Raw genomic sequence first — 142,877 nt, 5'->3', positions numbered from 1 at the left:
CAGGTTTAGCCTTACACCTCGGCCTCGGGACACACACGTGCTGATGATGGGGAAAAAGAAAGAGGAACTGCTGAGGATGAGGTGCAAAGATCACTATCCTTGCATCTGCATACCAAGTGTGTTTTTTCATCAAGGTTTGACACCTGATGTTTATCCAGGTCACACTCCTGGATCATGATATTTACGTCAGCAGTCCTGGCTTCGTATCTGCGTGACGTCTCTCTGAGTAAAGTGCTAATGCATCACCAACAATGTGAAGAGACATATGTGTAAGTGTCAGCATATTTTAAATATAATACTCTGTGGTTTTCTGGAGATATTACACCCAAATAAAGCGCCGATATCAGATTTCACAAAGCAAAATTTACCAGAGGCTCGTGTCCACATAACAAAGTTTGTTTCTGGCGGTCAAGTGCTGGCAGTGCGCTCGGGAGCGCTGGGATGAAGTGCTTGCTTGTGCGGTGAGAAAAAAACCATGCTGCACATTGGTTTTGATTGACATTAGCTAACAGCATGGTAACAGAGGGCTGACTGCACAGTTAGTAACATGCTTACAATGCATACGGTTACAAAAGCATCACAGTCATCAGCAACAGTCAGTGTACGGCAGCTCTGGATGGAGAGACACACCCACAGCAAGCTTCTCCTCCATTTTCTTGGCTACCGAGTTGAGAAGTCCCACTGCAACTAATATATGATTGGTTGTAACTTATCAAACACTGTATTGTCAATAAAGCTGATACATTGCTCCTATAGTCCAACAGGAATCACTGTTATAGTGTGTTTGGTCAGTAACCTGTGTCTCTCATGCAGTAAAAGAGATAAGACACTTTCTATTCATGCCCACTTTATCCAATCAGGACAGAGAACTCTGTAAATTTGAGCGATTTTTGAGCTTTGAAATAGTTTGATGAAGCTATCCAAACTCAAAGTTAAAGTAAAGTAAGATACAAAATAAAATATGAAAAATAAAGGGAGAGAAACACGCAACACTCTTTTTGCAACAAACGAAAAAGAAAAAACTTGACTCTGTTCCCACATTTACAGTCTTACATTAAGTCATGTGATACATTCCTGTGCACATTCACAGGCACAGATGCACACATGCTAACATCCAACCCCTCCACACACACACACACAAACATACATTAACAACACGCACACACACACCCTTCAGACGTGGACTGTTTCCAGAGAAGAGTCCACCTGATTCCCTCATCCATCCACAGGTTATAAATAGGACTCGTTTGACGTACCAGCGCCGAGGCTTACAGGGTGGGCCTGTGGGGGGCGGGGCGGGGTTTTTAGGAGGCGATGGAGGGTCAAAGATAGTTGATATCCCTGTGCTTGTCCTCTACCCGCTCTCACTCTGTATATAACCCCCCTGCTCTCTCTCTCTCTCTCTCTCTCTCTGCTGCCAGCTCTGTCTCACATGCATCGCTTTTTTTTTTTCTTTCTTTCCCTCGGTCTCTATCTCTGCCCACCATGTGTCCCCCCTCACTCACTCGGTGCAACATGTGTCACTCGCACTCTCTCTGGCATGCACCGTATCTCTCAGGCACTCTCTCCCTTTCCTCTCTCCCTCCAGCTGACAGCATGTAATTGAAATGGTCAAACACATGAAAAATATGACAAATGGTAAGAGGTATTTGTGCCTCATCATCATCATCGCCGCGTCTCGCTCTCCTTTCAGCTGGAGCTCGGTTGACAGCTAGTAATCTGACTGCTCAGACACATGGCAAATGCTCAGAGGTATTTGTGCTTCATCATCATAATTATAATGGACCCCAAACCCTCTCTCTGCTCGCCCCCTCCCCGCCGACCTGAACCTATCTACACACTTGGCTGCGGCACAGAATGAGTCGACATGTGTGAATATAGGAATAATGATTCTTCGGCCTGCTCATGTCGAATTTCCCAACAGCGTCCCTGAGAAACGGGATACGCAGATTAACAAGATCAAAGAAGATCAGCGAGATTAAATGCAGAGTCTAAGTGAGCGGGGAACAACAAATTGATTTTAAACCCCCGTCTTTAGTGTGAGCGTATCATTTTTGGCTCACATTGTGTGATCACTGCTGAGCCACCGCTGAAGTGCCCTAAACTAAACAAGCCAAACTTCCTGCATGGTGCCGTGATGGAGGCTTCTTCTGGTAAGAAAACACAGATAGAAACAGTAATCAAGATAAGACCGCAGGAACCACGCTGAGCTGCTGGGACCTGGGTTTCATCACCAACTGTCAGGCCTGACAGCAACGCGACACACTGATAAAAAAAGGTGACGGGTTTGGTCACACTGTGGCACTCTGATCATCCACAAAGGATACTAAAAGACAACACACACCCCAGCCACAGTCTGTTCACCCTGCTGCCATCGGACGAGAGATACAGAAGTATCTGCTGCTTTAACACCAAACTACAGAGCAGCTTCTCCTCTTTTCTTCTTCCTTATATACTGCATATTTACAGAGGAATTAACACCAGTGTTGTAAAAAGCAAGATATTGTGTTAAAATGTTACTTTGGTAAAAGTGAAAGTCGCCATATAAACAGTAACTAGTAGCTAAAGTTGACAAATGAATGTAGTGGAGTAAAAAGTGTTGTATTTGTCTCCAACATGAAGTGTTGTGGAAGAATAGCAGAAAATGGAAACACCTGAGTAAAGTGGAAGTACCGGTAGTAACAGTTGTCGAACATTGACATGTTTAAGCTACTCCTGCGTCCTTCATTTTATCAATTGCTCAGTTCATTTTAAAACATGTGTTGTAATGTTGGACACGACAACTTATGGTCCACTGACTAACTCTGGATGGAGTCGCTCAGTCGACATGACGGTCATGAAAAGCTCCAGAAAATGTCATATAAGGGTATTAAGTGAAAGGACTAGTTTGACATTTTGCTACATAAGCTTTAGAGGTGCCCATAGGTGGATTTTGTTACCTTTGTATGGCTGTTTTCCCGCTTCCAGTCTTTGTGCTAAGCTAAGCTAACTGTCTTCTGGCTGCAGCTTCATATTTACCACGAAACGAGAAAGTAAATATGCTTTTTTTTTTTCAACCATTATTACCAAGGTGAAGAGCGAACCTACGCACTGAACTTTTAGTTGTTTTCATATTTCATTATCAGTGTTCAGACATGGTGAAGATTTTGTGATCTGAATTAATAAACTTATTTTTTTAGATAACTAAACAAGAATTTCTTATTTTGCCTTTATTCAAAAGGAGAATTAGAAAATGATAACAGAAGTTTTGTTGTTGTTGTTGCTGCTCACAGAATAATTATCTTTGGGATGATGAAGAACTGAAACATGACACAGATGTCCTTCTGTAACACAACACCACCCTGGGATTCCTCCATGAACAGGCCTGTTTTAATGGTGTCTTAAGAGGTTTTCAGCCTCCACCGAGGGTCTAAATCTGCTGGAGTCTGGCAGCTGAAGAGAGGCTCTACAGCATGGATCTGTGTTGGTTTGTTTTTTGTGTTTCATTAAAAAAATGCTTTCATTTGTTTTGTGGAAGAGTCCTAACTAGTTATATATTTTAGTTATAACACAGTCTTAACATAAACTCACATTTACTGCAGAGATATCACTGTACTGATTGCAACATACTGTTATTTTTTTTGCCTGCCACATGTAACATCACGTAGCTCCATCTATTTGTGATGTCTGGTCTTTTTCTGATCGAGGTATCAGTTGAATCAGGATCCAAATAAAGCTCGGTGGTTAGAGAATCATTTGTGTCTTTTCATTTCAGAGCGCAGCGCAGAGCGCCGCAGGCAGACTTAAATTATACCGTCCCGCTGTTTTATTGCAGCTAACTCATGTCGATAATGATTTGATAACACGACACTACAGACAATTACACGCACAGGAATGTCGGCAGGGAATGCGACGTCTGGAATATCAACAACTGCTCCCTGCTGCCAAATGCATAATCAAGTTGTTTTGGTATCTCCAGCTATCTAAAGCAGCCATCTTTCAGCTATCCTAAGCAGCTATCTTATGTCTCTGTCCCCTCCGACATCAGACGGGGGACAGAACAGCGAGAGGCAGACAACACTGGATACACTGATAGTGCAGGGGTCTTGTTTTCCCATGTGCGTTGCCAGGATGTGATGTATAAATAGGCACGGAGCTGTTTGTGTGTGAGTGCAGGCTTAAGTTATGTGACTATAGCTTGATAGGGGCTGTACGAGGCTGCGAGGCCGCAGCTTTGTGGGCAGCTCCGTTGGGTCGGGCTGTCGGTATCTTCTCATGTCCTGAGATCTGAGAGGCCTCTCCCAGGAGGTGGTGACGGGCGGCAGAAGGGCACGGATTCAGAGTATTTTGGTGTTAATTGAGCTTATTGGCCTGCTATTCACAGCCTTGACATGTGATTGATTTAAAGGCTAGTGTGAGGCTGCGACAGGGCTGACCTCTCTGGTGGCGGCTCCTTAGATACGGCCTCAGGACTGCACAGCTGTGAGGAGTAATCCTCTCCTTTCGTTTTTTCAAAGAAGCGCGAGCAATCTGCCCTCCTTCAGTATTTTATTAGTTTTCCGACAGTACAGAGATGAAGACGAGAAGGAGGGAAGGAGAGGAGGGGGGAAATGTGAAGGCCTGGCAGGGGGCCGAGACTTGAACCTGTGCACCGTGGAGGGTTTCTCAGACGGGTGCACAAGTTGCACAAAAAGCCATTAAACATTTACCTGATTACTGTATTTCAATGAAAAGATCCTGTAATTAGAATTCAAGGCAACATTATCTACTACTAGACCACCTTTACACAACTAGCCTACTTCCTTAAATAACAATGCAACAGTATTTTCATGCCCTCATGCAAAGATGATGATAGAGGAATAGATCAACATTTTGGGATTTTTACTTATGCACCGGTTTAGCTTAGCACAAAGTCTCGAAACAGCTAGCTTGACTCTGTCCATCAGCCAATGTCTCAACTAGAAGCAGCCTACTAGTGCCTTTAAAGTTCACACATTAGCATATCATATCTCAGGAAGTTAGCAAAACTAGCTGTCCCTGTTTCCAGTTGCTAATCTGAACTAACTGACTCTTGTTTCCCACTTTATATTTAGCACACAGACGTGAGAGCGGCATCAATGTTCTCGTCCATCTCGCAACAAAAATGTTGAACTATTCATTTAACCTGGATCCAAATACCTCACCGACTTCTCTCAGTTACTCAGTATTATTGTAAAGCAGGATTTACATGGCATATTTGAATGTCAAGTTAACTTCTGTATGCTTTTTCTTTCGTTAAGTACAGTTTCGAAACATGATTGACAGGCCTTGACAAAATAAACGGCAACTGCAAGTGTTATTTCAAGTCAGATATGCTACTTGTTCCTTTAACCTTGCTCACTCCACCACCCCCCTCAGTCCATTTTTAGTCCTTCCAGGCCGGCCTGGCCGACAGTCTACAGTCTTTCACTAGCTGCTCTCCGACCCATAGTGAAATACAATCAATCCCAGCACTTACCAGTGCAGGACGCCTGTGGAGAATTCATATTCTGGGAAAGAAGAATATAACATCTTCTCCAGTTATACAACTTTGGCACACAGGCTTTGTTTCTTCTCATGTCCTCCCGCAGAAATTCTAACAATTTAAACGACAAGATATCATTGTTTAGACTTCCCTCCCCTAAAAACTTTATCTTTAAATATTTCTAAATCCTCTGACCCCACTTTCCCTCTGTGCAAAGCCTCAGCCATTCAAAACACCCCCACCTCTCTCCACTCCGGCTGTATGGCCGCGCAGTAGTATTGCTTTCAACTGCATTGCTCCCCAAGGACATCCAAGAGTGGACCTGAGTGTGCCCAGAAACTTCAGCCTTTAAAAACAAAGCAGAGACGTTTAACTGTTGCAAATTGAGTCATGCGGCATTAGCTCTCCAGTGCAAACACGCACACATTGCATGCATGACATACATAAACACACACACATCACAAGTATATTTCATTTTGTTGACATGGTTAAAGGACAGAAGATTATAATCCACATTTGCTGAACTCCTCCTTTATTTTTCTCTTGTACAAACACTGTACACTGTTGATACTTTTATAAATCCCCCTCACAGGGACTAACGGAGCCCATTTGTTTTAGAAAGCCCTTTAAAAAACTTTCTGCTCTCGTTGGCACCTCACATTCATTACATATTTACAGAAGAACCAGAGAGAGTGTTGACATCCGGACTTCATGATCCCGCTAAAGTATGGATAAACATCCTGAGGTTGACACATTTATAATCTGCACTGATAAATATTAATTATGGTTACTTTACCTACACTGTGAGAAAACTTCATCACAAAACTTTGCCTTTTTCTTCCCACTGAGGACACCTTGGTGCTGTTGTCAACATCTGTGCTTCTATTTTTGTGTTTCTCTGCTTTTACGAGTTGATGATTTGGCTGCAGACTGAAGCCCTATGGAGCTGTTTCCCACAGGAGCCATTTTGAACTTATGTCACACCCGGGGTGGGATAGTTCAGAGTGAGGCCAGCTGTTGAGCACCAACTGTTTAACCTTCTTTGCTAGACTAAATATTATTAATCTCTTATGATAGACTTATTTATATGCAGCGATGAATGCAAATCTTTACCTTTTTTAAATGTACAGCATGTGAATAAGTCACATATTTTTCAAAAGGGGCGGCAATTGAATATTACAAAGATGTCCATAGATTGTTGCACGCAGTCAAGATTCTTTAAATGTGGCACATTTTTACCAGAAATCAGCAATTTCTCAGACTTTTGACTTAAAAGTGTAATTTGTTGAATATGGCCAGAATTCGAAGGTAGCTCCAAAAACACAGGGGGCAGCATATCACCAGAGTAACGGACAACTGCTGCCCTTTACTTGCTAACCTTGGCTGTAGCTAGCTAATGCCGGCTAATTAACTCATTGCTCAGTTAGCCATGGGGCCAGTGGCCGAAGGGTTTGTCTGGGCCAGGACCTCAGATCACAGCGGGAGTCACCGCAGGTGACAGGGCCCAGTTCAAATGGTTTTGGCAGCCTGACGTGAAAGTGAAACCGGCCGGACACTAAACCTGGACTGAACAAAGCCTCCAAGACCGACTGGGGTCAGTTTGACAACAGGGGATGGAGGTGATTTACAGAGCCAGAAATCAGTAGTGGACCAAAGCAGAGGTGACTGTGGAAAGAAAACCAGACTGCTATTGTGAGTTTTGTTTAGTTTATGTAGAGATTACTACTATCATCTCTCTCTGGTATAAAGTGGTATTACAAGACAGGACGGGCAGGGAAGACTTCAGTAGACATCTCAACACAATATATAGACGTCTCTGACAGAAAGTCAATACTGTTGTTTCCTCACACTGCTGATAATGTTTGTTCGTTTTTTGAACGTTTTGAACTAAAAATCTTGCTCCTTAAAGAAAATCTGGTGACAAATCTATCAAGATCTTTTCATTTAGATTTCCAGTTTTCTCTGATGTTGATTTTTTTGTGTACTTACTGGTTCCATGAACCCCAAACCAGGATGCAAAGGCAGAGCAGGTAAAGTTAAAAAAACAGTTTTCTTGGTCTCGATTCAAAAACCTGTTAACAGAAGGCAATAAAGACCAAAAGGGAAGATAGATTGAAACGGAAGACAAAACCAGGACTGATGAGACCGAGTACATAATGTGGCAGTTCTGTATACTACAGGTGTATAATGTAGGTGGTTGATGAGGGGAATGACGGACAGGTGTGCAGGCAGGTGAAGGTCAGGTGAATTATAAGAAAAGCTGGTGACAAAAGGCCTTTTTCACAGAAGATATCTTTACATCACAGTCTAAAGCAGAGATGTAAATTTAAAAAAAAAAAACAATAATGGCTGATTCCCTTCAGCCCGTTCAGTTTCAGGATCCTGGCATTGTCACACTGTCGTGGCTCAGTGGTAAACATGAATAGAACAGAGACGTAGGTCTCGTTATTAAAGCGCTTATTGGAAAATATCTGTTGTGGAAAAAGCCAATTGCTGTGTTTTGAGTGAATGACAGAGTCTGGACTTGTAGAAAATGTTGGCTGCAGGTAGATAATATTATAAATGGCAAAAAAAGATGCAAAAATAACTAAGATGGAACTTTGTCATTAAAGTAGGTTAAAGTAAGTCTGAACATCACAACGCTCACCTAAACACAACAAATACCAGTACTGTGAGTACTGTGCACTCCCCCCTTTCTCTGGACTGTATAAAATATACCCTATTTATATGAGCCATCATCTGGCAAGTTTCTAGAAACCCTTTTAGCAACAAGTTGCTCCGTCCTTAAAAGAGAGCTGGCAGCACTGTTAAAATGTTGTCTGTAGCCAGCTGGTAGCAAAGACAGATAAGTTTCTAAATTCAACCTGTAGCCTAGTTTCCAGTATTAATGTTTGGTTTATGTGTACTTCACAGACCAGCTGTACAAATATAACAGTGCAGGATGGATTTTAAGTTCAAAACAGCTGCCGGAAATAGCAGCGACTGTACACTAATATATAGACACATCTGTTTACACTATAAAATACAATGTATATTCACTGTTTAGGTACAAGAACAAGAAACTACTGAACTAAACTCTCTTTTTATTATCACGAAAATGTCTGTACCAAATGATAACAGCTATTATAATCTGAAAATGTATCCGTCAAGAATATTTTCCATAGATTTATTACTTTAATTTCTGTGTTTTGAGCTGTTCTAACCACCATGCACACTCATTTAACTTTTTTCCAGCTGTGAGTTGGTCGTTCATTTCCGCTGTGTATTGCACTGTGGGACCATCAACAGCACACTCATAAATCAAGTGATTATAATATCCATGCGTGGGCATACGACCAGAGAAGTTAATATTTTTAGTAGCTCATTTGGCTCGCATGCATTCATATTCACAGCTTTTATCAGTTGTTTGTGTGCAAAAACATTTCAAAGGATCGAGGTCTATTTGGAAACTTTGCGACGGCGAAGCAGCCACTTTATCCACTTGTTTAACTCCAGTAATGCTGACATTGTGAGGATATGACAGCAGCGTCATTCTTTGCTACCTGCCGCGGGCTGTAAAGGACATTATCTCATTTCAAAACACTGGAGGATGAGGAACACAGATGGACTGAGGTGATGAATCAGGCCCATTCACTCAGTCACTTAATAGCACTACATAAAATTGCATAACAGTGAAACTGAGACATTTTGTGCACACTGTCCTCTCATTACAGCAAATAACAATTTCAAATTGTGGACTTGGAAAGAAGTGAACAATGTCACTTAAAGAGACATCATAATTCTCCAGTCGTGATTAGAAAACAAGAAAACTCCAACTGCTGCTGCTAGGTTTCACTCGTCTCCTGTGTCTGCTTATTCCTCTAGCACTACATAAATTACTACACAATGCCAACAAAGAGATAATTACATGATCCAAGCCTCAACAATTTGCCATTATACTCCCTGTCAAAGGCAGCACACTGGGCCAGATGTATTGCTTTAAGTGTGAGGTGTCTCTTATTACACCCATAACAGTCTCAGACAGGATAGTAATGTCAGGCTGGGCTGTGGCAAGGCTCTCCCATTGTTCTCCACGGGATGTTTATAGCTTTGTGCCTGATATATGATAACCAATAAGTAAGAGGTAGTAATTACAAGGCCCACACTCCACCGGATCGCCTGATGAATGCGTGAAATAAAAGATGGGGGGTTCTGTGTGGAGGCTGGTTATTACAAAGACATACAGAGACTTGACATGCGGCAGTATTTTGAGCGGGAGAGCGCTAGCAGGGGGAGAAATAAATAGCATATATCCATTTCCTCCACCAGGATGGTAAAGTAAATAGCATTGACCTTCTTAAAACAAATCAGCTGCAAGCCAGCGATTGTCCAAATCAAAATACACAGTTGCAAGTATTCCTGCTCTTTCCCCATTCTCCTTTAAGGTCAAGACGAAATAACACAATTAGGTGAAATAAAAACACACAAAGAAAGCACAATGGTATCCTATTGTAGAGCGCAGGACACACAGCAGTGGTGCGGTCAGACCTCGTGTCTCCTGAACTGATCAGCTAAGAATCAGAAGCCACCCAAACTCAATGTGCCCGATTGTAGATCAAGCCAGAAAGTTGTGTCACAGTGGATTTGAGGAATGGTTTGACATGTTGGCAACAACAATTACAAATTCAGTTTCATGCCAGGAGAAGATCGATACCACGTGATAAACATTAAACCAGCAGCAAGTTAGCTTAGCTTAGTGACTCAAAACAGAGGCAAACAGCTAGCTTAGCTCTCTCCAAAACAGCATTTGTTTAATTTAGAGGGATTTGTGGCAAAATACTAGAATATAAATATGCTAGTTACTGAGCTGCTGGTAGGCAGGTTTTGTTAGCCGTGGTTGAAACCAGAGGCTACCTGGACCGTCGTTTCCAAATTTCTTAAAGAAATAGTGCGACATTTTGGGAAATATAGGAGTGAATGAAAAGATAGATATCACTCTCATACTATATTTTTCAGCAGCTGGTTAGCTTAGCTTAACTCAGCATATCGACTGGCGCCAAAAAGCTAGCTTGGCTTTGTCTGACAGTAAACAATCCGGCACCTCTAAAACACACTAATTACGTTACATCTTGTTTGTTAAATCTGTCTAAAAACAACACAAAAAACTAAAGCGCTATCCTGAGCCAGGTTAGCTGTTATCCCTTGTTTTAGTCTATATGCTAAGCTAACCGTCTCCTGGTGGTAGCTTCAAATTTACCCCTGCAGATATCAAAGTGTTTTTTTCATGAAAGCAAATATTATTGCCAAAAATGACTAAATATTCCTTTAAATCACACACAAAAAATGTTTTGAGCAGAAAGGGGTTGCTCTCCTTAGTTCAACCCTGGCTGATACAGATTGAGGATCAATTATCTTCAAACTGCTTTAAGGGTCAGACCTTGATCCACCAGCGCTCCCACCATAAGAGGCTTTATGACTTGGATACTAATGCATCCTGATATGTGCTGCTTACCTTGGAGAAAGATATCAGCCTGATAATAATCTGAAGCCTTCTAAGGGCACACTCAGGCCTCTCCAGGCCTTCTTCAATGACCCCTTGTCTTTGAAGTGTGAACTTGAAAACGTTAAAGTGGAGAGGCTGCTGAGTAGTAATGGAGCTTCAGTCAAAGCATTTCTATTTGATTCACCAAAAGCCTCGGCGCTGACGTACAATAAGATATCATCTCGGAGCCTGGAATGTATTTCCTCCCCCGCTCGATCGGGCTTAATTTGAAGTTGGAGGCTTTTTTTTTTTTCTTTACCTGATGCCAGATCTGATAAAGCAACACACACTGCCTTCATCGAGCCCAATTTGTCATCTAGCGAGCATACGGACAGATTTCCTTTCATAAGGCAGCAGTTTATTCATAGCCTGATAATACGGAGTGCAGTATTTAAGCAGTAGTGCTTTCACACCTCGCTGGACAAGATCAAAATATTGTGGGATATAATCGTCTTAAAGAAATAGTTTGCCAGTTGCTTTCCTTCTGAGACTCAGATAAGATTGATGCCACTCCCACATATGAAGCTAGAGATTAGCTTAGTTTAGCAAAAGGAGGAGAAGCTAGTGTGTGTTTGATCCACATAAAAACCTAAAGCGGAAACAGTTTCCACAGTTATTCCAGTTGCTCCCCCGTTACCTGGGGATAGTGACCCGGGAAAACAATGACTCTTCCTGTGTTTGGTTGCACAATGGCAGACGCATCTTTCCTCTATGCCGTGATTCAACCTTCACTTTTGCTCGAGCCCGTTGCCAGACCACACAGTACAATAAATGTGAGGCTTACCGTGAACCAATATATACACAGATGGTGTCATTTTATAGGTTTTATAAGTTGTCTTTGCCAGTTTAAATCTAAAGACTACAATTTGTGGTTTTACAGCCAAGAAATATTCGCACAACGGGCACATAGACCGCAATAAAACAACAAACTGAGATTTTTACGCTACATGTTTTGTAAAAGATTAATTAAACAGCATAGAGTTTGTTAACTTGTGAGTATAAGAGGTGCTGGTTTGCAGATTTTAAAGAAAGAAAGGCTAGCTGTTTCGTTTTGCTAAGCTAAGATAATAGCTGTTAGCTCCAGCCTTATGAGAGTGATATTGCTTATCTCACTTTGGTGGGGAAGAAAAGTGAATAGGCTGACGTATATTTCCCAAAAATGTGTAAAAATGCCTTTAAAAATGTGTCCAGCATTATGCTTATTTCTCAGCTAGTATTGATCTAAAATGTGACAAACAACGAGTCATTCTCACAACAAACAAATGCAAACCAGCCTGCAGCAGAGTTTTAACACAGGGGCTAATAGAGACAGTATGCAGTTGACAACCAGTTCAGTCCTGCAGGGCAAGAGGCCAAAATCCTTGAGTTCCTCCCCTGTTTGAGAAAAGATCAAATGCTCAGTGCGACAGCTGTGGAGCTGCAGACTCGCCCCATTCAGCCACTAGATGGAAACAATAGTCCTCGGCTCTGCACAATCACTGTGCATTCATTTGTTTACACGTTGTGCCTGATTCTGTGCACCGTTTTGTCTTTTTCTCTCACCATCCCATTTATGGATTCACTGTGCATGTGGATTTGAGACCCACGCCTGCTGAAGTGTCCTCAAGCAAGGCAGAGAGGCCCCCCACCCCCCTCCCAGCTTTGTTTTACAGATGAGACCTGACCTGCGGGGCTCAATAAAGTTTCAAATTATACTGCACGAGAACATTAGCAGAAAATGGTGACAGAGTAATAATGAGTGCGCAGCAGTACAACACTACTGGGACTATCACTTTACAAGAGGAGCGTGCATTTTCTTACAACTGGACTGGAGGAAAGTGTTGACAGGTTTCTTATTACGGATCCGGAGGGGAAAGTTTTGCTCACCTTTTTAACGTCTTTCTAGTTTTTTATAATTACTTAATAAACGATAATAGTTTCCGATGGATTTTGTGGTTATTAATATGACCCTCTGACAGACTGCACAGTAATCCAGCTGTTGTACTTCAGTCCATACAATGTGACGTTAAACCTGTTGCCATACAGCATTCATTCAGCCACAGTTACTAGTATTAGCAACTTAAAAATGTATGTAACAAATAAAAGATAAGCTTGTTAGTATAATGTTTAATAATAATTAATATTAATGATCTAAAAGGCACTTTTAATTAATACTTGAGGTATTTTACTGATTATACTTCCATACTTTTACTCAAGCCTGGAACATCTGGGCAAAACAGGCGATGCCCCACAAACACTGAGGGGTCACGAAAGCCCCAGATTTGTTATGTGGCAATTAATTTGTACTACAGTAAGATAAGTAGGGTACTCTGGCATTTTAACCTTATCTCAAGGTTTTGTAGAGGACCTGTCTTTTTAAAGTAGTTTCAATACTTAAAAAGACGTATTTTTCACGACAATACATTCATCTTGCAGTTACTGGCACCTTTTGTTCTGCAGTAGACACTTTGTGAGAAGCATTTCTCTCTTTTTATGTCAGTTTTTTTACATTTTTTGCTGATATTATCTTTGATATCCTTGATGGGTTCTTAAAATAATTAATTTAATGAACTTATAACTCGTGCAACTCGAGGTGAAGAGGGTCAAGTTAGGGCCCACAACTCATTTATGCCCCGAGCCTCCTCTACAAGGTTAATCCGGCCCTGTATGCTGTTTTTTAATCCAAGGCTTTTACTTGTAATGGAGTACTTTTACATGTAGCCTATGTGAATACTTCCTCCACCGCTATGTGTAAGTAATAACACACTAAACTAAAGGGCCATTCTGCAAAAAAGAGAAGTAGTATAAAAATCTCTATTACAGGCAAAATGTACCAAAAGTAAAATTATTCATTATGCAAAGAAACGACACATCTGAGTATTATTTCATTATTAAAACTTTTTGGTTGTGGTGGAGCACATCTGTACCACTTTATACTGGTTTATAATCTCACATGTGTGTTTGTAGTTTAAAAAAAAAAAAGTGTGAAATGTCAAATAAATAGAAATGGAGCCTATTCATGTATAATACTTAAACATAACATACATTTCGCTGCTGCAATGTGCATTTTGTTGATAAATCTTCCATCTAACTGAACTTTGAATGCATCACTTCTCCTGTAAATAAGTGTTTGCATTGTTGTGTTGTTATTTTACCACACTACAGCACACATCGGAGGCATCTGAGCCTCCTGCAGCATCTGTCTGATAATTTTCCTTGTGTGGTTGCTGCCGGCTGAAATGTGAGCGTCACGGAGCGCCCACCCTCCTCCTCCCCTCCTCTCTCCCCCTGACTGGAGTCCCACTGAGCGGCTCTCAAACTTCAGTGTCGAGGCTGAAGGCAGGAGGACGGAGAGAGAGAGAGAGAGCAGGAGCCGACAGGCGGCTAAACAGCCCTTTTGGACCGGGGACAAACAGCGCAGACGGCCGCTACGATACCTGCTTTTTCATCCGCTCGCCAGCGGTCGGTCTGAGGATTATCACCCGGCTCTCCGTGCCTCATTTCAGCTCGTTTTTCCCACCTCCATTGTTTGTCGAAGTTTCCGACTGTCACGTCTCAGTCACGGACCTTTATCTCGACTGCATGTGGGATTAATCGTTTTTAATTCAACGCCGACTAATCCAGCGCCCAGCTACTTTCAGCGCGAGGCTGTTTTTTCGGGGCTTTTCTCCTCTAACGGAGCGGGAGAGGGATCATTTGGGACCTGCCTTCGCCATGGGGAAATAGCGGGGCTCTCTCCGTATCCCGACCCCCGTTGTTTTGACTTTGTTTTTTTTTTAATGCTCATTCGTCAAAGACAGAGCTCAGACCTTCACTGACACGATGAGCGTGGACGGCTGCCCGCTGAAGGTGGTGATTTTTCTGTGGTGTCTGCTGGTGATTTCTGGCTCCAGCTTTGAGATCGGCTCCTACGACCTGGAGCGAGGCAGACCAGCCAAGTGCGAGCCCATCGTGATCCCCATGTGCGAGGGGATCGGCTACAACCTGACCCGGATGCCCAACTTCATGGACCACGACGACCAGAAGGAGGCTGCCATCAAGCTGAACGAGTTTGCCCCTCTGGTGGCTTACGGCTGTGATGTGCACCTCCGCTTCTTCCTCTGCTCCCTCTACGCCCCCATGTGCACGGACAAAGTGTCCACCTCCATCCCGGCCTGCAGACCCATGTGCGAGCAGGCCAGGGAGAAGTGTGCCCCCATCATGAAGAAGTTCAGCTACACCTGGCCCGACTCGCTCGACTGCTCCAAGCTGCCCACCAGGAACGACCCCAACGCTCTGTGCATGGAGGCCCCCGAGAACGAGACGAGGACGGAGGTCAAGAAAGGCGAGGGCATGCTTCCGGTGCCCCCTCGCCCCAGGCAGCCGGGCACCAGCAGCGGACGCTCTCCAGGCGGCACGGCCTCCTGCGAGAACCCGGACAAGTTCCAGTTTGTGGAGAAGAGCCAGTCGTGTGCGCCCCGCTGCTCCCCGGCTGTGGACGTCTTCTGGTCCAGGCAGGACAAGGACTTTGCCTTCATTTGGATGACGGTGTGGTCCATCCTGTGCTTCGTCTCCACCGCCTTCACAGTCCTCACCTTCCTCCTGGAGCCTCACCGCTTCCAGTACCCCGAGCGGCCCATCATCTTCCTCTCCATGTGCTACAACGTCTACTCTGTGGCCTTCATCATCCGCTCGGTGGCCGGGGCCGAGAACATCGCCTGCGACAGGGAGGACGGCGAGCTGTACATCATCCAGGAGGGGCTGGAGTCCACGGGCTGCACCATCGTCTTCCTCATCCTCTACTACTTCGGCATGGCCTCCTCCATCTGGTGGGTCATCCTCACCCTCACCTGGTTCCTGGCTGCGGGGAAGAAGTGGGGCCACGAGGCTATCGAAGCCCACAGCAACTACTTCCACATGGCTGCGTGGGGCATCCCCGCTCTCAAGACTATCATCATCCTCACAATGAGGAAGGTGGCCGGAGACGAGCTGACTGGCCTGTGCTATGTGGGAAGCATGGACTCCGGGGCGCTCACGGGCTTCGTCCTCATCCCCCTGTCCTGCTACCTGATCATCGGCACCTCCTTCATCCTCACCGGCTTCGTGGCCCTCTTCCACATCCGGAAAGTGATGAAGACGGAGGGCACCAACACGGAGAAGCTGGAGAAGCTCATGGTGAAAATCGGCATCTACTCCATCCTCTACACGGTGCCGGCCACCTGCGTCATCGTCTGCTACTTCTACGAGAGGCTGAACATGGACTACTGGAAGCTGAGGGGGCTGCAGATGAAGTGCGGCTCGTTCAACGGGCTCAGCAGCGACTGCTCGCTGCAGACGTCCGTGCCCACGGTGGCCGTGTTCATGCTGAAGATCTTCATGTCGCTGGTGGTGGGCATCACCAGCGGGGTGTGGGTGTGGAGCTCCAAGACCCTGCAGACCTGGCAGGGCCTGTGCAGCAGGAAGCTGACAGACAGGACTAGAAGCAGGAAACCCTGCAGCGGGGTGAGCTGCGGCAGCACACACTGCCACTACAAATCTCCTGCTGTGGTTCTGCACATGGCCAAGACTGACCTGCACTCAGACAACCCCACACATGTCTGAGAGCGAGCACGACACACACACACACACACACTGCCAAACACACACACACTCACACACATATGCCCTGAGTAAAGGAGCTGCTAAAGACTTTGTAAGAAGATGAGTGGTTGAATTGAACTGTTACTGCTCTGCTGCTGCCAAGGGACACACAGGTACAAGCGTCACTATGAGACACTATAAACAGTATTCAATGCATAAAGGGAAAGTGTTCAGTATTGTTACCATATGTTCTGTTCAGTAGTGTTCAGTGCAGTAGACATGCCCAGTGTTTGAATGCAAAAAAAAGAAGAAGAAGACTGTTATGGGAGGTATTTTTGGGAAATATTAGTCTCCTCCCTTGAAAGTGGCATGATTATCTGTATAAATCTGTATAAATGTTTTATTTATTGTAAATATATTTAATTTAAAGTCGGCTCTTATCAGATTTGTTGTTTAGATGCATTTATTAAAAGGTAAAGGGAAATTAAGTGCCTTTTCTAAGAACTCTGGTTCTGGCCTTTTGGAGGATAATAAATTTGTGGAAATTCATCTTCAGCTTCCTTGTTGTCATTTTTGTAACTAACATTTAAGCATTTTAACAGTCCTAAACAGTCCCACATTAAACAGTCACAGACGGCTGCTCATTTCAGTCTTGTTTTTCCTGATTTTCCTGCCATTCTTCTCCTGGGATCTTTATTTTTTCAGCGGCGGGGGGCTCCTCGCCAAATGTGTTGTCTTCCAAGTGCACGCTACGCACCCCAGAGGCGTCCTCGACAATAATCCTCAAAGAGAATCGCTGATGAATGGAGTGACAATCCGTGGCAAAGCACTAATGTTTGCATCATCGTCTTCAAAAATGCAGGAGCAGTTTGCGGTGGAATATATTTAATTAATGGCGGGTTTTTTAATCCTTGAGCAGAATCGCTGTTGTTGCCCTCTCGCTGCTCCATTTGATCCCCGTGCAAACACTCAGCACTTTGATCTGAGAGGACAAATCTGAAGTGGATTTCAGCCTTATTGCACGGTCTCGCTGACAGATTTGAGTTAAGCGCAGGCACTCAAAATTGCGGTCGCTCATTGAGTAGGAGGATTATTAACTCAATATTTAGTTTATGTGTGGCTTGTGGCCGTGTTTCTGGGATCAATTAAGGGAATCCCGTGATACGAAAGATCCAGATTTCCACGTTTGAATGAATCCGAGTGCGAGAAAACAGCCGATCGCTGACCGATGCGGAAAAAAAGTTTGCATGACATTATTGTCATTAAATAAACCCCCCTAACTTGGGATCTTCCAACGAGCGTTTCAGTAATAAAGGCCGTTTTTATTATGCACAAGAGCCACCGTGTTCTCAGATGCTCCATAAAAAAGTGAAAATAAATAGCTTTTACATTACGGGGACTTTAACAATTTAAGTGCCAGCGTAAATTGCAGCCACGCACTGCGAGTCATCTCGCAGCAAAACACAGTGGAAATTACTGTGTTTGACAGCAGTGGGATTGATTATTATGTCTATGTGTGTAATTGTGTGCTGTGTCACCAGCAGCGGCAGCACATGGGAGTGATAGCATGGAAAAAATGTGATGACCAGGAGCTTGTTTTCATTACATTACTGGAACCTCGGCAGCGTGGAGCAGGCGTGTGCTGGCTGACATCTCCAGAGGTTAAAAAGTTGTTTTGTTTTCAGTTTTCCACCATTTGTAATTCCAGCTGAGTTATAATAAGATTCATGTACTACACGATGTTCCACGCACATGTTAGTGTTCATTTACTAAACAAACAGCCGTCTGAATCAAAGCTGCAGTTTGTCTCTGTAGTAAATTAACCGCATTTCCACTCAGTGTTCTGTGGATAAGTGTAACGCCTGAGTTAACTCCAATTACTTATTCCTTCCTCGATGTGGGTTAACTACCAACATCCTCCTCCTCCTCCTCCTCCCCTGCTTTTTTTTTGTTTTCATTACTCAGCCATTGTAGACGTTGTCCATGGCTTGGCAGGCGAGCGCTGCGAGTCCTGGACTCTGACACCGTGTGGATCACATTTAACTATTAAAAAGGGCTGTTTAGCTTGGAGCGCGCTCGCAGCCAGAGACTCGGCTGGTGGTGATTCAGCCACATGTTCCAGTTCATGGGCGCCTGAACGGGGGCGCGTGCTTCCTCCCCAGTTTACACTCCAGTGACATGACCCAGAGAGGCCGAACACTTGCCGCGTGAGACACAAACCAGCTTGTCCCACCTGCGCTGATTAGATAGGAAGGAGGTAGCTGCAGAGGGTTAAGGACGTGGGGGGGAAGTGCAGAGGGCAAGTTTGTCTTTAATGCTTTGTTTAAACTTTCTTTTCCCCTCTCAGCATTTTTCGCTTTCTTGCCCTTTCTGCATTTCTTCTCGTTACATTTTTTTCACATATCGCTGAATGCGGCTAAGTCGGGTTTGAAAGAATCACAAAGGTGAACAGAAAGGACTTGTTAGAGCAGCAGCAGGACGCCTTCGCTCTGCTTCTTTCCCCACAAATATGAATTGTATCTCTACATTTCCAGGTCACTGACAGCTATTTTTAGCTCCCCTCTTTCGCAGAGCAAAGGAATCACGCAGCACACAGCGCTTCAGATAGAGGCAAGAAAGAAAGGCTCGTTCCAAAAACAGAGTTTGTTTGAGCTGTGGTTCCTTTGGCGCCAGAGATGTGGCTGCCGGGAACACCTTCCCTTCACACACACACAAACACACACACACACACACACCTGAGGTCTGCAGTGCTGGGGCAGCAGCAGCCAATCAACGCCGAGCTCGTTCTGAGGAAGACCCCACCCCATCTTCCAGTAATGTCCAATTTCAGGAGTAAGTAAGTTCGGCCTCGCTCGAAAAGATTTAGTTTGGCTGAGCCTCCGCGCTGTTTTTCTTCTCCTCTGGCTCAGGAGGTTAAATAGTGTCAGTCGCACTGAGCAGCAAGTCTGTCTGGGCCAAAAGTGAGACTACTCCCAGAAAAGGCAACACTATTCCTTATAGGTTTCTCAGCAGTATTTCATTGTGTTAACCTGCGAGCCCACTGGTGTATTTATTGACTCTGAAGTAACACAGAACAGGTCCGTTTACACAGGATTTGTACAATTTGTTTTGAATAAAAAGGCGTAAAAACACCTTCCCGCTTTAGCTGCTGACACCGTGTTATTGTCTGCGGGAGGAGAAATCCCTCCATCTGGTCATGGGTCTGATTAAAGGCGATCATTATGGCATCAATGCGCCTCCCTCATAGACTTAAACCCCTGCCCAGCCCTGAGGGGGGGAAAAAAAGAGAAAATAAAGCATCCTTCATTACCCTGCCCTCCCTCCTCCTGCAGTCCCTCGCCCCCCTTGAGCACTATCCCTTTCCTGTGCTGTTTTGATGTGTAAATGAGCGTATTGAAAACCTGCAGGCCCCCAAAGAGATGCTTTCCATGAAAATGCGGCAGTCAGAGAGCACCAGAGTTCACACAGCTCACCACTCCTCGCAACCGGACTCCGATCAGACACCCAGTACGCCGTCTCGCCTGTTAGAGCAAAGACACAAACACACATGAAATCACACACAATTGCACAGGCACATGCTGACTCACATCGTTATGCAGACATAAACATTTACATGGTGGGGTAAAAGCTTGCGCAGGCGAGGGTTGAGGATTTGGCTTTTCCCGTGGCTTCTTTCTTTGACAAAGTGAGGATACAGTGTCAAGTGTGTGAAGAGATACAGCAGCTGAAATATTTCTGCGGCATCTATCACGTCCACGAAATGAAAGCACGCAGGCGGAGAGATTAAAAGTGTTTCTGAGTACAGAGGACTGGCTGGGTTTTGTTCAGTGTCTTGGAATTTCTTGAAGCGCCGCAGAGGAAGAAATACTTCGACTACTTTTCTTCTTTTAGTCAAAATCCCACGTTTCCCCAATCAGCAGTCCAGAGTTGATCAATTTAAAGTCCAGCTGATAATTCCAGCAGTCAAATTTTCAAACGAACGAGCGTCATTATTTCGAAACAAACCTGGCAAATTGCTGCGCAAGTTTGAAGGAAACGACCCTTGATTCGAGATTCTTGGAAAAACTACTTTTAAAGACACACTGATCAGTTAACATGGAGATTTTCTGCAGTGTGAATAAAAATCCAAGTGGTAACTGCACTTTGTCTGACCTGAAGGACGTAACTTGTCAGCCTCGGTTTCCAGACTTCACCCTTTCATCTCGATATGAAAGACAGTGAAGACATGAACTCCGCTGGAAGATAAAGTCCTTTTGAATTTAAATCAGAAAGAACTTTTAATTAAACATTCACCGAGAAGGACCCGAAAAAAGATGTGAACTTGAGCTGACTAAATGAATTCAGTCAGTTTTATTCATAAAGCCCAAAAATCATGAATCAACCCCCTCGAAATGCTGGATAAGGAGAAAGAAACCATTTGATTGGAGGTCAAAAGTAAAGAGTGAAAGATCAGGGATGCTTCTTCCTTAATGGGCAAACACGCAAGAAGTTGTGTGCTTACAGAGTAGTCAGTAACTAAGATTAAACTCTTTTTAATGCCTCAACAAACTAAATAAACTCTCAGTTTTCATGACTGAATGAAAAGGACAACACAGTTTCATACTGTTTTATTTTGTTTATATGTGGCGGACCCTGCCACCTTTCTAGCTTCAAACTGTGTTGTGGGACCTTGTTTTCCTCTGAGAACAGCTTGTTTATTCAGTTATGGGAAAGATAAATATTCCTGAGTTTGTATTATTACCTCATTAATGTTGTAAATATTAAAATTCTGATTTTGAATTTCTTCTCAAAAACTACATAGTGCCCCTTTAATCTTAACAGCTGCATACTACTAACCCTGTATAGATGTAAAGTTATGGATGTACTTGAAGGTGTACGGGACAGTGCTGGGAAGTAGTCCAGTCCTGGTTTTAATAATTTTTTGAAAAGAAGGCAGTATGGGAGGCAGATCTGATACTAGTATCAGATCTGATACTGGTATCAGCTCTACTTGACATTATTAAGAAGAAATACTAAATGAAAACTTTGTGAAACGACTACTTGAGCTGCTGCTTCTACACAAAAATGTTCAAAAATAATGAGAAAGCCAGTATGCAAAATTAGATAGACTTTTGACCAAGAGAATAAAGTTCAAACCGAGTGCACCCTGGAAGAAAAAGTAGATACAGAGTTTAGATTTCGTTGCATGATCTTCTGCCACAGGCTGAAAACTTTCAAACTTCATTTCAACACCTCATGCTATCAACATTTTCCATGAAAAAGGCTTTCTGTGTCAAACGTGTAGGCATATTGTCTATGTTTTTAAGGATTTCATCATGAAATAGCCATCTGAAAAAAGAGTTTTTAACTTTTTGCTAGAAGGGAGCCTTGGATCTTTCTTTTTTGAACTCCCGTGTTCCCCACCGAAGAGCACCTTCATCACATTTTGTTTGAACTCCCGAGCACTCCAGACGCTTTCTTAATGTAGATGCTTTGTTGTTTATTTGCGGGAGGAAAAAAAAAAAATGCACTTACAATCTTTGATGACATCTAGATCTTAGCTCCGACAGTGATCGAACGCATTTCTTTGGACAAAAAGCATCTGTCAAAGACGCAGACAGGTAGAAAATGGAAGGTAACAAGGTGAGGAGGAGTAAAAGGCCAGGCAGATTATATTAAGAACACAGTGCGGGAGGAGAAAGTTTCAAGAAAAAGTTTCCAGCTTTTTTTGCTGTATCTTCCTCTTTTCACAGTGTTTTTTCATGTCCTTTGATCAATAAGCAGAAGACAGAGAAGTAAAGCTTTCTCATCCCTCTGTACTCATTCCTGTGCTCCGGCTGCCTGTGGCTGAAGGAGAGATGAATCAGTGAACAGAGGGAGGTTCCGCCGCTCGCTCTCGCTCTCTGAAGCCAACAGCGTTGCTGTGATCACTGTTAATCTCCTTTGCCACTCTGCTGCCATCTCCTCAAATACATTCATCTCATTTCCAATAGTGTTCGCGGCCTCTTCTTCCTTTCTAATTAGGCACCATCAAGATTTCAGAAGTCACCCTTTGGTGTTCTGCGGCAGGCGAGATTTGCTCTTTGAGCTAAGGGGTCAGTGATGGCAAGTATTTGTTTGAGGGTTAAATCACAGCAGGCCTTTCATCATGTTGTTATGTTGCACGATCAGAGGCTTGGGATTATGTAGGTCAGACGTTGGAGAGTGAGAGCGCCCCTTTTGTAGCTGCCATTTTTATTCAGTTGCTAGGCAGCACCCGCTCTAATCTCTTGTACCAAAGAGTCTCTCCCCGGAGAAAAAGAGAGGGAGCAGGAGTTACAAAGGACGGGGGAAAATGTGAAAACAGCATCAACAAAGAACACAAACCCATGCAAGGAGTGCTTTTAGAAACACTCTAAAGGGAGGGAGTGAAAAAGGACAGGATGTGGGAGTCTAAGCTCGGCCCTGAAACCCACTCTGGCCCTCCTGAACATCTTTAAACCCCTGTGGCTTTGTTTGTGCCATTGACATGAATAACTGAAGGATGATCGTCCAATCACGCAGCGGGCTCAACACCCAAACCTGTGCACATTTTCTGGGAAATGTTATTTTGGTGTCAGGGAACAAACACTTGAGTCTAGACTTTCAAAACAAGCCGAGTGCTCCAGCAGGTCAGCGAACAAAGTTGTTTGTCAACAGGTTTAGCGAAATGGATCAGGACCGCTGTGATTCGGGGGCTGGGTCGTCTGGCGAGAGTGTCTGCTGCTGTCACACTGCCGCAGCACCCCCTCATCCTAAATGTGCTCATGTCACGCTCCGCCATCAAAGGCTCACCCCTCGGCTCTGTGTTCTGAGAGGAGGCGCCCCACCTCCTCCTCCTCCTCATCCTCTTCCTCCCCCCCCCCCCATGCATGCACTGATCCCCTCCCTCCCACCCCGGCCCCAGGCTCGGTAAGGATCTGCTATTCTCCGTTGCATTTCACACTCTTTGATTTGGAGTTTTGAAGTTTGTTCTTGTTCTTGCCTCTTTTTTCACCTCTTCTTTTTTTTCGACTTGGTTGTGTTTCATATTGACTGTCGTGATTCATGAAGTTTCCAGATGATGTTTTGCGCTCTGCAAACTTGACACTGCTGCCTCTGATGCTGCCTCTAATCACTTGAAATATACCTGCTTTGAATCGCGCAGTTTTTTTTTTTACAAAGACAGAGAAAAAATAATAATTACATGAAATAGTCTCAAAGGAACAGTTGGATACTTTTGGGAAATGTGCCTGTTTGCTTTCTTGTAGAAAGTTAAAAGATTGATACCGCTCACGATGTCTGTTACAGTAGCCCTAAATATGAAGCTACAGCACGCAGCCGATTAGCCTAGCTTAGCATAAAGACTGGAAACGGGGGAAACAGCTTGCCTGGCTCCGACCTGTCAGATAAATCAGCCTGTAAGCACATTTACAGCTCACTAATAAACTTGTCAACTCATTTTTTGTTTGTTTGCGTGCTTATTTTTAGCTTTGGACAGAGCCACGCTAGCTGTCTCACCCCACAACGAGTGTTCATGCTAAGCTAACTGGCTCCATCATCATATTTTGCATACAAACAATCAATGAAGAGAAAGCCACAAAGCGTATTTCCCCAAATTATTGTAAAACATAGCTTTAGTTCAAACATTTGGGATGAGACTAGACAGAAGATTGATACAACTCTCATATCTGTATGATAAATAGGAAGCTGTAGCCAACAACCAGATAGCTAGCGTTGCGTACTGTAGATAGCTTAGGCTACTGCAAAAAGGGGAAACGGCTAGTATCAGAAATGACTGTGATTGGCTGTAAGCGGATCAGTGCACGAAAAGAGAAAAGAAAGTCAAAAAATGCTGCTTAATCACACAACAAGGGTTTGTATATATCGACAGAGAGGTATTTCCTTTCATGCCAGTCGGCTGCAGTCTTCGCGGTGCGTTCAAGTGCAGCTTTTTGAGACATCGGAGACGTGAAGCGACACAACAACAGTCAGCCTTTCGTGGCAGCTAGTTCTTTGATGTCAGCGCGGCGTGTCAGGGCCTTTACACAAGAAAGGAAGCCAATTAGCATTATTTTTCCAAAAATGTTGAACTGTTCCTTTACTATTAGCATTAATTCTTATGTAGACGAGCAAGCGAGTGAGCGAGTGGGACCCGTGAAGCACTCTCAAACAGAGGAGTGATTTTCCTCGACCAGACTGTCTATAGGTATAAAAGTCCTTTGTGAAGCAGCTCAAAGGTTTGTATGGAGGGATGTAATTGGCTAATTAAGGAGAGGCTATGTGTGTGTGTGTGTGTGTGTGTGTGTGTGTGTGTGTGTGTGTGTGTGGTTTGGGGGGTGTCTCCTCATCATGTAACCAGTGGAAACTACTCTTCAGTCCTTGCTCTGTTCTTGGTTTCTCTGCGTTAATTAGCTCACATTTGTACTTTTTGCACTGTGCGTAAGTATCTGCTGAGGTTATCCAGAGTCATTTGTATATTGTGAACTAAATGACAGAACATTCAATGGGACATTTTGGGGCAGTTCAAACACATTTGGCCAAAAAAGTTTCCGATCATCAATTAAGCTCCTTTTCCGGCCAGCACTGTTGACTCAGGCTGATCACTGTACATTAGCCAGTCTGCGTAGTAAAGGGAACCAGCTGGGGCCACACTCGCTCCAACACTGGACCTTTTGTCAAGGTCTCAGCCCCCCTAAAAGTTAAATAAAAACCTTGTTGCATGAGAAATACTCTTTGTGTAGAAGCAGACATTGTTCCTATTGTGGCGTGTCAAAGCTGACATGCCAGGTCCAACACAGTGCTGAATAAACTGTGGTTTGTGTACATACTGTAACTGTAGGCTGTGGAAAAGGAGCGAGGCAGCGGTCTGTGATGATCTTGGCGGCCGGTGAGGATTTGGCATGCAGAGCAGGAGCTGGAGCTGGAGCAGTCGTACCACATGCAGCCCTTTCCCTCAGGATAATAGCTGCTTGTGGAGCAGAGAGGGAGAAAACCTGCAAGGATCAGCCTTCCTGTTCACACCCCATCATGCATGAGCTGGCAGGATTCTTGTGTTGTTATGGTCATGAGACATTTCCTGTGTGTGTTTTGGGGTTGCATCTGGGCTTGTTTACAGCCCAGGCTAGAGCCTCATTAAGTGGAACATGGTACTAGGCGGATGTGGGGGGGCTCAAGTGCCTATTAGTGGGGCCGGTCTGTAGCCCCAAACCAGAACGCAACTGGGCCAGGTGCTCCGTACTACAGCCTGGTTTCCACAACACAGCCAAACAGGGTCGAACGCGGCTTACTCATTAGAAAAGTGTGCGTCGTTAAGTTTTCGCCAAAAATCCCCCGCCTGCAACACCACATGTTCTCTCATCCGTGATGGTTGTCAGACTGGACACTGGATTTTAAGGATTTTCTGCATTTTTGTTTTTATCAGCAAATCCCACGAAAAACACCAAAATCAACCTTTGTCTCAGTATTTTCCTGCTCGCCTGTCCATTTTTTAAAACAGGTCACACATATGTGGTTTTATTTTAAAAGGGTGCTATTTAAAGCAACATTATGTAACTTTTTTATCTTAAAGTAGCAGCTGATGGTTCAGTGTGTTGTGACAGGGTGAATGGTGTCTCTATCAGTTGTTTCTGCACTGTGTAACTTCAGTGAGAGGGATCACAGCGTTACATACATGTTTACTTCAACACATAACATTGTTGTGACGTAATGAGCTTTGTTAGTAGTTAACACCTACATTAGCTGGGATTTGTATTTACGATAGTGGTGCTGCACTCAGAAACTGTGGAGGGAACCAAATCGCACACAATGCCAATTTCTACATAATGTTGCTTTGATTTTCCTGAAACAGCAGGGCACCCCTACAGGAATGTGTTTGTTGTGCATCACGTGTTTAGTGCACTGGTGAATATTTACGACTGATTCAAACTACAGTGCCTACATCATTAGGTCTTATAGTCTGGGGACCCCCCAGGATCCTTTCAGGGGCTCCAGGGGAAAAAGGGGGGAATAATTTATTATCACTTCAATTTCATCCACAAACAACATAATGACAGAATGTTTGACTTCTGGTCATTAAGTTCACACACTTGCTGTAATTAAACATCTAAAGGTCTGAGGGTCAGTGGTCTGCTTTGTGTCAGTTTAGGGGTCCTTTATGTTAAAACGTTTGATAAACACCGGCTTTCATTCATCATAATGAAGGAACATGTTGCCTACTGCAGCAGTGAGGCTCACTGATGTGTTTTAGGACTAAATTCAACCAGATCCGTGTTCGGTCCGTCTCCCATCTGCCACCGCAGTGGAGCTGATAGGTTTCACTCTAGTCTATGTGAGTACTTCCACTGGCTCTGCTGCGTTGCGTATCTACTCTGTTGCAGCTCCGGCAGGCCAGACTCTTCTGTAGCAGAAACGCATGGCTTCTATTTCTGCTGGATGCCGGAGCACAGTGCGTCAATTCAGCCCAATTCAGCACAGAGCAGACAGGAAGTCAGACACCGAAACAACAACATAACATCCGGTTAATTTTCATAATAAAACATTAGCACAAAAATCTCAAAAAAGAGACAAATCCAATCACTTCTTCTCACTTCTTGTTGTTGTGTTTATAACACATACGTATAACTGCCAGTGGGGGTTGACTGGTGACGGAGCGAAACTGTAGCGGAGCCGTTCAGCAACGTGCATGCAACGAGTGTAATTCCTGGGTTTGACAGCAAAGACGCTCTATAGCACAGAGGAATAAGCTGCTGCAGTTTGGATATACAAGGTGTAAACCCACCGTGATGTGACCCGCTGGTTTGTCGACCATTTCCAAACCTCAAGTTTGGCGTTATTGCCGTCGCCATCTTGTTTTTTGTTTTGTTTTGTAGCAGGAGTGACCAATCACAAGCTAGCCAAGCCCTAAACTAGCAATTGAGACCATAAGCTCATTAAGAAATTGTTTACTGAGGTAATAAATCAAGTAAGAAGTAGGTCATTTTTCTCATAGGCTTACATACATCTGAGATTTTGCAACCAGTTAAGTCGCCCCCTGCTGCCAGGGAAAGAGTGCAGATAATGCACTACGTGTTACTTGTAAGTAGACTCAGGTCATCGTTTATCTTTTGATAATACACAAACACTTACGCAGACAAGGCTATAAATATGACCTCGAGCAGCGTGAGCACGCTGTGGTGTCCTCGATTCATCCCTTCTTTCTGTTTGTCCTTCCTCGTTAATTTTTAGTGTGTGTATGCATAACTACGAGACCCTCACATCCAACAGGCCGCTCTCTCAGCAGCAGCTCCGTGAATTCCCCCTCAGTCCCAGTGTTGAAGTGTCCTGCGAAGACTAAAGCTGTGCAGCAGAGGACAAAGCGGAGAGGGATTAGCATCCCCCGCCTTTCTGCTCATGCACACCCGCACCGTGTAACACTCAACATAATCAAACACTCACCCAGTGTGACACACAACACAACCAAACACTCTTCAGGGGCTATGCTACTAAAACAAACCCTGCGCCTGGAACCCCAGGGGCCGAGGAGAGTGGCGGAGGAGCTGAGGAGACGGATGTGAGGAAGGCCAAGAACTGGTGGTGTTTATGCTGAACAGCCAGAGAGTGGGAAACGCACGCAACACGATCCCCATGTTTTCCTTACCCCAGCTAATCCGACGAAACGACAGAGGGAGCAGATTCCCTTACAGAGAAAGCTGCCACTTAGATATTTATCCTCGCTAAGGCAAACATCTGGCCCCGGCGGGCTCTTTTCATAGGGCGATATGAGTGGGTGTGATACTCAGCTACATTTATTTGGGTGTGAAGTTTTAATTAAAAGTGAAAGCGATGCCCGCCGGCTAACCCCCCGCCTCAGCTTTGTCTATCCCCCGAGCGTGGAATGAAGAGCGAGAAGCAAAACTAAAGAAGATGAGACAGACAGATGGCAGAAAATAGACAAGACAAATGCACAGACATGTCGGAGAAGAGATACAGACGGGAGATATGGAGTAATTTCTCCACTCAGGAGGTGCTCGGGGTGTGAAATCTGCCTTCTCGCTGTTTGTTTTCAGTTGCAGTCGGATGGATCAGCCTCAGCTACAGACAAAGTGGCCGTTGCCCCCCACACACACAGAAGAGGGCGTATTGCTTGCAGAAAGATCTGACTGCTCTCCAGAGTCTGGTTTTCCAGAAGCACCCTTGCATGCAAGATCACCTCGAACTGGCTCAGAGCACATTAGGGACCTTTACAACCCTGAATCAGGAAAACTAGGCCGATTCCTGACACCCATCCATCCATCCCCAATCGTCAGATCGTGCTCTTCTTGGGAAAGATCTCTGCGAGGCTGTTTCGTTGACACCGCTGCAGCTTTTTGCATTGTGGTCACAGTCGGAGCAGCAGCAGTTTTACGAGTGAGACTGAGCTCATGTTGTGTTTACCAATCGCCTCCGGATACTAAGTGCCTGGGCCTCATTTATGAGCTGGCACATGGATTCCCTCATCACTCGAAACTAAAAAAAGCTCATTGTACGTACACCTTGTTTATAGCAACACAGGTAATAAAGCTAAACCTTCCATCTATCAGTTGTAATTACCTTTAGGAGGCACAAAGTGTGTGAATGAGCTTCAGGGCCGACCCCCACGTGATAAATGTTCCAGACTTCTTCTAATTAAAGCCGGGGCTCATTTCTGCTGATGCACAGGAGGGAACTTTTACCCATCAGGTTAAAAAATGTAGATCACTACATGTAGTGCACATTAATCCTTATTTACATAGTTTCTAGATATTGTAATAGTTAGTCATCACATTAACACAGAGGGCCCCTTGCCTTTTGGCTTGAGTTTAAAAGCACTTAAAGGGACAGTTCACCCCTAAAAAATGCATATTTTTCCTCTTACCCTTCATGTAGCGCTCTCTATCCATCAAGATTGTTTTGGCGTGAGTTGCAGAGTTTGGGAGATATTGACCAAAGAGACATGTCTTCCCAGAAATCATGACCCGGTTACTCAAGATTATCCAAAGAGCTTGTTGCGAGCAGTTTCAAGCAGGCACTCTTTCTTAAAAGGAAAAGAAGAAAGAAATTTTTTGTTGACATCCTTATCCATTTCTTACCTGAAGTAAAAATAAGAAAATTGATATCGCTCTGTCTGTATATACTGCATGGTAAATATGATGGTATAGCCTGCAGCTAATTAGTTTAGCGACTAGTCACAGGGAAACGCCTAGCTTGGGTGTAAAAACAAAAGGTTGATGTTTACAGTGTGTAAACGAGTTAAAATGTCATTTTTAAAAGAAAAACAGACATTTTTTGCATGTGTCCATTTTTGATGCCACTGTCATGTCTGTATGGTAAGCTACTGTCAGCAGCTAATTAGCTTAGCTTAGCGACTGTAAAAAGGGAGCTTGGATATAAATAATAAAGTTGCAGTTTACAGTGTGTACATGAGTATAAATGTGACTTTTAAAAGAAAAAAAAACATTTGGGGAAATGAACTTTATTGCTAAAAGTTGGATGACAAAATTGAGACCACTGTCATGTCTTTATGGTAAATATGAAGCTATTGCCAGCAGTTAGGTTAGCTTAGCATAAAGACGAGGGACAATGTGTTGCCTGGGCGCACCTCCTGGATTCACCCGTCACTTATAGAGATATAGTGTGTTTAGTCAGTGAGCTTTAGAGATGCTGGTAAGGAGGGTTATGTTACCATTGAGCCAGGCTAACTGTCCCCCCTTGTTTCCGTGCTAAGCTAAGCTAACGCCACCATTGGCTCTCACCCTTTGAAAAAGAAAAAGCCTGAGGTAGTATCACCGACAGATGTCAGGCGCATGGATAAGTTAATGAGTCTCACCCCGCTCGACTGTCTGCCGGGCTCTTTGCTCGAGGAGTCTGGCCTATCATGTGTTACCTGGCCGTGCTCTCAGTGTGAGAGGACGTTAATTGGCGGTGAGGCGCCAGTCTCTCCCCAGCCCTCCTCTGGCGTCAGCCGGAGCCAGGAAAGGTGGCATAAAGCCTGGCCTCGGAGCGCTCCAGACTCCGTGGGTCCACAGGGAACCAGAGTGCGGGATCCAGTGTGTGGAGGTCATCCCTGAAGCACACACCTGGCCTCAACTTGTACACTTGAATGGAAAACCTGTCCAGAGAGCAACGCCGGGGAACTCAGAGTTGTTCTTTCAGGAATAAAAGGGGAGAATTATTTTCGATTTAAAAGCCGGAGTGGCTCAAAGAGAAACTCCTGTCTCCTGTTCAGAGTTCCCTCCTGGCTGATTGGACTTCTCCCAACATGTGTGTGTATGTGTGTGTCTGCCCTGGCTCCTGTCTGCCGTCCGTCTGCCTCCCCTGGATTGGACTCCTGTCGCCTTCGCAGTGAAGGGCCACTCAACCTGGGTGGATATTCTTTCCCTCACATCTGCTATGAATTTACCAGAGCCAAGCCATTCAAAGGCTCCTTTATGGAGCCGTCAGCAGCTCTGTGACTGCTTCCTATTAAGACACATGCACACCATGGCACACACACACACACACAAAGTGCACTCAGGTTTGTACTCACGCACACATTACACTCATGCCTTCCTTTGAATAGATATTTTTATATAAGCTGTGTTGTCTTTCTTTCTCTGCTCATAGTCACACACACACACACTCACCTCAAGGTTTCTTACTAAACCTTAAATATGAACTTAAGTCTGCCCCAACAGCTGCAGCCTCCTTGTTTTTCTCTTTTTTTTTTAAATGAATCACCCGTGCATGGCGGGGCAGTGCAGGGGTGGTTATTGGGCCATTACACACTTTAATCTATTTATTGCTGACATCCCCCTGACTGGGCATATGCACACTCCAGAGAAACATGAGCCGTGACAGGAGCAAGGTCATCATGTAACTGTAGATGGATCTGATTTCCAGAGAGAAAAGAAAAGAAATATATAGATGTGAAAAAAACAATGTGATCCAGGATCAGTGTACCGTGATCATCTTAATTCACACACACACACACACACACACAAAAGAGAGATGCTTTTAGGAAACAGGATGTGGGGCATAACTCCTTATTAAAGACATGGAAATATGATTTTAAAGCACAAGTTTGAAATCTTTAAAGCTTATTTCCTTGCAGAGAGTTCGATTAGAGGATTGAGATGAAATATTAAGCTAACGCCTGCAGCTGATTAGCTTAGCCTGGCTCTGTCCAAAGCTAACAAAGTCACTAATTAGAACGTTATGGTCCAATCTTACACACCCCTTGTCCTTACTGCTTAGTCCTACCCCTCGGCTTTGCTACATGGCCCCTTCAAACGCAGGTTTTTGAAACAATCACAATTAGCTAGCTAGCTAACATTACATAGTGATTGCTGATTTGTGCTTACAGTAATGTTTGACGCATTTCAATGTTGCATTCCCCCCTTTGATTGAATTTGACACCCGATTTTTAACTTTAAAGTCCAGCAGCAATGTTTCTGCACTCAGTTACCACTCCTCTAATATCAGTGCAGGCTGGCAGCGTAGCAGCACAGGTTGCTAATGTTAGCCTACAGGTAACAGTGGCCAGGTAATGAAACAGTGTCCTTTTTTACTCGATGTCTTGATTGATTGTGTGAAGTTGAGAAGGAATTGCAAGCGTCCCTGCTTTTCTTTCTCCATCAGATAAATGACATTAGTTTAGCAGAATAAATGCAAACAGGGCGAACCAGCTAGCCCAGCTAACGGATACAAAATCTGCTGACCAACTCCTCTAAAGCTCACGAGGAACATGTTGTATCTCATTTGTTTAATACACACAAAAACCAGAGTGTAAAATCGACAAGTAAAGGTTTTACAGGGCAAGGTGTAAGCTAGTAACAGAGCTAAGCTAGCTGTGGCCCTCTGTTTCCAGTATTTATGCTAAGCTATGCCAACCTTCTGGCTGAAGCTTCACAGTTAACACACAGATATGAGAGTGGTATCAATTCTCTCGTGTGAACAAGTGTATTTTGAGCATTAATGGTGGAGTCAGTGGTAAAACTGAATCACGGGTAGCGCTGTGTGTCAGGTGTATGTGTTGTGAGAAAACTCATCATTATTTGGGCATTTTTTCTGTTAAAATCAGTCCATGTGCCCACTCAGAACAGTGGGAGGAAGTTAATTGGCTCTCTATCATCCACTGCTAAGCTTTACAGAGAATCCAGATATACATAAGCCTATTCAACATTTGGGATCACTGGCTTGACTGAACGGTAAGATGAAGCCTCAGTATGAATCATGAAAGGCCTCGGCCCACTTATTACGACAACAACTTCGACTGCCTTTCATCTTCCGCGTAGCGCGCTCATCCAATTGTTGCCGCTGCCATATCTGCATCCCCGAGTTCAAAGACATCCCCGGGTGATTCTGAGGTTATTCTCTCCGGTGCTTTTTTTTTTTCAGAATTGCCTTTAACATTTCTCACATTTGTGCCTTCGCGTAAATCTGGAAATGAAAATATTATTGATAAAGCGGGGAGGCGAGCATGCAAGGAATACCCTACATTTACCTCGTTTGATGAGGAGCCAGCCGGAGTAAGCAGGCCAAGTGTGTTATCTCGACGCTGGTGTGTGTGGTAGCAGCGATGGCGGAGAGGATCTATGACTGATGTGTTCAAACTGCTGTTTGTAGCCCGGTTCTACGGGAGGAGCGCCGGGTCCCCTTTGGGATGAGAGCTCCGTGTTCCCGAGAGAAAAGCCATCCTCTGAACTCCTCTGTTTCTGCACTCCCTCGCTTTTTCTCCCCTTTTACTTTGGTTATATCATCAAAGGGAGAGGAGGCACACAAGTGTAGAAAATTGGGGGAGAAGGCTCTGTTTTTGTGAATAATGCATTAATAATCATTTGTACTCGCAGTTAAAAGGAGAAGGAAGAAGAGAAATTGAGGGCATGTCGCCGCCACGGTCACGTGTTGGTTTTGGCGCTCGATTATCAGGTCACGTTCACGCTCTGCGAATGATTATGTAGCGTCTCTCCTGTCTGTTCTGGCAGGACGTCAGGATTTTCCCTGTCCTCATTTTCTCTGTGTGCACTCCTGCAGCTGCCAGCGTGATAGACGACTGACTGAGCTCATTCTGAAGTGTGCCGTGATGTGACACAAATCCAGTTTGCTGCTTCATGCACCGCAACGCCGACTCCGGCAGGAGAGCTCGACTCGCTGTGTCACGGCACCTGTGGGACAGGTGTCAAAAAAAAACAAGCAGCGAGCAGGTCTCAGTGTAACGTTACCTCAGGCTTGAAGACCTGTTCGACACGGAGGAAGATATTTATAAAGATTTGATCTCCAGAGTCATCTCAGGGTGATTGTGGGAGTCTCAGGAAGGCGTGGAGCCACCACAAGCCTCCAGAGCAGCTTCAGTGTTGTGACATAAGCTCTATCACCATAACCATTTTATTTTAACAATCAAATACTAATTTCCAGAGAGCTAAAAGGAGTGGGACAGTGTTTCGTACATCATGTCTGGTACAGCGAGAGCGAGAAACAAACTCGCTCCTTGCCAGATGCCCTCTGCACCGACTTGGACCTGAGGTAAATATTTGCTGGGTGGGTTGCTCCACGCTCTCCGTGGATGGCTCGGTCATACACTGCTGCTGTCAGTTTGCACAAGGTTCAAAGATTAGTCAACGCAAGGCCAGTGTTTGCTTGTTAGAGAGCAGGAGCACCTGCTTCTGCTGCTCCTGCTTTAACCTGCCAGGCCAGACTGTGTGATATAATAGCAGAGGCAACATGGATCTAACAAGTGTGTGATATTCATAGATAATTCAGTCGAATGCATCCAGACACGTTACCATACATACACACATACCATATCTAAATGTTCATGTCCAGACAATCACATCTGGAGGTGGAGGAGCCGATTAAGTTAAAGGCGAGAAGGCTGCCAAGCCAGTGACCACAGTTCGAGACTGCGTTTCAACATTTGTAATTGAGAAACTCCTGCGTATTTTTAAAGAGAGACTGCTGGACAATTTCCAGTCTTGTTTTTGGCGACAAAAAACATTTTTTACAGGAAGTTGGGAGATGGCAACTGAAACGGGTATTTTAAGCTACAACATGATGTTTTCTGAACCCTAACCAACTGGTCTTTGTGCCTAAACCTAGCTAGAGCATAATCACAGCATTATCACAAGATAAAGTGAAAATGTCGCTTAAAGAAATGTTAAGTTGCAACATTTGCAGCTTATTTACACATCCAGCAGTGACAGAGCAACCTCATCGTTCACTCTTCTTTTAGCTCTGTTTTTGGTCTCCACCAACTCCCGAGGGAAACTTCTGGCCTTTTATTTGCTAACTGCTCCACTATTGTCACCAGCTAGTCTCCGTCTCCTTCACTGAAATCACCTTCTGTGTCCAAAAATGACACTATGAGAGCGAGTGAAGCAAAACTGTGAGGGTGTGAACTGAAACTCACTATAAAGCACTTGTAGGTTCCTTACCACAAGACACCTTTTTATTTGATACCTTGTTCTGTACAAATGTAAATTTTGACAATAAATTTGCTCATAGTGACAATGTTAACAAGCTAATTTGCACATAGCAACAATGCTAAGATGCTAATACTCACAGTGATGATAGTAACATGCTTTTTCATGGTAGTAGGCTATAATAACCATCTCAGTTTAGGGTGTTAGTATGCTAACATTTGGTATTTGGTCATTTTAACCAAACTATTAGACAAAGTTCTGCATCTGTAGACACTCAGGAGCGCCTTCGTGTTACACTGCAGCATGTACAGTCATTGGTTTCTTCTACCTCATCGGGGAGTAAGAGTAGGGTGATTAATGCATGTCTCAACTATGTTTCACTGCGTAGGACGCACTGTGTGAAGACTGAACAATACTTCAAGTCCAGAGTTTGGAGAATTAGATCCAGCAAACATCTTTAAAGTTAATATATCAAGACTGAATTGTATTTTATTGTTGAGTCTGAGCCTCCTAAGAGCAAAGTGATGCACTTCTCAGGGTTCATCACAAGTTTGCTCAGGAGTTCATTTTGGTGTATAGCAGTTGGTTTTGGCACCATTTCCTCAACCAGTCTGCCACCAAAACTGTCGCATCGATTCAGTCAGCGTGTAGTCTCAGAAATGACAACAAGAAAGCTGCAGCGCCTCGAGGCTCGTGACTCATAACGTCCTCAATCTGCCATCTTGTCTTGTGGGTCAAAATCACAGACCTGCAGCCTCTTTCTTCTTCTCTGGCTCATAATGACACCCCCCGATTCCCTCTAATTAATACAATAATAATCATAAATGATGAAAAGGACGATAAATCGTAAACTAAACATCATTTTAGGTTTGAATGCAGCTGCTCCACTAATCAAGTGCTACTTTTCCACTGACTTTCCACATCCCTGACCTTTACTCTGATCCATCTTAGCCTCTACACCTGTTTCCAAGTTACAGATGGCTCAGAGGCTGTCAGCACCTCAGGAGATATTTCATAAGATCTTACTGTCCTCCTTGCACTCTCCTCGGCTCCATACATCACGGAAACAATCCTCACTTTGGCTTTGAGTGCAACAAGGTTATTATTTTGGTCCAGAAGCCACAGTCAGGGGCGGCTTAGACACTATCACAGCCTTGTGTAAATATTTAATGCTTCTTGTGTCTAAACGTTCTTTGCGTCCTCAGATTTTCCTGTTGGATCTTACACTTCGACACCAAGTGATTTTCAACCAGCACACAGAGCCTGACCTGCGTAATTAACATCAAACCACTGTCAGCTTCACCTTTTCCACTGAAGTGTTTTCATGGAACAGTTTCTGTCCAAACTTGCTCATCCTTCTCTGTGAATAATGAAGCTATTTATGTTGTGTCATGTCAGTTTTTGGCTTCAAGGCACCACATTTGTAGCTATCTTGGCTTCTATTAGAAGATGCAGATGTTTGTGAGAAAAGGGTCCACACCAGAGAGTAAGAAAACTGTTTGATATTTTATTAAAAAGTAAAATTAGACATCAGTCGGCGGTCACAGCTAACCCGTGTCCCTCCCCGTTTATTGTCTGTTCACAAGGTTTACAGATGGCAGTGATGTGTGTCAGTCCGACCCGGGGATGCTCATCAGCTCAACACAAATAAAACAGGGAGAACTACGGTCTTCGTCCATGGCCTTTATTGGAAATTCTTTACATGTGAATCCTCTAAACCTGCCCAAACCCTGCTTTAGAGACTATAAATATATATATAAAAAAAGGAAGTGTAAAAGACTTTTGCAGTTCCTCCGAGAACAAAGAAAGCATTTACAGTCAGGTCTCAACTCGAGGGCTGCGATCACCTGGATTTTTAACAAAAGTTAATCATGTCAAAGCCGAATTCAAACAAATAAAAGAGGGGGAAACAAATAAGTGGCCAAATGAAATCAGTAAAGTCTTGATGATAACAGCACTAGAGAAACACAGGAGAACAAGCACAGCACAATACAGACAGAAGAGGGAAAACCAACCACTGCCTCATCAGTATATATACTGTATATATACACACATATACATACACATTGCTGGCAACCTCGCTACAAACTGCAGGAGCTTCTGCACAGTCAAAAGGTTTTCATTTAGTGGGTGTGTGATAATGAAATCAATTAGCTGCAGCAGTTTTCATGCGCAGTGTGCAGGAGTTATTATAAAGCAAGTTAGAAGAGCCAAAAATCCTTCAGCACTGTGAAGCTTCCCCCCCTGTGGGAGTCAGGTGTTGCACCAGAACCAGCAAACAGCGCCGGGGCAAAAAGTATTCAAAGCGCAGAAGTAGAGCACCACCTGGTGACTGAACCAGGAACAAGCAGGGAAATCTTCACGAGCCTCTGAGGAGCCGTTTGTGTCATTGATCCTACAAAATAAAATAAAAAAATGACTCTGACATGTTCTCTGCATCCACTAGGAGAGCCCTGGTTTTAAACCTTTGCAATTTATTGGATTTGATTAAGATCGACTGAACAAGTTATCATTTACAATACCAAATAAAATGTGCAAAAAATATCAAATATTCAAAAATGCCCATTTTTTCTTAACAAACGTCACATTTGTTGTTTTTAAACACTGTTTACAAATGTTTATGCACATAATTTCAATAAAGTCTGGTCCTGCAGCTGCTGGCATAATAGGTGCACTTTACACAGGCGGCGGTGTGCAAACTGACGGAGCATTGAGGTACCGGTTCTTTTAAAGTGGCAGGGCACTGCAGAGGAGGAGGAAAGGCTGCTCAGCTCTACGCCGCCAAGAACGAGACGCCGGGTCGGGGTCCCCGTTTTTGAAAACACCTTGGCATCAAGAGCTGAGGTGAAAGTTGTGTTTTTGCACTAAAGTGAGGAGACTACATGTGTGATCTGCAGTCTCAACCCAGACTGTAAAATCTGAGCCTGGGCTGGAAAAACACACAAGAAAAAAATAATACTACAACTAGTAAAATCCTATCATGTTTATCTATAGACTTGCATCCGACCGAAGATAATCTTGGTGTCAAGATGCTTCGTAGTAAAGAGAGATTTACAGGTGACAGGAACATTTCATATCAGCCATCAGCACAGTTTTTAAGCAAAGAAGGGATTCCTAGCTACATGGACACCATCTCTTCAACAAGAAGTACTTTAAGTCAATGAAACAACAATGGCTTGTGACAGAGATGTGAGTGGGACAAACGTATTACAGCTGGATTTACTCATCCTGAAAAACACCCCCAGTGACGTGATGGCTGGACTACGTGTGACGACAGACCTCTGATTACACTGTACTGGTGTTTGGGGAGCGCAAATGTTTTAAAACAAAAACAAACAGCAGTTCACAGGACAACATTTTAAGTCAAATTACACATCTGTGGTGTGAGGTTGTCAACTTTGGAACTGAAATTCAAAAATCAAAAGAGTCTTAAGAGCTATGAGGACCTCCTTTATCTCAAATGTCTCGTTTTTCTTGGTTTGGAAAAAAAATAATAAAAAGCATCACCAATATTAAACATGTTACAAATATAAATCAGTTTTCTTTTTTCAAAATATGAACAAAAATTTTCAATAACACATAAAAGTCCTTCTGAGGTTTAAGTCCCCCGCTGGTTGTACGAGGAGGAGGAGGAGCGCTCTTGATCGTTTTTAAAAGAGCAGGAAAGAAATTTTAAAGCAAAGATTTACCACAAGAAACAAAAGAGAAACAAAAATCACCCTGAACTTCACGAGCGCTTCTGTCTCTTGGAATGTCGCTGCTGGCTGGACCGCTCCTCGTCGCTGCTCGCCTCCGCGGTGTCGTCCCGGCTACGCCGCTGACGAGTCCTCCGTGTGTCCCGCTCGCCGTCGCTATCCGGCTCCCTGTAATCCTTCTTGCCTGAGGTGGCAGAGGTCCGCTTACTCCTCCTCCTGCCATCATCATCATCCTCCTCCTCCTCCTCTTCCTCTTCCTCCTGATTTTCCTCATCCTCCTCCTCACTCTCGCTCTCCTCGTCCCTCCTTCCCCGACTGTTACTGGCCTTCTTCCTGTTCGATTTGCCATTCTGCATCTTCTTCTTCGGTTCCTCTTCCTGCTCTTCATCATCCTCCTCCTCTTCCTCCTCCTCTTCTTCTTCTTCTTCCTCTTCCTCCTCTTCGGATGTAGCAGGGGCCTGGCTGACGCGTTTGCGCGAGCGCCGGCGGAGGTAGTTGAGGCCGGGCAGAAGCTTCTGGAGCAGCTCGGTGAACGACTGCTCCGTCTTGACCATGCAAGAGAGCACGGTGCTGCCCTGCTGGTTGTACTCCTCTGCGTTGGAGAAGACCAGTTTTATGTCTTCCAGGAAGTCCTGGGCGTGACGATATGAGCCCTGACTGAACTTCCCCAGCATCGTCTGGAAATCCATTGGCTGGGAGATGATGTCCAAGTAGTCTTCAGCCTCCTCCGGGGACACAGGCTCCCTGTAGGAAGAGAAGCATGAGGTAAGAGATGTTTAGTGTGATGACTGTGACAACACTGAGTTTTTATAATGACATCTGGTTTAAGGTTTTGTACAAACTCTGGTTTATTTTAATCTTTCAGTGTCTCTTTTTAATGCCATCGTACATTGTTGCTGCTCCACAGTCATTAATAACACAACAGGTGATGTTCTTTGCTCACCTGAAGGGCCAGCTGTAGCGAAATTTGGTCAGTTTCTTGAGGATCTCCTCACATCTCTCCAGCTCCAGCGCCTGCCTGCGCACTCCGGATTGGGAACTCTGTCGCACCTGCACCAACAACAATACAAAAACTGATTTTATTCTGCAGACACAAATTACTGTAAGTCTATTAAGCATACATCATGGTTGTTTCTTACCAGTTCGTCGATGTCCGCGGGGCTGTTGGGGCCGGTTTTCTGTTTGCTGCTCTGACTACTTGAAGACGACGGCTTCTTGGATTTACTTTTGGAGGTTTTCTGCCGAGATGAGGACTGCTTGTTCTTCTTCCTTGGTCTCACTGTAGAAAAATAACAGAGAGGTGATCAGGACAACAAGAAATTTTACACATTTCACCAAAATTTACTGTTAATTTTAATTAGAATGATTGCATCAAGTTTTTGTTTGAAAAGTGATGTTTAATCAATCATTCCCGATAAGTGCACTCCGCAAAACTGTGTCGATTGACTATTGAGAACAGTAAATGTTGTGCTGTGCACCCATTAATGTGTTCTTAGGTGCATTACTATTCATCATCGATGCATAAACTTCCTTAATTGTTGCGGTGCAGGCTTGAGCCGACAGAGGGGATCATCCTGCCACATACTCTGAGTGAAGCCAGAGTGAGACACAGCTTCAAAGCAAAGGTCCAGACCTGAGCTGTGCTACATGGCAACACACAGACAATAGAGACAGCGACTGAAATTCCCCGTCAGCATTCCTCTCATTCCCAGCCTTCGTCGCAAAAGATCCCCAATTTTCCCAAAACCAACTCAGGTGCCCAAGAATGTGACTTCTTTTTTTGTTTTGCTGCAGTTTTTCTTACAAAAATGTGAAAGATATCCTGGTTGGAGCAGAGAAACTCACACACTCAGACAACTTGGTGAAACCTGGACTTAATTATCTCTCGCCGATACTCACAGCTGTGCCCCATGGCTTTGTAGTCATTCTCCTCCTCATCCTCTTCTTCATCCTCAGAGTCCTCCTCTTCGGACTCCTCCTCATCCTCTTCTTCGTCTGTGTCCTGGTTGTAGTTTCTGCAACGGAGAGTTTAACAATCAAAAATCTTGACACGAATGATGAAGACTGAACACGGTCTGTAGTTACAGAAGAGGAAAGTTTACTGTAGACGTTTTGTTAAATTGGGAACATTTTGGTCGTACAGATTGTTACTGTAAATGCTTTTTAATGGTATGTGAAGCATTCATTTCTGTGGTTGCATCACCTGTTACAGTTACAACAATCTAATATAAATATATACTTTTTATTAAGGATGCAGCTAACGATTACTCTCATTATCCCTGATGTAGCAGAACAGTTTATATGGACAATAGAGGACAGAGACAAACTGAAAAGTGTGAGGCGGACAGTTACCTTGAGCGGGAGCCACGTCTGGCCACAGTGGGCTGGCAGGCCGGGCACCGCCACTCTCCGACAGGAATGCGGTACAGTGCCGGTCGCAGACAGAACAGGTGGAAGGCCTTGTTGCACTCGTCACAGAGGATCAGTTTCTCATCGTCGCCTGGAAGAGATCAATATTTATCATAAAACTGAGCTGCGTTTCAATAATTTTCCCAGTTTTACCTACAATTTATCCCTCACTTTTATCCCTCCCGTTTTATTTTTCTGCTCGTCACAGTTCTTCTTGAACATTTTCCTCGTGTTTAAGTTTGTGTTGTCGTCTTATCGCTACAGGTTCACCTGCTGGCCTGCGGGGCCGCTGGCTCTTTATGTAGACCTGCCTGACACTACTAGTCTGTTGTGCTCTGAGCTGGCTGCTGCTGCCCTGTTTGGATCTGGGCTTAGACTCCATCAGCTTCAGCAGAGACGGCTTCTGCCTGAGCACTAGACAAGGAGCAGGAGACCACCAAACTGAAACTCAAACATCCAGCACACCTCACAGTAAAGACTGGTTGTACTGAGAGAGAAAGCCAAGTTACAACAAATCTCTGTCTGTATCAATAAAGGAATAATGCCCTCACTTGCTCACTGTTATGTACTAAACTTCATTTAGAGCCAATTCCTCAGTTTGAGACCAAGTGAGTGGGACAGCAGTTGAAGACTGTCCTTACCTTTCCTGCGACAGACTTTGCAGCGAGCGTTCTCAGCAGACATGTCCCACTTTATGCAGGCGTCCAACATTCCCAGCAGGACATGCATGCGGGAAAACGTCTGGGCCTCCCGGATAGCTGTTTTCCACTTCTCTACCGCTGTCGCCACCTAAGAGGATGAAGGCCAGACTCGTTTAAAATCAGCAGGACATTAGTGGTAGCTTCATGTGAATATTAATCTGCTGTGTGTCTCAGCTTCTTATGGAAACTTTAAACACTGCAGCTCCGCTCTCTTACCCGCGCCTCTTCTGCCAGTCTCTTCTCCTCGTCCACCTCTTCAGCCTTACTGCTCTCTTCCCCCACATGCTTTTTCTTCTTCTTCTGTTTGGGGGCCATGAATCCCTGCAGGAACTTTTTGATTACACAGGCCTGAATGGTGATGATGCACTCGCCAAAGTCTTTCAAGCTCTCCATGTCTTTCATCTGTGAGGAGAGAATTAGTACAAGAGCTATAAAATCCGTAACACTTCAGTAACACATGTTGTTAATAGACAACACATGTTGTTTAGACGTCAAATTAATGTTTTATACCTACAACCGATGAATATGATAAAAAAAACTACCATTTCTCATACACTGTGTTGAAATTTAACATCTACTAATATTGTATGTAGGGAGACAAAATGATCACCTGCTCTTCGATGTCTACGTTGTCATCCAGGTATCCCAGACCTCCCTTCTGCAGTCGTGAGGCCACCTCCTGGATGTCACTGCGCATGTACTTGAGCAGCTCAGCGTAGCCGTCGCAGGTCCTGAGGCCCAGTTTGGCCTTACGGGTCATATGGACGGAGTGGAGGATTTCCTGGTATCTGAAAAGACGAGAGGGACACCTTTATGTTCAGCTTCATATTTACTCCATCCCTGCTGCGGACTTCTTTAAAACACAACTGTCTGGGTGGATGGGAGACACTGCATTGGTCTTCTTGTCTCCTTTTTTTGTAAAACCAGCATTGTTCATACTTTCTTGTAAATGCTCTGGCAGTTCTGTATTCAATATATTTCAAGTTTGCAGCTGCTGCTAGTAAATTGGGTATACTCACTTGTTTTGTATCTTCACCCTCAGTTCACTCTCTCTGATCCCCTGAGCATGAAGACTTTCCACCAGTTCCTCCAGCTCAGCGGGGTTGTCACATACGAACCTGCGTTCAGAGACAGAAAAATTAGAACAAACGATTGTGTGAAAAGAAAAGAAATGAGAGAAGATGAACAGAAAAAAAACAAACAAAGCTCTCACCAGAGGTTCTGTCCCTGCTTGGGAACAGTTGTTTCTATACAGATGTCAACTGCTGCTCCCTGCTGGGCTCCCTCACTAACAGCACCATCTATGCTGCCGTCGTCCTTCTCAGCTCCTACAAACAAAAACAGTAAATAAACATCTTTCGACTTCAAAACAGTTCAGATTTCATTATTCTTTAATTATTCGTTAACATACTTAAGTAGTATCCTCACATTTAATAAAGTTTAACGATTGATTATCAGACCAGTTTGCAACTAATTTTCTTTCCACCGATAAATGGTTACAGCTCTATACTTCTGGTTTTGTACCTTGTGATTCATTAGCAGCGGCCGACCCACCATCCTCTTCCTCTTCTACCTCAGGCTCTGCTGGTTTTTCCTCAGGCTCAGCTGGCTTTTCTTCAGGTGGAGGGGTGAAGTTGTAGTCTATGCTATCGTTAACCCAACCTTTCTCGATGTACAGACCAGGAACCACGTCAGAGAAGAGCCAGTATCTGAACACAAAACGCGCAGCAGACCATGGTTAGAATTAACAATTTTTTAAAGCATGTACGTTCATCTGTGTGTAATCGTTTAATGTTTGTGAGCAACACTGACCTGTTATGATTTCTGTCCGTACCCAGTGGCGTCCGGCGCATGACATTTCTGGCTTTGGTGATACCATCCTGAAAGGCCTTTTCTGTAGCAGCCCTCTGTCTACGCAGTCGCTCCTCTTCAGCCTCCTTCTCCATGCGCTCTGAGGGGGAATAACATAGCAGCAAATAAGAGTGAGCAGCTTCAGACTTAGCAGTAGTAATATTTACAGATAAACAATCTGGCTTTGCTCTAAATGACTAAAGAACTCAGGGAAACTACTGAGAGAACAAAATCATCTTACATTTTTTATAGATTAACTGCTCCACATCTTACCTTTGTTCTGTCTGTCCATCTCCTCCTTGTCCTTCTTGGCCTGCATGGACATCAGCCGCCGGCTCTTCACGGTGCTGATCATGTCCTCAGGCTCGGGCTCGGGCTCCACCTTTGGCTCCACCTTTACTTCTTTTTTGCTCTCCTTCTTAGAGCCGCCTTCTTTCTTTTTCTCACCTTTGAGTACAGAAAAATAGAACAAAAATGTTCATTGTGGCATCAACTTGTAGTATTGAGTATTAAATCTCCTCAGTGGTGAAGCTCTCTGGTGGTAACCACCTACCTTTGCCCTCCATCTCCTTCTGCTTCTTCTTCTCGGCCTTCTTACGGTCATTGACCTCTTTCAGCATTGCCAGACGCTCCTTCCACAGCTCAGCTGACCGTTGCTGCTTTGCCTCAACGTGGTCTTCGACCGAGTATGTCATGAGTATGCGGTGACACAGTGCCACCAGCAGATTCACCTTCTCCTGAGGGCTCAGCTCAAACACCTCGACTGTCTCGAGCTTCTCCAAGAACTCGCTGGTCACCACATCATCGAAGCCCCCCAAACCTCCTGACTCGACTGAGCCCTGGCCGCTCTCCTCGCCGTGAGCGTCACACGGTCTCAAGCACAAGCGTGCCAACTCCGACGCAGAGTGCATGGTGAGGGGGATCTCAGATAAGGGCATGTCGAGCTCGCTGTAGCCTTCTGCCAGCTCATCCTGCAGCAGTGTCTGAAGGAGCACCACCAGCACTCGGTTCAGGTAGAGGAAGCCAGACCGTTCACCAGACAGTGCTTCCATCAGAGCCACTGCTGTGATGGGATACTGGTCATCCGGCATCAGCAACCCTGCGTAGCAATGAAGGAAGTCCACAGCCATAGCCACATCACCAAACAAGGCGTTAGGCAGCCCCTCTGGCATGTCTACGAGCTTGAACGCCGGCAGGTTCTTGCCACCTTCGATCTCCTGGTCTTCGTATCTGCGAGACTGTTCGCGGCGGACGAGCATCTCCTTCTCGCGCCTCTCCTTGGCCTTTTCCCGCAGTTTCTCTTTGACCTCCTCACGCCTTTTCTTCATCTCTTCCTGCCTTTCTTCTTCACTCATGGCCTTCCATCGCTTCTTTTGCTCCAGCAGCTCCCAGCGTTTCTGCACCAGCTCCTTGAGCTCCTCTGGCAGCCGGCCCCGATCGTCTGGGGACAAGGTCTTTGCAGCCTTGGAGATGAGGCAGGAAAGGGAGTTCTTTTTGTCCTCTTTGCCCTTGTTCTCCTTATAGTAACGGAGGAGGTGGAGAGCCATAGGGTGCAGCGCCTTACCAAGTTTAGGCGTACCCATGCCCGTACTGCGGGCCCTCTTCTTCGGGCTCCCAGCAGGGGTGCTCTTAGCCAGATGCAGCAGCGTCATCTGCTTCATCTTTGGTGTCTTTGCACCAGCTTTGCCATCATTTTTAGAAGCTTTAAGTACGTTGAGTTTCTTGTCGCCGCTCTTTCTACCTCTCTTTCCTTCTTTCTTGTCCCCTGACTTCCTGCCGGATTTCGGGGTGGAGGGAGCCGAGCCTTCACCTTTCTTTGGAGTCCCAGAGTTCTTGACCTTGAGTGGGGAGCCATTCATTGTTATTTTCTGAAATACAGACAAGAAGAGCCCATAAGCAAAGCTTTAACTTTAAAAAGGTATACCCCATAATAATCTAGTAATATCTTAGCCGAGACATGACACTGTGCATACAAGCCAGCTCACCTGCATGTGGCCCCAAATGGTTGGACTAAGAGGCATGCCTAAAGAGTCCTTCTTTCTTCTCCTTTTCTTCTCTCCCTTCTCATTTCCTGAATCCTCTCCTGGCGTGTCAGGAGACTTGAGCTTCTTGCTGGGTCGACCCTCTGGAGATGTCAAGCTCTTACGCTTTGCGGAGGGATTCTCTGCTAAAAACTGTAGACAAGCAAAAAGAGTGTGAGCCAAGAACGAGAGAGACCTTTATGTCAAGCAACATGCTAAAAATACAATGAGTAAATTACCTTGTGGGGATCAAGAAGGAAGTCACTGAATTTGCTGGGCAGGTTAAACTTTTTCACCAGCTCATCTTCAACCACCCAGGGAGCGCTCTCTCCCATGCCGAGCCTCAGTGCGTTGTGCCTAATGTAGTAGCGCATGATCTCTTTGGTTGGAGGGCGCTCCGTTCTGTAAAGACTGTCTGCTGGGACGTCACTGATTACCTATGAGACACACAAGATCAATTAATTTCTTTAAAAATGCAAAGTCTGTCAACGCACAACACATGGATATACAAGAGACGAGTTTTGGATAAGGATGTCAAAAATCCTCAATTGTAGCGCAGAAAATACAGAAGAGTAGCACTTTTTTGTTGACTGCTGATGCAGATACGAACCTTGTCCTCATTAATGAGCTTCACGTCGTACTTGTGAGGAAGGAATTTGGGCATCACCCACTTCCTCTTCTCCTCCTTCATGGCAGTGGGAAGTTTCCTTGGTGAACGTCGCGCTCTGTCACCTGATAGGAAGTCAAACAAAGTAATGTCAAGAAATGTGAGGCTTCAACACATCCACCTGTACTGCAGTTATATGACGGGCCCCGCTGATAATAACTCTACAGCCAGTTTGGTTGCATCTGCACCGCATGACATCTTCTATGTTCTTTAAAGCTCTTCTTTTGTTTGTTTACATATTGATGCGGTACTCACTGAGGCTCTCCCTCCTGTTCTCCTCCTCTCGGGGGGGAGGTTCCTTCCTCTGGTTCTCCTGACTTGCGTTCTCCTTGTCGCTGGATGGAGAGTCACAGGCACCTTCAAGCTTCTTCTCCGCTGTCTCACCCTCTGGATTCTCCAGCGGGTGGATCTTCACCACCTTCACTTGCAAACTTTTGCCTTTTCCCACCTGAAGTGAAACAGTAATGTTAATTCAAATAAGACATACTTTATCGTACAACATTATTTTTCTATGGTCCTCTAAAGATGATGTTGAGAATGAAATTTAAGAAGTCAAACTGACCAGGAAGTCACACTCTTCGTCCACAGCATACTTGGTGAGGATTTCAACCCAGGCCATCTCCACCAGTTTGTCTAAAGACACGGTGTTGTGGTGGACCATCTCCAGAACTGGTTTCTCAAACCACTGGGGATACTCCTCCTGAAGCCTGCACACAGAACATGATCAATCCTAAACAACATAGGAAGGTAAAGTATAATATAGGTTGCATCTTGCAGCATTGAATATGTTCATGGGTGTGATGCGCTCTATTCATGACACACTGTCTTTCACATTGTTTGAATTTCTGTGATTCATTCATCACTGGAACCAGAGCATTACATAACAGGGCAACAGAGGGCTGGAGAGTGACCAGCAGGGGGGAGTAAAGTCCCCTGGCTGATATAATTAGACAGAGCTTAAACACAGCTCGTGATCCTCAGTGACTTGAGCTCCGGCAGCTGAGCGCTGCTCTGTGCCGTCTCTGATGTGACATCTCTTTGGGATGTCATTCGGCTAACATTCCTCTTGCAGACGGCCCGTACACATACATTACACCTACACCTGGTTGGTGACAAGCGGGCTAAAAGAGATCCATTTAACTGTTATAATTCTCTGAAAAATGCTACGCCCTTCACTTTGGGAGATCAGGATAAGACAACTCTCACCAGGCCAGTGCAGATTCAAGGATGACTCAATCACACACCCTCTAAATAGAAAGAGAGGAGGAGCACCGGATTTATCCAATCGTTGGAAAGCAGCGTGCCTTGTGACCTTCACTGACAGAGTATGGCTCTTCCGTTTGTACTGCTGTGCTTGTGCATCAACTGGTACACCCATACATACCAGTCTGTACAAAACCCCCGAAAGGCTGTGGACTGCTACGTAACGGCTCTCATTTCACTAGTTGGATGAAATCATGAACACGAACACACAAACTTCAGATGCAATACTTACAGTTCGGTGACTTCTTGTTCCTCCTCCCATGCTTCTTTGTGTGTGAGCTGGCTGCTTCCAGTGCTCTTGCACGTCCAGATGCGCTCATCATACCTCTGCAAGCGTGCCTCGTATTCTCTGTGGACGTTTTGTAAAGGAACCTGCAACAGTCACATGTAAATAGTCCCTCCTCAACTGGCCGTCGGCTTACTTATTAAAAGCGAGATATACACGGTCCATTGCTTATGTCAGTATTTCAAAAAGTAGTTTAAGGTCAAGGGGCATCCAGGTCAGGGAAGCTGGAGAGTTCAGTGGGGGCAGTAAACAACCTGTGAGTACTTGAGGTTGGGCTTTGCTGCCTTTAAGGACTGTAAAAACCAAAACTATAAAATTAACTACATTTCTAGAGCAGTGATGCTAGATTTAGATGTTAAAGTCAAAAATAATAACATAACTATGTCACTGCAGGAACTTACAGAGACTTTTAACAGATCTAAAACCCACTTTGAACGCTACGTGTGACTTTGAGCTGTCATAACTGGCTTCGCAATCTTGCTTTCAGTTAAGGAACTGCTGACGTTTAAAGTTTTCCTTTCAACGCCAATAAAAGTGAGTCAAGTGGCCTAGCTACCAGAAGATAACCCAACTATCTGCCCCCAAATGCTCTCCTGAATCACTAAACCATTCTCGGGCAGCTCTTGTCCTCTCTTGACAAACTTAAAAACATAAATGTGCCGGTAGCTAAGAGTTAGCTCACTCTGAAGAGGGTTGCGTGCTAACGTTAACAGCTAGCTAACCAGCCGAGCAACATCTTCAGCGAGACGACAGGCTTTTGTGACATAATGGGATACATAACGTTAGCAGCGTGCTAGCTAACCCTGCTAGCATTATTAGCTGACAGCGGGGCCATAAAAGCTGAACGTGAAAGGAAGCCTTCTAACGGCTCTCAACGTGTAATTTAGCATGAGAAATGCGCTATATGCCATACACGATCTTAGTTTTTTGCTAGCTTAGTGAGCTAGCCACGTAGCTACAATGAGTTCATTAGCTAGCAAAGCGGAACATTAGCTTGCTAGCAAGCTTGTCAGAGTGTAAAGTGTGTACATGCGGGAGACACTTAAATAAGGGTAAATGTCAGGAAACGTCAAAATTAGGCGCGTTAGCCATTTTAAAAGTCATGTGCGTGTAACTGTGTAAATTTCAATTAAGCCAGGTAGACAAAGCCTCATGTACAGCACACCGGCTGGCTCGACAAGTCGAGACTGAGCTTCAGCATCATGTTAAAGGATACTCTTTGTTCCTGAAGGCCTCCTTGGTGTGCTCGATGATGTACACCTCCTCTCCCGGGCCTGGTGGTTCGGCTAGCGGCTTAGCCAGTGGGTACGGTTTCCGGCCTAAAAGCGGTGCCATTTCCAATCCACAGATGGCACGGGTGCCAACGGTAAAAATCAATCCTCTAGCGACAGACTAGTACAATAATAAACAATAATATGTCCTTAGCATGTATCCAAGTGTCCCGAAATATCTTAGCACGTCTCACGTTACCGCCGGCAGGCCCGGCACTCAACGTGTAGCAGCTAGCTGACTAGCTAGTAGGCTGGATTGCTATCTCGTTGCAAAACAATAACAGTGCACTTCTTGGCAGCCGCCTCATCGCATCCTTCTTCTCTCCTCTAGTAGCAGTGTCATGCTGGTTTTACACAATGTCCTGGACGTGAAACAGCTTGCTGGACTTGTCTCTCGGTATAGTTGGGAAACTTTTAGCTCCTCCGGATGAACATGAAAGGATGAGAAACCACACCGAAAGCAAACTCGCGGCAACAGCCAAAGCTCAGTTCAGCGGGAGGTCTGGCGCGCTGTACGGTCCCAAGTCTTTGCAAACTAGGCCCGCTCTCGTTCACTCAAGTTGCACCCGCTGCATGTTCGCGCTGCCGGCGCTTCTTGTTGTCGGATAACAGCGTGAAGAAGTATTACGAAAAAAAAAGTAACCTGGATCAATCAAGAGGTTAATTCCTTGTCGAAATGGCGGGAGTTTCCAGTCCACCGGCACAATTCCGTACACCGTCAGTACTCCGTTTCCCCGGCAGCAGGCAGCGTCGCATGCACGTCCCCGCCCTCTCTCGGCCGCCATTGGCTGCCTCAGCGAGGCGCCCTCGTCGAATTGTTCTGATACGCTCTCTCATTGGCTGACATCGGCTGTCAGTTGTGAGTCTGGCACGGCCCCTTCACAGTGACCACGCCCACACAGACTATTAAATTGGGGACTAGAGGTCAGCTGATGACAATAAAGACACATTATCTTCTTAAATCACACACTGATGTGTTGAGATTGTGTTTGATGATAAGTGACGTGGCATCCATGAGTCTTTGATTTATCTACTTCATTTCTAAACGCACAGCTCGGGCTCCATTTTAAACAGGTCTGATTAAACAATAGGACCTGCCCTCATTAACAGAGCCTCAAGACATCATGCTGAATAAACAGAAAGCTTACAGCACCAGTGAAGTGAAGTCGAAGTAGACAGAAGCATTTATTATGGTTTACAACGTCTTCAGTTATAAACATGGGCAAATTATATTATAAATATTTAAAAAAGCATTTTATTTATGTATTTATTTTTTTACATGTGATAAGCCAAAATAAGATCTGATCCAGAGAGAGCGCATCTTATTTAAAACAAGATGGCACATCTAAAACATCAATCTGCATAAAGCTACACATTGAACATCTTTTTTTTTTTTTTTTTTAAATGGCCTTAAAAATAAGCAGTAGGATAATGGAAACATGCAAAAGTAAAAGTTTAACTGCAGAAATGCTACAACAGAAAACAGAAAGCTAGATATTTTAGCATGTGAACCAAAAATCACACTGCCTGCAACAACAGTGACTCGCGACAGTTTGGAAAATCCTCTCCACTCATTTCAAAAAACCACTTAGAAACAGCGAGACTTTAAAGACCTTTAAAAGTGAACAAAGATTTTTGCAGTACATTTTTTGAATTTTTTTTTTGTTTTCACATTTGCTGAAATGTAATAATCGAAGTCGGGGACAATTTGAAAAGCTTAGCTAGTCAGTCTGAGAACAAGTATCGTGTGTATTTTTAACAAAATGATTATAAATAAGCTATCTCAGAACGGCATTTTCTCCTGTGCAAATCTTCTTTAAAGGAGGTGCTCCTGATTCATCCAGCTCCTCCTGGAGAATGAAAAGGAAACATATTGAAGAAGGTTACCTAAATGCTCACATGGTTAAAAAAAAAACAACATTTCTAGTTTAATTCAAGTGGACCTGTGTGTCTGGAGGGGTCCGTCTGACAGTTCCTGATGAGAGAAGGTCCTCCTTGATGAGGGTGGGAGGCTCGTCGGCCCCCTCCTGTCCTGAATGAACTGGCTCTGGGTTCACAAAGAAGAGTTTGATTATTACCTCGCTGATGCAGCTCTGACAGCGAAGGGATACACAGACAATAACAGATACACTATCTATTGTGTGTACATGTTTCTTTTTTTATTACAGGCATTAATGTGTAAAAATTGGGAGATTCTTCATACCGTCCACACTCTCCTGGCCCAGCATGGGTGGCTGAGAGTCTTCGGTCCGGAGGCTGGAGGTGTGTGGAGGGCTGACCTGCTGTGAGCTGGAGGTACTGCTGCTGTTGTCCATCTTAGGCTGGTAAACGTCCGACAGAAAGCTCTGGTTGCTGTTTTCATCTAGAGGCGGACACACAGGAGTTGTACTCAACATGATCTATTGTATTTCATGTGTTTGTGACATATATAAGTAGTCACTGTGACACATACACCTCATGATGAATGCAGAAGGCTATTTATTTGTTATTTTTGCCACAAAACTCACCAGTGAAATCCAGTAAAGAGTTAGCATTTTCCAGGACCACATCTTTCATCCCTCTAACATCTCCACCTGTGGATTTGCTGCGATATATCTGACAACCAGAAAAAAGGGGGGGATTGTCACTCAGTGGATTAAATGAAAGCCTTCACATCACAGCCGTGGTGACTGAGGGGAGAGCCCACCTGCTTTGTTTCTGTCACTGGCACCCACTTGAATATGCGTAAGGACGTGTCCCCAACTGTCACCCATTTCTTCTCCCTGGGGATGAAATTAGTTGAAGTCATTTCGGAAAGCAGCTCAGTTTAGACCAGCTGCTCTAATACCATTAATCTGCAGCCATGACATAACACATGCTCGTGTCTCCTTCTTCTTCTCTGTCCACAGCAGAGCCTGACAGCTAATCACACATATCACCACGCTCGGCGTTAATCGTCGCTTATTTCGCACGAGCACGTCAAACGTGGTGAGGATCGGTCGGCAGGTGTCGGTGTATGTCAGTGTGATGTGTTCACAGGACGGCCGTCTGTGTTACAGCTCGCAGCATGTGAGGCTGTAGCCATATTGACAGCTCTCGGCGGAAAAAACTCGGCTAGCCCCGCCTCGCCTGTCAACCCGGGGCATTGATTGGTCAGCAGCTCCGTCAATCATCGAACTTTTCCGACTGAAGTTTGTTGAGCGACGCAGCAGATATCAGCCTTCGGTCTACTAATACATTTCCCTCCATATTGTCCCCCAGACAGCCTACGTACCATTTGCGCACTTTCTCGATGGCCGCCAGCACCTTTTTAATGTCATCTTTAGCCCGACTTCGTGTCTCGGCGCGGCCTGATCGTCCCGACATCTTGATGCTGTTATGATTCATCTACAGATGCATCTGAAAACTTCAAGACCAAGCCCCAGTCCTCCGTTACAGTGGTAATCTCGCGAGATTTCACCGGCTCAGATGCTTCTTTCTCTTTTTTTCCCCCCTAGCTTGTGCTTGTACTGTACTGTAATGATGGGTGGACACGTTTTTGTGACATGTATTTATGTATTTATGTATTATTCATTCATTTATCTGAGCTGACATGATTGGAGGCTCACAGTGGCTGTCAGTAGTACAGTTTTGAACTGGCCTATTTCTGCTTTAATTAAGTATTTTCATTTTATTCTGCTCTACACTTCTACAATTCAGATATAATGTGCTTTTTATTCAGACACATTCATACGACAGTTGTAGTTCCTAGTCGCTCTACAAATTAAGATTAAACATGAACTTGTAGTTTCAAGTGTGAAGTGCTTTATTGTCATATATGTCTTATATACACTGTGGCTACAGTGAAATTCAGTTCTCTAACAATGCTCATGTAAATGTGTATTATAAGTAAATCACGTAATTAAAATCCAATTCTAATAATGTGTGTAATGGATAAACAGCTTGTAAATAGGTTGTGATATACATGTGTAAACAGGAGTATATTGATTATCGGCCCTGGACAGTTATCAGGTTGATATTCAGTATTTTCCGATTATCGGTGTCAGTGATTTTTCTGTCAGATTGCTGATAAAATAAACTAATTTAAAAATGTGCTAATTTGGCTCTGATGCAGCATCCTCTCATGTCTCGTCCACAACCCTATCTGATCGGTGACACGTCACGATTAATAGCCTGTCAGCGCTGAATAATCTGAATCTGCAAAGTAGATGGTGGCTAAATGCATCAGATAAATGTAGTGGAGAGACAGTATGAAGTGTAGTGTGTGAAGAACAGTACTCGGCCCTGAAAAAGCCCTATTGGTCAACCCCTTGTACTATATGTATATATCAGTGTATTCTCTGTAATCGGTGGCATCGGGTAATATTTGTTCCATATTTATCTCTGGCCTTAGTTTTTGTTCTAGTGCTGTAAGAGGTTTGCAGCATTAAAATGTGTTCATTTAGGTCAATTAATTGTGATTAAAGGGCTACTTTGACAAATTAGGCCTTACGCTTGTTAGTGTTTTATTGTATTTTATTGCTTTGTTATCTAGATTATATTATTTAATGTCACATTTGATCTAGCTGTGGTGGCATTGTTCTTTCTGTGGGGGTCCACCACTCAGGAAACAGTAAATACAGAGACGTAAACAGTAAGTAACAGGTTGTGAACAGTAACCTGGTAGTAAGTTCAGGCAGTGCAGTAGAATACAATATGAATGTGCTGCAGTCATTACTGTACGAGCATGACAAGCATTAAAATGCATTGCTAAAGATAAAACCACTGGTTCCCAAAGCTTTTGGCTTGTGACCCTGTACAAAAATGCAGTATCTGGTTGGGCCCCCTCGTCCCTTTTCAGCTGTCCATTGTTATCTGATCTACAATAGAGTGATTTCTCTTCTAAACTTCTCAGACGGTCTCATTAAGATCAATGTTTGAGGCCCAACAGAGTAAGACTACAATATTAAGTTAAGAGAATGTTCCTAAAAAATGAATGCAAATGAGACGTGTTTCTTTCCTCCCCTATGAATCATCTCACCACCACACCAGATTTATCATCTTGTGACTCTCTGGGTGGGGCCTGGCCTGCAGGTCGGGGTCCATTCACATTTAAAACTCATATTTAAAACTAGATCCAGACACAACAGTTAAATATGTCTTACACATTGATGATCTCCATCAGTTTACATCTTGATATATGATGATATGTGAGTTACAAGGGCCAGTTTTTAAACAGTGAACACTTGATAATTTATTTAGCTGATGAAACTTTAATACGTTTACTTAAGTTAGATTTTGAATGGAAGACATTTAGTTATAATGGAGTAATTTTACAATGTGGTATTTGTTCTTTCACGTTAGGATCTGGGTACTTCTTCTGTCTCTATTTGTCTGTTTGATTATGATTTATGATTTCAAGTAATGAAATTAAAACTTCCAGCTGGTCCTCTTGCATTTCTTTGCTTATAGATACATTTTTTATATATATTTGTGGATGTGAAATTCTCCCTTGCTACTGAGTTCATTTTAGACAAAAGTTTGATTAAATGTACACGAATGTTGACTTATGGTGGTTCCTGCATTTGACCAGCAGAGGGTAGCCTTGAGTCATGCAAACAGGCTCCTCCTGAGGTTGATAGTTTATTTGATTTATTAATTAGAGGAATGATCACAAACAGGAAATTTACCTTTGATTGCATACATCCTGCAGGGAGTAAGAGAGCAGGGTCGGTTTCTTTAACCAGATACTGTCCACTCAAAACTCAGAAAAACTGAGCGGAGTGGTTTACAGCTGTGTAGCCGCAGGAAAAATCTCTGTAAAAATATTGTGTATGACATAAAGGGAACACAGAAGCAGCGCTATAAGCTCTCCCACATAACAATCAATACATGATGAGACACTGTACATCATCACTGATCAGAAATCAGATTGGGTTTAGTGCCAATGTTCACTGCTACTCTACTGACTTTTAACATCATAAACAGCAACATTTCAAGCATGTTGTGACTGAATATTACTGGATCCAGAGTTGTGGCAATAATATTTTTAAGACTTACACCTATTTGATGAGACTGTTGTTTGAGACAAAGCTTAGACAATTAAATCTCCACTCATCGCTGATGTTGTGGGCGGGGCCTGCAGCAGCTCCAGCCAGTGGCTGAGGCAGTGGGAGGAGTCAGCGACAGTTGCCAGAGAAAATATCCAAATAGCAGCGACGCTGAGGAGCACGCGAGCTGAACGGTGTCCACACACCAGCAGCACAAACCTCCTCACGTTTCTCCCGGGACACGGTGCAGGAAGGGTTTCACACAGGTGCTGTGTTTTGTGCAGCCTGCAACAGAACTGAGTGCTATAAAGACAGAAACTGAGTTGTGTGAAGTTTCCGACAATTGTTGCACATGTCACTTCCGGTCTTGTGGACGCACTCATGAAGAGAAAATGTGTTTCCAACAATATTTTAGATCAACATTCATTATGCCAACTTTGCTTCTTTTAACAAATGAAATGATCCATAGGCGTGAACTTTATTCGCATTGAACTTTCAAAACATGGCTGCAAGATACTTTAATTTTATTTTAAAAAGTAAGAACAGCACACACAGCCAGTATAAAAAACAAGTAAACCTATACATGGTACAGACAATCAAGATAAAACAAGACACCTTAAGTAGAAACAATAAAGCAGAGTGAATAATGAAAAAACAACAATAAGTCAGGGATAGAAGCCAAATGCAAAGTAGACAACAAATGGAAAAATCACCTGTCCAGGTCATTATACATGTGAGGTCATTAGTCGTTAATAATTATGACTCAATATCTGTGATTTATAATGTTCTACGCAGTGTTGTAAAAGGTATCCAAAAGTCCTACTTGAGTAAACGTACAGACACCATGTTAAAATATTACTTTATTAGCAGTGAAAGTCACCAATATGAATAGCAGACTACTTGAGTTAAAGTCTTAAAGTCTCTGATATTAAATGTACTTAAGTATCAAAAGTAAAGAACACATACATGTATATTTACAAGTATGTATTTACTGTTTACTATTGCTCGATTGATTATTATTGGACTGACTGATTACTGGATCAAATATTCATCATTTTCCTGATAACTGGAATCAGTGTTTTGTTTGGTTTATTCTCTTTATTGCTGATAATATAAATGATCTAAAACTAGTTAGGCTCTGATGCAGCACGCAATCTGCAAAGTGGTATCAGTGAGATTATGTTCAGTTACTTTGTAGAGTATTTGTTTATAAGTTTGTTGTCTGCTGTTTTTTTTCTTTCTTTTACTTTTCTGTGAAGCATATTATCATTGTAATTATCATGATAGTGTTTTATTGTTATTGCTTGTATGATCTATTTTTCTTCATTTTTTTAAATTATTATTATAAGTACCCATATTTAATTGCTGCAGTTTATTGGACAAACATCTCTATTTTCACACTTTTTGGTCAACATGAGCTTTTATTTTGAAAAACGAGAGCGGAAGCGTGGCCTCCCTCTCACCGCGCCTCGCTTCACCCTGGTGCCGCTCAGACTGCTCCTGTCATTGACTGGGGTGTTGGACAGAAAGGCCAAATGATCCAGTGAACGGGCCGACGAGTCCAGCACAGCATGGACTGCTGCCCGCCATAGTTAGTGCGGCTTTTATTTCTTATTTTACTTTCCACACTCTGGCCTTTTTTATCGGCTGAAAGTTGTTTTTGTTGTTTGTTTCGCGCTGGAGGGAGAAAAAAACCCACAAAAAAACAGACGACAATGGATCGAGTGAAAAGCTCCATGCAGCAAGTACCCAACGCTATCCCCAAAGTGATCCGACGGACCGGAGGGGCCAACAGCCTGGAGCTGGAGAAGGAGAACTTTGAGCGGGGGCAGGTACGGAGCGGGGCGAGGGTCACATTAATGTAATAATGTTATTGTAGTGGGAGCGTGGGAGTGAAGGTCCTGGCTGAGAGCCGCTTTGTATGATGGGAGAGTAACAGTCATGCCAGGATGTTTGCTGTCATAAACTCACTGTGAGATCTCCACAACAAATCACACATATTTATTTATTTGGGCCAGATTTTGAGTATTTCCTCCATTTTTTTTTTTTTTTTATCCTTTATTTACACTGTTCAGATCCAGATTATGGGTTTACCCCAGTGTTACTTTCCCCTGATGTGTGTGTGTTTGTGTGTGTCTGTGTGATCAGCACAGATACCACTGAGAGTGTACTGTACAACAAAAGAGCTGCTGAAATGTAGGTCAATGGCCTTTTGAATTCAGATAACTGTGCTGTTTAGCCTATCTGTAGGATAAATCCAGACAGGAGGGAGGCTAGCAGAAGCTGTGTGTGTGTGTGTGTGTGTGTGTGTGTGTGTGTGTGTGGAGCTGTGGCATGTATGACAGGCTGTCAGTGCCTCCTGTAGGCCCCCTCAGTCAGAGCAGGCTCAGTGATGAAGATGAAGATGATGATGAGGAGATCATCTTGTGATTTATGTTATGGCTGCTGCTGCTGCTGCTGAATAAGGAATGCTGTGACTTTGCATAAAGTGCTCTCCCATATGTATGTAGGCTGCTGTTACACTGTGGAGCCTGCTGCTTCCTGCCTGGTGGTCTCCCCTCCCCTCTCTCCCAGACCAGGCACAGGGGAGGGATGGGAGGGATGGGAGGAGGGGGGGAGAAAGTAGGTCAGATGAATCAAGGCAGCCAAACTGCCGTGGTAGTGCTGCTGCAACGTGCTTGTCCCGTTCACAGCCGCTGCTAAATTGGACAGCACAGTCAACACAGCCTAAATGTGCACAGCAGGTATTTGGCTATTCTGCGTCCACACAGTTTGCCTTCTCCACCCTTCCCTCTCTCCCCCCCCACGCCTCTCCCATCCCATCCGGGACAGCACGGATTAGAGGCTGGGGAGACACGCATGCGTCCGTGCCAAGCCTGGTCACTGGGTCACTGTCAGGCTGTCAGAGATCACACCGTCTGGAAGTGTGTCAAGGCGGAATCACAACATGATACGTGCACGTTGGTTTCTCGTCATGTGTTGTGGCGACTCTTAGTGAAGCTGTCAATTACCTGAGATCACTCAGAAGAAAGCTTTTCTGCAGGTGATCCGCAGTGAAAATATTTACGCAAGTCAAAACAAGCCCGAGTTTGATTTTTCCGTTAATTATCCAGCGTGTCTAAACTGCGGTGTGACACATGCAGGCGTTTGGTTCTGTGTACACAGTTTCTGTAATAGTATATTTCCTCCTGCGTTCTCACACTTTTCTAAATAACTTATTAGGATTTGTTGGCACTGTTTGTGTTTCCTTTCCCCCCTCCGCCCCCCTGTTGTGGTTGATTTTTGACTGTGGCAGGAGGTGCAGGAATCAATGAATGTGCTGTCTACTTTACAGCGGATCAGCGAGAGATAATCTCATCTGATCTGTTGTGCTCTAAAGCTGCCTAAATCTGCAGGGCGGTTGGCTTTCACCTCCTGTCTGCCTGCAAATATCTGTCTATCTGCCTGTCTGTCTCGCATTTTTACATTTAAATCACCTCCAACTTTCTCGTTTTGGCCAAAGAGTTGGTAGAAGATTAAAGGTGCACTGTGTAGTTTTGGGGAAGAAGAGAAAAATCTTCATCGACTGATTTTTTTTTATTTACAAACTGACCTTAAAGGACGACATCATTTCATACTGTTTTGCTTTGTTTATATGTGGCGGACCCTGCCACTTTTCTAGCTTCAAACAGTGTTCTGGGGACCTTATTTTCCTCTGAGAACAGCTATGGTAAAAATGTATATTTCTGAGTTTGTATTATTACCTCATTATTGTTGTAAATATAAAAATCCTGACTTTGAATTTCTTCTCCAAAACTACATAGTGCCCCTTTAATGTACATATTAAAACCACCCATGTTATTGATTTTGTTGTTCATAGGATATTGAAGTATTTGCACTTGTTTTTGTTGTTTCTAAAGTTATGTGGCAACTTTTTGAGTTGTTGAAGTTTGTCGCTTCTTGTGAGCATGTTGGCAACAGAGAAGATTAACATTTAATCATTAACAACGAGGGAAATCTGTTGAGAAGGGTGATCAGCCGATTATACAGTATATCACTCAACGTGCAACCTAAATTCATTATTCTACAGTTACATACATGTGGATGTGAGCGGACAGCGGGGTCGCCTGACTGGGCTTTAAAGCCAAAGTGGTGTAAAGGCCTGATCCTGAGAAGTGCTCTCCTATCTCTCTCTGTGTCGAGCTGGGTAAACAACCAGGGTGTGTTCAAAATCCTCTCTGTCATAGCGTCCACACTGGGTTATAAAAAGAAGCAAACAGGGCAGCCAGATAGCACACAGCGCCTGCTTTTAATGACATGTTTAGCCTCATAATAGCAGCTGACTCTTTAATTTAGAGTTTAAGGGGGATTTAATGTTTGCTGTGTTGGTCTCAAACGTCACTGCACGTTTCGGGTTCATATTTCTATTGTGTTGTCGATAGCAGCACGAAAAAACAAGTAAATGACGAGCTGACAAACTTTATAAACTTTATCTGAAGGCTCCAACATGTCCGAGATGCCCACTCTCTCCTCGATTGCAAAACTCCGAGCCGTCGGAGGCCAGAATAGGTTTTTCACTTGAAAGCTGGTGGAGGTAGTAATCTCTGGTTCGATATGAAGAACCATAATTAGAGCGTGTGGAAAACTTCTGGGGAACCAGTTCCTCAGCGTGAGCCCCTGACTGACACCACACTGTATGTTACATGATTAAGGCCTTAAAATTAGACTTCCTGGGAGCCTCCTCCTCCTTTACTTGTCCACACGGAGGTCACTCCTGTTTGTGTCCGTATCTGTTGTTTCCAAACCTTTTCTACGCAAACTGAGCTGGTTGATGTGGTCAAGTTTGCATTCATACAACTTTTCAACAATCTGTGCAGCTGTCTCCTCTTTGAGCAGATACCTTTAGCTTACTAGCTTTATCCATTATGTTTAGACGACTTCTTCAACAGTTGATCCATTACTTTACTAACTTATTCAGCTGGTTATCTATTACTTTGAGCTATTTAATCATTTATTGACAGCCATCTCGGTGTTTCATTACTTTCAGCTTATTTATACAGTTTCTACATTACTTATAACCAACTATTTCAACCATTAACCCGTTTATTAGCAAACTGTTTAAAAAGTTAATCCATCAGGCTACTTCCAGCTGACCATTTGAACAGTTTTTCCATTACTTTTAGCTAACTTTTTTAACCTTTTCCAGGGTTTCGTATATTTTCAATTGTATTTTGGTTGCACGTGTGCGCCAAAAAAAAGTGCGATGCAACGTTTTCATTGGTCGCACCGGTGTGCCTGATTAATGTTCTTCAAAATGTTTGAGGATAATTTGTTTGAGTTTGTCAAGCACTTTAAACATCAGCACTTCTTACTTTATTTTTTTAAAACAATTTAGGTTTATTGCAATTTCTTGTTGTATGTGCTGTGATTTTAATGAAGAAGAGCATTTCTCTGCACCTTTATTCCTGTTTACGATATGTGTTAACAGTTTATCCTTTACTTTAAACTATTATTTAACAGTTTATCCGTCCTATTTCCATTCATCCATTGCTTTCCTAACTGTTTAAACTGCTCTGTTTGCCCGCTAATTTACATGATCGACACTCTCAATAGCAACGCGTGGTGTTAAGATGTTCCAGCTGACTCAATATTTGATTTTCTTTAATCAAGTGATCATTTATGTCTATTCAAATTAGTTGAGCCACCACTCAGTAATCTTCCCACGTACCCTCTGGCAACTGCAGATGTACCCCTGGTTGGGAACTAGTAGTGGACAGACCTGCAGCACCGGACACCCCTGGTCTGCACCCTGGCTCAGTGCTGTTCGGTGCCCTGGCAGCTGTGGAATTCAGGGGAGGAGCGGGGCCGCGGCCTTCGGGCACAAGCAGGACTCAGCAGGGCAGACGTGGACAAGAATTTTTTAATCACCTCGTCTCTCAGCCTCCCTTTTTCATCCGTCTTTTGTCTTTCTTTCTGCCTTGTTCTGTCGCCCTCCATCGCTCATTGTCTTTGAGTTTTCCTTCGCTCCTTTTTACATCCTGCAATTCAAAACGCAGGGAAGTTATGGAAGGACATCCGCATACAGTACATGCAGTGCACACACACAGGCAAGCATGCAGGCATGAAAGCGAGACCATTAAAAGCACTGAGGCAGCAGAAACAGCAGGCGGTGGTTTGTGGCCTCATTGCACTGACTGGCTGTAGAATAATAGAGCTGGACGTGAGTGACAGGTCAGTAAGTGGAACAAAGTGCACCGATGAGTTTCTGGCGGCATTAACAATGGCTTTGATTTACAGATTGTTTTGGACTTCTCCTCTGTGTTTTACAGCACAGTAAAGCGGAAAGACAGAGAGACAGAGATGGAGTGTTGCTTTTTGTTTCACATGCAGCCAAGGTCAAAAGTCAGACTGAAACCTACATCATCGGTGGAAGTGTGTGGTATGCAAATTAGCCTGCCACAACATGAGTGGCCTCGTTTGAAAAAATCAGCCCTCAGCTACGTGACAGAAGGATGGCTGATACGGTTGAAGTAGAAATTAAAGTTAAGGAACGTTTTAGATTACCACATTAAAAAATGAACCAAAGTTATTGACAGTATGTGAAGAAAAAAATAGTTTTGATGTCTCAAAGCTGTCTATGTCTTGTGTTGAAGAGATACCTACTGAAGTTAGCATTGCTAACCAGCTAGCCCCGGCCTGTCCTTTTTCATAATACCATTCCGAGAACACAGTCTGGACCGCTAGCTGCACGGCTAACTGAGTTAACTGATCTAACTAGCTAACGACAGCTGCAGTTAGCTGGCTTTAGTGGCTCATAATCACATATTAAATGATTAAACCAAAGTTTTATACGATCCGTAACAACAAACTAAACTTTCGGTGGATGACTCGCTTCCAGGTGTCAATTTGAACAGCAGATGTTTGCAGAGTGATAAATGTTAAATGATTTACGATCATCCAGTTAGGAAACCAACACAACGTAATGACAGCAATAATATTGAACTGTTGCCCCAGATCTGCCAGCTCACGTTGTTAATTTACAACCGGCAGAATTAAAGGGAAAGCTTGTTTGTTTGCGGCTAAGATAAGTACAAAGGATGTTCTGTTGCCTTGTCGTCTGATAAATGTCTCAACCTTAATGTTCTCTGCAAACCTGTTTTAATGAAGCAGACTGTCACAACCTCAGAGTCAGACGTGACTCTGAGCGAAGGGAAGAGACATCTGTGTTAGAGGACTTTAACCTCTGTTGTGTTTGCCTGTTTGCTCGACACAGACCGTGTCTTGGCTCTGCAACTCAACAGATATACCTGAGAGTCAGTCATCCTTTTGTTTTTGAACCAATCTCTTTGGTATTTGACAGACTTGACATTAAAAAATAGTTCAATTTGGCCCCTCAGATGCTTCTAGTGAAAAAAATGTATAAAAATAAGTGTATAAATTTGTTGGATCCCTAATTATTGATCATGTTCATAATCTGAGCATGCCGTTCAAAGTCAGATAGGGAATTTAGGGAACTTAGGATCTCAGTACTGTTTTGCATCCTAACAAAACAATAATATAGGGTGTGTGCTTTTGGCCCACAGCCCGCCATTAAGTTTTAGTTTTGGCCCTCCAGAGGAAAAAGTTTGGGCACCCCTGACTTTGAGTATGTCATGTCACTGTATGACGTGAAGACTTGACTTTTGTACGTCTACCTTCTTGTCATCTCAACCCAAATCTGTGATACTTGAGAAAGGAAGATACTAGCGCTTAACTTGATTTTGAGAAGCTAATTGTAATGGAAAGACGGTGATGAGATGACAGCACATACATTCACTCTGAATAAACATCAGTCACCAGCATTCAGTTTCATCTATTTCTTCATTTCGAGGAAACAGCAGGTTTTGTTTTTTTTATGTTTTAACTCAAACTCACACATGTCCTTTTATTCCAAGTTGGTAAATTGTATAAAAAGAGGAAGAGGTCGGGGGCGGCTGAGTGAAAAGCCAGGCAAAGACGGAGACTTTGCCTGGCTGAGTGGGACGGCTCTATGTGAGAAATGCTCTGTGAGGCTGCCCTCACAGCGAAGGGCCCACGCCGTACCAGGAAGTGAAGAGACTCTGGGGGGAAAAGAGCCGGCATTGTCTCCAGACAGACTGTTTATGTTGAGAAGCCTGGAGGTATAATGTGCAGCCCCGATGGTATAATGAGTAGCATATTGATTATTGTGGCTGGCCTGGCCTCGGCAGGTCAGCTGATGGTTGTATAGAGAGGCCTTTTGACAACAGTGGCCTGGATTTAAAAATGGATCTTGTGGGCTTATTGTTTGTGGTGAGAGGAGCTTTTTTTATTTCCTTTTAAATAAACCACTTTACATTTAGAAAAGACTATTAATAATGGAAAAATGTGGCTCTTCACAGCCTTATAATCAACACTTGCTGCTGAAACATGTCATTAAATCCTCAAAGATTCAGTATATTACACATCATTTTAGTTTGGATTGAACATGGCCACTTTATAAGGTACACCCATACAATCTAATGCAGTCAAGTGCAACAGCTCTGCCACATTGTCTACCTTTGCAAAGTGCTTAATTGTCAAGTGTTCGTAAAGGGGGCAGACTGAACGTTGTTGTCTTTGACAGTGTGTGATTTATGGCAGAGCTGTTGTATTTGATAGCATTAGATGTTGCAGCTGTACCTAATAAAATGGCCACTGGCTGTACTTTTACGGTTTAATACCCCTGAAAATACGCTTTTGTCAATACTGCGTTCACTTACACAGTTTTCTCTTATCAACCTGCAGCTTGGAACAACATTTAATCAATACAGATATACAGGACGTAGTATACTCCGTGTCTTCTCTTACACTCAATCCTGGAAATGTCCCTGTCCGACAATCTCCAGCATTCAACACATGCAGCTGAAGGAACTGATGGTGTGGGCGATGGTTATAAACTTTCCGCCTCCGCCAGAAAAACAAATGTGTTGAGGAGGTGGGAGGAAAAAGTGTCAGCCTCTTCTCTGTATGTAGCTCGGTCCACATTTACTAACTGTCTGTACAACTAAATAATTAAATCAGAGAATAAACGGTCGGCCTGTCGCACTAATTACATCATCAACCTATTATACATATCTTATCAACTTATATCAATATATGGACATGACCGAAGACAAGTGGCACATCCTTTGAAAGGGCATACTTGCATTATTATGCTATTATTTTATATATCAGTGGCATGAAATGGTCTTAAAATGATGATAATAATGATTATCGCAATTATTTCTGGGACAAAGTCCAATAAAAGTAGTTTTAGTGACAGGCCTTTCAGTAAATGTCTTCCTCTGTGTAGTTTCTTATGAAATTGGAAAGCAAAAACGGACAGAACGGGACTCCAACTATAAGAATTACTAATGTTTTACAATTATGGATATAGTTTGAGTTATGATAGATTTAAAACTTGATTTTAACAGTTTAATCTGAAGATTAGCTAAATACCAGGACCTGAGGCCGAAGCAGCTGAATGGCGTTCAACTATTAATTCAGTAATTTTATTATTTACATTTGTGCCTCTCCTAACATGTCAAAATGTCTGTGAAAAGCTCCTGTTATAAAACTCTTGTAAAACATGCACTCACTGTATTCAAACACATCCGTGTTGCCTTGAGGACAGAAGATTTTGGTTGACAGTCTCAGAGAAACCAGATGGGGGCATCAGTTACCTAGAATTGGTCTCGTGGTGGAAGCTGGGCTTTTTTTCACCTCTGAAACCTGCTCATCTCGAGGCTTCATGTGTTTTCCATAAGCATATTATCACCGCACACAAACAAGACCTCAGAGTAATTCACATCTGATACTAAAAACATTTGACCAAGTGATACCGTGTCATGTTTTTAGCTATGTTATGGTTTCAGGCAGGGTTTCTGGCTTCATTTTTGTAGTCTTTTGTCTTGTTTAGGGCTGAACAGTTAAGACAAATAATCACAGTTTGGCAAAGTGCAGCATCCAAATCGCCAGATCTGCAATTATTTTATGATGGTAAAATATGTCACACACCATTATAAATGAAGCATTATGTTACTCCGATGCCTTTGCCTACAAATCCTGTTCTCGAGGCGTGAGGGAACAAGCCTAGAGCTGCAACTGACAATTATGTCCATTATCATTCTGCGGATTATTTTCACACTCAACGATTAATTGTTTAATCAATAAATCGTCAAGAAATTGTGAAAAATGCTTGTCACACTTTCCCAGAACCCACATTGACGTCCTCAGACTGCTGAACAGTCCAAAACCCAAAGACTCTTCATTTACTTCCATAAATGACAAAGAAAAGCAGCAAATCATTTAAGAAGCTGGAACTAGCAAATGTTGCACATCTTGGCCAAATACATGAATAGCTTATTTATTATTACGCTATTGCTTTCTTTTAAAGAGCTTTTTAAGAGTTTGATAATCAGGATCATTGCAGAAACAAACGTGTATATCAGTCATTATATACAAATAAGAGGAGGAAGTTTTTTTTCATTATGCGAGTCAAAATGTCGAGAATAAAGTTAAAATACAACGTCGTGCGGCTACCTCGTCCAAGATCGTGTTGTTTTTCGACTTTTTTCTGTGCCTAATAAAAAAGCCCAAAGCTCCCTCCTCTCATTGTCTTATCTCTCACCCCTGGGCCCTCACACTCCTCCAGCCTCCTCATGAATGGAGCAGCAGTGAAACATCTCAGCTGTTCCCCCCCCCCCCCCCCCCCCTCACTTCCTGGACCTCACCTCCCCTCCGACGCGACCCCCGGCGGTCCCCGCACCCCAGCTTGGGAGCACCCGGGTTTTGAGCCATCCCACTCTGCGGGCTCCATGCTACTATTGTCTGACAAGAGAGCGGGCTATTTGCAAAATAAAGGTAGCCTCCTGCTCTGCCCTGCTCTGCCCTGCTCTGTCGGCCGCTATGTGGGCCGGTGCGTACTGCCGGGCTGGCTCTTCGCTCCACTGTGCCCGTGAGGCGGCAGCGTTGATGTGAGCGGGTGTTATCAGCGGCAGTCCTCCGGGTTTGTCCTCCGGGTTTGTCCTCCCAGGCAGCGGTCGGATGCTGGAAGTCCTCGCCGATAAGGGAGCACGTAGGGCGCGCGGAGAGAAAAAAAAAAGGAGAAGGGACGCGGAAGGAAGGAAGGAAGGAAAGGAAATGAGGAAGGATAGGGGAGCATTTTAATACCAAATCGGGACACATGTTGAGCTAAGTGCCCGCTCCACCTCCCCCCTCTCCTTCTCCTTCTCCTCCCAAATGCATTTGTTGCCTCAATCGCTTTCCCGTTACTAATTACTCCGCGTTAGGATAAAGCCAGCGGACCTCCTCCTCCTCCTTCTCCTTCCCCTCTCCGGGCTCCGAGGATCCTCACTCACACGGGGGGACGATCATGGATCTCAGTAAAATTGTAAGTGGAGGCTTTTTTTTCCTGTTTGTTATTCACACATGCACCGATGGGTTTTTTTGCGTGTTTTTCGAAAGGTGGTGTCCTGTTGCGCGCACACTCGCGGGGCTGTTTGCGCCAATACACGCAAAAGCAGGGACTTGTTGTTGTGGTGGGGTTGTTTTTTGCGGAGAAACGTGGATGTGGGAAGTTTGGTTGTTGTTGTTGTTGTTGTGGAGAAGAAGAAGAAGAAGAGGAAGGCGTGAGGGTCTGAGCAGGCTTGAGCACAGGGTCTCAACTGTTTAAATCTACTTAAATCTACTGGGAATAATCACTCAGATCACAGGTTTCTCTGTATAATGAGGACACGTGAGGGTTTTTTTGTGTCTATTTTGGGGACACAAGACATGATAATGTGTGAGATGTGCCCCCCGAGCTCTCTGGCTCCTTCTCTGTCTGTCTCCAGCTGCAGGTTGGTGGAACAAGTTCAGCAAAGCGCAGCCTAAATGTGTCCTGCATGTCAATTGCAGCTTGTATTGATGTCTGATGTTGGGAGACGAAAACCTTTAAAGACGGAGCGAACAGTGTGTCTTTGTGTGTTTTTAAAGCGCCGCTAGGTGTGAATTTAAAGCGAAGCGAGTGTGGATTTTATTGCACATCATCCGTTTTGTGCCTGCGAGCTGTGAATGATGCGTCCGAGGCTCCTGCAGCAGGTGCACGTAAGCCAAGGCAACAAAAAACCGGCCTCTCGGTGCCAACATGGACGGATGGCTGTACTTTTTAAGCCCTTGTGTAGGTGTGGGGGAGGGTGGGCGATGAAAGGACACCCAGAGTCTTCTTTCCAGTGATCCTCAGAGTTTGTAGTGAAGGGAACAACTTTGAGAAACAGTAAGAGAAGAGACACACAGTTGATAGTAGCAAATGCATGAAGAGGCACCAGATCCAAACAGGAAACTCGCTCTCGAACGTTTGCTGAAATAAATCTCAGCTGCCCACATGAAGTCAGTCGGGGCACGTAGCGCAGACATGGTGTAGGTGTAGTGGTGGAAATTCTCCTCCTGTAGCTCTCCGTTCAGTGGCACCTTACTGGTTATTTGAGACTTCGTGTAACTGGGAAACTGGTCAGTGTTGTGGATCTGACAGAGCTCCTCGAGGCCGCTCTCCTCGGTTCCTTCTCTGCCTCTGTGTTTCAGCTGTTTGGCACGAAGCGAGACACACTGGTATGAAAACAATTCAACATTCCCACACTGCACAGACGTTGGTGATGCATGGTCGAGGCAAATACCTTCTTGCTGGATTTAGGAGATTTCAGGAACATGATCACATTTACCTGTTTTTTATTTGCGTGAAGTTGAAATTTTTTCAGAATATCAGATAAACCGTCGCTTCCACTGTCATTGAAGCAGATACTGATGTTTTTTAGCCTCGTGTGAGGAGTTTACCACGTAGATGACCCAGGTGTATGGTAGCTGTTGCACTTGCACATACTGGACCTGATTTCTTGGAAAACTGGACAATGTTTCCAATTGTCAGTAGTCTCTGAAACATCAGGAAAAAGAGGAGATGACATGCAACAGAAGCTGCCAGCCAAAACTGAATCAGGGATGTGGCGATTGCCTGTTGTGGACCTTTAGTCTGTGGTATTGTCATCAAGACAGTTGAATATTAACTGACCGTTCGGTCGCTGAAGTTTGGTTCGATTTAGGCACTTAAACTACTTGGTTAGGTTCAGGAAAACATTGTGGTTTGGTGTAAAATCACTGCTTTATTTCCGTCACTTGACTTACAAACAAACCTACTTTATGTACGTAACTTAAGTTACGCTATGTACGTGACACAACCTCGCTACGCTTGTAAGTTAAAAGAACATGCTGTCCACTTCTGGTTTCACGCTGGACATTGGCGAAAGTCCTGTGTTTCTGACTTCCTCCTTTGCTGCTGTAATAATTACTACGGCCACTAGAGGGTCAAATGTGCAAATATGGAGGAAATGAACGCAGAGTACAGACAGAGGGCTCCATCAGTATCTAACGATGAGCATAAACGCCCTCGAGTCTTCTACGATGGTAAAATGAACGTCTTTGAAGGTGCTATGGACAACATTCAGCGACGTCGAGCAGATTCATAATATAGCTAACAGCTAGTTTGCTTTCATCAAGCTAGAAAGGAGGAAGGAAAAACTTCTTGGAGTTTGGATTACAACACGCGAAGAGGAAGTGTTACTTCATTCGCTGCTCAGGATGCCGTTACGCCACTATGTTTTTACTCTGCAGATAATTGTTTGCATCTTTAACCTTTTAAATTTTGGGAAGACATCACCTCTTTTGTAGACCAAACAGGTCATCCATAAACTACCTCCATTTCAAATGACGTGTATTTATGGAGTGAACTGTCTCATCTCTGAATGACAAACTACTTTTTGCCTCCACATAACTTCAGTAAAGTTTCTAACGATGCGCAGCAAAAGGCTGGCTCAAACAGTCTGCGGTGCGCAGAAGAAACCAACAGAGTTTTACTGTTGCGGGACGGTTTAATTGGCGTCAGATCACTACATATGCCATCATCAAGTCCTTCAGGAAAACACACCCACACACGCAGACAGACACGCTCTGTGATGTTCACCCGTGTTCAGTGTCGGGGAGTAATGAGCAAGTGGGCTGCGGAGCGTCGCTGAGCTGCACAGATGTTCCTTTTATAACGCGTCGTCGTGACATCACCGGTCCTGCAGGAAGTCGAGCTTTAGAGCCGAGGCTCCTTCACACGAGGCTGCAGAAAGCCGTCCTATTAGGAGAGGCTCATAAACCTGCCACGGGGGTGTCGGCCTCAGAGTTTAATTACGCTGGAGCCCGGCCTACGGCATATGTGTGTGTGAGTCTTTGACCAGCTGCTGCCCTGCACCTCTGCCCTCAGGAACAGAAGCCTGGTGCTCTGAGGTCACACTCTCCAAATATCCCCGAGCTCTATGTTTTCATGCTCTTTAATGTGCTCTTAAGAGACGGCGGCATCCCACTGGGCTTATCTGCATCAGCAAAGCTCTGCTATGATGTTATTAATGGGATAGAAGATGCTCGGTGTCTTCTGTAGAAAAAACAAGCTCCCAGTTACTGTCTGAGAGGCTCATACGTGACATTTCAGCCCATCAGCCAATGAAATCTATGGCCGTTTCACCTTCACCTATGAGCAGCATTATTAATTACAGTGCAGATTCTGCTCAGTGTGTTGATAATGGTGCGGATCAATACGCCGGCTGCCTCAGTTCTGTCCGACGAGGCCTGTATAACATGACTTCTGCGAGCTCCTGACTCTCCCTCTCACAGCTGTGTCTTTCCCTGTGTACACAGGAAAAATAGCCGCTCTAAAAAAGACCATCTTTCCACCACCTTCCTCTCGTCAGTGCCAGCCGGGCTCCTTTTTCAAGAGGTGTGGAGTGACTTTTGTATGGGAGCGGATGTTCATGTCAGTTGCAACAAGTAAAAATGGTCCTTAAACAAGCAACACAGAGGGCTCTGTTCAGAGGACTGACCTTTAGAGTCGGGTGGGGTTACTTTTGGAAAAATGTTTGGGCCCAAAACGCCTTTCCAGTTATTATCAGATTTTTGAATGCATTTTTAAAAAAATAAATAAATTGCCATTTCATGGTGAAGGGTGTTTGTGTTTGTGTGAAACAGACTGTGGTGAGGCTAGCTTTCGGTTTCAAGTGTTTATTTTTGGTCGTGTTTGTGGAACCGCGAGAGGAGTTGTATTATTTTTCGAGGAAACTGACGTGTATTTTTAGTTGGTCAAACCTTCTTTAGCGTCCTACCATCACAATTACGCAAGAAATGATGATATTAAATGTCAGATGGGTTTATTTTTGTATCATCTAAGCAGAGAGATAACATTAAAATTATAAACAGGATATGAAGAAAGAGGCTAACATTGTTGATGTTATGTCAAAGACTGTGTTGCATGGATATCTTTTGAAGTTAGCATGCTAACCAGCTAGCCCCTAGTCAATTTGTACCTCAAGAGGTGATATCCGATAGTAAACAACAACAACACTCCTCCTGTGGTCCGAGCTCCCAGTCTGGACAGAGTCAGCTAATACGGCCGCTAGCTGCATGGTAAACTGAACTTACTAGCTGATTGCAGCTAGCTGTGTGTTAGCAGCAGTTAGCGGCAATGTTTGTTTTTAAAGCTGAAATAATTTTTATTTTCATATCAACAATTGGCTCAAAATACGTGTTTGTGTATGTGAAGTAGAAGAATTATCACCAAACTCTGCATTTCATCTGAGCGTTGTGGAGCATTTTAGCCTCCTTCAGCTCATTGTTTTGGTTACTCCCCACAACCTCACTTACCAGCATTGTTTCGAAGCAGCAGGCAGCTGTTTTCAGTGAAAAAGCTCTGATAAACTCCCTGTATATACTACCCGCTCGGCACCAAACAGCAGACAGACACAATTAGCGACTAGCTGGTTAACACAGTGAGCATTTAGCAGCTAAAGAGCCAGATATTTCCCTCAGGAGTTGGTGGATACAAAAAACGGAGATAAATAGAGTGAATATTGGATTTTAAATGAAGGATAAAATTGCTCTATATCTGCGCGTAACCTATTACGATCTGTTGTTTAGTTTAGTCCATAAATTAAAGGAGCTGTCTGTAAATTAGGGAGTGACAGCAGTGACCCCTGTGCGACCCCAAGATTGCAAAGATTGCATCTTTCATTATCGATACTCTGTCCAGAAACACAGTCAGATAATGAGACAGTCTGTAAACAAGCCAATGTATAGTTAAACTTATTTAGAGAAGACAACAAAACTTTAATGTTAACTTTGTTTGAAACATCCATCACAGTTTAAACATCAACTTCCTGGCACAATTTACTGTGTGTGCTGCCTTTGAGTGCACTCCTTTCTCCGTTGAAATAAGAGACTACGTGTGGGCTTGCTTTCAGTTTTTCATCCAAGTAAACTTGTTTAGATAATCTGTAGTATATATTTTAAGCTGTGTCATCTCGTTCCTAGATCTGCCAAATAACTTTGGAAAGTACAAAATGTGTTCCCTGATCACAACAACCCAAGTTGTTACAAGCTGTAGCCTTCCTTTAAAGTCACCTGCAAGAGTCCTGGAAGGCAGGAAATATGAGAGGGCTGGAGGAATGAATCGTTCGGCCTGGCTGACCGTCTCAGGCTCTGTCTGGGTTGACCGAGCAAAGGTTTTTAGCTGGAGGGGAATGGAGCTGGGCATTTTTCAGCAGGCAGCCAGGCAGGAAATGGGCAGTGCAGGGTGTGCCAAGGCAGGAAGCCTGACTGAGCGCCTGTAAACCCCCCACCTCCCTCCTCAACACCATCACCACTACCTCCACCCCCAGTGCGTCAGCCACAGTGACCATGCCTCCACCGCTGCACCTCAGCGTTGCGGAGCTGCTGCATTCACAGACAGCCGTGCATGTTTCCTGTTTTCATTCCTCTGTGTGTCCATTCACTGTTTACTGTGCAGCTCCTGTATAGCACAGGGCGAGTCAGCAGCAGCGTTGGCAACCTCCCCTCACCAATCATTTACGCTGAAATCTCCAGAAAGAGCGTGTTTATGTGCTCTCCTGGCAAGGGTAAAGTGGGATTGGAATTATTTATTGACAGATGGAGTCAGATACGACTTTGAAGTAAGCTTTGCATGTCCTTGGCCACAGTTGGATTTGGTGAGATTTCAAAGGCAACAAGTAGCTTTGATAGGGAAGATGTGTTTGATAAGGTCAGTGCACTCGGGGTTGAACATACTGCATGTAATGTCATTTTATCTCGATTTTTGTTGAATAATTGAATAGTTGAAAAAAAATTTCTTGCAAGTAGGCCTGCATCTGATACAGTTTATTCCCATTATCAATTAATCCGAGCATTATCCGTCTCAAAATAACAAAAACATTTAGTCTGTGTAGTGTCAGAGGTCAAGATTTAGAGAGCTTTTTTTTTCATTTGGCTAGATAAGATCATGGACTCTAAACCCTCACAGGGACTTTGAAAGACTTTCCTGCATCTTGCCTTTTTCTGTAAAGATTGAGCATCTCAGTAGCAATTTTATTGTTGTCCAGCTGTTATCCTTTTTACAGACCGGGTGAGTGAAAATCTGAAATAATAAAATAGTCATTTGTTTGCTGGGAAAACGGTGTCGGTCACAATTTTGCAGTGCCCAAGGTGCGATCTTCTACAGCTAATCAATGAGCTGATCAACAGAAAAATAATCCCAGGCTATTTTAATAATCTTATTATTCATTAATGTAATTTTTCATGTAGTATCTGAATATCTTTGTGTTCTGACAAAACAAAACAAACTCATCATACATTTCACTTGACTGTATGATTAAATACTTCAGTAAGAAACGATGATTTGATAAATATGTGAACCTCCAAAAAAACGCTCGTCTATCATCCCGGCTCTGTGTCCTCCTCCTCCTCCACCTAAATGACTGAGGTCACATAATCATAGTACTGTAGCTAAGATTAATAACTCCCCTCCCATACTAAATCACCAGGGTCACACGAGGACACCTCCTCCGCCTCCTCGTCGACCATGAGAATTCAAATCTGGTGAGAACAAGTGTTTCCGAATTTACTCTTCCCCTTTCCGTTTGGGTTTTCCGAAGTCATTTTCTCATGATTGAAAACTACTGGCTGAGGGTTCGTCCCATCGTTAATGTTGACATTATATGTGCCACAGCGGGGACTAAAATAACCGAGAGCGCTGCCTTTTCTCCACTGCCGTAGAAGCGATGACATGTCTCCAGGACTAACGTGGAAGTCGAAGTGCCGAGGCAGCGCATTCGTCACGTGCTCTCGCGAGTCGCTCAGAAGCGGGGCAGAGGGTGGGGAAGCGAGTGGACGGGTGAGGGCTGTTGCATTTAGCAGGCAGAAGATGCTTCCTCTCTGCGGGCTCTGTGCACTGACCCCTCCGTGGACACAGCCAGGCTATGATCAGCATATCAATGCCCTGCTTTCTACAGACGGAGCTGATTGGAGCTTGCCAGGCTTAACTTAACATGCTTTCAACACTGTGTCAATAACACTTTGTTTGAAAGCGGAGCTGTGGAGGGAAAAAAAGATGTTTCTGTAGATACCAAGATGCAAAAAGGAGGTTTGTGTTCAGCGTAATTGAGTCCTTGTTATAACTGTTGGGCATGGTGGGGAAACTGAAGGGAAGTAGCTGAGTTCGACCCCCTGAGGACGCAGTGACGTAGGTTTCTGCCCACAGTAACCGATCTAACTCCCTCAGGGTTGATCTTTGGTCTTCATCGTCATAATCGCTTGTTTCTCACCTTCTATTTAGTGTCTCATCGCCACTCTGTGTCAGCTGGTCTGCGTGGCTGCACTGCGAGGTGCTAATAGGCCATTGATGCATCGATGCCAGCAGCCAATGCCAGGAGTCCCAGGCAGCTGGCCCTCTCATTCAAACCCAAACACAAAGTACAAAGTCTCACTGTGGGCTAATTGGGTCATCCTCATGTGGGAACCAGTTGCACTGGGAGTTTTTAATCAATCCTTTGATTTTTGTGTGTGAGTGACGGAGAGAGAAGGGGACGCGAGATGAGTTGAAAGGACACAATGTTGGAAAAAACATCAAACTGATGAAATTTTCCCTTAACGTAATCTAAATGTCACATTAACATCAGCGAAAATAGAAACACTTTAGTTGAAGTCTCGTGTCATCTTCACTGCATGGCCCTCGTACCGATTGTAATACACGATAATGTCATTTGTTGTTTTCACAGATTAAGTACGAGGGCAGTGACAGGAAATTACACAAAAGCCACTTCCCTTTTTGCTAATGCAAGGCAGATGTGTGAACAAAATGTTGTGGCTAAGATATTTACTGGATCTGATTTTGGAAATATAAGTTCCCTGATAAAGAGTCGGTGTCAGGGGTGGGGGAAGTGTTTATTTTGATAAAAAATTACAGCTGAAAAAAAAAGCTCTTGCTAGCTTCTTGTGCTAATGGTGGAAATGAAGCTAGTATTTTGTATTCACACATTTTGAGAATTCTGGATTTGAGTAGTTTTTGGACCGATGTGAACAGAGCCAATCAAATGCACCGTGCTTAATGTCGGACTCTACCATCAGCCAGTATTTTGACCGGTTCTGGTGGTGCGTCACTGCTGCGACAGGCAGCTCCTGTTCTGTGCTGCAGTTTCAGACTGTTTCATATTCATTTTTATCGTTTATTTGGTTAAAAACCACACATCCGTCTTTAATCAATAGACTGTTCTTGTGCATGTTTGCACAATGACAAGCTTTCCCTGCTGGCATTTTTTTAAATGTTTTTATCCTCGAAGAGATGTTGACCATGGGGGGTTGTGCAATATGTTGCCATTGTCAGACGTGTGTGTATGTGTATGTGCAACCTGAGATATGGAAGCTATGCTATGCTTTTCTTTAAGCACACAAGCATGTCTGTGTGATTTGAAGCTGCAGGACGGACTTCAAAACTAATTTCCCTACAGGGAACAGACTTGAAATTACCAAATGAACCAACATAGTGTTAAATGTTAACTGTGACGGCTCAGTCTTGCCCTTTAGAAACAGCTGTATGACAAAGTCATGCTTTAATTCAGCCACATCTCATCGTCCAATTACAATTCTTTGGTCATATAATTAAGTTGAAAGCTCCAGAAAAAGCAAACAAACAGACCTTGAGTTAAAAAAACATCTTTGCTATGTTCAATGTAGATGTTCAATACGTGTTGATGGTAAATGTTGTTAATGGCAGCCACGATCTCATCATTGCGTGCTATATTGGCCGAAAAAGCTGATTTTACTATCGACAGTGATTGCACGTCCACACGAAACATGGCAAAGCATAATGCTCAAATTTAACTCGCCGACCTTTCCCTCGATCAGAGGAAACAGACCGCAGTCGTATTTTCTTCTGCACAGCCCGGACAGGGCAGAGTTAGCCCTGCTGGGTTTGACCTTTGCAGCACGCACACTCGCACGCAGCCAGGGTCTTGGCTCAGGTTGTTGCTGCTGATGCAACAGGACAGGTGTTGATCCTGTAGCTCCAGCGCTCGTGTTTAATCGTGGGTGTGCGTGTTTAATGACAGGAGTGGAAGCCTCCTTACGACACGCTGCGGTGTCTCCTGCTCGTCGGCAGGATTACGAGCCGAGCGCAGACGGGGCTGGAATTTAAAGCCAGAGATGTTGAAACAGCAGCCGGCTCCACATTCCTGCTCTTCCTCCTTTCGCCTGTCCACACTTCACCTCAGCGAGCAGCTCCATAAATTAGATTTCTGCGAACACAAAACTCGTGTTTGCCAGCTTGCCAGAGCTGCTGGTGACACAGTTGTGGTGTGTGGAGGATGCAGTCTATTGTCTGCTGTTGTTTGGACAGGACGGGAGCTGAATTTGAACCAGATTGTTTTTCTCTAATACCAACGAGCTGTGTGTTTGAAGGGATTATGATTCTGAAGAAAATATCCTCCGGTTAGATTCAAAACAGGCGGTGACACCTGGGAGCAGAAGGTCGCAGCTGTAAAGTAATCATTTCAACAGTGTGTTGGGTTTAGTGACAATGATGCTCCCAAGTTTTCCCTCCTCTCTTCTCCTTCTCTCCCGCTTCCTTCCTTCCTTCCTTCCTTCCTCCCTTGCCCACTCCTCCTCCAATGATTTCTCTCGTTGAACTTCCAGTCCTGTCAGCTCACATACTGGAAGAGGAGGAGCACACTCGGGACATCTGTGGGAAGTGAGATTATGAAACAGGCCTCACCCGTCCTCTTTTGACCCGCGGCCACCATGCTCTCGGTTCATGATACCATGCAAAGTGACAGAATGCATGTTTGGCTTTGTTTTGTGAGCTTTCAGACCCAGGTTTTTGGGTTGAGCGGGTTCAGATGTACAATTCTCCTGGTTTAATATTCTGCTCATGTGAAACCCGATACGTTCAGCCAGATGCTGCTCCAGAACACCTTGTTTTGAAAACCATCTGAAATGGCTTAAGCTCTCAAACAACATGGGCCTGGAACGTAAAGCAGGAACATTTTGCGGGCTCGTTTTCACATTTATTTCATCACGCAGCTTTCCTGCTGCGGCCCGACATAACCGTTATGGGACATAAAGAAGAAGTATTACACAAGAACAAACACAGGGTGTTTAGAGATGTAAGCAGTCAACCCAGATTGAATTAGCTATTGGAAACAGCTATCGGATGGACTGCTGTAATATTTTGTACAAGCGTTCATGTTCCCCAGAGAATGAATCCCACTGACTTTGACTCCAGTGCTTGCATGAGGTTGAAAGTTGTGGTTTTTAGGACAATGTCTTGACAATTATTGGGTGGATTACTATTAAACCTGAAGATATTCATGATCCCCAGAGGATAACGGACTTATATTCCTGTCATCCTCAGCAGGACTTTTTCGCTGAGTTCTAAAAAGCAAAAATTGCTGCTATGCTATCATGCTGAACTGATACGGTTAATCATTATGGCTGCTTAACGTTAGCATGTTAGCATTGTCATAGTGCAACTTGTAGACTCTGAAAGTCTGATATTTTGATATAACAGCTCTTGAAAAGTAACTTCTAGACTCGTCAATTCATTCTCAACACTCTAAAACATTTTTAAAAAATTACAATAAATATACCTCGTAACCTTGTCAACACCACCAAATCTGTAGCAGCTAATGCTAGTCAAAACATACCTCATTACACATATGAGATAATATAGGATCACCTAGAAAGCAGCACATCAGTGAGATACCGTTCCATTGGCACATTTTTTCATTTGTGCTTATAACAAGTAAGAAACACCTTGTATTCATCGTTGTTTGCATATTTTTGAGGTTCCTTCCAGTGTTCATATCGAACACTACCACCTGAACAGCTTTGCAGTAGTCACGGCTGCTGTCAGACTGTGCAGGTCCATATGAATCTTTAACCATGTTTGTTGTCAGGAAGCACATATAACTGAAAAGTGGTGACACTTCTCCAGAGTTTCTGTGAGACCAGTTAGATGATACTTTAATTTGAGCTGGAGTTGGAGGGGGTTCAGCTTTAGCTCGGCCAACATTCCTCTGTAGATTTTACAGCACGGACAGATTCTCCTCCTGATCATCCACACGTCAGTCATTGCTGGTGCTGTCTCATTTAATCTGCCTGCACACAGTCCTGATGCTAAATGTGTCTTAGAGACACTAAACATGATTGTTTCTATTCCTTTCTTTACATTTTATGTCCAAAATCCCACAAATCAGCCGGATAGACGACGTTTTCTCTATGAGAGCGTAAGAAGGGAAATAACTGACACTTTGCATGCATATGTGTCTCCTGATGAGACAGGTGTTCGCCTCTGTAGCGCTCCTGAAGAGCAGACAGGAGCTCAGGCCTCTCAGCTGCTGCCTTGAATACCAACTCTGCAGAAAATGGGTCAATCACTCTGTACTAAAAATCTGTGCTGCCTCCCGTTCCCCAGGTGGTTCGGAAAGGAAAAGGCAACTTTCTGAAGGGTGGAAGGGTGCCAAGCACTTGACACGACTTGAAGGTTTTTATTGTATTATATTTCTGTGAATAAAGTCTGTGGGCTGATTTGTGTTCTCCCTCTCTCTCCCCTGCCCTTCCTTCCCTCCTCTTCACAGGCTGTCAGCATCAATAAGGCCATCAACACACAGGAGGTCGCTGTCAAAGAGAAGCATGCCAGGAATATCCTCATTGTCCTTGTGTGTGTGTGTGTGTGTGTGTGTGTGTGTGAGGGGAAGAAGTGTGTTTATCCTTATTTCCATGTGAGGCTGTTCCTCCGTGGCTGTAGGAGGGTTATGTTAGTGCAAGATGGAAACAACAAACTTGTGTGTGACCACATCGTCTACATGTGGCCCTGCTGCAGAGCTAATTCAGTCATGTGTGAAACCAAACACAAAGCTACACAGACAGAGAGGAGGGTTGTTGTTCTTCGTCGAAAAGCACAAAACAGCGATGTAAAGTCCGGGGCTTGGTAGTTTGTAATGTTTCAGCAGAGAGATTTAGGGAACGATTTCTATTTTTTTTTTGGACATTAGAAAATAAACACACTGCTTAACCTTCAAAGACCTCGACAGCATCTGGCGGCTAAAAATAGCTATTGTTCTGAAACGTTAAATGATTTTGGAAACGCTAATCCTACCCATTTGCTTTAAAAACCCATGAAGAAGAGCCTCTCAGCTTTCCGGCGGTTTGTTTGTTTGTTTGGGCGTTCAGGGGCCCCGTAGTGAACGTGATTACGCGATCACGTTCTGCAGCACTGATTCGTAAAGGAAATCCATGCAGTTTCTCCTCCTGGGCCAACAGGCAGTAAGTTTAGTCAAGCTACTTTTGTTTGTTCATGTTCAATGGATAATATATTTCTCTGATAGAGATCACTTTTGCTTCAGTGTCCTCTGTGATGAATTATTAACCTTTCTATTTACTCTTTTTTTGGACACATCTACATGGTCAGTGAATAAAACATAGGATTAACCTCACAGGATATTGTAATAAATGGCTGTAACTTTAAAAACTATAACTATAGTAAAAAGTAAACTTTCTGAGGTTCTGTTTGAGTTCACAGTAAAAAAAAACACCAAAGTTTGGCTGGCGTTTTTAAACAATTCTGATAAATTCATCCATTCTCAGACAAAGCAAATGTAAAACTGGGACTTTAATTGAGCCAGACTGAAACTTAAGGTTCTCCTGAATCAAATGATCCGTGACATTTGCTGCTGACTGCTGGAGTAGGATAAGCAAAGCAAAACAATACAGGAGAGTGAGGCGCCCAATAAATTGTTCTGGTCTGTTATTTTTAATACCAAAAGCATTGCCTGAGCCATCAACGTTGTGAGAAGACTTAATCCAAACTGTGGTCAATCAGTGTCTTCTTGCACTGAGCAAAACAACAACTTTTCAAAATGTGGGGACGTAAAACTCCAGCAAAAATGTGTTTAAAGTGATTTTAAAAATGTAGGTTTTCTGTATGAAGACTGGTAAAGATTCTGATGAATAAGTAAAGGTTGATACTTAAGTATATACGAGTCACATCGCTGTGAGGAGATGATGAAATGTAGCACTGCTCATGAGCCAGACTGGTGTCCTGCATTAAACCGAGCGATCCTTGACTGTCCCTGTCACCCTGCATCTTGGGGACCCATCATGAGAAGGGCGCCCACACTTTCTGGGCGGCGGTCAACCGGCTCCCTCTCTCCAGCAACGCGGTGCTCTGCTGGAAGTTCTGCCACGTCTTCCACAAGCTGCTGCGAGACGGCCATCCGAACGTACGTAAAGACACGCCGTCCTGTGACACTTGAATATCACAAAACACATGTGACCTCTAACTCTTCCTCCCCCTCCTCCTCCTCCTCCTCTCTGTCCCTGCAGGTGATAAAGGACTCCATGAGGAACAAGGCTGATCTAACTGATATGAGCAGGATGTGGGTGAGGACACAGGGATTATTATATTAATGTGGTTGTATCACAGCGTGCAGTCACAAGAGTACGAGCTTATGTAATAGCGCTCTGCTGGTGGCTCTGCGTTTTGAATATTTAAAGATTAATCATGGCTGAGCAACTTGAACAACTGAGGAAGCAGAGAAGGATTTTCCCAACCTGATAGATTACTCTGTAAACGTACTGTAAGAAGTTTTTAACTGGTTATGAAACAATCTCAGTTTAATCCTGATATCTCTGCATGACCCACATAACGAGACCATCAGTGAGAAGACTGGCTATTCCCATTATTACAGTTCTTCTTGATGCCTGCCGTCAGGTCGCACTCCGACTCATCTGTCTCGGATAAGTCCTAAAATTAAAACTGTTAATGTGTCGATGAGCCGAGGGGCCTCAAGACGCTGCTCCTTTGTTTGTTTGTTTCTTTTAAAGTCAGCCAGTTAAGTTAATTAACCATTAATTACAGACAAATGCAACTTCATACTCAAGAATTGAGCTTTAGGGAAGGTGTTGGCTGGCATGATCAGGAAGTTCAAGTGGCGTTGTCAGCAGAAGTTAAACAAAGGCTAGTTGGAAGTTTCCAGGAAATGTATGAAATAAATTACCAACTATTTATTAACTGGAATAGCATTGTGTTATTATTAAGTAATACTGGGGTCACTTTCAGTAGGCGACTTGGTAATCACCACGTACTTTCCATGAGATTTCCAGACCTGTTATCTGTTGCCATTAATGACATTACGAGGGGATTTTGGCCACGCAGCAGAAGTCTTTGTTTGTTTACCGTTAAAGATAATAAGAACTGTAATCACAGAAGCATGCGTTTTGTTCATTAGCATTAGAGCGCAGCCGCCCACACTCCTCCTTGTTGTGGTCATTGAATCACATGATTGTTTGTTGTCGTCTCCCTGCTGCTGGAGTGACAGACATCGCCGGCCTGTGATGGACAAATTCATGAGAAGCGTGCCAAGTGTGATCGTCGGAGCTCGTCTCCTGCCAGCGACGTGCTGTGGCTAACACGGGCTTGATATGTGAGCTCGTCTGTGAGCTCCTCCGAGGGGAAGCTCACCTGTTTTTGAAGGAGGAAAAAAAAAAAAGCGATTTTAAAAACGGAACAATGTTGCATTGATGGAAGTGAGCGCGAGTGTCTTCACAGCATCTGATGAAATTCATGAGGTTTATTGTGTAAGTGCTGCGCTCCATTAACCCACAAACACAACAGTCACTCTTCAGTTATGTGTTAAGCAACATGTCCTCGGGTGGAGAGGCGGCTCCGCTCTGTATTCCTGGATTTACTCTTTGTTGTTTTATTAGTCAGTTGTTTTTTTGTTGTTTTTTTTGCTGATGTCACTGTGCAGGAGGATACAGGAAGTTGTGTCCGTGTGACTGGGGTTGTGGCCTCTCTTTCCTGTTGTGTCATCGCCACCCGCACACTCTAGCTCGAGGAAAAAGGAAGTGAGAAGCAATTAGCAGAATAGCTACTCTATTCAACTTTGGCCACACTTGAGGAGCAGAGTGAACTGAGCTGAACCTGCTGCAGAAATCAGCTGGTTTATGGTGTTTTCCTTGTGCTCACTCTTTTCACGATTTGCATCCTCAGTGTCCTAGAACCATAAAAACCCTTCCAGGAGGGAGAAAGATTAGTTTCTACCTTTGATCACGTCTCTTTTTTTTCTCTTCATGTCCCTCTTTCCCCGTCAGGGTCACCTGAGTGAAGGCTATGGGAAGCTGTGCAGCATCTACCTCAAACTGCTCATCACCAAAATGGAGTTTCACATCAAAGTGAGTCGGCCTGGCCTATAAAACCCAGCACCAGTCTCCCTCGTCACTCATTATCTTTGTCTCAGACTCTCCTTTTAGTGCGAGTGTGTCTCTGCGGGGGTCTGACTTCATAGAAAATTCTAACTTTTACACTAATGGCCTCTCAAGAATCTGTAATGTAGCTTTTTTTTACGAGACGGCAGAGCGGTGCAGGGACAGTGAAAGTGATGTTGGTGCTATCACAGGAAGACGTGGTTAGTCGTCGCTCTGCTGAAGGTAAATTCTTACCCGAGGGAGAGGGCAGTGTGCCAGGATGGAGTAATGTGACAGATAAACCCATTCATCAGGTTTTACTTCACCTCTCTGTCACCCCGTATTTGCACTTTAAATGTATTGCTTATACATCAACACGTAAGCCGATGTGCAGGCAGCGCGCACTAATTAAAATAACTGCTGAGCTCACAGAAGAGGAAACACAACTTCTCTCCTCACACGCTCGAAGATAAAGGTCAATTAATCAACAGTCGGCTCAAGCAGACACAGTCCGATATTAACTTTTAACCTACAAAGCGCTGCTGAGGTAAAACGAATCTCTGCCCGGATGGTTTTTACTTCACTCTCTGCTGTGTACGTGCATATTTTAAAATAAATATGGTGCCTTACCTTATTATAGAGTGACGTGAACAGAATGAGGGGGGCTGTGTGAGAGGGAACTAAACTTCATATCACTTTTGTCTCGTCAAAGAGAAACGAGAACAATTTCAGCAGATTTTGTTGCTTTAGTTTTCTGTAAATTATGTAAATTTATGTTTGAGTCGCAGTTTTGTTCTGATTGCCTTCAACTAGTGAGACAAAAACATCAAAGAAGGCGAAGGAGCAGAGTCCAAACACTTCTCCATCCATTTACCTGCTCACCATAACAACTGTACTGTACTGGCCGGTTTAACAGGATGTTAATGGTTGTAACATCAGATTCCAGCTCTTGTGTTTGTCTCAGATGGACGTCAGGATCTCAGTTTAAAACGTCCTCATGCTGTCTTCTTCTTCTTCCTCTTCATCTCCTCCTCCAGAACCCTCGCTTTCCCGGCAACCTGCAGATGTCAAACAGACAGCTTGACGAGGCGGGAGAGAACGACGTTAACAACTTGTGAGTGTGTCGTGCTGCTGCTTCGCCTCTTGTTATCGCTGTTAATGTGGTATATTGTTGAGCAACACCGCTGCGCTGCCCAGACCCCAGGATCCAGATATTAATTAGTCCCAGTGTCATTTCTCCAACTGTGTTGACCAAAGTGTGAAATTAAATTATTCCATTAGTCGAATGCTTTAATCATGATGCACATGAATAAGCCACAAGAACTCATTCATCGTGATCACAGTCGAGAGGAGTTTATCAGCGAGTGAAGCAAACAGTTTAAACATTCAAATGTTGAATGATTTTAATCAATTTAATAGTCCTAATTATATTTTGTTCTTTATTCATCATGCTGTCATAAAATAACAAGTCTTAGACAAAGGCGTAGTTAAAAAGAAATGAAGAGGAAAAAGATAATTTATTGTTTTTAAGTCTCCCTTCAAGCACGTTACATCACAATTACCTACTTAACTTCTCTCCCAGTGGTTCCTGACCTTTTGTTTTGGCTCGTCATCCTTTTAAAACAAGCTAATGTCCGCTAGCAAACCGCTCAACAGAGGTTATGTAAAGCTTTACGAGGCCTGAAGACTTCAGTCAGTGTGTGTCACTGAAGCATGTTGACGAACTCGTGACCCCTCAGATCATTTCCCAGGTTGGTCCTCTCCAGTTACAGGTGTGCATTGTTTTGGGCGTTTTCCCCCCAGCTTTGACCATGACTCAGCCGATCAGCATGCGGGAAGGAAGTGATCCAGTATTTTGTAAATGAAGTAATGGTGTTGACTCAAGAGAAAAACAGGAACACACTAATCTGTAACTGGGAAATCATGCGACTCGCGAGAACATCATCCAAAATCCAGCAGCGATGCTGTCATGTGAGAGAGCAGCGAGAGTACATGAGGTTTAAGCATCAGTGTAGAACTGGCATCACTTCCTACTATTTAATTTCATCAAAGGGAGAACTGGATGGCTTTCAGGCACCCAGACACACGCAGGACGGTTTAGAAAAACACGTATAAAAACTAGAATGTGAGCATGTGAGAAGACGCTGGCGCTGTTTGTTCGCCGCTTCTCCGTCTGGAATTAGTTATTTTCTGTGTTTACTGGCTTTTGTCAGACTTTTGTTCTGGGTGTGATCCTGGACTCCACCTTACCGTTCCAGGCTCACGTTAAATCTGTCACAAAATCCACTTTCTATCCTCGGAAGAACGTTTCCAGCCTCCGGCCATCACTCTCTGACCCCGTGGCAGGGAAACTCATTCATGCATCCAGCACTTCCCGTCTGGATTACTGTAACGGAGTCCTGTCCCGGGTTCCCAGCCGAGCCCTGGACCGGCTCCAGTATGTCCAGAACTCTGCTGCCTGGGTTCTCACCCGCTCCAGGCCCTGGTCATCCACCTTTACTGGCTCCCAGCCAAGTTCTGCATCACTTAGAAAACCCCCCTCCTCACCTACAAGTCCCACCATGCCCCTGCCCCTCAGTACCTGACAGACCCATATACCCCATGCCAAACTTTGCGATCTATGGACACTGGCCTCCTCCACACCTCAATACGCCTGCTTTGTGGCGTATTGAGGCTGAGGAACACAGGTGAAAACATAACCTCCTTGGCGGAGGTGGCAAGCACAGCAATCCCTGAAGAAACATTTGACCAACAAGTTTAGACTAAAATTAGAGAGAGACAAATTACATCAATGTGAAAGTCGTCTCCAAGGCCATGTTCAGACTGCAGGCAAATCAAATTTGTTTCCCAAATCAGATCTGAAAGACGGAGCATCCCCACTATAATTTGTAAGTGAGTAGATCTGATTTTTGTGACCAGGCGTCACTAATGTATCTTCATTGGTTGCTGTGGCAACGACATAGGCTACGGTCTCTACGTTCGCTGACCACGTGGCTTTCCAACACTGAATCCTGAGACATATCGATCCGTCATCTCACTCTGCAAACGCTCACGCTGCCCAGCCGCAGAGCAGACGGTTTATTTTGACGTGACTGTCATGCTGTGTTGTCTTCCTCGCCGCTCTGCTCGGAGATGCACTTCCATCTCTCTGGATTTGTCGAGTGACACAAAAGACAATCCGATACGAGCAGCGACTCGACACTCCAGTGATGCATTAATAACCAGACCTGTGTGTGTGTGTGTTTGTTGAAATCACCTCTCTTTCTGTCTTTAGCTTCCAGTTGACGGTGGAGATGTTTGACTACCTGGAGTGTGAGCTCAACCTCTTCCTGGGCGGTAAGTCACTCCGACTGTACACTCTGTCCTACCAGCTGAGCTTAGAGCACACACACACACACTTAAACACACATACTGGTGAAAGACAGACGGGGAGATGCTCTCTGACTGACAGAATAACATCTACAGCGTCATCAGAGCTCCACCTCGTCTGCTACATCACTGTCAGCGGCTACATACTGCGCCGTAGCCCTGTTGTTGTCTGGGTGAGTCATCCCAGGCCCTTAAAGTATGGACAGGGCTAAAAATAGATGCCGGGGATGTGACCAGGAGCTCTGGAGAACCGCTGGAAAATCTTTACGCTCTCGTTCATGAATGAAGAGGAGGAAATTGCGGTCTTGTTTCTGTGTGTGAGGATAATGTTATCTCCTCCTCTTCCTCTTTCTAGAGAAACCCCATTAGTGTTGAGGACAAAATGTTTCATTAGAGTCACCCAAATCTCAAAGCCCTCGTCAGCTTCCGCCTCTGGTCTGGTGTATTTTAAAAGCATCACGTCATCGAGGGGTGAGGAGGCCAGGCCTGAGGTGTCCCTGTGTGTGCGTGTGTGAGTGTGTGTGAGTGTGTGTGTGTGTGTGTGTGTGTGTGTGTGTGTGCGCGGTGTGTGTGTGTGTTCTAGCTGTGCAGGAAACCACACCTCTGCAGTGCACACAGGCTCTCGGGGCCTCTGGCTTTGGGGTTGGTGTGAGCAGGGTGGCAGGGAAATGAAAGCAGTGGCGTAATGATGGAGGCAGAGACGGAGTCAGACAATCCTGTCAGTGTTCAGGCTGCCGCTCCCTCTCTGCTTCACCTTTTTTTTTTTTTTTTTTTTCTTCTCAATAAGCGAGAGTGAGCTTCATGTTGCTTTCACCCGTTTTATGAAATAATTTCACAGCAGCACGACCTGATGGCCTCGTGAAAAATTCATGACGGATGAGCCTGATTGCATTAATATTCACTGATGTGTGCATGTGAGAGTGTGTTTGTAATGATACCTGATGGCACATATTGATCTTGTGATTACATGTATTGATCAGGTATGTGTGTCTCTCCCCCCCTCACAGTATTCAGCTCCTTAGACATGTCTCGGTCGGTGTCGGTGACGGCGGCGGGTCAGTGTCGCCTGGCCCCCCTCATCCAAGTCATCCTCGACAGCAGCCACCTGTACGACTACACCGTCAAGCTGCTGTTCAAGCTGCACTCCTGTGAGTGACGCACACACCTCTGTTGGTCAAACTGCACAACTACAGGCTCAGTGGAAATAACACACAGTGACGGTTGTTCGATGGTTTTGGTCAAGAATCAAACATTGTGCATTTTTTAAATTATTTTTGTTGAGATTGGGAAAACCTTGAGCTCGTCCAGTCTTGGTGATTTGCATGTTTTACCTTCAAGTTAAAGGGAAATGCCGCCTATTAATAATAATAATTCACAGGGGGTGTTATTTTTTATGAGCTTTATTTCTAAAGCTAGAAAACAACAGTCATCATACTGTGACACTAAAATGAACTATTGGTCAGACATCTAAGCCTTTTTTTTTTTTTTATTCCAAATGTCTTAATTTGAAAAAAACATCCTAACTGCACAATTTGATTGTAAATCTCTTGTTTCAACCTGATGACTAACAACTATCTATAAGGGAAGTTCACGCTCATGGTATTTGATCATAAGCGTAATCAATTTCCTAAAACTAATGAATAAGGGCAGCCTGTTCTGCTCCACTTTTGGTGAAGTTTCATTCACTAAAATGTCGGTAAGTCCTCCCATCAGAAATCAGAAAACATTAAAGTCTAGCAGTGTTAGTAGTAGGGCTGCAACTAGGGATTGGTACCGAAACCTGGTATTAAACAAGCCCCTAAATTATTAAATACTCTGTCTGTACTTTCTCTTGTTTAACGATTTGGGGAAATTTATTATGACCTTGTTAAAGCCTCTCCTCTGCTGATCTGATTTAAATTAGATTAAATCTAAATATATTAATGTATTTTTACTTTTATCACTGATAGTAGCAGTAAAATTGTAACTATAGCCATCCCTAGCTGCAAATAGTAATGCCATTATCATTTCACGATGGATCTTTTAGTCTATAAAAGATGAAAAATGAAAGAAAAACGACAATCACACCTCCCCAGAGCCCAAAGAGACGTCCTTTAATCGCTTGTTTTATCAACAGTCACTACAGTAATAACAGTAATTTACTTACGCATATGATACAAACAAGAAGAAAATCGTAATATCTAAAAAGTTGGAACTGCAAAGATTTGCCCCGTTCGCTTAGAATGTTACAGAAGCGATTATTGGAGTTAAACTTAATCAAAATGTAATCAACTAATCGCTGCAGCTCATTCAGAAGTTCAGAAGAGCTGAAACATTTACTGTAGAAAAACATTGCTACGGTTGTCAGTGATGCTTCGCTTGACTGTGACAGAAATAAAGACGGACTGGATTTTAAATAACCCAAACCATGCCAATTAAATCATGACTTAATTGGCAAGCCATGATGATGATGATTTAGTTTAGTTTATGTTTACAACACCTATCCACAGGAGGCTTTCTAAAAGTTACAAATTACAGATACAGATAAGTACAAGCAATGAAAGGTTGAAGGGAACATTTATTGTCTTCATACATTAGCTGAAGTATATTTCAGTTGATTTAAACAGCAGAATGTGATTGTAAAATTAAATCATATCTGCATCATGTGGAGAAAGTCCTGGACTGTTTCTGTCTGAAATATCAGCAGGCTCACAGATGACAGATGCTCCTCTCTGAGTTAAATAAATGTGCAGACTCTTGGCCTCCTAAAACCTTCAGATCTCCTCTCAATAAACTCAAAAATGCATGCAGTTCGGCCTCTAAAAGCCTTTTCCCAGTTTCTGAGAAGTAGACGCTGATAAATTCATGCGCAAAAACATTCCCGTCCTCCGCGTGTGCACTCGGACGTCACATTATACACAGAATACCTGAATGCTTCTGGTGTCTGAGCTCTGACGTGTTTGTCTTTCTGCATGTGTCTCCTCGCAGGCCTTCCAGCGGACACTCTCCAGGGCCACAGAGATCGCTTCCAGGAACAGTTTAAGAAGTACGACAGTGCAGACAGAAACGCAGACGGTCACATTTTCTCCGTACTCACTGACTGAGCGTGACGCTGTGGACTGAGCTCTGAGCACCATGATGAATTCATTTATAATGTCCAACTCCTGATTTACTGATTTTCCTTTCCTCTCGGCCTCTCTGTCTCAGGCTAAAGAGTTTGTTCTATCGCTCCAGTAACTTGCAGTATTTCAAGAGGCTGATTCAGATCCCACAGTTGCCTGAGGTGAGGTCGCCCTCACTGAGACTTAAACACACCTCAAACACAAGATGATTGTTTTCCTCTGTTTACCAAATGGTTAATTAATCTAAGTCTCTCTCATCATTCACATCTTATGTTTTATTATATGTCTTTATTTCCATGCCGTGCACATTATCGTAGTTTCACGCTTTGTTCAGTTGAATAAATTTCAACATTCAAATGACTTTTTAACCTTTACTACCGAGATGAAAGACTTTTTCGGGACACTTCCAGCTGCGTTACTCACATCCTTCCATACATTATGCAGAAAGCTTGGTCAGAGCTAACAAAATAATCGAATGATTAAAATCCCGCTTCTCGCAGAACCCTCCTAACTTCCTGCGCGCGTCGGCTCTGTCGGAGCACATCAGCCCCGTGGTGGTGATCCCCGCCGAGTCGTCGTCCCCGGAGTCGGAGCACGTGGTGGAGACGGAAGACCTGGTGGACACAGACGTCCCCGTGCTGCCGGTAACTAAGCAAGACAAGTATAACTGAGCGTTTTGTAGATGCGTGACTCTCCTGCTCACATGTTGCAATCGGCAATAAGAAAATGAGAGGTGAATGGTGTGTTTGTGGGAGTAGACGAGAGGGAACAGATGCAAAGTGAGAGAGATAAAAATGGAAACAACCTGCCAGCAGTGCAGACATTAATAAAGTCCCCGGTGAACCTCATATCTTTTAGATTCTTCTCCACACATCTGGTGTATAGTCATGCTGTCATGTCCTGGTGTTAATTATATTGAATGAAGCTAAGTTTAGCCAAAAATAATATATTTGACTTATAAACGTGGGAGATGATGAGGTAATTGATGGCATTTTGGAGCCACAATCCAGCTGCAAAACACCTGGATTATAGATGTTTGGTCAAGACATGAAACTATAAGGCCACTGAGGTGGATTGTATGGATGTTTTTACTTGTATGTCGTTAGATTGTTCTCATTGGATCTGTCTTAATTTATCTTCTAAACTTCCAGCCTGCTGTGGAGACCAAGTTTGACGACCTGTTTGGCACCTCGGCGGCGATAGACCCCTTCAACTTCAACAGTCAGAACGGCATGAGGAAGGACGACAAGTACGGCTCGAAAAAGTCTCATTATGATTTGACCAAAATCAAGTCGAATTTCATTCTTATCTGATCACTTCTGATTGATGGTGTGTCCGTGTCCGACAGAGACCGCCTGATCGAACAGCTGACGAGGGAGATCGAGGCCCTCAAAGAAGAGCTCGAGTCTTTCAGGCTGGAGGTGAGGAGCTCTCAAACGTCGCGTCTCGCTCGCAAATAAATCTTTTAAGAAGCAAGTGAATCAGCTGTTCACCTCTCTCCCTCGCCGTCCTTCATCAGAGCGGTCGCTTGTGTCAGGCGCTGAGGGGGCGAGTCAGCGAGCTGGAGGCGGAGCTGGCAGAGCAGAGCCACCTGAGGCTGCAGGCTGCGGGGGAGAGCGAGTTCCTGAAGGCAGAGCTGGAGGACCTGCGGAGGGTCAGAGAGGACACGGAGAAGGAGCAGCGGAGCCTGACGGAGATAGAGAGTAAGACACTTCTCCGTCACATTGTCAAGCTACTGACGCTGTACAGACCTGAGCCAGAAAGATACCAATCACAATCAAAATAGTCAATCATAGTCAAACCGATATTTGGGCCCAATTTGCAGTAAAAATTTAGATATTAGTGTCCAAAATGAAGAAATAACCAGCGATGAAATATAACGTATTTCCTCAAATACAATTCTGAAGTACTTGTACTTGAGTTTTTCCATTTTCTACCACTCTACACTTCCACTACACAATGTTCTGGAGGCCAACATTGTACCTTTTACTCCCCTACATTTATTCAATAACTTCAGTTACTAGTTATTTTGGCGACTTCGATCATTTAGTGTTGATGGACTATTACTCCTGCCGTGTAACCAATCAGATAATGTTGTGGGCGGGACATGAGCGACAGTACACACAGAAAGCGGCAGCTGCATCAGAACTAAAGTCTCATTGTTGGGTTTTTAAAAAAAATCATTTATTTTAATCAGCAATTGAACAAAAAAATGCAGATAATCAGATTAAATCACCTGAAGTATCTGACACTGTAACTAATAACTGTCTCTGTCTCTGTCATGTGTTTCCAACCAGAAAAAGCTCAGGCCAACGAGCAGCGCTACACCAAACTGAAGGAGAAGTACACAGAGCTGGTTCAGAGTCATGCAGACCTGCTGAGGAAGGTGAGAAAGTCGTATTTCTTCTTCATGTCCATGAAATCCTTCTCCGTGTCCTTGTCCCCTTTAAATAAAACCGTACAAGTTAATTTAAGTTCTGTCCTCCTGCTGTCCGTAAACATTTCTCCCCCAGGCTGAAGTCCCAGCCTCTGTCCTGATTATTTTGGTGTATGTCTCTGCATGTCTGCACCTGTGTCCCATGTCCTTCTGTGTGTGTGTGTGTTTGTGTGTAGAACGCAGAGGTGACCCGACAGATGACGGTGGCTCGGGCGGCTCAGGATGAAGTGGAGGAGGTGAGGAGGGAGATGCAGGATAAGGTGAAGGCCGCTCAGGAGGTTGCAGACAGACAGGTGAGTGTGAGACAAATATTGCGGTGCAGCCAGATGATTTGCTGTGAGACCAACAGTGAGAACTGAGAAATTGTGATTTGTAGAGTGATGTAACTTTTGTCGTTCAGGAGAGGGACCAACTGCATCAGCTTCAGGAGCTCCAGAGGGAGCTGGTGTCCAACAGGGTGGAGCTGGAGTCCCTGAAGACCACCATGGCCTCGTCACAGCAGGTCACTCTTTTTTCTTAATCTATACAGGATTAGCCTCAATCTGCTAACAAGACCCCCGAGTTGCTGTGAACTGATTTAATCCCAATTTAAAAAAGGATAATAGCGGCAGCTGCAAGAGCGTATGAAAAGATTAATGACGTGACATTTTTCAGCCTGACTAACAGACCTGTGTGATCCTAATGGAGCACAGTCTGGAGAAAATCTATAATAAGGCTGCCGACTTTACACACTCTTATTGTAGTCGTAGCTCTCACTCTCACTTACATCAGACTTACTACGTTTATTTCTGAACTGTTTATACAACTTTGACAATTCACTCAATACACGACACGTTTGGACTGATGAATACTTGTAGTTACATATAATCAAAATTAAACAGATGATTTTATCTTTGCTCACGCTCAGCCATCCTCACCAAAACTCAAGAAGTAGCTTAGCTTAGAGCGTAAACACAGCACACACTTTAAGTCCGTTAGGTGTCATCATCCAGTCAGTTCAGCTGTAAGCAACATGTCACCTGGTCTTAAGATTGTTACCAGGGATCATAATGTCAAGACTCAGGTTTCAAATTTACCGTCACTGACTGAAACTGCAACAGTTAGTCAATTTTCTTTTTTAAAAAGAGTAATTATTTTGATAGTCGATTAATGTTTCAGTCACTTTTCAAGCCAAAATGTCAAACATTTGCTGGTTCCAGCTTCTTAAATGTGAGGATTTGCTGCCGTTCTTTGTCATTTCTGATAATAAATTAAGAGTCTTTGTGTTATGAAACCTATTGGAAGACGTCACTTTTGGCTCTGGAACGGTTTTGACATTTATAGACTCAACGATTCATCGATTTAATCCTGATATGACGAAATTAGTTGAAAATGATTAGTTAGTTGCAGCGGTAATCGTGACATAACCTTTCAAGTGAAAATGAAGATGCATCTAGTTTGTATGCTGGATCAAACTGTTGACATTGTGAAAACTACAGATCCAGGATCCTCACTGTGATGCAACAGTCTTTCGAGTCATTGTCTTTCATCTGTAAGACACCTGTCACTCCCTCCATCTCAGGTTTTTGTCTCCTGTTATGTCATCTCCCCTCTTAGTCACCGACTGCTCCTCCTCCAGCAGGATCTCAAGCGCTCTCTGACAGATTTGATATGCTAATACATATCTTTGACGTCAGTGGATTCAGCGTGGGGGGAAACCTTTTATGAGCAGTAGCACGGTAGTTTTCACCCTCAGCTCTTCCTCTCAAACCTCTTGCGGCCCTGCGTTTGTCATCCCTGCGCAGCCGAGAAGCCGGGCAGATGTTTCCAACAGGCGCCTGGAGGATTTTATTTAAAAGAAGAGACCAGAATGAAAACACTGAAGTGGTGAAATCTTGTCAAAACAGAAATATTTTAGAGTGGGTGACAGAAATCAAATTAAGCCACGAATTGATGCTATTAACCGTCACAACTCTTCCCCGTCCCGCTCCCCGTACCTCTCATCCGTCTCAGCCTCCCACTCCTGACGTCCTATTGTTGAATCCACTACTTGTCAACTCCCTCATTTTCTGTCCTCCTCCTCCATCTCTCCGTAATCCTTTTTCACACACAGCCCACGTCTTACTTGTCGCATGCCTTCAGTGTCCAGCTCCCCCTCTTTATCTCCTGCAGTGCGGTTTACATTCATATTCTTAACAATTCTGTTTCTCCTTCACCTCTCAACGTTTCTCCCTCTCTGTCGGACCTGCTGGCACACAGGCTGTAAGTCTCTCTTTATTACCTGCAGAACACTTTGATGCACATTATTTAACTCCTTTGCACAGAAGTGAGGCTAGTTAATGGTCCAAATAATGTCATTTCATATACTTCCTGTGAATAGGCTCTGATGTAACTCCTCACTCTGGTGCCAAGTTGCACAACCACGACTTCCCAGTGTTTGTTTGATTGTAAACTTAACCTCGAACCTCTGGCTGGCTGAGGATCTCATGACAGCTACATATTATCCGAACCATTGGGCCTCCAACTCACTTCACTTCTCTTCTTCCCTCACCTTTCAGTCGAGTGAGGTGCTGAGCTCGGAGCTGGCCGCCCTGGAGACGGAGAAGGCGGAGCTGGTGCAGTCCTTGTCGAAGGTAGAGGCGGAGCTGGCCGTCCGAGGGGAGGAGCTGGAGCGAGTCCAGAGCTCGCTGTCGACTGAGCGGGAGAGCGGCGTGAAGACGGCGGAAGCCCTGCAGAATCAGCTCAACGAGAAGGTGAAGTCTCAATTATCTCTCTTCATTAACTTTCTTAATTAGCTGCAAATAAATCAAGCAGATGTTTCAGGGAACCTGTGAGAATATTTGACATATGGACCCTCTGGCATTTCTAATAAAGGTTGGTGTGATAAGTTCAACCGTGTGTGTGTGTGTGTGTGTGTGTGTGTTTGCGTCCACAGGAGAGCAGGGAGCAGGCGCTGGAGAGCCAGCTGATCGCAGCTCGATGGTCCAGTCTGCAGGGAGCTGTGGAGGAGGCGGAGAAGATCATCCAGGACTCGCTGGCTCAGATAGACGACCCGGCACACATCAGCTGCACCAGCTCCGCGGGTCAGAAACGAATGCTTTGATTGCTGCTCTCAGTCAGTGTTTGGATGCTAATTAGCACTGTGATTAGTGAAGTTTGTATGCATGCTTGCATGTTTAGCTCCAGTCTCACTCTGTTTTATCTCCGCAGACTACCTGGCATCCAGATGTCAGGCCTCTTTAGACTGTATGGAGCGACTCCACTCGGCCGGAGAGGCCTTCCTTGCTGACAACACAGGTGAGAATGTTTGCTAGCTAATGAGCAATTAGCTGCTGCTGTCGCTCCTAAATGTTGAGGCAGTTGTTTAAATGTTTCTATCAACTGTTGGGGTTTTTTTCTGAACATATCTATGTTTTATCTGTCTGTCCAGGTGTATCCGATCTGGTGCGAGTGGTCACCCAGTGCGGCCACCTGGTGGGCGACACCATCGTTCAGGGTAGTGCCACCTCCCACATGGTGCCTGTGGAGCAGGCTGATGGTAAGCTCTACGCCCGCATGTGTGACGGAGACAAAGAGATGAGTAGATTGTCTTCTCCTCTTCCCTCCTGATGTTAATCTGTGGGCGAGTCAGTCGGCCCAGACACGGACGTGTTCTGACACGTCTGTGGGGAGTTCGTACCTCTTGATATGCTGCATGTACACAGTAAGGTTGGCCAGTGTAAGTTGAAACTACTGAGTCTTTAATTCGGTGAGATGTACCGTGTATCCATCTATAAATCTGAATGTCCTGCTCCAGTTTTCACACTGTGATTAAAACAGCTCTTCAGAAATTCAGCCAAAAAATGCATAGTTAAAAACTGAGTTGCTGACTTCATTCAGGAGTAATGTTTACAGGGTTCGCCCTCTTGGGGTATTAGCAGCCTGAGCAAGTCGAAACATGCTGAAATATAATGGAGCTCTGGCCAGCGCTATTATTAGTGCAACAAAAACAAACACGTCGGATTGAAACTGGGTCGAGCTGATGGTGCGTCTGTGGCAAATCGATGGGGAGCGCGCTGACCTTGTCTTCGTCCGGACTTCGCTGAAACATTTGAACGCAGCGTTTCAAAGTACAGTGAGATGCATATCAGCTGGCTGTAGTCGACAGATGCTGTCGAGGTAGTTTTGGTTTTCCCCTCTTCCTCCCATCAGTGTGGCTGCTTCAGCTGTTAGTTGACACTCTGCCTGAGGGGATGTCAGTATAATTATCAGTGCAGCTGCAGCCACTGGTGGCACAGTCACCCATCATAGTTTACAGAAGACATAACATGATATTTTAAAAGAAAACAGAGAGTAAATAATGAAACATGTTGGCTTTAACACTTCAAGATGCATCTATATATTAAATCTATCAGGAAACCAGACGTGTTGATGGTTCTCCTTCAGCGTATCTTTGTGTTTTCTGGTGGCGTTAACACACGTGTCCTCCCTGTCCTTGTCTCTGTCCCTGTCAGCCCTGTCAGAGAGTGTGAAGGCGTGCGGGGCAGAAGCTCTGGCTCTGCTGGGCCAGATGAAGCAGCAGGACAGCCTGGCTGCGGCAGACAACAGCAAGCTGAAGGCAGCACTGGAGGCTATCCTGGCCACCGCAGAGGTCCATACTCCACACACACACACACACACACACACACACACACACACACACACACACACACACACACATACTGATGTTTGTACTCTGATACTGTGAATGTAAAATCGGCCGAAGCTTGTTTAAATTTGGCTTTAATCCTGACTTAAGTCTGTTTCTTTGATTAGAAACTGCGTCCTCGGGGTTTGGAGCTGCAGCAGGGGGAGCTGGGAGATCTCGTGGAGCAGGAAATGGCTGCCACTTCCGCTGCTGTGGAGTCGGCAGCTGCCAGGATAGAGGTGTGTGTGTGTGTGTGTGTGTGTCTGTGGTTGTGTGTGTGTGTGTGTGTTTTTAGCTGTGGTCACCTGACGGCAGATGTGTATTTGTATGTGCTGTGTGAAAACATTGCCTCCTGTTTCACTTTCCAGCAGCATTAACTTCAAAGTGTCTTTTTTTGTCTCCTTTGTGCCTCCGTGGATCCCAACAGGAAATGCTCAACAAGTCTCGAGCAGTTGATACAGGAATCAAGATGGAGGTCAACGAGAGGTAAAACGCAGATTGGGGAAAAAGACTAGAATCACTTCTTACCGTCCCAGTAGGGTCCAAAGCACCACGGACTGTCTCCCAGATGAAAAAGTCTGAAGCTTAATCCTCAAATTAACTGAACACTTAAAGATTCTTGCATAGAAATGAGATTCAGAACGAGATCGACCTCATTATCACATTTTCCTGGAATAGAAACACACTTGACCCTCAGACTTTCTTCTTGCTATGGCTTCATCTTCGCTCACAGCATTAAGATTAAAGAAGAAACTTAACTGAGAAATTAAAGTGGCTGAAAATATATGAAGATTGAGGAACCGATTCACCAGTTACAGATGCACACAGCAGACCAAACCCAGTTATTTGGGGCTAGAGATGCTTTTCAGCAAAGGCAGCAGTCACATGATCCGTCAGGGCAGATGCAGACGGTCACAGTCTGACGGCTGATGTGCGAAGGAATTCATCAGTTCAGCCGCAGAGACGGCGCAAACTGTGAAGTCTGAAGCCGGCGTGGCACGCAATGTTTGTTTTAATCTGTAGTTTAAATATTGTAGTTACTTTTTCACTGAAGCGGCCGCACAAACTATTATCCCATCACAGACATCTTACACCAAATGGGTTTATTTATATTGTGCCGCTAACAGCTCCAGGAAGTTCACAAATCCCTTGATTACATTCTTGGGAAAGAAATTCCAAACTTAACCATCAGTGATCTTGTTGCCTGCACATAAATCTTCACCGAACCACAAACAGGAATACCAGTTCACACTGATGTAAGCATGCATGTCATCTAGTAATTAGGTTTGTATCCTCTCATTTTTAAACTCAGAAGAGAAAGCGATGTGTTATTCATCCGGTCTGTGTAATAAATCTCTTTGTGTGCAAAGTCGGCCAATTAATTTTTTTACTTCTTCTCTCCCACTGGCTTAATTATAATGTTACCAAAGAAATTGTTTTCTCAGAAGCTGCTGCGCCGCTGCTGTGAGAGATAGTTATGAAAAAGAAAACAAACATCCGCTGCAGCTACAAATGCCTCATTGAGTATTCGAGAATTTAGGTCAGTGGTGCATCGGTCATGCACTAACTAGACTGTGGGGAAACAAACAGCTATTTTAAAAGTGGAGCCCCTCTCTCTGTCAATTCGGGGGATATTTCTTCGCCACAAGCTGATCAGACCTGACTGAAATTAGTTTAATATATCTGCATGCACACCACTGAGCAGGCCTCGTGATATTATTCTTCCTATTAAAATAGATGAGTATCAGCTGTACAGTTACAGTATGTGAGCGTTTGTGTCCTCTGCTCTGTCGCCCCCTGCAGGATTTTGGCCTCCTGCACAGAGCTGATGCAGACGATCAAGGAGCTCATCCTGTCTTCCAAAGATCTGCAAAGGGACATCGTGGAGGGCGGCAGGGTGAGTTACACTGCGGCTTTTCTTCTCCCGTAAAGTTAACAGTGAGGAACTGATGTGGGTCTTATTATTACTATCAAATTTAGCAGAGCACGATTTTATAATTCTGTCTTCAGACTTCTCCAAACATGCAGCTCAGAGTAGAGCTTTGACACTTTTACCAAGGAAATTTGTTATTTGTATTTTACGGTTGAACAAATATGCAGCTATGACAAATACATTAATGTCTATAATAATAATAATAATGATAGTAGTAATACCATTAGGCCCTCCACACCAAACGATACTGTAAGATACTTTACAGTACGGTATAAAAATACTTTATTCTCGTCATTAGAGAATTTTCCGTGGACTCTGAAGCTGTCCAAATAAAGCTGCCTCCATAGAAATAATAACACAAAAAAATCAATATCCAAACAAGCAGCACATAATGTGGAAAAACACAACAACAAGACAGATATTGCACATCCAATAAAAAGTACTTCATGTCGTATCTCAATCTCAGCACAGAGACAATTTACGCTTTCAGCCACCTTCCAGTCTCAAACTCTGCACAGACATCGTTCTACACAGTGAAGTCGAACATTCAACTGTAGGAACAAGAAGGAAAAAAGATTTTGACTGGAGGGTAAACATAAATATTGTTTGGTGTTGGACTGCCACACATCTGAATATGTCGCCTTTGACTGACTAAACATTTATGTAGTTAAAGAAGATAATTGTTTTCAATAGATAATAAAAATAATCATGTATTTTATTGTAATATTTGTGTCCTCTTCTGTCCACCAGGGGGCAGCCTCCATGAAGGAATTTTATGCCAAGAACTCCCGCTGGACCGAGGGCCTGATCTCTGCCTCCAAAGCAGTGGGATGGGGCGCCACGGTCATGGTGTAAGTAACAGTCCTCCCCCGAGTCTCTTAAACAGATAAAAGTGCTGAAGTTCATAAAGTTAGCAGAGGGAAAATGTGATGCAAGCAGCTGTGACGCCTCTGTGAATGTTAAATGTCTCTCTCAATTTGTTGACCTTCAGGGAAATAAATGGAAAACAAACAAAACAGTAAATCAGGTTTTAAGCGTGGAAAGTCATTTATAACTCAGCTGGTTCTCACTCTGTTGTGGTCTTGGCCTCCACATTAAATAACACTGATGCTGTTTTCCCCTTTAGTTTATTTTGCGCTCTGTGTCGTGTCGTTCCAGAGACGCAGCTGATCTGGTGGTGCAGGGCAAAGGGAAGTACGAGGAGTTGATGGTGTGTTCACATGAGATAGCTGCCAGCACAGCACAGCTAGTGGCTGCCTCAAAGGTGAGCAACGAACACGCTCATCATCTCCCAGTGGAGTCTAAACAGGTCGTAGCCCCTTTTTCTGTGGAGGACTCAGTCTGCCAAAACTAAAAGTCTATATGAATAAATAAAAAAAGGCTCAATAAATGAATTCAGTGCACAAAAAATAATGTGAATATAAGATACATGTATTTATTAGGTGTTACATAATGATATTTAGCTTTAAAATAACTTCTGTATTTATTTACCTTTGTATTAATTCTCCTATTTACATACTTTTCTTGTCTTTATTCAAATGTAAAGCGATACATAAAGAATTGATTTATTGTGTCATGTATTTACACTTTGGCAGCTTCAGTCCTCCATATTTTTCATCCATACAGTGAACTTATGAGGGAAGCACGCTTGTGTTTAATGCAAAGAAAATGGCAGAATGACCGCGACTGGATGTCCTAAATGCTTTGATATCTGCTGCTCTTCCTCTCCAGGTAAAAGCAGACAAAGACAGCACCAAGCTGCACCGTCTGCAGCAGGCGTCCCGCGGCGTCACACAGGCCACTGCAGCTGTCGTGGCCTCCACCAAGTCTGGCAAGTCCCAGATAGAAGAGACAGGTGAGAGGATCACATTGACCGGAAAAGATTAGTTTGGCTCAATAACGCGCTGTTGGTCCACAGTGTCATTGATGTTTTCATTATGTAAAGCTATATCTGTTATCTTTTCTGACTTTAAAGGCATTAAGAGCAAAACTCTGAAGGTGTTTTAACAGAATTGTTTGTTTGTGTCCAGAAACGATGGACTTCTCCAGCATGACACTCACCCAGATCAAACGACAGGAGATGGATGCACAGGTACGCAGCAGAATACAGACAGGCACTGATGTACATCGTGATAAGCACTACAGCTGAGCGCCGGGTGTCTAAAAAATGTTTTAGCTCCAGGAAAGATATTTTAGGAGTGAATGATTTAATAATTAGTCAGGATTAATGGGGTGTGAGTTTGTCTAAAATGTCGTAAGGTTTCCACATAAGACTCTGAAGTTACATTCTTCATCCTTTGAGAGGATGAATTTCAAACCACACATGAACACTTCACTCTGTGTTGTGGCTGAAAGGAAAACACAGAAAGGTCCTGGACCTGCTCTCACACACACACATGGTCGATTGTTGTAAATGCACAGAGGGCTGCAGTTTGAAGCGGATCTCATAGGAGTTTAAGTAAGACTTGTGTAAACAATGACTGTTCACAAGGTTTTTAGAAAGCGTCCACAGACACGAGGGAAATTGGAGAAAATAATGGAACCAGCGAGGATTAGATTAGATAATTAGATAATGTAATTAAGCCTGAATGACTTTTTTTTTGTTTAAAAGAAGAATAATTAATTGTTTCTCAAAAGTGCAGCCAAATGACGAGTGTGTGTGCTTGGGTCTGTGTTTCCTCAGGTTCTGGTCCTGGAGCTGGAGACCCGTCTGCAGAAGGAGAGAGAGCGTCTCGGCGAGCTGAGGAAGAAACATTACGAGCTCGCCGGGGTAGCGGAGGGCTGGGACGAGGGAGAAGAGGGTGAGGACAGAGGACAGCAACTGTACAACAAATGTACTGGGTAGTGCTACCAAACATTTACTTTGATAAAATTGTGAAAATCACTAAAATGGTTCTTCTTGCCCACAGGCACAGGTTGAGACCTGGCGCTCCTGTCGTCCCCCTCCTCCTCCACCAGAAGACCGGCTTCTGCCTGCCTCTCTATTTATACACACACACTTTTCAGTCTCTTTCTCCCTTGTTTTTCTTCTCTTCTTTTTGTTATCTAAGCCAAATTAAAAGGTGCTTCTTTTCTAAAAAAAAAAAAAAACCTGCTTCTCCACCTCCACCCGTGTCCGAAAAGCTTCCACAAAGGACAGCACCGGGTGGGGACTGGGAGGGGGATATCAAAGGGTGGAACAAATGGATGTGAGGAGCCGGAGCGGGGAAGAAACACATCCTCCCCCCCTCGCCTCCCCCAGGACTGTGAAGTGGATCCCTTCTATTGAGTATTTATTGTCTTTTATTTTTCCCCCCCGTTGTTTTTAATAACGGCACTCTGTCGAGGAGCCCCAGCGGAGACGCTACGAGCACAAGTTCTACTCGAGACATCCCAGGATGCACTGCACAAGGGCCGAGCTCTCAGCAGCGAGAGGGGAGATGATCAGTGACTGTCTGCTCTACTCCACCACAGCCCCCCCCCAAACCATGTCTCTGTGTAACATAGACGGCATGCATGCTCTCCTACTAAAAACGAGTCTGTTCCACGTCGTGAGCTTCTGAAGCTGTCGGAGCTGAGCTGCTCTTTATCCGTCTCTATCTTCCTTCCTCCTCTTTTTCTCACTGTGAGTTATCACCTTGTTAAGTCCATGCCGCTTCACTGGCTGGTTCACTGGACTTTCTGCCTTTCACCTCTCCGCCATTGTAACGACCTGTGACTGTTAACTTGAGCCCGACCCCCTTTCTCTTTTTATGTACATTTTATTTTCGACAGAGGCTCGTGTGGAAACTCCTAAAACTGCTCCACGAGTCGTTTCAGAAGAGGAAAGCAGCGCCGTTTTTTTCTGCCAACAGTCTCCTCCCCGCGAGCGTCGAGACTGCCAACTACCTCATGCTACATCGTCAGAGGTAGCGGTGCATCATGGGTAGATCTGATGAGAGCGAAACACTAAGGGCATGGGGTCATTTTTTTGTCTTTTCCCCTTTTTATTTGGTTAAACAAAGGTTGATTGAGAGGAAAACTTGTTTCTACACAGAGGAAAGCAACAACACTTTGGGGTCTGCTGATTTCTTTCCTTTAACTCCGGCAGCAAAGTTGTTAAATAAAGTTTCTCTCTGGTGCATATTTTTACAAATGTCAGTGGTCGCCACAAGAAATCTGTTACAGAAGCAGCAGCACACGAAGAACCGCTGACAGCGTTGTCCGAGCTGTTCGCTCGCTCGTTCCCTGGAGACAGAAGCAACAAAAGGAAGTCCTAAAGAAGTTTTCCGATCCAACTTGAATGTCAGTTTTTGGGAAGGCCGCACAAAACTTTTCATTCATGAAGTGTTTCAAGATTTATCTGGGTCCATCACATGATCCTGCTGACTGCAGTTTTTCTAAAGCCCTCTCTGCGTCACAAGGACCACAGTGGACTTTTCCATCGCCTCTTCAAGACCAAGTAGCTGTGTATATAAACGACAAGCCTTCTATCGTTGGAAATAATCGTTTGCTTTCTTTAAATCTAAAAAGCATCATTTTTTTTTTTGCATCTCTCCGAGTAAGGATTCAGTTTAATTGAATTAGGGATACAAAAAGGTGCACGCGAACACCACACGTAACTAATATAAGTCATTATTTTTTCCATAAGACGTTGTTATTTAACAGGATTTTCCTACTGAGACTGATGGACTGACTTTCATCTTGTTGCCAGTGGACTGTGTGAGAGGACTGATCACGCCTTGAGATGAGTTATTTCTTCTTCCTGTCTGACGATGGCAGTGCTGATTCTCCTGGAGTTCGTCTTTCTCTTCGTCTTAACACAACTTAGTTTCGACGCTCTGCTTCAGCTGTGTATCTAAGAAGTTGTGACACTGGTTTATTTAACAGATGCTGGTCGGATAGTGTTTGCCAGTAATTCTTTAGGAGAAGCAGATGACAGAGAAAAGTGTTTTTATTAATCAGAGTTTGCTCCAAACAGCGAGTACTATTTTGGGTCCAGGCAGAACGGTACCTGATTTCATCATGAATTGGATTTGGATTTCAAAAAATGACCATAAAAGAAAGATAAACCTACTTTTTATGCTATTTTCAAGTGTCTTGAAAGATGGATTGAGCGCACCTTGAGTGATGTTTGGTTGTATTTTTGCCCAAATATTCTTTATTATTAACCTCTCTGTCTCTTTGTCTCTGGTCTCTCTCGGGTCTGTGTCTGTAGTCCTACCAGCTCAGCCAGCCTTTCAAACTGCCTCACACTGTAGTCAAAGAGAAACAAATACTCACATAGCAACATTGAAATATGTCTTTGTATGATATACTAAAACTATGTTGGTGGGTTTGTTTTTATTTTTTCAGTTTTTAAAATAAATATTTCAACTCGTTAATACAGACCGAGCCGTGTCTGTGTTTCTTTGTGGTGATGTCGGAGCGCAGTGATCCCTCTGCCCTTTCACCTGCTGCTTTCTGGTCTCCTTCGACGTAGTGTTTTTATGGGAAAAGTTGGATGTTACATAACCATCGCTGATTGATAAATTGCTTCAGCCAATCCTCTTAATCTGCCAGTGCAACAGAAAAACCTCGAGGACCTCTTGGAAAATGAATAAAGCTGGCATTTCAGCTTTTTTCTTTTCCCCCAGAAGAGATAACGACGTGAGCGTTAACGTAATCGAGGATGTTTTCAGTGCAGACACAGCTGCTTGTTTGTGTGCAAGAAAAGTGGGATGTCTGTCAACTGTCTTTTACAGGAGCGATAACCTCCCGTCAACATCAGAGCGGGGCTAAAATCCTAATGCACCTAATTGATTTTTTTTTTTTCCAGTAAAAGCGTTGAGTCATGCAGTTTTAAGTGCTTTGTTGGCACTCAATTTAAAATAAAACACTGTCACATTAGAGACACAAACATGAACTCTGTGTTGCTGCTCCCACTCCAGCCCACCTGCTCTTACTACAGTACTACAGAGTGAAAGACAACACAATACACACAGATATGTTGGAGGCACTGCGGGACTAAATGAATCGGTGTAATCTGAAACCACTGTGCTGAGATTACAGAAATTCCTAATCTGGGCTAAAGTGTGCTTCAGGATCAACCGCGTCTTCTGATAAGCGTCTTATTTTGTCAGATCTGCAACGCAGCAGACTCGTCTGGAAACCCACTTCTGCCAGTTAAAGACAACAATTAATATGTTTTATGATTTATAGTCTTAATTGAGATAAAAGTCATAATTATGAGATTTAAAAAATGAAATTATGATATAGAAACTGAGATTTATGTTTTTTGTCTCATAATTCTGACTTTTTCACTAATTTAGTTTTTTATCTCTTAATTAAGTATGTAGTTCTTTAATTTTATGAGTTTTTAATCAAATAATTATGACTTTTTTCTCATAATTTGAACTCTTTCATAATTATGACTTTTTATTTCATAATTATAATTTCTTTGAGCACAATGTTGACTTCCATGTTTTTCATGAAGCTAAGTTTCCATCTTTCTTTTCTTTAACTTAAATGTTTCTTGCTTATTTGCATCTTTCATCACACCGCAGGGCTACATCCACCTTTAAAATGACGTGTTGTATCGCTGACACATACCTGGACTGCAGGAAGGTATTCCTCCCTGACAGTTAATGAGCCAAACCTGCTGCCAGTGACACACAGACCAGGTGTGCCTTGTTAACCACCAGCAGGACCATAAACTGAGCAGGACTTGGGTCCAAAACAGCTCTCATTCTTTTACTGCTCACTAAATCCAGTGAGCTAAAAGTGTTCAGGCAACAACAACAGGCTGAGGAACTGCTGCTGCTGCGGAGATGCAGCAGACTGTCGTGATAAATCAAATGTTACTCCTTTAATTAAGGGCTAGTAGTTGCAAGGTGAATGCAATTAAATGTTGTGAATTATTAGAGAACTAGCAGGTTGGGTCAGAGCAGGGACAGATCAGGCTTTAGACCGACACAAAGGCCCTGCACACCTTCACAGGTGTTTCCAGTCATTCTGACTGATTAGACCTCTGCTCAGGTTGAAGGTGGGTGGAGCTGCACTGAACTAACAAGAATGATTCAAATGTAATTTGTCCCACCCTGACAACAGGACCCCGGGTGCAACAAAGTCAGCAGAAGAATGAGGGCGAAGTCAATCCAACACAGTCTGTGCTACTGAACATCACCTGTGTGGGTGCACCACAGGTGTGCCGTGCCTGTGAAGTAGTGGCAATTTACAAATCATTCTGGGTAGTGATGTCACGATACTGGAATTTGTAACTTTGATACAATTCCTTGAAAAATACCAATATTCTTACTTCTCTACCATTTTTGATACCACATGGGAAATTGACACAACACTGAGGGCATGAAAACATTGTATTAAAGATAAATATAGCAAGACGTGTACTGAACAACAGCATCTAAGTTAATCTACTTCTGGAGGCGCTGGGGTGCCTCCAGAAGTGTATGTTTTAGAGTTTTCCTTTAACCTTCTTAAAAAAGTTTTATTTTTTCTCTTATCCCCAATCATAAAAAATGTGTTAAATATTAGCATGCCGGCTCAAATACTTTAGTTGCTGTTCTGCAACTTATAGTGTTATTTATTTGTGTATTGACTCCATACTGTGAGCAGCCACACAACATTTCCATGAAACTGACCTCCTGAACTACTGAGCTCACAGTGAAGATAACTGTATCACAGCAGACTAAATACTGAATAATCTCCATACTGCATGTGATGTAGTTTCTCATTAGCTGCCTAACGTCTTTGTTCAGATCGTACACTGAGCTGTCAGAAGGTCAGCGTGATTGTCACAATGGAAACGCAGCTTTAAGAGTGTTTTGGAAACGTTCACGCTCGTGATCACTGTTGTTCTCAGTCAAATGACAGAGCAAACATCTCGGCCTACTTCCCCAAACTAAAAGGTTCTTTGAAACCGACAGCTGACCTCCACGAGCCGAGCCCTCCGTCAGCACTACTTGCTCACTTCTTCACTTCATGCCCGCAGTCAGCAGCGAGCAGGTTACCTCTGATCTGTTTTTTCTGGTACAGTGTGCAGTCTTGTTTTGCTCTGTTGCTGCTGTTCTGCCACATGGGTAATGTGGTGGGTGGTGCCTGTGAGAAAGACTGAGGCTGAGCTATTTATAGTTTCTGCAGTCCTGGGCTGGGCTGCCTTACAGCAGGTCTCCTGGCAGCAGCAGTGTCTGTGTTTGTCTCCCCTCTGCTTTCGAACACCGGCAGGGTCCAAGCAGCCTCACGCAGATGACGCCTTTAAATCAGCAGCTACACTGACAGGTACAGGCTGGCTGAGCGAAGTCACCCGTGTGGCTGCACAGGAGGGAATAAAGGTCTTACTTTGGGCCTCTGTGAGACAACATCTGGTCTGTTCTCTACAACATATAACTACTTGATGTAATGATATATCAAATATTGTGTGATCCACAACAGAAATATGGCCTCAAGCGTTAAGATTAGTTGTTGAATTAATATCTGACATGATCTCAACAGAAATCTAACACCAGGCCTCCAGGAAGGAGCCCATGTTTCCATTTATTAATATGTTTTATAAATTCTTTGTTTAAAGGCCCAGTTTGTCCCAGGTTTCCCCCCTAATGTTAGATTGGTGCAATAGGTCTGCCAACTTTAAAAGGATTTCATTTAATCAGGTTTAAATGTGATCACTGTCAATGCTGCTGCGGGAGTTTTTGAGAGCAAAAAAAAGGTCTTCTCTGTCCATAAATATATTACATTCATCCAAAAGGAAAAAAGTCTGTAATCGCATCAAGATAATTTAAACTTGTTTCAAAAATTGGTCCATTTTTTTCCGATAAATTTCAAGGAATTAGTGTGTGCATTATGAAACGAGGAAGAAAAAGTAGGTCATTGCACTGGAATCAAGAAACCATCCGTCCTCTCATGTTTAGATAAAAATGACTCATTGTAAACAAAAGTGACTTGATAAGATGTAAATAAGCAAAAAGGACAAAATGTAACAGTAATGTAAACATTTACATCATATGACTAACTTCTGTGGTTGAGTGACTCAATGTTGTGTTCGTCACGAGTTGGGCATTTCGCATCATCAGCCTCCTGACCCCTCAGACTCTGTCACAACAGCGACACGATCACAGAGCAGCAGCAGAGCACTTTCTCAACATCTATAATCAACCTTTAATCTCATAAAAACTTTCTTCTGCAGATTTTCAGTTGTCTGAGAATATATATTGCTCCAACATGCAGAGTCGCACCTTCACCCACTGCATTTTATTACAGTCTCCGAGAGCAAAGATAATGTTGTCTTGACTATTTGATAGTGTTTCATGATTCAGGCCCATGTTGTTTCACACTGTAAGTGTTATTCACCCTCTTGCTTACAAGTTTGACTTTGATCCCTTTGAAAAACACTTGAAACATACTGACAAACGTGTCACCGGTGCAGAATAACTACTGGACTGAAGGGGCATTTTCACCAGAAACGTCTTTTCTTCATCATCTGTATGCCTGGAAACGGGATGATGTTGTCATGGAAATAAGGTACAGGTGTAGCCCATGAGACTCAAAAAGACATTTCAACAGTCTCACTCTCCAAAGCAGCAGTTTTACAGCCTAATTTTAAGTGACACATGGTGCTGTGGACCTCTGTGAATGGACAAGGATTACATTCAATGCTCAGGTTTATCCTTCCCACTGAAATGACTCCTGGTCACAATGGATCACTGTGTTAGAAGGCCAAATAAACCAAACCACATTCAGTCAAGGCCAGTAAAATAACAACTGCCTCTCAGCTTGTTTAAGGAGTTGTAAATCCAAAATAACTCCTTTAAAAAAAGGAAAGGAAAGAAGCTGCTCTGTAGTCTGGTGGTAGCTGATATTTCTCTGTCCCCTTGCCAGGAGGCAGCAGTGTGAACAGACTGCGGCTGTGATGGGTATTGTCTCTTAATAAGTTGGGCTTTTAAGGTGAGGACAGAGAAACCCTCCTCCCCAGGAATGTGAAACAGGCTTTGAGGGTGAAACTCTGACCGTTTTGGAGTGAAGGGAAAAGACAGTTAAAAAAATTTTTCCTCGCATTTTTGGTCTGCAGGAAAAAAAGTGAAAAAAACAAACATTTTTGTATCTTTCATTTGTTTCTCAGGTGAAGAAAGCTACAAGAGAGCTGGACAACTCCCTCACACACACACACACACACACACACACATGAAACACAACTTTGTCAACAGAGGAAGCTTCTTCTGGGAATCTGGCGTCTTTTTATTTGTTTTAAATGACATAAATCCTGAGAAACATGCTGAAATTGTAACCTATATCCTGTGACCTGTATTCTGCGTTGAAGAATAGAGGAATTCAGGTTATGAAGGACACCTGAAAGAGACAACCTTCGTATTGTAACCCTGTCTGAACGCTCTCACTGTTTATGGAGGGTTTAATCTGAATAGGAGTGCCAGCCTTCTGAACAGCAATGTGTCATCACTCAGGCCTCCCTCACTGACGGCCTTTGAATGCATTGTTTTGTGCTTGGCTTGCATGTTGCTCTCCAGCCGGCCTTGGGCCCACTTTTGAGTGCCTGATACAGATATGAGGTCACAGAATTGAGGGGAAAAAAAGCCTTCCCATCTCCACTGAGGCCTGTGGGCACTTCTGCCCGAGTAAACAAATAAGCAGGGGGCACTTTGCTTCCCTCAGAGGCCAATGAAGGAAGAGCCACAAAGGCAGCTCTTAGACGCTGGTGCGGACGATCATCTGGGGGCACTTCTTGGGTTCTCATCGATCACCGATGCCTGGTGCCGCTTAGATGTATGACTGGATGTTTTTATTTACTGAAAACACACAGAAAAGTTATCCAGCGCACTCGTGAGGCAGCGGGCTGTTGTTCTTTGTGCTTCGAGTCAACAAGCTTCAAGGAGAATAATGAAGCGTTTGTGTTGACTGTGTGATGCAGCTGGAAAAGTAAATTAAAGCAATTAATCAGGGCCGGCCACATCATATCATGGTATGTGGCTGCCATTTGTATTGTGTGTTTTTTCCCCCCTCAGCAATACTGAAGAGCCGTGGTGGTTTTGTGTGTGTGTGTGTGTGTCTGTGTGTTTGTTTGTCTGTGCGTGATGGATGATTACTCTGTGAGCCATTAGAGACTGTAGCGGCTGCTGTGTGAGAAGTGCGTTCCTGAACTTCTGCATTTGTGAGGACCACATGTTGCCACAATAAAAACAAGAGCAGAAAGCGTTTAAAGGAATAGTTTGGGGATATATACGATTCCTCGCTTCCCGTCGCCAAGAATATCAATTCTACTCTCAAACCTGTTTGGTTAAGTATGAAGCTAGAGCCAGCAGCCGGTTAGCTTAGCTTAGCACAACAGTGGAAACGGTGTGTCTTGTTATTACCTTCTACTTCCCGCTCACCTGTGTTCTGCTTCCCTCCGGTGCTCCTCCCCAGCCTGGTTACCCCCCACACCTGTCTCACATAAGCCTCTTTAGCACTGCCCTGCTCCCAGCGTCTCTCTAGTGTCTCGTTAGTTTAGTTTGTATCTAAGCTTGTGTTGTTCCCTCAATCGTTGTTGGGTGTCTGTTGTGACCTGTGCTCCTGTGCCTGTTCCCGAGTCCTCATGTGTTCCTGATCTGTTCTCGTGGTTTTCTGGCCTGTCCTTAGTTGTTATAGTCTTTTTTGTTGTCAGTTTTTGATGCCTGCCCTTTTGTTACTTGGATTTTGTACTTTGGCTATGAATATTGATATTGTGTTAATAATAGACATACAGATATTTGTGGAAAGTAATGCAGCGCCCCTAAATCATTTCCATTTCTTTCTGTTTGTTGTTTTTGCATTGTCAGAGTAGGTTGCAGTAATGCATCTTTAAATGCTTAAGATTTGGTTTTGGGTTATTTGGGCGTTATTAAATTTTAGATTAAGGTAAAAAACAAAAGAAGTGAAAAGGGGTGGGGAGTGGGTGAAAACGGTCCAATGCTGTAAGGTTAAATAAATAATAAAACACCAAACGTACAACACTTGTCTAACTGTGATAAGAAAAGGAAAAGTTAAAAAGCAGATTTGTTGATTATTATTAAGATCTGCATTTATGTGGCTACTGTAGGTGTCTGATTAATTAAGCTCACATGAGATTGAGTGTCTTTGACAAATTAACACTTACATAATGTTTCTATCTGCTTTGAATCCCAACAAAAACAAAACAAGATAAACCAATGAGTGTGCGAGTGTGTCTGCGGGCCTGAGGCAGCATGAAAGGACAAGAACCACGACCATGTCAGGACACTCACCATGTGAGTCCTCAGATGTACTCCTATCTTTGTTAAGTGCAGTGTGTGTGTGTGTGTGTGTGTGTGTGTGTGTGTGTGTGTGTGTGTGTGTGTGTGTCTGGACAGAGCAGACTGCGCTGTAGTCTAGCGGACTGCATCAACGGCGCCTCTTCATGCAGACCTGATGATGTGTTTTCATTAGCGTGGCTCCCAGGATGGTGATAACACGCTGTTTCAGTGTTAATCAAGAAAACGCTTCAACAGACATTTGCATGTTTCACCCACCAGGAAATATGAATGTAGGATAATTGTGTCCTTAAACCCACCGTGACCCAGATGTGTTCCTCCCCCTGCTGCTGCAACATATGTGAACATCTGTAAAAATCTAGGTCACATAGGGTTACAGATCACATCGGCTGCAGTGTCCTGCTTTGCCCATTTTCACATCAAATTTAATCATTACACATGTATAGTAATCCAGACGGTCAGCCCCTGCCCTACTTTAGCGTCCGAGCGAGAGACAGTAGGCGCAGACGTAAACATAGACATCAACACAGAGAGGCGCTCAGGTCAATCAAAAGAGACAGAGGAGGGGTGGGCATGGCAGACCCAGACAGTGCATGACACCAACTCCTCCACCGCTCTGTTTTAGGAAAGAGAGACAGAGAGAGGGAGAGACGGGGTTGCTAGGAGACCTGGCCTAATGCAAACACAGCACCATCTGCTGCAGTGATATTTGGAGTGGGTTAGCCAAGTCGGACAGAGAGAGAGAGAGAGAAATGGGTCCAGGAGGATCAGTGGAAACAACACTACAGGGACAGACAGAGGAGGACAGAGGGAAGAGAGGGAGGGTGATAGTGGAAGATGAAGGAGACAAAAGAAAATCTAAGAGAGGAGGGGAGTGGAATGAGGAGGAGAAGGGAGCAAAGCGAGGAGAGGAAGCATTAGGAGAAGCTTGATTAATGTATGACTAACAGGTGTGACTCTTATGCCACCCACTCATAACCCTCCTCCGCACTCAAATCTCACAGAGAAACATGGCGAGCATCATCCTCAGGTTATTCTCTGTGTTAAGATGCCGCTGCTGTTGTTTTTTCCCCAGTAACCTCCCCAGTGGTAACAGATGATGCACTTGTTTCCATGGGGACAATAAAATGTCACCATCAGATAGGCTATCACAGTTCAGTCGCGGCGGGCTCTGGGCCCACGTTGTCTGATGATTGCCTGGTGAGCTCACACAAGCATCCGCCCAACGATCAGCGCGCGAATGAGTCATTTCTCCCACCGTTTCTGTTATCATCGGTGTGTTTTAATTAGAAAGTGAGCAGAAGGTGCACTCGCACTTATCATCTGCAATTACCCAACGTAAACAGGAGACATCTATGTCACAGATTTGATCTCCAGTTTCACACATGATGCCTTAAATCAAGACGTAAAGAGGAATACCAGAAGGCTAGCTTATGGCGGCTAATGTTAACCAATGTTCGCCAACTTTAGATATTAGCCTGCTGTAAATATTTGACTTAATTCTGACTTCTTGACATTAAAAAAACATTGTTATATAAGAGAAATCTGTAGTTTCTGTTGTCCCTATGTTTTGTCTACCATAGGGGCATCCATTTTTTTGAACATGGGGGGCACCAAGGGGCGATTACGACCCCCCAAATACACCAGTGCCTACCAGTAGGCAGCTTATAGTGGCTAATGTTAATGAATGTTGGGTAAATTTAGATATTAGCCAACTGACTTTTTGACATCACATTGTTATAGGCTAGCTACAAGAGAAATGTTTACTTACTGGGAAGAAAACAGCATGTAAAATTAGCATAACTAGAAAACAGAGCTAGCCTAAGAACTGAATAAAACTAAAGTTAATTTGCCAACGTTTTTAAAAAATCAAGTTTTCTATAAAACATAAATAAAACAGTAGCTAAATGTTACAACATAATGGAGAAAGAAAGTAAAATCAGTCAAACTTTATTGCTTAAAGCTAACGTAGCTTAGCACAAAAGCAGTAGCTGCCATTTCCGCACCTTGACCATTTCATGTGGTCTAAAATCCAATATTTAAATGTATTTATTGCAGTACCCCTTTATAAAATGAACGACCCCCAGTATAAATATTCAAGGTTTCATGAGATTAAACGAACACTATATTCCATACAGATATCAAGGTGCATTTTATTAGATGAAGATCCAATGATATATAGTCAACATCAGCATCCTCCTTTACAAAAGACATTAAAATTGAAACATTTTCAGTAAAAAAGTAGTATCATACAGCCAATGTGGGGTACCAGAGAGAAAGCATGACATGACCTAAATCATATTCATTCATCATCGTATGGATCATAGATAAAACACAATACATTAACACTATTTACAGTCTGTAACACGGAGGTTGACATGAATGGTAATCCTCATGGTGAATACAGTAAATAGAATATATTCATATATTAAGATCTTTTGTTTACAAAATCATAATGCATTATATATAATCACAGAGAAAGGCTATCCACAACCTTGGCTTTCAGCTATACACACCCCCGTGTTTGCCCAAGCAAAATGAGATCTTTTGTTTGGTCAATTTATTGTTGATGGGCGGGTTCTTTGGTTGTGCTGGGTTTAGTGTCGCAGCCTCCGACTGAGCGATCAGCTGCTGAGTGTTACTGAAAAGAGTTAAACGTTTAGGTTCTGTTGTAACGGGAGAGTATTGAACCGGACTCGCCGGTTTTACAGGGCAACTTCTTGAGCAATGTTTGAGGGGAAACTACGTGCGACAAACAGGGCGACAACTTCTACTTTTCTTAACCAGGATCGCATTCGATCTGTCGTGCTTCTCGTGCTGCGATGGAACTGACGGGATGTTATATTACAGCACGGCATGGTTTCAAATGTTCTTTTTCACACAAACGTGATGAGGACCGAGCACAAAACTGGTCTGAACACTTGTTTTACTTCATGCATGCGTTAACGTTGCATTTCCACAGGATGGAGGCAGCTGCAATGGATTCTCTCACTTTAAAATAATACATTTCCATCTGACAATGATGCATCCAGCACTTTTAAGTAAGATCCTGGCCTTAGCAAAAAAAAAAAAGTTAGCATCAAGGTACCTGAGCAATGCTTCCCATTAATGTTACCTCAAATATTACCCAGGTGTCATAACTCGAAGGCCTGTGATGCACGAGGAATACTTCGTAATGGGGGAAATATGAAAAAAAAATTAAAATCTAAAACTGGGGAAAAGTCTTGGAGCATTAAGGAACAAAGGGATATCTATCCAGTACATTGCTTCATACTGTTGCCCAGTAGGTTTGTTATAATGTTTTGTGAGGGTTGGTTAGTGAAGATCAGTGTAACAGCAGTTAAACAGCAGTCATCCCAGACTGAAAGAGAGCCTAAGAGTGATTGATATAACCTTTTATACATATGTATCTACAGTACACTCCTATGTAATCATGTTTATACCTCGTAACTTCAGTAAGAGTAATAACTTTTACTATTTGCATTTTCCCTTGGCGCATGAAACCAGTCATGCATTGGCCATTTTTTGTCAGTTCCTTCAAATCAAACTGTTATTTGCAGCACAGCGGGGGTTGTGTTTGTGTCCGCAGAGCCTCGTCACCTTTACACATCGACCCACGACAGCAGACAGATGCTCACAGTGCTCGCAAACTTTTGGGAATCCCAGCCAAAGTTGTTCACCTGAGACACGCTTATGTTGTGTAATTCTATCCAGCCAAGTAACAAAGGTTGGACCCAGCGATGTGTCCGCCGACACCAGACATACATGGGACGGATCAGCAGATCGCTTTACACAAATCGATGTATCGAAGGATGAATAAAACCCAGAGGGGAGCTGCTTTGCTGCTGCGAGGGCAAATTCCTGTGAGGGTTTTAGGACAAGCTGGTGGCTGTCTGTCTGTATCTCTTTCACTCTCGGCCCACCCTGCATCGCTCTGAGCTGCATCGCTGGCAAGACATGGAGTGGATCCCAGCCAGAAGCCATCAAAGCCACTGCATAAAAGGATCAGGATCTTCCTCTCCCCATCTACCACGGTGACTGAGCGGCCCGGTAGATGGCAATCCCTGAATCCACCCCCTCCGACACAGCCCAACGCCCATGTGCTCGGGCCTCCGTGCCAAGCCTCAGCGCCAGGCCTCATCACTGGCCCAGCTGGCATGGCCCCGATCAGCTGGATTTGCTATAATCATCTTAGGTCATCTCATTCAGACAGAGCGAATGCATGTCAGCTCTTCAACCAAGGCCAACGAGCCCCACCAGGATGGCCCAACTGGCCTCCTTCTGGCTACATTTCCACTGAATGACCTGTTAACAACTCATGCTAACGTTATTGTTGGACAAGGTGGAATACTTCACACAATGAAGATGTCTCCGCCACCTTTTTTAAGAGCCATGAAATCATGTTTTAGTAAAGAAAAACAAAAGAAGAGACGTCCTGTCTTGCCGGCCAGTCACCTAGTCCTGCTAGCTGCGCACAAGCCTGCCTAGTCTGTCTCTCTGTCAAGCTGGGATGTCTGGGACCTTGTGATGTGTGTGTGTTTGTGTTTGTGTGTGCACCAAAAGGCGTGGTAGGGAGGGATGGGCAGAGAGTTACAGAGGTTAATGGTAAATCAGCCAAACCAAAGTCACACACTCACCCACCACACACGACTCCCACTCCCTCCCTCCCTCCCTCCCATCCATCCATTTGTCCATCCTCCATCTAGTCATCCAGCACCCCCCACCCCTCCCCGCGCCCTCCCCTCCACTGCGGTCGTGTCCCGGCTGCTCATCCCTCAGTCCCAGCCGTTGTCCTTGATCATGTGGGCCAGCTCGATGATGAACTTGCCCTCTTTATACTTCTGACTGCTCTCAAAGGCATGTTCCTGGAGGGTGTGGCAGAGGACAGGAGAGAAGAGAGAGGCAGCTTTTAATTCACATGTCAGATGGAAAGAGAATATTATGATCTGTGACAGTAGAGAGAGAGTAGGACAGTAAGAAAAGGACACAAGGAAAATAAAAATCAAAACTCCTCATGATACTCCTTTTTTTTCTATGAAAATCCTTGCCTCAATCCTGGCCTGTCTCTGCTGCTGGCTCGCTGGAAGCTGGTTATATAACAGTCAGTCACCGAACACTGCAGAGGACCCTGCAGAACCAAAACTCTGACCAGGCTGGACGGTCGTACCCTAAACTGGCAGAAATGTGTCTCTCACCACTAATAAACTGCAAAAACCAGGCCACAGATTTGAGCCTCACAAGAGCAAACACAGATGTGGAGTCTGCTCTATTTATGCAGGCTGTAACACGCTAACATTTCTACTGTAAGTTGTGTAATACAAAATTCCCCTGGAAAATATGAATGGGATCCATAAAAAAATGCCAGTAAAGGATGCCTGAGCTACACAGAAACTTATTATCTCCACTCAGTCTTGTTCTATTCATTAGAATACATAAACTAACAACATAATAACTCATTTGCAGCCTGTATCTAATGAACTTCATATGCATACTGTGTGTTGACAGCAAGATGTAATCTGAAAAGCATGACGGCAACAGTCATTAGCTTAGCTCGCTGACATACTGTAAAACAAGTGAGAAAGAGGAAAATAAAAAACTGCAATAATTTCAAAGTTTTTGTGCCCAAGGCAAACCAAAGGGCACGCCACAATCTCAAGGCACACCTTTATACAAATCAGTGCGAAACTGCGTCTAAACAAGTTTTATCTGATCACTCTGTAAATGTTTATTTGTATCTACTAATGCTAAATTATGTTTTTTTTGTGCCCAAGGCACAACAAACGTCAAGATCTCAAGGCACACCTGCAAATCTGTGCAAAATAGCGTCCATAAAACCTGTTATGTAATCATGTACGGAGTATATGTTTGCTTTTATCTACTGTCGATGCAAACTACAATTTGGAAAACAACTGCGTAACTCATGAAATATTTACTGACAAAAACGATTCAAGAATTCATCTGAAACTTGGCTGGTGTAAAAGCAGCAACACATGCATTTAAACCAGACAGGTAACAAATTGTGAGGTGAACTGCTTTCCCCCTCTTTGTTATCCTCCTTCAAACTGGCTGTCAATCAGGGCCTTTAATGTGTCACACTCTAACAATTCCTACCACCCCACAGTTTCTGAGTGCAACACCACTGTCGTAAACACAAATCCCAGCTCTGTAACAGTTTGTCAGATGTAATGTAGGTGCTAACTACAAACAAAACTCATTACATCAAAACAGTGATATGTGTTGAAAACCTATGTTGAAGTAAACATGTATGTAACGCTGTGATCCTACCCTCTCACTGAAGATACACAGTGCAGAAACAAGTGATGGGGGGCTGAGTGGCTGAGACAGAGACACCATTCACCCTGTTACAACACACTGAACCATCAACATGATTGAGAAGTTGTTATTTTGTGGTAAAAAGTAAAATAATGCTTACAAAGTGCTGATATAGTGAATTAAAAAATGATCATGTTTACTATCTTAGTTTATCGTGTTTGCTTATTAGAACTAAACACAAAGTTGGCTACACACAGCAGAGGCTACGTATTTAGCCAAAAAACAAAGTAGGACATTAACCAAGAGAGAAACATGTTGACTTCTTGAAATTTGATCTTTTTGCCTTTTGGCTTAATACTGAACCCTGGCTAAGTACGTAGACTAGCCTCCTTTATAGTTAGTGTTTAGTGCTAATGACCAAATGCTAGCATGAGAAATGCTAACCTAAGAAAGTGAACGTAATAAACATTATACCTGCTTAGTGTCAGTAGCTTACATGAGAGAGTGCTAGGCGTGTATGTTTTTAATTAACAGCTGTCTCTCATGGTGGTCACATGATCACGTTCAGCTGCTGCGGCTGCTGCTGGCTAATCCAACCTCAGTTTGTTCCAGTTCCCATATAATATCTCCAAATTTGGATATGTCTGGCCCCAGTAACTGACAGCAGCAAACCCAAACTTAAAAAGTCACTTTGACACAGCGCTTGTTAAAAAACTGTTTCCACTTCCCAGCCGAGAAAAATGACACAAAAGCACTTCTGTTTCCTGTCCCGGTCTATTAACAACCTTGTCTTCACTGTGAGCCTCTCTTAAAAACAGTGTCACAGAGTAGGCTGATACAACTTCTTTCGCTGCAGAGCGTCTGTACCTTGTTTTGTCTTTGGCTATTTTGGTTCAAAGCTGCAGAGGCACGTTATCAGATTTCTCGGTTTAGAAGTGCAGTAGGTCAGACCTCTCAATAGATCTTTGACGTCCGCAGAAAACCAATACCGCTGCAAATGATATTAATGACAGCCCTCCATTAAGTCCTATCTGGTGTTTGTATGCTTGTGACCTCTCCGCCTTGTCAGGGCTCCCGACAGGAATAGAAACTACCCAGAAAAGTATCTACTTCTGAAGCTGGTTCACCAGGTGTTCACCAGGCGTCATAAGGAAAACAGTTATTTTTAGGCTGGAAGGTTAAAGAATCAGGTTTAAGGTTAGACACGTGGAGGTGAATGTTAACGGATAGAGGTTAGGCAAAGAGCGCTGGTCAATGGAGCCTTCTCACAAGTCACACAACAAGGATACTGTGTGCGTTAACCCCTAAAGGATACAGTCACGTGACCCCCAAGCGTTAACTCTCACCTTCATGCTGACAGGGTTCAGCAGTGACAGCTGCACATGCTCAACTCTGATTAATTATATGAAGACACCTAAAATGGGTGGATCCTGTTTATTTCCCCCTGACGAGGAACCTAAAATACCGCCTGTACTAAACAGATCCTGCATGTGTATTTTGACATCCTATACCTCAGCCGAGACTTTGACTGTATATATATATATATACTGTATATATATATACATATGTATATATAGCTCTGATGTTAGCCTTTACAGTTACAATCACCTAAATTATCTATCATAATTGCAAAGTTTTAGAGCTTTCAAATAACTGTTTCATATTCTTTTCTTAAAGGAGACATATGTCATATGTATATGAGACATGTCTGTCTGAAACACTCAGTTTTAGCTCCTGTCTCTGTCAGGACACACTGAAGGAAAGGAACAAAACTGAAAAGCATAATAGATGTCCTTTAAAATATCCATCACATTATCTTCTCTTTTCTTCGTTTTTGTTATTGACTTGCTGTTATTGTAAATGAGGGTCGCCCTTCGATGTTCTCAAGTATTAACAAAGTTTAAACTAGAGTGGCACTCAGTAGAGTGCATACCTCTGCCAAGGCCTAATAGTCCCCTTTTGTACTCACTCAGATACGCCTGCTTTTATTCAAGGAAACTGTCGAATCAAATTTTTAACAGAATGTGAAGCTTTGACATTATGATGTCTACGTATTGTGTTGCAGAGATATGTACTAAAGTCTGGCCCGTCCCAGGCCAAAGCTCCTAACACTCCCCTGGTCCCCGAGCACCCAGTCTGAACTGCTAGCTGCACGGCTAATTGAGCTAAATAGCTAACGGCAGCTGTAAAGGAATTTCCATATGTTAAGTCTCTTAGGTTCACAGTCATCGTTTTTCTTCATACTCTGCTCGCTCAGGAGGTTGAGTCGCCCTGAGAGCACGCTCTGGATCACAGGTTCCTCTGCACAGTGGAAGATTGTTTTGGGGCAGCTGTAGAGATAAGGTACTATCCCCCAGACAACCAAAGACACACTCTGTTCCTCCAGCATCTTAACCTTCACTATATCTCATACGAGAGACGCACTGGCTCTATGTGATAGACCAAACTCTGTATTCTCCTGTCAAATGCAGCAAGACTTAGGTGAGCACGGGTTAAATGGTCACAGTGTCACTAAGAACTTGCAGCTTTGCATTGTGTTTCTACATGTACTGTTGAGCCTGTTCTCCTCCATCGAGCTTCATTAAATACTTGAACGTAAGGCATCACGTCTCCTGAATCTCCTTACTCAGCTGGATTGATAAGATGACAGAAAATTCATCAACAGCAGCTACAGTTAGCAGCAGTAAGCGATTACTCTGGTGACATGCTACCAGCTATCTGTTTTGAGGATGAATTTGACAAGTGGCCAATTCTCATATATTGCACCTTTAAAGAAAGTGAGAAAAAACATTCTGCATCCATCCCTTTATCCAGATCAACACCAAAGTCTGAATCACGGAAATCCATTCAGTATTTTCTGTGTAATCCTGCAGACAAACCAACCAACACAGACAACGGTGATAAACAGAAGAAATGAAATCAGCCGCATGAAGAGAAGCATCAGTCGGCATCTACTGTTAAAACCTTAAGAATAGACTGTGTGTATGCAAGTCTTCAAATCTGCTGATCCAGACGATTTTCACTTCAAAGAACACTAAAAACTCATCACAAGTCACACAAGACAAACAAAGACTCCTTCTTGTCTCCGTCTGCTTCGGAAAAATCTATCTCATAACTCATTCAGCCCACAGCCGTACCGCCGCGCTGACCCTGAGAGAAGAGGAGGTCCAAATATAATTAGGGTGCAAATAAAATTAGGGTGCGCGCTATAATAACAACCTCCCAGTTTATCATCCTCTAACCTTGGATGCACTTATTGGTGCTGTGCATCAAATCAGCCAAGGACACTTACGTATTTCCAGCCCAGGGTGGTCTTGCAGTTCTCACAGTAGATATCTGCTACAGCATGCAGGCCTGTGAGCAGGACTCTCTCCTCTGCGGGGCCGCACCCGACGTTCACCCTGAGGTGGGGGAGAGCAGAGAGAGACAAAAGTTTAAAAAATTAGTATTGTGCAAGTGGCCCGAGTGGCTCAGTTTCATGTACTGTATGATGTGCTCAGAGTGAGTCACCGCCTCACACCCACTCACACAGCACATACTGATGGGGCACCAGGCCACGGTGCATAGATTCCTAATTTTCACACTCAATTCAGCCGATAATGACAGCGCTCTGAGGCACAGGCTGCCTCCGTCTACACACCAGGGCTTCAAAAACAACTACTGTGTGCTACAATCTGAATTATTAACCTGAGCATGTTAGATCGCTTGTCTCCTGTCTAAAACTGGCACGCAGGAGTGTTTTTCCTCACACGTAACGTCAGCTGCGTTTGCAAACGAGTGGGTTGAAGTGATTCAGAGGAGTACTCACACTGAGTTGAACAGGTAGGCTCTGCCTTGGCTGCCCTGGAACGACTGCGGAGACAAGATGAGACAAAGATGAAACAGCTGGAACAAGAATCTAACCTTTAAAGCAGCGTCACGACTCTATTAAATTACACAGGAATGCTGCTATATTGCCATAACGCTGCAGTCAAATAAGACCTCTGGTTTGGCTTTCGCATAAAAAACGGCTACATGTTGACTTGAGAAGAAGCTCTTGTTTTAAAACGTGAGGAGAAATGTTTAGTATATGCTTAAAAATGGTGCCCATCTCCCAGTAATAGCCCTAATGCATAAGTATTTTTATGACAAGCAACGCAGTCATTTTCTCGCAAGCTGCAACACAAAAGCTGCCACTGAACAGACACATTAAACAGATTTATACAGTGCGGCTGTGTTACAACCAACAGAAGGCCTTTGTACGCAGGTGAGGAGCGTTGTCATAATCGCACGTGGAAAAAGTGATAGTGCATTCATAATCCAATTCACTAACCAGCTTATAACATAATCCATACACAGGAAATAGTGTGGCAGTGGCTGACAAAGACATACAGGTGTTTCCAGCCTGCTGTTTATTTTTATAATTCCTCATCCGCTCTCCCTCTTTTTTATCTTAAACTCTTCTCCTTTTAATGGCTGTTAATGCTTCTAATTATATTCTGTCACATTAACTGTGCTGTTAATTAAAGGAGGCAAAAACTATTCAGAGCGCCACTGGTGCCGCTGCTGACCTTCGAGATGAGCTCGTCGTGGTTGGCCAGGTGAGCTCGGCAGTGGATGCAGCTGTAGGTTCGGTGGCAGCTCGGCAGGTACGCCTGAAAAGTCTTGGAGCGCGTCATTCTGACCATGGGCGGTGTTGGCGGGCGGTGCAAGAAGGGACTGCCAGCCCAGGTCGGCTCACAAGGGAAGCACCGCAACACACAGGTGAGGGCCGTGGTGGGCGGTGGGTTGGGAGGCGAACACCTGAGCGCAGGGAGGATAGAAGAGGAGATAATGGTTACATGGTTGTGTAACAGCTGCCTCCTTAGACTGAGCCACAGGTGTATAATTGCTGATGGGATTACAGTCTGCTCCTCAACCTGCTCGCGTCTGTGAGACTCTTAAAACCTCAAAGAGCCACGAGGTGATGAGATGTCATGCATTATTAATGAGGCTGAGTCACAACATTTCACATTTCAGTTTCAAGCTGAAAACAGTGAAGAAATTGTACTTTAGGAGGTGAGAAAAAAACAAAAAAAACATTGGCAGCTATTTTGATAATTACTTTAAAGGTCCAGTGTGTAGGCAAAAAAGGAAAATGCCCTCTTTAGAGCCAGTTTGCTTTGTCCAGTCTGGGCTTCTGTAGAAACATGGCAGTGCAACATGGCTGACTTAGGTAGAAGAAGACCAGTTCCCTCCGTAGATATAAAAGGTTCATTCTAAATTAAGCTGCATTAAATCCTACACAATGGACCTTTAAGTATTTTTTAGCTATGTAAGCAGCCTAGCTCTGCAGATAACAATATTGATCTGTCGGTCAGTCCTCCACTTTAGTTCAGACTAAAATATCTCAGCAACTATTCACGATGCTCAAAGGACGAATCCTGCTGACTTGGTAATCCGTTGACTTTCACTCTAGTGCCACCATCAACCATCACCATCTATATTTGTCCAATGTAGGTATTTTGTTTATGAGTTGATTTAAAAAAAAAACGTGTTCTTGTAATAGCTCTTTCTTCTGAGGCTGTTCTGTAAATAGTTATGAATAAATAACTTCTCGAACAACTTCCATTTAGCTCACTTCTGGTTTAAGCCCTGCCCGTTCCAAGGACTGACAGGGATGCATATCATTTAGTTGTTTGAACAGATACAGACACAGTTACAGAGAGTGATGTACTCAGCTGGCCCTTGTCTATGCCGATTACCAAATATTTACATGATAACATTGCAAGCTAAGGTGACAAACATGGACGACATTATACCTGCTAAATATCAGCACGTTAGCATTGAGCTCAATGTACGTACAACCTAACAGAGCTGCTAGCATGGCTTTAGATTCTTAGTCTCGTTTGAGTAACACTTCCTGGTTCCAGCTTTTCAAATATGAGGATTTTCATTTTTCCTCTGTTTCATATCATTGTAAATGAATCCCTTTTAGATTTAAATTGATGGCCACTTTTCAATCAGTTGAGAAAATACAGGGCAGATAATTGAAAATGAAAATAATCATTCATTGCGGGCTGTCACCATTAAATGTGTGGTCAGACCATCCTGCGCTGTGTTTAAGTCTATGTGGCTGCAGAGATAATCTGCTTAGCCTAGCACAACTGCGAGGATCGTGCTCTGCTCGCTCCATGATATCCAAATAGACCGGGCCCTTAAAATACTTTTGCTGGTGTGCCCTGGTGACTGAGAAGATTAGTGAGCTGGCCTGGGAAGCCATCCCAAAGGCTCGGGGCCAGGAGGACAGGGGTGTGTTTTGACTAACTGTACAGGGGAAACTAAATGGCTCGCGGCCTCTGCTCCTCTGCTCTCTACCTTGTGGTGCAGTCATAATCTCTGTGTTTTTATTGCTTCATGCAACTTTAATTGTGATTTCAGCGCCGTAGGTCTGGTGCTAAACACAACTTCTCACAAAATGTAATGTAGTTTTATTCCCCCCAGTGCTACTACCTCACTACATCAGGATGTTTCATTGTCTACCTGCCTCTTCTCATTTAAAACATGACCTTTCTAACTAGATAAAATCAATATTTTCTTCATCTTTACAGGACTCTGACTCTATAAGATTCTGTAATAACTTCACTAACTTGTTTTTATGAGTCGTTTCATCACCTTCACATAATGCTGTCCCATTCTGTCTCCTCTCCTTCCTGCCTGTCCTTACTGAACCATCTGGAAAAACTAATAAAATACTGAATGGGAGCAGGAGGCCTCTGTGAGTCCAGGACAAACAAGAGAGAGCAGAGAGACAGAGAGAGGCCTCTTTACTTTGCTGCGATTGTTTTTAGTGTCGGACGGAGGCTGATAAAGTTCTCCAGGGCTGATGGGATGGACCGCGGGATATAAATAAATAAGGCAGTGAGACGTGCCCTTGTTTTCTCTCTTGTCTGACTCGGTGCCAGCGGCGTGGGATTGGGGCACAAAGACACGCTCAGTACAGTTGTCGGAGTTGACCCCTGACACGCGCACACACACACACACACACACACACACACACACACACACACTCTCACACATTGACCTGAAGTGTGTTTTATCCTCTCGGTCATTTCAGGACTGAGGACAAGGAAGAAGTTTATGTAGCATCCAGACCTTTGAGATGTTTTGAGTCAAGCCAAACAGAACTGATACATTGATAATCTTTTTTTTTTAAATTACAGATGTTTGCCACATTATTCTTTTATATTAGTCTATTAAAGGAGACCTATTATGCTTTTTTGTTTCTTTCCCTTTTTTTAGTGTTATATATGTTCTTGTGCATGTTAAAAAGTCCACAACTAAAGAGGCTCCTCTCTCCCACAGAAAACACCGCTCCTGAACACCTCGTCAGTAGACCCGCCTTTAATTTTCGTTACTTTGTGACATCACACTCTGTCACCATGTCATGCATTTCCTTACCTTGCGGCTAGTTTGACTCGTAAGAATTGATTTAGCACAGCTGCTCTGTTGTTGTTAGCAGTGCTAGCTCAGGCGTGTGTGAGCTGACCAATCAGAGCAGACTAGGTATTCAGGAGGCGGGCCTTGAAGAGACATGAGCTCAAATGATGAATTTGATGAAATATGAATAAATAAATTAAACATGGATGAGTTTTAGACAAAACAAGCATTACTTAAACATTTTATATACCAATTAATTAAGCAATTAATCAAGAAAATCTCTTGAATTTGAACAAAGCTGCCTGATTAAAGCTCAGTAATTAGTCTTGTAGGTAATCTGGGAATGTAAGCTCCAAACTTAAGCTTCCAATTTAATTACATTAAATGTAAGCTTCTTCTTCTAAGCTTCATTTGCTAGAAGGCACATTCAGGATAAAACTCTAATATTCAATGTGATGTCCGGACGAGGAGCTGTCTATCAGGCGAGACTCAAACTCTCAGCTCTGTGAGAGGCTGTTACACTATCAGCATGTTGATATAAAGTGCATCATGGCACTAATGTGACCTTAGCGGACAGACCGTCAACATCAGTGCTGGATTATAGTGTTGCACGTGTTGCATATCATCTCACGGGGTCATACATAATCCATGTGGAGTCCTCTCTGCGTATTATCTCTGAAGAATCACTTCATCACAACAGCGGCTTTGGATGAAAACTGATACCTCTCTTACTCTTGTGATCAAAAACATCGTATTATAGTCATTGTTTTGATTATCAATCATGTGATGGTGTCTTTTATTATGTGGTTATGAAAATGTGCTTTATTTGTTAGCATTTTACACTAAATATCTTTGGGGTTTTGACTGTTTGTTGGACAAAACAAGACGTTTTAAGACTCTGAGAATCGTGACAAGCATTCAGTCTGTTAGTTGCAGCCGGATGCGGTGGAATTAATTTAACAGACATAAAATTGACTCATTTGGCCATATTTCTTTGAAGGCCCACATATAATCAGAAGCTTATTTTGGTTTATTTCACGCACATTTTCTTGTGACTGACTCACAACGTTCAAAAAAAGGGAAATAGGTAACTGTAAAGACAAGAACCTCCATATTATACGCATGAAAATGACCTGTTGGGGGCTGGATTATGAAGCTGTTTAACATTTTACAACAATTAGTTTACAAAAACTGGACACTCGTCTTGGTGGGTGGACATCATTTTGCAGGGCAACATTGTTTGTGGGAACGAGGACGCTGACAAACTGTAAAAGGCTGACGTAAAGAGTCAACCCTGAAAAAAAAGGCCTGTTCTTTGACAGAATAACAAACTGCGTAAATGATCAGATGACTTGAGGAGCTGTTATCACAACCAACACGTCAAGATGAAGACTGTCTTTGGTGTTTGTCCCTCTTTTATCAGTAATATCTTCCAGCCTGCCTGCCTGCATGTTTCTTCTCTCCGTCTGTCTCTAGGCCTCTCGGCCTGTTTGTGTATTTATTTTGTCTGCTGTCACTCTGCCCATTCATCAGTTCTGCCGAGGGTCGTTTAAGGTCATCGAGCTGTCCATTCTGGTCATTTCTGGGTGTCGTCACAAAAGGCTACGTGCCACGAGTCTCCACTGCCAAAAGGGCCCTTGTATCCCAACAAAAAAACCTTTGTTATGTAACGCACTGATGCTGCCGCTGCTGATGCTGCTCCTGACAATGATCGAGAGCGGGAGGAAGACGAAGGAGGGGTGGAGGATGGGAGTCAGACAGGGACAGGGAGTTGGTGAAATGAGCAGAGGAAGAAAGATGGAAGAAGAAGTGTGTGTGTGTCACTTCGGCGCTGGATGAGCTGTGTGTGCCATGCTGCCCACGAGCTGCACCGACAGGATTTCTGTACTTCATGTACTTTCATGCTGTTCTCCATTCAGTCTTTACACTGAGGCCAGCAGCATACAGCAGCATGACATCACTGACTAGAAGAGGAAAAAACTCCTCTCTCCTCCCCCCCATCATATCAAATCTCACTGAGCGATGCTCCTGCATCCCAGGTGTGTGTGTCTGGTTACTGTTGCCATGCCTGATCTGTACTCACTTCTAATTTTCCTCTGCCTGCCTCTCTGTTGTCCTCAGCAGCTTGTTTTCAGGTGCTGTATTTCCTGACAGAGTTTAGTAAAAACGCCTGGACGTCATCATCTTGCTTGTTTTTTGTGGCTATAACTCATAGATTCCTTTTTGACAGTCACATCTACGTTCGATCACACTTCAGTGTGTGGCTTGACAGCGAACGTGTCATAAAAAGTGTTAAAAAAAACAAAGTGGGTGACGTGTCAAAGAGACTCAGACCTGTGAACTGAAGGCACAACACATGCTACACAACTTTTGTTTATGTATACAAGTCCTGCCTGCGAAGGATCACCTTTCAAGGCCTGAGCGCCGTCTTCGATCCCTGTGTATCGACCCTTTCGCGTGATCAATAACCGCCTGCGTGCACGCTCTGCTATGGAAATGGATCTCGAAGAGTGCAAAGGTTGTGACTTGATAAAAGTGTCTGTTCTTAAACTGTCTACATGGACTCACGTGGACTTCTTTTAGTGGCTTATTTTGGGGGGGAAATGCAGCATTTCCACCTGCTGGCCTACCTGTCACTGACTATTATGGGATGTTAGGGTGACATCACGTCAATAAACAAACAAAAACATGCGGGTTGGAGGTTTACAGTAGGTGTGTGTGATTACTGGGATGAATCAGGTCACAGGCAGTGGCGCACTTCATCTGGGGCAGAACTTCAGCCACCACACGGAGCACAGATGGCGGGGATGCCTCAGCTCAGCAATGCTGAAAACACACACTCACGCGCGCGCGCGCGCACACACACACACGCCACCCACTCTGGAAAGCTTTAACATCTGCAGTGACTTTGACGGATCGATCACAATCAGGTGACTGTCGTCAGAGTTTATGATCACACCAGCGTATAACACGATATCCCGCATTGATCGCTGCTGACGCGCACCATCACGATGGCCATGCGCGCGCACGGGGATGATGGCGCATACGTGCGGGTCTGCCACCACAAACAGCATGTGTCCTCATAATAAGAGCTGGATACTGTGGCTCCACTGCGGAGTAGAGCTCAGCATCACATCCATGAAGGAAGCATCAGTCCAGGCGTGAAGAAGACTTCATGTAACACACGTGACATATAAAACATAAACTTGTCTTATTATTGTTTTATTACAGCATGCCTGCCTCTGGTCTGGTATTAAAAGTTGCCTCGGTTGAAAAGTACTGGACGGGCTGCATACATGACTGCATCGACGCAGGAATAAGCTTCACAGAGCAATAGAATAACAGTGCGTAACAACAAATGCACCACAGTGGAAAATAGCGCAGAGGAACTCGTTTTTACCTTTGAAGGGAAGAAAAAACGGATCTCCACGTAGCCTAGAAAATGTCGCACCTCCTCGCTTTTCCTCGTGGCAGCGCCAGTCCTAAAACCCCTTTCGCATTCCTTCCCAGGCAAATTTCCTCTCCTCTCTGGACCTGGCAAGTCCTGCAGAGACGCAATGTTTTGACGCGCAGTGATGCCCAGCAGAGTTTAGAAGAGGCAGGGGGAGAGAGTGATGAAGCGGCCAGCCGGAGCGAGAGGATTCCCTCCTGCGCACTTCCGTGTACGTAGAGAAACCGTTACACAGCTAACACAGGTTATTTTACTAAACAGGACTCGGTGGGTTTCATGTCCAGTGTCTGATTCATTTATGTTTCGTTCCGATGTTTGGCGTCGTGATTAAAACGTCTTTTACTTGCAGTTTTATAACACGTAAATATAGTAGGTCAAACACCCTGTCGCGCATGCTCAGTGTGAGTTTAGCGACGGATGTTTACAACGTGACCATTTGTTGCATTAGCTCGTATTAAATGAATAAACGCTGTAAGAATTAGATTGTCAGCCTGTTGTTTTCATTATGTAGACTTAGTTTGTGCGGTGTAGGCGTTTTTACAAACTGCAGCGTAGAAGCTAGCTAAACCATCGTAACACGACTTTTTCCTTACAAATCTAAGGTGGTTGGGTTACAATTCTAACTTTAATAATCGTGGCGAGAGACCAGCTTCTTTTCACGAGATAACCTAGTTGCAACAACACACGACAGGTCTCACGCCATAATCTAGTGTTTTATATCCGTGTCGTTAACGTACACTCTGGACGACGTGAACTATCTTGAAGTCCAAGTTGATGATCTTTGGCAATAAAAAAAAATAACACTAGCCGTTGACGTGATGGATAACTGACAGCCGTATCAGCCAATCAGCTAAGTGATAAGGCATAGCAACACTGAGCCTATTGGTCGAGGGTGGAAGTGTATAACCAATAAGCTCACTGGAATTTTACTTTATTTTTTTTATGATCTCTCTACAATGTGGACGTTTTTATGAAAGAAACTCGAGCAGGGGAAGGACAGGAACACTCCGCTGGTTCTTCAGTAAACCAGAGCAGAAACTGTCTGTACGGGTGTTTTTTATGTAACATAACATGTCCAGCGTCATTAACTTTTCCGCTACAGGGAAAACTTCATAAACCCCTCCAGTCTACAGCGCCACCTTCTGTCAGTCTGCACGTGTTTACCAAACATTTATCCATGTAACGTTTAATGTCATTTGTGGTCCTAAGTGGTCAAAAACAACATTATAAAGCTGTAATTATACTTCACACACGCCACTTATGAAAAGTTTTGCAGTGTTTAATAATATTGATTTATTCAACAACTCGCATCAATCAAATGACTTGTGATTTCACCAAGTGTGGAGCAGCCAGGTCCCAGGCACTGACTCTGTCATAATCACAGCCTATTAAAACACAATTGCTTAACAAATATTCATTGAGGCATGCAAAACAACTGTCCAATCATGCAGCACAGGTAATCAAAATATTCTAAAGTGTGCTAATTAATGTAAGATCTGTAATATGATTGGAAGATTACAAAGCTTTCTTTCAAGGAATAATGTTTTTGGATGAACAGGCGCTCTGAAAACGATGTCAAATATCAGGCATCACACATGGAAACCATTCATTGACAGCACTAGCACAAAATGTCAGACACCAAACCTATGGAAATAAAACAGCAATACTGTTTCGACTGTCAAATACAAAACAACATACAATACATTCAATACTACATTCATCACTGAGCCTAACACTGTGATCACAAGATTGGATTAGAGGACGTCAGTGGTATGATAATCCTAATGATCTTTACCCACAGCAAGGAAATGCAAAACAACTGCCTTGAATACAATTCACCTTCAAGTGACTGCAATCAAGCAATCAATCAACACGTATCAGTGCTTCAACTGTTTTTGCTAAAACACACATTCAAAATGTTCAAATATCTTAAATAAGAAGTTAAATCGCTGTTCAAGATGACATCATCACATGTGAAAAGGGAACAAGAAAAATGTTCTGATTTTGTGCAAAATTAATCTCTCATTAATGGACAAACAACGTCTCAGTCGTTTTGTTTGATTCAGAGGAAAATCTAGAGACTTCGCAGCTACACATAAACAAACAACACAGCTGTACAACATACAACCCATTGTCTTTTAAAAATATAAAACTTGCTTTTTACAGAAAAGTCCACAGTTTAGCTGAATGTGCCTTTGAATTGTAAATACGAAGCAGTGGCTCGTCCCACCTCCGTACCCGCACTGACGTTTTAAATCTCAGTGCAGCCGAGGACTTGTGTCTGCAGCAGCTTTTTCGGCTGCGTCTGGCGCATATAAAAATATCTCACAACACATTAGTGTATTATTGCATGTGAGTCTGATTAAAACAAGAAAAACAAAGAAAAATCAAACCTCGACGTATTTTAAAGCTTCTGGTGAATTAACATGACATTAAAACATCAAAGTGTATTTGCTGGTGTTTTTACGAGCATAATACATGAACTGTATCGCAGTAATCCTGCACGCTGTCATTTACTTGAAGGCGTTAAAAAGCAAAATCATTTCTCTACATAAGTAAACTTTAAAAAACTTTTCAAGTCAAAGGCCATCAGTCTATGATAAAATCCAAGACTGATAAGACTTGCAAACACTATATTTCAATGGCCATTTTGTCCCATTTTATAGGTATACTGAATGATTGTGTGGTGTTGCGTGTGCGGGCAGCGAGGGAACAATTGACTCCGAAGGAACACATCTCGAAGGAGATAATAATGTATGTGTGTCCTTTAAGAGGACTTTATGTAATTGTTTATGTTATCAGTACGACAAGTGGTTCATCAAACCAGTGCAGGAAGCCGAACACGATGGAGAAACACAGTGCGAGAGTGGCCCTGCTGGAATGCATGAAAGTAGGCGAGTCTGTCTGTGTTTGTGTGTGTGTGTGTGTGTGTGCGTGTGTGTGTGTGTGTGTCTTTGTGTGTGGTGGGGGGGCCTGGTTTGGCAGGTCAGGTCAGGTTGAAGGATAATCACTGGCGTGGGGGGGAGTTGAGGTAGACTTTGGCAGGTCACTGGGGCTTAGAAATGCCATTCCTGTCCATGAAGTCTTTAAGCCTGGTGGGAAAATCTGTCATAACTCCTGTGGCTCCCAAGTCGAACGCCCTCTGGAAGTCCTCGTCGTCGTTCAGCACCCAAATGTAGACCTGAAACAAGACGCACGCACGCACACACACATCACACAGCAGAGGGAGTCACATAAGGTTCAAGAATGCGCCTGTAATCTAACAGCAGTGTTTGAGGTCGCTGTAGCCTATTTTTGAACTGGTAGGAACACTGGACATTTCCCAGTAACTGCTCTTATTGTAACTACAGCACAACACTGCAACCACAACAAACAGCTCTCAGCACGCAGACGGGCTGCGCATTGTTATCAGTCATTCTTGAAGGTAAAGATAGACAGACCTTCTTGTGAGCAGTTTCATGTAGGAGCTATTTTCTTGCTACTGAACTACACCCATCAACAGAACCACGGCGCAGAAGGAAACATGCATCCACTAATGGACGAGAGGCTCAAGACACTGCGGAGTGTAAACATTAACGCCATTAATGTTTTGTATATTGTTGACATAAGGCCCCAGATCAGAGGATCGTTGGGAGGTCGTGTTGCCAACGTTAGCTGGACATTTAGCAGGCTGAATATCTGGTTGAGTCGCTGATGTGTTTGGGAGCCAGGAACGAGCTACAGCCAATGAGAGCAGGCGCTGCTCATTTTTTCTCCCCATCTCCTCTGCTGTCATTCACAGTAGCTCTCTGAACCCAATCTTATCATGCATATCTTTGTATGGAGCGGGCACAATAATAGCCTTTATATCACAACAGATTCACTCAAGGTGTTCAATATTTGTAACCGCATCATCCTCGCTTTCTTGCTTTTTTCGCTGAATATCCATGCACAAACAACTAGGATGGCGTCATTAACTTGTCACAACTTGCGTCTTGTAATGTTGATTGTAATGTGTGACCCCTTGTCTCCATTTAGTAATGTAGCATGCAATGCGCAATGACTGCAAGACTCCTGATTACAAGACAGAAACAAGTGCAGTGTGAACAGTATAGCGATCTGACAACTCCTCCTGACACAAAGAGAAAATTATTCCTGTATGAAAGTGCTCACAACAAAGTCTGTGGATTATCTTGGGTAAGTGGGTCATGATTTCTGAAGAGAGACGATGCTTTGTGCACCACAAGCCGAGTGCCTTCTAGTTCCATTAAATTTGGGAGAAGACAGCTGATAACTCCAAAACCTGTCAACTTACACCAAAACAACCTAGACGGATAAAAGACACTACAGGTAAGAGGAAGAACATGTATGTTTGATTTTGGGGCGAACTGTCCCTTTAACATCGACACAATTCTGTATATATGTTCCCAGTTGCTCTGAACATGAACACGTCATCACTGGATACACTGTTGTATTTAAAAAAGCCAATATAATGTTAGCAAACAGCTCTGGAGCTCAAAGAAAGGGCAAAAGTAGACACAATGTACCACCACCACATATTCAATTATTTGTGAGGACTACTATCGATGGTGCATAACAGCAGTTTTACCTGGATCCCCCTGGCAGTTAGATGCTGAAACAGAGCTTTCCTCATCAGCAACCTGCGAAAGAGAAATAAAGACTCGTCTGCAGGGAGAAACTGAAAGTGTAGCAGAGCAAGAGAGAGGTGTGGCCGTATAAATGTAAAAAATACATTTTATTATAATGAAGTCTCAGAATCATTAAAATCTTGAGTTATAAACACACAGTACCCGGAAATTAAAATAAAGAGGACAGAATTATTTCATATCTTCTGACAAATTAGTGACTTACCTGTCGGCGAGCCAGGTGATGATACGCTGAGTCCTAGTTAATCTGTTTGGATCTTTAAGTCTAGAAAAAAACAAAAAAAACTTTAAAAAGTGCCAAAAAGGGACTGATGTCAGCCACACTTGACAACAATGTGTGTCCAAGTGAAAGCATTTTCTCAATTGCATAAACTTTTAAATAATCAATGCTCTCTCACTTCAGCTTCCTCAGCTGCATTTACTCTGTTCGTGGAACAAGTTCAGCACATTTTCTGCTGAGATTAATTCAATGAAATCAATGATGAAAGGAGACGCAAATGAAACAGGCTGGGAGGAAAGTGTCAAAAGTGTCAAACGTCAACGCTTCATCACATAATAATTTGTCGAACGCATTACAAACAACAGATGATGATACACGTACACAACTTCAAGAGTGTGTGAGGGGGGAATTGTAATTGTTGTTAATCCTTAATGAATGTTCGGCATGATAATCTGTTCTGTGACCTTGATCCTTACAATCCACAAGCACACACTCTCCAGATGAAGGGTGTGAATGTTTCTTTTAATAACTTCATTAGAGAGTGAGGTTATCTCTCAGACAACTTCGCGGCTACATAACAGAGACAGAAAGGACACGCTTACAAGAGTCGACCAGTAAAGTGTTTTTTTTTTTAAATCCACAACAACACCAACTCCGAGCCAAGGTTCTGACTTGAGGAAGAAATAAACATTTCTGAGCTCGAGATGCTTTCTTACTGGAACATTTCCAAAACTTTCAGCCACATCTCTTGACCTTCATCAACAGATAAGATGATGTGGCTAAAAGGTCAAGAGACGTCGCCGTAAATAGACATTGTCAAACTTCTATTTTCAAGGTCGATAATTAGCATTTCATTTTTCACTCCGGCAAACAAATGTAGTAATTTGTGACAGTATTTATGCACAAATCTGTTCATTCTCTGAAACAGAATCAGCAACTCACAGCACTTTTGGTCAGCGCTGTAAATTAAAGAGTAGACTTCTTCCTGTTTAAGAGTGTGGGGCCGAATTATACTTTTAAAACCTGTGACAGTCATACATACCATTTTTACACCAAACTAGTACATGCATGTGTTTTAAACATAGATAAACACGTAAAAAATAGGCAACTGACATCTTTCCCATTGCCAGTAGATGAGTACGCCTTTCTGTTTTTTTCCTGGTGCGTTGTTTAATGTCATAAATGCACCTGAAAACAGGGAACAGTAGAAAGCAGCATGGAGGCCAGTGACAATGTTTGTTTGTTTTTATATCATTTACTTCAGTCTGTCTTTCAAACCCGACGCTGACTGAACGATGTTTGAGTGCTCGTTGAACGGAGCTGGATAGAGAAGTATATCAACAGCAACCTCCGGAAGTTCAACGTCATAGCATTGTGCAAGAGAGAGGTGGAAATAAGCATGTCCTCACAGGTGTCATGTTTGATTTCCATAATTTCCACAGAAGAGTCCCATTCCGGGACTTAAGCCAAAGTAAAACGGAAAGAAATGACTATCCCTGTGAAGCAGGCCTCAACCTACCAACCTACACCACCACATGTTGTGTGCTTGAAGACTGATACTGATCACCTCTGGTGGATTATTGTGTTACTTTTGTATCTTAATGACAACTAGAACTGTAGTCATGTTGTACAACAACCACATACTGGGTGTTGATGCATGTTGCCTCTCCTGTAAACAGTTTTTTCCCAAAAAGCTCGACAAATGCATCGCTTACTTTATTTAATCCTATTTGCATTTTTTATATGTATGTGTGTACCTATACCTACTTGGTGATAATAGAGGGCATGGGGATCTCCAGAAACTGCTCCTTGAGGGGAACAAAGGGCAGCAGGCCGGTGTAGAAGAGGCCTAACAGCTGCAACACTCTGGGAAGGCTGAATAACACTGGAATATGAGGGTTCTACAAAACACAAAAATAAGATCTGAATGTGAGGCCTTCTAGATGGAAATCATATTACTGGTTACACGTTTTTTCCTTAAGGGAGATTAACCCCCTGAACTGACTGGACTGAAGGTAAACTGGGCTTTAAATCCATGTAATAACTGTACCTCTTTGTAACACTTCTTTACAACCTGGTTGCTGGCGTTGCCCCAGACAGTCAGATGCTCTCTGTCGTACTTAACAACCAGCTCCGACACCTGAAAGGATTTAATAGCCATTATTACAGGAACTGCATGAAATAGATGGTGCCCAGATGTGAGGCATGAATCAGAAATGTGATGATGTCATTTCATGTTGCTTACTGACAAATAACAACTACTAAATACCAGATGAAGAAACAACACAAGGAAACACAAACACAGACATAGACACACACACACACACACACACACACACACACACACACACACACACACACACACACACACACACCTTTTTGATGAGTGTGTCGTTGTTGACCTTGATGTCAATGTTAACAGGGGTGTTAGGAAATGCATCAAAAACGTCCCTGAGGAGAGGAATGCGTTTGTCATCTCCCCCCTCACAGAAACACTCTGCACGGACAAGGACAAGTCAAAATCACAATCAGCTTCAGGTCGGACTCAATATGACGGGTGGGACACACTGACCTAAGTGTATTACTCATTTTAAAAGTGGCTTTTAGCTCCTTTACCAACAGAGCGTAAAATTATCAGTCAAAAGTCAATTACATACAGTCACTACATTCAGAAGATCTAATGAATGGGCAAACTTAATATTTATGTATTCTTCCACACAACCCCTGAGGGTCATACTGACCACTGATGTTGCTGATTTGCGTCTGTGTGTGTTTGCGATGTTAGCTTTGTAGCAGTCATGTGTATGTGATGCTCACCTCTCTGAAAAGTTACACCCAGCTTGCAGAGGTATGGAGGGAGCTCCTGCAAAGAGCACACAACACTCAGTGGTTAACAGACAAGAAATACAGCCTATAGTCAGTAAGGTCAGGTCAGGTCCTGTGGTGAGGGTGTTCACATTAAAGACAGTTAATATAGCGGAGACAGGAACCTGGCAGGTCCAACCAAGAGTCATGTTTGCTTCCTGTTCTCTGTGCTACAAGGCCAAAGAGCAGTGAAACCGTGAAGCTAATCTTCAGTTTCACAAATGTCTTTTGGTGTCAGTTATTTAAAGCTTCTCAGGACACAAAGGTCATGTTTCATTATACATCGTGTATAGGTGTAGACCATCAGAGATGTGAATCAACTGACTCACCAAGAATTTCTGCTGGATCAGATTTTTTTTTTTTTTTTAAATCAGGCAAAAGTTCATCATGTGATGTATCAGGTGACTTATAGACCACCTAACCTGACCAAAGCACATGATCCATTAATGCTGTTGCCTCATTTACAAAGTCTATACACGAACACAACACATAACTGCTGTCGTCAAGTCTTTAACCTAAATATTTGCAGCCCTCTTGACCTCAAAGAAGCCCAAAGAGTTATGTTTGAATTCAGTGTTCTTGAGGTCTAACAGTTGAGTATATTTCCTCCCTCATATAACATTTTCAAAGACGATTTTTAAAGTATTTTAGGTCCAGCGTGTTTTCTCAGCGTGCAGCCTTCTTCTTTCCTGCCTTTGTAGGCACAATGCAGCATATCTCAGCATGTCCCACTACTAGAGGTCTAAAGCTCCACATGGAGCCTTTAATACAAATGGCAAAATGAACAAATTTCCATATCCTTAATAATTATGCGATTAATTAAACTATAATTGACATTTTCCTTTTTGCAGGTTGCCTAGATAAAGAAAAAGGGACAGCCTGGAAGCAAGATGAGAATATAGTGAAGGTGCCCTTATTTCTCTGTGACAATGCAGCAACTCACAGCGTAGGCCAAGTCAGAGATGTAGGCGTTGATGCCGGTGGACCTCCTCAAGTTGGAGTCATGTGAAACCACTACCTGTTCGTCTTTCGTCAGGTGGCAGTCCAACTCCAGCATGTCTGTGCCAAGCCCCACAGCACTGCAAGAACCAACACACAGTACACATAGTGCGTTTAGTACTGAACCTGGGAGCATTCACTTGTTATAAATCTCATCACTGAGGTTACAGACATCAAACAAATAGATAACAACAGTGACGTTATAAAACGTAGCACAAACAGGTTCAATAAAATCATAAAGCAGTTCACTTCATCCTTAGCAGTTTATAATCTGATACTTTGACATGAAGAGTCGAATGTGGATAAAGAGGAAAAACAGACCGTGGTCAAACACAGATCACTACCGAGCTCAGATGACACATTCTGACCACAATCACAAGTACAAGCACCAGTTATGTTTCACACATTAATACAAAACTGAAAGAAAGAGCTTTGTCATTGTGACTTAGCTTTGTACTCACTGCTTGAAAGCTGCCATGGTGTTTTCCAGGTTTTCTCCTGCTCCTGCAGTGACAAAAAAGTAAACACTAAATGTACTACAGCTTTTGTATTTGCATTGCTGTGGGACATTGTCCTCGCTGCTAAAACAGGCCAACCAGGGCCAACCAGTACGTTTTATGTGCCCTGCATGGTAAAGTAAATGTGTATGCAACTTTAGTCAGTTTCCTGTAACAACTACTGCAGGACACCAGACAATAAACAACAATGACAACCCTGCTGATGGTGGCACGGTAACAAATATACTGCACCATGACCAAAACCATGCAAATACATCCATTAACAAAATGTTAACAGCACAACCAGAGGTGGATTCAAAAAATTCAAACGGGTGCCACACTGACTCACCTCCTCGATGGGAGATGTGCCTGCTGCGGAAAGTCTCTCTCTTCCTCCGATGCAAAAGGTTCGGGCATTTCAGCAGCAGGGCAGAGGTGAGCACGTAGCCCGTTACCGTTGACAGGACATACACAGCAGCACACATCTCCTGTCAGTCGGCTGCAGAAAAAACACAACCCACATTTAAAGTTAATATCAACAGCGAAGTTTAGGATTTCAACAAGCTCACAGGCTGTGTTTGTCTTTTTCTAGATAGAGAAATAGGAAGTTGAGAGAGCAGAGTATTTTCCAAATAATAAATAATTAAATCAAATACCAAACATGAGAAATGGCCAAAGTGAGTGTTTACAGCTGCTTACTTACCCTGACCAACAGCCTAAACCTCAAAGTATTACATTTATATAGACATAAATGGAGATATCAAAACATTTGCAGGTGAGTGTTGAATTCATACTTTACAAATGATTAAAAATGACTTAAAAATCATCCAAATTACAATCACATGTCTATGTAAATCACATCAGCTCTGTGTGAGACCAGGACTAGTTTGTGCCTCTGAAGATTTACATGCCAGGCACAAGCTGAGGTTGTGTGATTTTCATACTGTGGGACAGAAAACCAAAGCAGCTAAACTCACAGCACATTTCAGCTGCTCAAAATTATTTTAATTTTCTAGGTTTCAGTTGTCACTGTTTACTCAGCCTGTCATTCACTGACAGTGGGACACTTGGAGGAAAAGTTGACATATATATAATATTAGTTAACATTAACGACAGTGCTAATTTCTTCCTAACAACACACGGTTGCAACAACTGTTGAATGACAATAACAGCAAACATCTTACTCACGATATCGTGCTAGCTAAAACAGGCTAACGTTAGCTGAGCTGGGCTCGAACCCACGGGATAAAATCTCACCTTTGTCATCAAACTGTTTCGGTTTTCTTTCTGTTTTTGTGTTGACTAAGCTAAGTAGTCCCGGTATGAGTTAGTTGTAGTCCAGGAATATGTACAGCAAGCTACTTTATGTGAAGATAAACCGGTGAGTTGGTGTCTTCTCATCAGCTCCAGTGTAATCTGCACCTCACAGCTGTCTCTGACTACACATACACACATACACCGGCCAGTGTGCTGTCAGCTGTCTGCGCATGCGCCACCCTCCAAGACTGAACTTCCGCCCGAATATTTCAGAATAAAAGCAAAGCAAATCGACAAAATAAGATTTGTAACTACATTTCGGTGGAGAAATATTTTTTTTACCAAAACAAGTGTTAGTGCAGTTATTTTTTCTTAAACTGGTAGGTGTGGTAGTAAATCCCAGGTCTTCAGGTATACAGAAGCAACTGTATTTTGAGAGTAACATTCAAAATAAATTGTACAGTTGACAATTAAAGTATATTTGTCAATACATTAAAAAAAACAGTTAAAATGACAAATACTTTCTTCTAGACCGGGGAATAAAACATGTCTAATATGCTTGCAACAAACTTAATTGAGTATTAAACACCTGTAGCCTACTTCCTGCATGTAGCCTACCTGTATCTGTGCACATACAGTATAGATCTATCTCATAAAATGTTGTTTTCTACATAGTGTCCCTTTCAATGTTACAGCATATCCTACCATGTATTTCGCTTATGTAGACTAGGAGCAGCAGTCTTTTTTCTAAAACCTTTAGTTCAACTGATATTGTAATTGTATGATTTAAAAGGAACATATAGCAGGTGTATATCTACTCCAAAAAAGCATTTAAGTTTTTATTACATTTAAATAAGTTATTATCTTATTTGTCATTCGTCAGCTAAAACATTCCTCCTCAATACCAGTCTCTATAGTTAAGTGAGTTGATCCCTGATTTAGTCCTTTCATCCACCAGATGTTGCTAATGTGCAGCTGTAAGTGTAAGTGACAACCTGAAAGATAAATTATGCACAAAAGCAACATGTAGCTTACAGGGAACAGAGTGTTTAATGGCAAAGTTTAAAAAACATAGTCCTCTTGTCTTTGCATTGTATATTTAGGCCATAATATAGTCAACATCAACCTATTCCTTTAAGCTCTGTGAGTGATGCCTGAACAATGTGATAACCAAAGAATATCCACAGAACAACGTCCAAGTTAAAATCTTGCACATTTGTACCAGTCAAAGTTCACTTTGTGCAATAAACCGTCCATGGAGATGTGATACACACCCTGGAGAGAAATATTTCAACATAGCGTTATGTGCAAGTCATTTCTTGGTGGTTAAACAATTAAAAAGCCTCCCGGGTCTTCTTTTAAGCAGGTGTGGGTTAGCTGCCTGTATAGAAAAGTAAACGAAAGATCACAACATGCCTCGAGGTTTAACAGACGTTCTGGAGGAGTGGAAACGTCTGGAAGAGGAGTACGAAAAACTTCAGGTAAGAAACTGACAAAAATCAGCTGATTCACATTGAGCAGCTGTATAGATTAACTGCTTGACATACTGATTGCTTGCTGTTGTGTTACTCAAACCACACAATGAAATGTTTATGATATCCAGGAGTTAAGTCTCTTGTAAAACTGTCATATATGTGCTCTGTTTAATATCAATGATCTTGGCTGTGCTCCGGATTGTAATCTACCATATTCCAAAAAAGGTTTAAAGTGTAAACGCTCCTTGTAATCTACTTTTTTTCTTTCTTTTTTGGTGATTGATGTGACCCCATGTTCTTCTCATCCAGGAGACACACCGAATGTACTTACAGAAACTGGATGAAATTTCCAATCTACAAAACAACTGCACCTCGTCCATTTCCAGGCAGCGCAAGAGGCTGAAGGAGGTGTCCCAACAGGTGAAAAAGTAGGTTTATGCATCGATTGATTCATAACTTAAGAAACACACAAACATGTCGTGCTGTGTCACTGATACAGACCTATCTTGTTCATCAGATGTAGCACTGGCCCATCAGAAGAAGATGCTAAAACCTTGGATGAAGTCAAAGAGAAAATAAAGACGCGACCAAATGCTTTCTTTGAAATGGAAGCTTTCCTTCCCAAGAAAAACGGGTGATGACTCCTATTTAATCAAAAGCCAGAGCCAAAATACAAGTTGATCTCATTGCACTTATCTAAAGACATAAAGCCTGAATAGATACATTTATTCCCTTATAGTTAAATTACAAGTATAATTATGATTGTTTCATCAGGTTGTACCTCAGTCTGGTTCTTGGAAATGTGAATGTGACTCTTCTCAGCAAGCAGTCAAAGTAAGTGCTGACCATCAACACACAACCTGAATATCACGTCCGCTTTTTAGTTGTGCGGTAACATTTGTCTGGTTAAACATGAGCACCTCTTTAGATGTTTCTGTTCACTCAGTAGTTTATCACACCATCATAGTTCAGTCACTGATGGTGACTGTTTCATTAGTTACTTGTGCATCGAGACCTGAATATGTCACGTCCTTTTTCAGATTTGCCTACAAAGATGAATATGAGAAGTTCAAGCTGTACCTCACAGTGCTCCTGCTGCTGTTCTCCTTCATATGCTATTTCTTTGTGAGCTACAGGTAGGCATCATCAGCATATCTCACATCAACAATGAGTTTATGACCTGGACACTGCATGTGTCATACATGTTATCACAGCACTCGTCTTACATCATGTCCCTGACTTCAGATTCCTTGATGCAATCTTCAACTTCCTGCTGGTGTGGTACTATTGTACATTAACTATCAGGGAAAGTGTCCTCATTACCAACGGCTCCAGGTCAGCCACATTTCTACCTTCCAACCATCCTCATAAAACAATGAAAAGTGCAACCAGGGCTGCAACTAAAATTTATTTACATTGTTGATTAACCAATTAATAAACAAAATAGTTGGCAATGACACAATAAAACCAGGTTAAAAACATAGATATATATATATATGTTTTATATATATAGATATATATATAGATATATATAGATAACAAATACAACCAAAAAGTGGCCTTAAAGTGCTTAATTAAAATCAGTTAATTGATTAATCGTTGCAGCTCTAAATAAAATACCTTTTCGTGAATAAAACATATTCTTAGCTCACTGACCTTTCACTTTTTACATTATTAAATGCAGCTAGTCATTATGGCAGTTAATCATCTTCAAAAGTACAAATATCTAAGAAAAATGTGTCCTGCATCACAGAATCAAAGGCTGGTGGGTTTTTCATCACTACGTCTCAGCTTTTCTGTCCGGTGTAATGCTGACATGGTGAGTAGGAGAAGATAAAAACCCCAAATAATAGATTCAGTACAAATGAATATCTATTTTGATACATTAAAACTCATAAAATGTGATTCAAACGATGCTTGCTATTGATTCTTATCCATACCTATTCCTATAAAAATACCTTAAATTGCTGTTCCTCTCCTATGTTACAACAAATTTCCTTTCTTTCACTCCCAAGGCCTGATGGGAACCAGTACAAGACATTCAGGAACCAGTTCCTTGCCTACTCCTTGTATCAAAGTGAGGTCAAAATACTTGACATACATTAATGGCCCAAACTTTTCTGAATCAAACCGAAGCCTGATCAGTGTTTCTTCTTCTGTCGGGAACACAGGTTTTGTCCAGTGTCTGCAGTGCTATTATCAGAGTGGGTGTCTGTACAGACTGCGAGCTCTGGGAGAAAGACACAACATGGATCTGACCGTGGGTGAGATACACTGGCCAAGGACACAGATGTGCTCAGCCAAACATATCACTATTGAATATTTAGTAACAATGCTGACAATTTGGTATGACTGGGGCTTGGCCATCATCATCATCATCACAAGACAAAGTAATTAAAACTCTTGTGCTTCCTGTTTCTAGGGGGATTTCAGTCATGGATGTGGAAAGGGCTGACTTTTCTTTTGCCCTTCCTCTTTTTTGGCCATGTGAGTACATGTGACACTGACACCGTTTGATACTTGAGAGATATCCTCTACTGTGACTTCATCAAAAATCCTGCTTTGTCATGGTTTAGACTGGGTGATTAAATATTGATATCTCAACTGATTGATGTAATGTTTTGTCTTGTAGTTCTGGCAGCTCTTCAACAGCCTGTCTCTCTTCAGGATGGCTCAGCTCCCAGACTGTAAAGAATGGCAGGTTTGTACTTTCACCAGAGTTTAACTTTTTCAACCAGTTCTTATTGTGATAACAGTTAAATATTTTCTTCATGTGTCTATTGTCTAGCCAGCATCAACACATCTTACCTGCTAAAACAGTTATGGTCACACCACAGTCTGGCTGATGAACAGCTTTGTTAGATAGATAAAGTCAAACCAGCCTCAGAAATTCAGATTCACATGTTTGAAAGTAACTCCACATTTCTGCTTAATACTTCATCCCAACCTGATCTCGTCTATATAACAAGAAAATGATAATGAATTAAAGCTTTTGTGCTTACTCACGGTTTGCTTTCTACGTATGCCAGGTCATGATGTGCGGTCTCAGCTTCCTCATTCTGTTCATGGGAAACTTCTTCACCACTGTTGCTGTGGTCCGCCAGAAGCTCAAGACCAGGAAACAAAAATCAAAGAGTCTGTGATTCTTACTGATAACCGCAACAAGATGTTGTGATCTTCTCTGAATGAAAGCTCATGTCATCATTACTGTTGTCGAATGAGGTTTTCTGGCTATCATCACAACACATGTACAGAAACAGGAACATGAAAACATTTTATTTATAATCAGTCGCCATTAAAGGTTGATTACACAATACTAGTGTATTCTCATTTATCTCATAGGAGAATGAAATTAATAAAAGTGCCTCCAATAAAGACAAATATTTTACAGACATGCACCCCTTTGTGCAGCTGTTTTTTTTAGTACTTCCACATATTTTATGCTTGTGCAAACATGTGTCTGAATATGTCTGATTCCTTTATTGGTCTTTTATCTGGTTGAGTTAAAGTTGGGTGTGTAGTTTCCCTGCAGGGGTTTTAAAAAGTTCCCCTCATTTCATCTCATTATGTTACAGTGCACAATTATTTTCTCCCTGTGGCTGAAGATTGAACCAATAAAACTTGCTTTCACTCGTGTATGTAAGTAGAATTTACTTGAGTATTTTCATTTTACTTTACACTTCTACTTCGCTACATTACAAAGGAAAACTGTATTTCTTCCTCCACAAGTTTCCAATTAAATTTTAATTCTATGGATTTAAAATACATAAGTCTTAGGTAATTGAAATTATAGCTCCTCCCCTGCGAGTTACAACAACAATAAAACAGAAATAATATCAAAATATATAAAACTTAAAGGTGCATTGTGTAGTTTTGGAAAATAACTTCAAACCCAGAATTTTAGTATTTACAATACTAATGAGGTAATAATACGAACTCAGAAATATTAATTTTTTCCATAACTGAATAAACAAGCTGTTCTCAGAGGACAATAAGGCCCCCAGAACACTGTTAGTGTCAAGCTAGAAAGGTGGCAGGGTCCGCCACATATAAACAAAGTAAAACCGTATGAAGCTGTGTTGTCCTTTCAAGCCAGTTTGTTTATTTAGTTTGTTTTGGCATGGCCCCAAACTACACAGTGCACCGTTACATGACAGTAGTAACACAATGTTTAAAAAGTAACTGCATTCAAATGTATACTCTAAAGTACAATCAGAGTATTAGTGACGAAATGTACTTAAACTATCAAAAGTAAAAGTACTCATTATGCACAATGACCTCTGTCAGTATTATATTACTGTGCATTACTGCATCATTATTATTGATGTAATGAATGTAATGTTAGTAGCACTTTAATGTTGTTATTTCTATGTTTTAATAGCTTTATGTACCACTGGGTGTTTCAATCTAACAATGCTTTATATTTTTCAAACTGATGGGC

General features: G+C 43.3%; 7 protein-coding genes across 11 annotated transcripts; 3 read left to right on the top strand and 4 right to left on the bottom strand.

Moving 5' to 3' along the window:
• Window positions 1-14,270: 14,270 nt before the first annotated feature.
• On the top strand, window positions 14,271-17,090 carry fzd9b (frizzled class receptor 9b). The gene has a single exon (XM_084351725.1). It carries the CDS (start codon window positions 14,805-14,807, stop codon window positions 16,560-16,562), a length of 1,758 nt encoding a protein of 585 aa, XP_084207851.1. The 5' UTR covers window positions 14,271-14,804; the 3' UTR covers window positions 16,563-17,090.
• Window positions 17,091-36,405: 19,315 nt separating this feature from the next.
• baz1b (bromodomain adjacent to zinc finger domain, 1B) lies at window positions 36,406-49,819 on the bottom strand. 4 transcript variants are annotated; one of them, XM_084352017.1, is made up of 22 exons: window positions 49,022-49,819; window positions 47,752-47,868; window positions 46,819-46,963; window positions 46,512-46,704; window positions 46,200-46,321; window positions 45,829-46,026; window positions 45,554-45,742; window positions 44,122-45,436; window positions 43,842-44,015; window positions 43,530-43,668; window positions 43,242-43,426; window positions 42,931-43,045; window positions 42,737-42,835; window positions 42,328-42,505; window positions 41,934-42,119; window positions 41,658-41,805; window positions 41,287-41,430; window positions 40,960-41,107; window positions 40,507-40,622; window positions 39,747-39,886; window positions 39,551-39,657; window positions 36,406-39,351 (listed from the first exon to the last, which is right to left on the bottom strand). In XM_084352017.1, exons 1-22 carry the CDS (start codon window positions 49,138-49,140, stop codon window positions 38,640-38,642), a joined length of 4,989 nt encoding a protein of 1,662 aa, XP_084208143.1. In that variant the 5' UTR covers window positions 49,141-49,819; the 3' UTR covers window positions 36,406-38,639. The 4 variants fall into 4 exon arrangements, with proteins under 4 accessions (XP_084208143.1, XP_084208144.1, XP_084208145.1 ...); XM_084352018.1 differs by having other exon boundaries at window positions 44,122-45,406; XM_084352019.1 differs by lacking the exon at window positions 41,287-41,430.
• A 413-nt stretch (window positions 49,820-50,232) lies between these two features.
• On the bottom strand, window positions 50,233-52,490 carry bcl7bb (BAF chromatin remodeling complex subunit BCL7B b). The gene is made up of 6 exons (XM_084350649.1): window positions 52,330-52,490; window positions 51,763-51,838; window positions 51,584-51,671; window positions 51,280-51,438; window positions 51,020-51,123; window positions 50,233-50,926 (listed from the first exon to the last, which is right to left on the bottom strand). Exons 1-6 carry the CDS (start codon window positions 52,440-52,442, stop codon window positions 50,855-50,857), a joined length of 612 nt encoding a protein of 203 aa, XP_084206775.1. The 5' UTR covers window positions 52,443-52,490; the 3' UTR covers window positions 50,233-50,854.
• A 4,093-nt stretch (window positions 52,491-56,583) lies between these two features.
• Window positions 56,584-102,491, top strand: hip1 (huntingtin interacting protein 1). Of its 2 annotated transcripts, none has more exons than XM_084351597.1 (31): window positions 56,584-56,916; window positions 78,049-78,112; window positions 79,550-79,692; window positions 79,796-79,852; window positions 81,566-81,646; window positions 82,696-82,772; window positions 84,933-84,994; window positions 86,035-86,175; window positions 87,995-88,052; window positions 88,214-88,289; window positions 88,629-88,772; window positions 89,280-89,377; window positions 89,477-89,549; window positions 89,648-89,831; window positions 90,426-90,514; window positions 90,742-90,858; window positions 90,966-91,067; window positions 93,103-93,297; window positions 93,480-93,627; window positions 93,755-93,841; window positions 93,975-94,082; window positions 95,038-95,174; window positions 95,339-95,449; window positions 95,638-95,696; window positions 97,014-97,107; window positions 97,894-97,994; window positions 98,302-98,407; window positions 98,875-98,998; window positions 99,174-99,235; window positions 99,827-99,944; window positions 100,053-102,491. In XM_084351597.1, the coding sequence occupies exons 1-31, from the start codon at window positions 56,800-56,802 to the stop codon at window positions 100,061-100,063; spliced, it is 3,144 nt and encodes a 1,047-aa protein (XP_084207723.1). In that variant the 5' UTR covers window positions 56,584-56,799; the 3' UTR covers window positions 100,064-102,491. The 2 variants fall into 2 exon arrangements, with proteins under 2 accessions (XP_084207723.1, XP_084207724.1); XM_084351598.1 differs by lacking the exon at window positions 56,584-56,916 and adding an exon at window positions 65,959-66,473.
• An 11,607-nt stretch (window positions 102,492-114,098) lies between these two features.
• On the bottom strand, window positions 114,099-126,565 carry ypel2b (yippee-like 2b). Its single transcript, XM_084350313.1, has 5 exons — window positions 126,427-126,565; window positions 120,179-120,410; window positions 119,437-119,480; window positions 118,921-119,029; window positions 114,099-114,220 (listed from the first exon to the last, which is right to left on the bottom strand). Exons 2-5 carry the CDS (start codon window positions 120,293-120,295, stop codon window positions 114,131-114,133), a joined length of 360 nt encoding a protein of 119 aa, XP_084206439.1. The 5' UTR covers window positions 120,296-120,410; window positions 126,427-126,565; the 3' UTR covers window positions 114,099-114,130.
• A 1,487-nt stretch (window positions 126,566-128,052) lies between these two features.
• Window positions 128,053-137,153, bottom strand: gdpd1 (glycerophosphodiester phosphodiesterase domain containing 1). Its single transcript, XM_084351517.1, has 11 exons — window positions 136,962-137,153; window positions 136,054-136,203; window positions 135,669-135,711; window positions 135,152-135,287; window positions 134,161-134,206; window positions 133,719-133,840; window positions 133,394-133,483; window positions 133,111-133,244; window positions 131,329-131,388; window positions 131,066-131,117; window positions 128,053-129,658 (listed from the first exon to the last, which is right to left on the bottom strand). The coding sequence occupies exons 2-11, from the start codon at window positions 136,187-136,189 to the stop codon at window positions 129,524-129,526; spliced, it is 954 nt and encodes a 317-aa protein (XP_084207643.1). The 5' UTR covers window positions 136,190-136,203; window positions 136,962-137,153; the 3' UTR covers window positions 128,053-129,523.
• Window positions 137,154-138,373: 1,220 nt separating this feature from the next.
• On the top strand, window positions 138,374-141,579 carry LOC311255664 (transmembrane protein 120A-A-like; the record flags this gene model as incomplete). Its single annotated transcript, XM_084350312.1, has 12 exons — window positions 138,374-138,442; window positions 138,746-138,864; window positions 138,954-139,070; window positions 139,211-139,270; window positions 139,477-139,572; window positions 139,682-139,771; window positions 140,190-140,255; window positions 140,452-140,513; window positions 140,608-140,700; window positions 140,859-140,923; window positions 141,069-141,137; window positions 141,466-141,579. The coding sequence occupies 12 exons, from the start codon at window positions 138,374-138,376 to the stop codon at window positions 141,577-141,579; spliced, it is 1,020 nt and encodes a 339-aa protein (XP_084206438.1).
• Window positions 141,580-142,877: the final 1,298 nt, after the last annotated feature.

The sequence above is a fragment of the Pagrus pagrus genome, assembly GCF_965226575.1.
Source record: "Pagrus pagrus genome assembly, chromosome: 4".
NCBI classification, from domain to species: domain Eukaryota; kingdom Metazoa; phylum Chordata; class Actinopteri; order Spariformes; family Sparidae; genus Pagrus; species Pagrus pagrus.
Note: the sequence above shows the minus strand (reverse complement) of the source record. Positions and strands in the feature narration are given on the sequence as shown.

Excerpts from the sequence above, each read along its gene's own strand:
- fzd9b (XM_084351725.1), top strand. The coding sequence starts at position 14,805 with ATGAGCGTGGACGGCTGCCCGCTGAAGGTGGTGATTTTTCTGTGGTGT.
- ypel2b (XM_084350313.1), bottom strand. The coding sequence starts at position 120,295 with ATGGTCAGAATGACGCGCTCCAAGACTTTTCAGGCGTACCTGCCGAGC. Across the intron at positions 119,030-119,436 it reads GCCTACCTGTTCAACTCAGT|GGTGAACGTCGGGTGCGGCC; the intron begins GTGAGTACTCCT and ends CCCCCACCTCAG. Across the intron at positions 114,221-118,920 it reads CCACCCTGGGCTGGAAATAC|GAACATGCCTTTGAGAGCAG; the intron begins GTAAGTGTCCTT and ends CACACCCTCCAG.
- bcl7bb (XM_084350649.1), bottom strand. The coding sequence starts at position 52,442 with ATGAATCATAACAGCATCAAGATGTCGGGACGATCAGGCCGCGCCGAG. Across the intron at positions 51,439-51,583 it reads CTCTTTACTGGATTTCACTG|ATGAAAACAGCAACCAGAGC; the intron begins GTGAGTTTTGTG and ends GTCCGCCTCTAG. Across the intron at positions 51,124-51,279 it reads GGGCCAGGAGAGTGTGGACG|AGCCAGTTCATTCAGGACAG; the intron begins GTATGAAGAATC and ends TTGTGAACCCAG.
- gdpd1 (XM_084351517.1), bottom strand. The coding sequence starts at position 136,189 with ATGTGTGCTGCTGTGTATGTCCTGTCAACGGTAACGGGCTACGTGCTC. Across the intron at positions 134,207-135,151 it reads TCTCTGACTTGGCCTACGCT|GAGCTCCCTCCATACCTCTG; the intron begins GTGAGTTGCTGC and ends TGCTCTTTGCAG. Across the intron at positions 131,389-133,110 it reads ATGCCCTCTATTATCACCAA|ACTTAAAGATCCAAACAGAT; the intron begins GTAGGTATAGGT and ends GTTTTTTTCTAG.
- hip1 (XM_084351597.1), top strand. The coding sequence starts at position 56,800 with ATGGATCGAGTGAAAAGCTCCATGCAGCAAGTACCCAACGCTATCCCC. Across the intron at positions 88,053-88,213 it reads TTCCAGGAACAGTTTAAGAA|GCTAAAGAGTTTGTTCTATC; the intron begins GTACGACAGTGC and ends TCTCTGTCTCAG. Across the intron at positions 90,859-90,965 it reads AGGAGGTTGCAGACAGACAG|GAGAGGGACCAACTGCATCA; the intron begins GTGAGTGTGAGA and ends TTTGTCGTTCAG.
- baz1b (XM_084352017.1), bottom strand. The coding sequence starts at position 49,140 with ATGGCACCGCTTTTAGGCCGGAAACCGTACCCACTGGCTAAGCCGCTA. Across the intron at positions 46,027-46,199 it reads AGCTCATTAATGAGGACAAG|GTAATCAGTGACGTCCCAGC; the intron begins GTTCGTATCTGC and ends TGTGTCTCATAG. Across the intron at positions 41,431-41,657 it reads CAAAGTCTGTCGCAGGAAAG|TGCTCAGGCAGAAGCCGTCT; the intron begins GTAAGGACAGTC and ends CTCCTTGTCTAG.